Source organism: Malaclemys terrapin, chromosome 11, assembly GCF_027887155.1.
Source record: "Malaclemys terrapin pileata isolate rMalTer1 chromosome 11, rMalTer1.hap1, whole genome shotgun sequence".
NCBI lineage: Eukaryota > Metazoa > Chordata > Testudines > Emydidae > Malaclemys > Malaclemys terrapin.
Window position 1 is genome coordinate 800,493 of NC_071515.1, and position 142,341 is coordinate 942,833.

The following is a 142,341-nucleotide window of genomic DNA, read 5'->3' on the forward strand; positions in this document are numbered from 1 at the left end:
AGCTGGCAGGTCTGGTGCCAGCAATCTCAGTGATCCACGTGAGCCAACCTGGGGTGTGTCAGCCCTGAAACCTGCTTTTCCGCCTCTCTACTGATCACTATAACAACAATCCATTCTGTTTATACCGCACCTTCTGCCTCAGCTTTCTGCTCCTGATCTGAGCAGCTACTCAGAGTTTGGGGCCCTGTGGGTTTTTCCAGGTGGGAGAAGAAATTGAAGGTGGAATGTGGTATCTTTGGTGCAATCTTGTTTACTTACAAGGAATGGACAAAATTGGGTTTCCCTGAACATGGAAGGAACCAACAACAGGTTTCTTGCTCACAAGACCCAAACCATTCCTCAGCGAGCACCCAAAACCTCTCTGCAGGCTTTTTCCATGGCTGTGCTGCCAGCGGCTTGGAAGACTGTGGCCTTGTCTACACTGCCACTTACAGCAATGAAACTTTCCTCGCTCAAGGGTGTGAGAAAACACCCCTGGAGCAATGCAGGCTTCAGCGCTGTAAAGGGGCAGTGTAGATAGTGCTACAGCGCTGGGAGCCGCGTTCCCATTGCTGGGAGCTACGCCCCTCATGGGGGTGGGTTTTTACAGCGCTGGGAGAGCTCTCTCCCAGTGCTGGAGCCACAACTGCACAGCCACGTTAAAGCACTGCCATGGCAGCTGTGTAGATGTACCCTCTGTCTGTCTGTCTTGCTTCTCCGTCACCCTCGGGAGCCCTTTGCCAACAGATTTGGCTCATACACACCTTTGTTGTAGGTGGGGGTGTCTAGCTGTATCTTACAGCTCGGTTTAATCTGACGCTCAGTGGAAAACGAGCATGTGACCATGTTATGAAAGACTCTATTGTAATACATACACACAAGAAGGCGGAATGAAGGTTTCACAGTCAACCGTAGCATTGGCATTTCCTGACTTTGCAACCTGAACATTCTTTTAACGGTGTTGTTTTGCATGTAATTTCCCAGGTTTTAAAAAATAATAAATGGGGAAAGAAATAGAAAGGTTTTCATCGGCACCAGCAACCAGAGCACTGTGAGCACAGGAGAGACAGTGTCCCTGCCCTCAGTTCAAGTGCCTGGCACCACAGGAGGTGCACTTGTAGGTTACCTCCTACTCAGCACCTTCATTCTTGGGCTGGACCATGCTCAGTTGCTCTGTGTGGATGGTGCATGTGCAGTCCAGTCTCTCATAGGAGGGCGGATGTTGTGTATTTTACAGTAAATGTGAGAACTGCCTACCTAAATAAGTGCCATGATTTCCAGGGTACTGAGCAAATACAGAGGTTCTCAAACTGGGAGGATGCACCCCTCCGGGGGGGGCACAGAATGTATTCAAGATGGGGCATAAGAAACTTTAGGAGAGCCATACCAGCCTTACTTCGGCGCTGCTTTCAGATCCAGGTGCCCAGCCAGCAACTGCCACTCCTTGCTCTGCCTTCAGCATTGGATGGTGGCATATGTACTTGTGTGGCGGGAGCGGTTTGAAGGGAGGGGCATAAACGACTAAAGACACAAAGAAGGGGGAGCACGATTAAATAAGTTTGAGAACCACTCGTATATGTTAAATGTGAGACCTGCCTACCTAAATAAGTGCCCTGATTTTCAGGATACCGAGCAACTACTGATTCAACTAACTGAAATGGTAGGTACAAGTGCTCAGTACCATCGAAAGCCAGACCACTTATTTAGGTACCTAAATAAGAATGTTGGTAACTAAGTTCAGACACCAGCTTTGAATCATAGAATCAGAGAATATCAGGGTTGGAAGGGACCTCAGGAGGTATCTAGTCCAACCCCCTGCTCAAAGCAGGACCAATCCCCAACTAAATCATCCCAGCCAGGGCTTTGTCAAGCCGGGCCTTAAAAACCTCTAAGGCAGGAGATTCTCCCACCTCCCTAGGTAACCCATTCCAGAAACATGGTTTCAAAGAATTCTTTGTAAATTATTGTTCCTCAAACCCTAGAACCACAAGTTTGTGTTGAAAGTCTCTGTCCCTCCCATCTCTGGAAGCAGGAATTGTTCTAAACTTCAGACTTGGCAGCAATAAATTAAAAAAACTCTCCTTAACTGATTTTTTTTTCACACACTGTGTCACTGCAGGTCAGAACAGATTGAGATTCATGAGGTGTTAACATCAACCTCTGTGTAAGGTGACAATAAAGAGAAACTTCCCCGAGTTTTCATCTCTAAGCACTAGCACATAGTGCTCAGGTGTCTAAATCTGGCACTAATGCTACAATTCATGCAGTCAAAAATCCATTAACCTCAGTGGAAATATATAGGTGAGTGGTAGACAACACTGATCTGATCGACTTAACGTAATCTCTGTACACACACGCACATCATACATCATTTGAATGTCTATTAGGTCTACTTTAAGATGAGTTATGATACGGAGCTGTGAAATGTCACTGTTACCATAGAAATGGAGATAAACTATGACACCATCAACACTTTAAAATGACCACTTTGAAATATTTGCGTTTTTTCTGTTAGTATAATGACTCTATGTATTAGTTCAAGACATAAGATTGGATTTCTTTGTGACCTTAAAGGCCCAACAATTAAAAGGTAAAACCAAATTGAATAATACATTTGCATGGGTATCACTGAAATGTAATAGCACTGGTGACATTTCTATTCACCATCAACATCATCTTATTCATTACGGGCTCTGTGGAGAGTGCTTGGGTTACCCCAGTCTTCACTGCCTTGACATGTACACAGTTGCACGCAGGAAAGAGTTTTCTGACAACAATCCCACTGCTGCCCTTTGAGTCCATGATGACAGTTTTCTCTGTTCCCATGTCACTCTGAGTTCCATTGACAGAACCAGGAATCTGACATATGCTTATGAATATGACATAACTGGAATATGCTCTATGCCAAAGGCCCCATGTAAGGTATCACTGGAAAAGTTGTAATCTACTGAATATGGTTTTCCTATTTGTATGTATACATCATTCCTATATCTGAAGTTAGAAATATGAAGTGTAAATCTGAGTTAATAATTTAGTTATGCTAAGTGAGGACCATTAACGATACTTCAAGAACTTGATGACTGTTAAACAAGAAACAATGGGCTGTGAATGGTTTTGTTTCCCTGTAAGCCTTCCTACGGACCTGTGGGTCAGCCCATGAAGTATGGAGACTGGGGTCTTACAGAGACATGTGACCTTGTCACCTTGTTACTGGAATACTTCTTAAATTTGGTACTTTTACACAAGGGGGTGGGGGAATCAAACAAAGCTTCCCTGCCTTAGAGAAAATCTATATAAGGCAGGGGAAGTAAACAAGGAGGAGATACTCTTGCTTACCACCCAAGATGTCTGCTGGAACTAACAGAGATTGAACAGGGGGAAGGATTGCGCCCAGACTAGAACGGTGTCTAGTCTGTGAAAGAAGCTTATTGGAACATCTTTGAGGGTGATATATTACATGCAACAAGTTTCTTAGTGTATTAAGTTTAGCCTTGCGTGTTTGTTTTATTTTGGTTAGTAACTTACTTTGTTCTGTCTGTTATCTCTAATGACCACTTAAATCCTACCTTTTATACTTAATAAAGTCACTTTTGTTTATTAATAAACCCAGTGTAAGTAATTGTTACCTGGGGGGGGGGGGGGGGAGGGCAAATAGCCTGTTTATATCTCTCTTTACTTTGAGAAAGAGAGCGAACTATATGAACTTATACTGTATAAAACTTTATACAGTGTAAGACAGATTTATCTCGGGTTTGGGTCCCATTGGGGCTGAGCAGTTGGGTGCTGAGAAAAGTCCCTTTTAATTGAGCCTTTCCAGAGCTGAGCTGATCTCAGTATCTGTATTCTGCAGAGGGGTGTGGCCCAGTCTCTGTGTCTGTGCTGGAGGAGGCCTGGAGGGTCTGGCTCAGCAGACAGAGTTAAAGGGTTCCCAGGCTGGCAGAAGGGTTAGGCTCATTGGTACTTCAGCACATTCAGTGAGTCCCAAGGGGGCCCTGATGAGGGAACCCATCACCGTGAGATTTTCACAGAGATAAATGTTTCCCTAAAACTCTACAGCTTCAAATTGCTTTAGTAATAAGTATTTAGCATTATTACCTTATCTGGAGCATTCAGTCAATTAACTACACAGAAATTTTGTTTTTAAAAACTGTTTATAAAGCCCTGCCCCACACATGCAGCCCAAGTACACAGGGAGCAAACACACACAAATACAGAAAACGTTACACTCAGGTGTGCCCTCTTTCCAACACTCAAGGAAGTCATTCTAAAGGTCATGCCCCACCCGCTGGATCTACGTGTCCTGCCTCAGTCACCACAACTGTTTTGTAACCCACCAAGCAGTTTCACATTCCAGACTTGCAAGGATGTTCTGCACAGAAGCAGCAAGGCCAAGGCCTGGGGAATCCCATGATTTCACAGGCAGCAAACTCACCCTGGCAGTGCCACCGACATCCAGAATCTGAGCTCTTGGCCTGGCCCACACACTGTGCTCCTGTGACTTAGGGTAGCTCCCCTGGCTACCTTAAATTACACCTGAGGGTGTTTTCCCGCCTTCTTCCCCTAAAACAGCCTGTAATCTCAAGGGTACAAAAGTGGTGTGACCAGGGTCCCAAAGGGGCCACACTGAGATTGCTTAATCAGTGCAAACTCCAAAAAATGGGGCAGACAATCCCAAAACTGGAGGTTATTTCTAATAATTAGATTCACCATTCTAGCAACAAAATGGCTTCTACATTACATTGCTGGTTACCCAGAATCCAGAAACACAGTTCCCCTAAAACAATCCAGCCTTGGGCTCCTACCAGGCAGCCAAGTCATATATGATGAGGATTACTGAAAATCTTATTCATCATGTAAAAAGTTCTACCAACCCAAAGGATCACACACATTATCCACTGGGTCAATGAATATTTCAGATCTTTCCCAAATACACGCTTACAGCCAATTCTTATTAAGTAAACTACAATTTATGAAAAGATAAAAGAGAGAGTATAGATTAAAAGATCATTATACATACAGATATGAATAGAGTTCTTAGACCTGCCTCCCCTGAGCTTCCTGTGCTCAGATTTGTGAGAGCCCAGGCCGGGGACCTCCCCCTCTATGAGCGCTCTCTGTGAGCATGTCCTGTGCTCAGCTACCTCCGGTGCCTGCCCCATTCTCTGCTGCCACCACACCGGGAGCCCTGGGAAAAGCCAGACTGGGAGGAGAGCTGGGGCTGCAGTTCATGGTGCGTTATTTTGAGTTACATTGTGAATAAAGCAAAGTCCCAGGCCGGAGCGAGTCCGACCCCGCGCGGCCCCTGTCGGCTCCGTTCGGAGCAGGGTGAGTCCGACCGCGGCCCCCGCACAGCCTGTGCCAGTTCCGTTCGGAGCGGGGCGCGTCCGACCCCGTGCAGCCCGTGCAGGCTACATTTGGAGCGAGGAGTCCGACCCTGCACGGCCGGTGCCGGCCCTGTTCGGAGCGGGGTGGGAATGCCGGTTGTTTACAGTGTCACGTCAGCAGGAGTTTCTAGCCCCCTGTCCAGTGACAGAAGGAGATTGTCCATCACTGCCCCTGAAGCAGTTGCAGTTCCATGGCCTGGCCTCAGTTCCAAGGGAGCCGTGTCTAGAGTGCGAGCTTCCGGGCCCTTTGCTAGTTCCCCTCTCAGCTCCTCAGGGACAGGAGGTCGGACAGTGCGTGACCCTGGGTTAGAACTGAAGCCTCCAGGTGGGTTTGCTCAGCGTTGCTCAGACTATTGCAGGTTGGGAAGATTCCTTCTCAGCCTGAGGCCTTGGCTGCGTAGGTGAGGGGTGGCTCGCCCCACTCCTGTCTCCTGTTGGCAGAAGATAGAACATGGCAGCCTGCCCCAGCGACCCTGTGAATTCGGTGACAGACATGCTGAATCCCGTGGCATCGCGACCCCACCGAGCTGTGAGGAATGGAGATGTGGTATCGTTCAGGCTGTCACTGTATCAATGACACTCCGTTCATTTTTAAGGTTATCTCTGCAACCACAAGGGCTAGAAACAGGGTGTGATGCTGTGCTGGGCCTCTGGGACGTGCCGCACAGAACTCGCAGCTCTGGGGGACAGATGGCAAAGGTCACTTGACACCACTTCTGCACCCCTAGAATTCCAGGCTGCCCTGGGGCGGAGGGGAGCAGAACGTCCCCCGTGTAATTTAAGGGAGCCGGGGAGCAACCCTAAGTCACAGGAGCCCAGTGTGGGCCAGCTGTGGGAGACTGGACTGTGCCAATTGCCCCTAGAGCGAACAGTATGGACCCAAACCCTCTGCCTGCAGCACATTCCCTCCCAGCTCCACTAGCATCCAGCTGCACTCCCAGCTCATCTCTTATGGGGGGCTTCCAAGGGGCCTGCGGCTGTGTTGCACAGCGTCCTCCCCAGCCAGATACAGATTTTAACGGCCCCTGGACAGTGCCACAGGGGGCCGGGCCAGGCCAAGAGTTCAGTTTCTGGCTGCCGGTGGCACTGCCAGGGTGCCGTGCTGCAGAACGTCCCTGCGAGTTTGGAATGTGAAACTATTTGATGGGTTACCAAAAAATTGTGGTGGCAGAGGCAGGGCCCAGAGATCCTGCAGGTGGGGAGTGACCTTTGGAATGGCTTCCCTGAGTGTCGGAAAGAGGACACACCTGTGTGTAACTTTCTCTGTTTGTATTTGGGTCTGTTTATTCTCTGTGCACTTGCGCTCTATAGGGGGGCGTCCATGGATAGAAAAAGTTTCTAAAAACAAAATGTCTGTGTTGTTAATTAATTGACTGCTCCAGGTATGGTAATAATGCTAAATACTTATGAGTGAAGCATTTTGGAGCTGTGAAGTCTTACAGGAAATATTTATTTTCATGAACTTTTCCTCACCTCTTTATAATTCTTCGCAAACCACTCAGACCGGTTCTCTGGGCTGTGATAGGATTACCATGTTTAAAAAATAAAAAAAGAGGACACTCCACGGGGCTCTGGCCCCGCCCCTTTCCCACCCCGGCCCCGCCACAACTCCGCCCATTCCCCACCCCTTCCCCAAAGTCCCCGCCCTAACTCCCCCTCCTCCCTCCCAGCCACGCGAAAAGGGCTGCCCAAGCGCTACCGGCTTCATTCCCCCCTGTTCCCCAAGTCCCTGCTCCCGGTCTGCCTCTTCCCATCCCTACCCCGCCCCATCCCACCCCCTACCCCGAGTCCCTGCCCCTGCCCTGCCTCTTCCCGCCCCTGCTCTGCCCCCACCCCGTCCCCATTCCACCCCCTTCCCCATGTTCCCACCCCCAACCCACGTGTCCCCCGAACGCACCGCATCCCCTCTCTTCCCCCTCCCTCCCGGAGAATCCTGAGTGCCGGGAAACAGCTGTTTTGAAGTGGCGGGAAGTGCTGGGAAGGAGGGGGAGGAATTGGTCATTGGGGCCGCTGGTGGGAGAGACGTGCTGGGGGAGAGAGGAGCTTGGCTGCCGGAAGGTGTGGAGCATCTGCTAATTTTTCCTCCTTCCACACAGTCAGCGCCTATTGTAGAATGTTTTCTTGTTACCTTTATGTCTCTAGCTGGTTTGATCTCGTTTTGTGCCTTGTCCTTTCTAATTTTGTCCCTACATGCTTGTGTTATTGGTTTATATTCCTCCTTTGGAATTTGACCTAGATTGACCTCTTCTCAACTCAGTCTGCAGCAGGAGGCAGTTGGCAGACGGGAATGGCCCATTGCTGTTAGGGCAGCATTTTCATGGGAATAAGGAAGTGAAATTTAACCTGCTACTCCTGGTTCACGTGGGTGTGAGCAGGAGAATCCGACCAAGTGAACTGGATGGAGCTGCCTTGACAAGTCCCAGCTGCTGATCTGTGCAGAGCAGGGTGGGGAGGACACACCCTGACCGGGCCGGGCTGTTGTGGCTGGGGCAGGGGTTCTCTCCCCAGGCCCCAAGGGAGACTGGCACCTTTGGGCGGAGCTGACACCGGGTTGCTCACTCCAGGGCACGCAGAGAGGCACTGAGCTCAGGGGAGAGCCAGGGGGTCTGGCTGCTCCCAGGGACAGCCAGAGCCTGCGGAGACACCGAGCCCAGAGACGGAGGGTAAGGACTGACTGGCGCCCCCCCGCCAGCTCTTCATTCAGGCTCTGAGCCGGGACAGAGCCCCAGGAGACAGATTCAGGGTCCCACGTGTCTCTGACTCTACTCAGGATACAGAGCAATTTGTCTCTGTGCAGCTGGGCCAGGGCTGATGGGGGATCCCACTGCTGCCTGCACGCCCCGGAGGCCCAGGGTAGGACAGCAGCTGGGCCGGGCCCCTCAGTAACTGGGGGCACGTGGCTCAGGCTCAGGGCTTGTTTGGGGCCATGAGGGTTTTTATCCCCTGGGTGAGGGGTTTGTGTAGATGGGGTCCCAGGGGCGAGGTTCCCTCTGGGGAAGGAGCCCCCCAAACCTTCTCGTGCCTGAGACATCTGCACAGAGGGACTGGAAACCTCCCCTCCCCCATTGCATCACCCATGAAGCTGGGCAGATCTGGGATCTGGGAACCTCCCTCCTCACTTACTGCTTCTGCTGCCCCTTCCAGTCCCTCCCCCGTCTCCCTCCTTGCCCCCTCCCCTCCCCTCAGGCTGGGAGACTCGGGCCCTGGCCCGGCCCGGGGCGGTCTCTCAAGGGCTGGCTCGGCTCCTGCAGGCGCTGGGGCAGCAGAGCCTGGGACTCGCAGCCCCCCCCAGGAGCAGAGCTGGGGCGGGGAGGGCCGTTGGTGCAGAGTCACTTCCTTGCCCGGCCCCAGCCCTTCCCCCGGGGCCCCCTCACCTGGCGTCTGCGCTCGGGAGCTGATGTGGGCAGAGTTGGGGCTGCCCCAGGGGCTGGTTCCAGCCACGGGAGAAAGTCCCCCCCCTTGGAGGGAGTTACTTTTAATGACCAAGTCTGAGTTTCAGTGAAAGCTCGGGGCGGGGTGAAGGTGGCTGCTGGGGACTGAGGGGGGAGGCACCTCGAAAGCCGGGATCTGATCAGTCCCATGGTCCCCTCCCCCATCCCAGCTCCCGCCACAATAGGAACAAGGAGCAGGAGGGGGAGCAAATTGCCCAGACTGACACTCCCAACCAGAGCCCCCCACCACCAGACCCATCACTTTGGTTGTCCTTTTCTGAACCTTTTCCAAAATCCAATATCTCTATTTTGAGAAGGGGCAACTGCATGTGTATGCAATATTCAAGATGTGGGCGTACCCTGGATTTATATAGGGGCAATATGATATTTTCTATCCTATTATCTATCCCTTTCTTAATTATTCCCAATATTCTGTTTGCTTTTTTGACTACTGCTGCATATTGAGTGGATGTTTTCAGAGAACTATCCATGACTCCAAGATCTTTTTCTTGAGTGGTAACAGCTAATTTAGACCCCGTCATTTTATATGTGTAGTTAGGATTAAGTTTTCCAATGTGCATTACTTTGCATTTATCAACATTAAATTTCATCTGCCATTTTGTTGCCCAGTCACCCAGTTTTGTGAGATCCTTTTGTAGCTCTTCGCAGTCTGCCTGGGTCTTAACTTATCTTTAGTAATTTCGTATCATCTGCAAATTTTGCCACCTCACTGATTACCCCCTTTTCCAGATCATTTATGAATATGTTGAACAGGACTGGGTCCAGAACAGTCCCCTGGGGGACACCACTATTAACCTTTTGCCATTCTGAAAACTGACCATTTATACCTACCCTTTGTTTCCTATCTTTTAACCAGTTACCAATCCATCAGAGGACCGTCCCTCTTATCCCGTGGCAACTTACTTTGCTTAAGAGCCTTTGGTGAGGGACCTGGTCAAAGGCTTTCTGAAAATCTAAGTACACTAATAATAATAATAATATATGGAGATATACCTATCTCATAGAACTGGAAGGGACCCTAAAAGGTCATCGAGTCCAGCCCCCTGCCTTCACTAGCAGGACCAAGTACCAATTTTTCCCCAGATGCCTAAGTGGCCCCCTCAAGGATTGAACTCACAATGCTGGGTTTAGCAGTCCAATGCTCAAACCACTGAGTGATCCCTCCCCCCCGAAAATGTCAGGGCTGGAAGGGACCTCAGGAGGTCATCTAGTCCAACCCCCTGCTCAAAGGAGGTCCAATCCCCAGATAAATTTTTGCCCTAGATCCCTAAATGGCCTCCTCAAAGATTAAACTCACAACCCTGGGTTTAGCAGGCCAATGCTCAAACCACTGAGATATCCATCCCCCCACTAGATCTACTGGATCCCCTTTGTCCACATGCTTGTTGACCCCCCTCAAAGAATTCTAGTAGATTGGTGAAGCATGATTCTCCTTTACTAAAACTATGTCGACTCTTCCCCAACAAATTAAGTTCATCTATATGTTTGACAATATTGTTCTTTATTATAGTTTCAACCAGTTTGCCCAGTACTGAAGTCAAGTTTACAGGCCTGTATTTGCCGGGATCACCTCTGGAGCCCTTTTTAAAAATTGGTGTGAAATTAGCTATCCTCCAATCATCTGGTACAGAAGATGATTTAATTGATAGGTTACAGACTATAGTTAGTCGTTCTGCAATTTCACATTTGAGTTCCTTCAGAACTCTTGGGTGATACCATCTGGTCCTGGTGACTTATTGTTGTTTAATTTATCAATTTGTTCAAAAACCTCCTCTAATGACACCTCAATCTGGGACAGTTCCTCAGATCGGTCACCTAAAACGAATGGCTCAGGTTTGGGAATCTCCCTCAAATCCTCAGCCGTGAAGACCGATGCAAAGAATTCATTTAGTTTCTCCGCAATGGACTTACCATCCTTGAGTGCTCCTTTAGCATCTCAGTCGTCCAGCGTCCCCACTGGTTGTTTAGCAGGCTTCCTGCTTCTGATGTACTTAAAAAAAAATTGCTATTACTTTTTGAGTCTTTGGCTAACTGTTCTTCATATTGTTTTTTGGCCTTCTTAATTATATTTTTACATTTCATTTGTCAGTGTTTGTGATCCTTTCTATTTTCCTCACAAGGATTTCACTTTTACTTTTTAAAGGATGTCTTTTTCCCTCTCACTGCTTCTTTTACTTTGTTGTTTAGCCACAGTGGCTCTTTTTTGGTTCTCTTACTATGTTTTTTAATTTGGGGTACACATTCAAGTTGAGCCTCTATTATGGTGTCTTTAAAAAGTTTCATGCAGCTTGCAGGGATTTCACTTTTGCGCTGTACCCTTTAATTTCTGTTTCACTAACCTCCTCATTTTTGTGTAGTTCCCCTTTCTGAAATTAAATGCTACGTGTTGGGCTGCTGTGGTGTTTTCCTGCCACAGGGATGTAAAATTTAATTATATTATGATCACTATTACCAAGGGGTCCAGCTATATTCACCTCTTGGACCTGATCCTGTGCTCCACTTAAGACCAAATCAAGAATTGCCTCTCCTCTTGTGGGTTCCAGGACCAGCTGCTCCAAGAAGCAGTCATTTAAGGGGTCAAGAAACTTTATCTCTGCATCCCATCCTGAGGTGACATGTACCCAGTCAATATGGGATAATTGAAATCCCCCATTATTATTGAGTTTTTTTTATTTTAATAGCTTCTCTATTGTCCCTGAACATTTCACAGTCACTATCACCATCCTGGTCAGGTGGTCGTTAATAGATCCCTACTGCTATATTCTTATGATTAGAGCATGGAATTATTATCCATAGCGATTCTATAGTACAATTTGATTCATTTACGATTTTTACTTCATTTGTTTCTATGCTTTCTTTCATATATAATGCCACTCCCCCACCAGCACGACCTGTTCTGTTCTTCCAATATATTTTGTACCCTGGTATTACTGTATCCCATTGATGATCCTCATTCCACCAAGTTTCTGTGATGCCTATTATATCAATATCCTCATTTAATACGAGGCACTCTAGTTCACCCATTTTACTATTTAGACTTTTAGCATTGGTAAATAAGCACTTTAAAAACTTGTCTCCTTTTGGCTGTCTGCCATTACACAATGTAATTGAATGGGACTTTTTTTCCCATTTTAACTGTTTCTGATCAGATCCTGCCTGTTTTTTATCATTTTCCATTCTCCCGTTCTCACTAGGACATAGAGATTCTCCATGAATAGATCCTCCCCCAAGGGATGTCTCTGTCCGAACCACATGCTCCTCCGCACCTGTCGGCTTTCCCCAGCCCGTAGTTTAAAAACTGCCCTACAGTCTTTTTAATGTTGAGTGCCAGCAATCTGGTTCCATTTTGGTTTAGGTGGAGCCCATCCTTCCTGTATAGGCTCCCCCTTTCCCAAAAGTTTCCCCAGTTCCTAATAAATCTAAACCCCTCCTCCCCACACCATCATCTCATCCACGCATTGAGATCCTGCAGCTTTGCCTGTCTAACTGGTCCTGTGCGTGGAACTGGGAGCATCTCAGAGAATGCTACCATGGAGGTCCTGGACTTCAAACCAGCAGCCTAAATTTGGCCTCCAGGACATCTCTCCCATCCTTCCCTATCTCATTGGTACTTACATGTACCATGACCACCGGCTCCTTCCCAGCACTACACATAAGTCTATCTAGATGTCTCGAGATATCCGCAACCTTCGCACCAGGCAGACAGGTCACCATGCGGTTCTCCCGGTCATCGCAAATCCAGCTATCTATGTTTCTAATGATCGAATCGCCCATTACTAATACCCGTCTCTTCCTAATAGCTGGAGTTCCCTCCCCCGGAGAGGTATCCTCAGTGCGAGAGGAAACCACAACATTATCTGGAGGGAGGGTCCCAAGTATGGGATCATTTCCCTCTGCTCCAGTTGGATGTTCTCCTTCCCTGGGACTTTCATCCTCCTCAACAGCACAGAGGCTGTCAGACCAGGGATGGGACCGTTCTACTGTGTCCTGGAGAGTCTCATCTGTGTACCTCTCTGTCTCCCTCAGCTCCGCCAGCTCTGCCACCCTGGTCTCCAAACCTGTACACGGTCTCTGAGGTCCAGGGGCTCCTTGCACCGGATGCACACATACGCCACCTGCCCATAGGGCAGATAATCATACATGCTGCATTGGGTGCAATAAACTGGGTAGTCCCCACTCTGTTGCTGGACTTCTGCCTGCATTTTCTTTTTACTCCTGCAGCTGGGTCCTGTGTTGTTGTTTTGTTTCTATCAAGGGGGTGTTTGGGGCTTTTAAGTTTAAAGGATGTTGAGTTCTAGCCCCCACTCACACTCCACCTGTAAACTTCCTCGCAAAACTCCGGTTAGCCGCTCCTGTTCGCTAGCTCCTCTGGTTGCTTAGAAGCGGGCTTTTTAAAGCCCTGGTCTCCCTGAGTAGCCCCGCTCCCTGGCTAAGGGTTGATGGGTGCTAAAAGGCGTAGGGATCACAGCCTCAGTAAGATCAGTGATATACCCCTCCCAATCTCTCCCGTCCTGCTACATCCCTTTACCATGACGCCCTTCACTCTCCCTGACCTGCCGGGTAGTTCCTTCAATTTATTTGTATTCTCTTGCAGTCCACCTCTCCTCTGCCCCCGACTGGGAGGAGTGGCCCTTCCCCGACACGGAGCAAAGGTCAGAGAAATAAAACCCAGAGTCCAACTGCAATGGCCTCAGCAAGTCCATCACAGAAAATGCAAGAAGACGCCACGTGCTCCATCTGCCTGGAGTATCTGACGGAGCCGGTGACCATAGACTGTGGGCACAACTTCTGCCGAGCCTGCATCACCCAGTACAGTGAGCACGGGGAGCCTGTATCGGGCACCACGTTCCCCTGTCCTGAGTGCCGGATGCCATTTGAGAAAAGGAAATTCCGGTCCAACAGGAAGCTGGCCAATATTGTAGACAACATCAAACAACTGAGGTTAAAGCCAGGGAAAGGACAGAAGGAGAATCTGTGTGAGCAACACCAGGAAAAACTCAAACTCTTCTGTGAGGAGGATGGAAAAGCCATCTGTGTGGTTTGCAGGGAGTCCCGGGACCACCGAGATCACACTACGCTCCCCGTGGAGGAGGCTGCCCACGACTACAAGGTGGGGAATTACTACTGCTTGGGGTTCATTAAGCTCCTTTAGGGACCTGTTGTGCTCCTCCACAGAGATGGCTGCTGGGATCAGTGCTGGAGTGCACCAAACCCCTAGGGTGCCAGTAGTGTGCCCGGTGAACCATGACTCCGAGGCAAGCACGGTAGGTGCTTCAGCAGCCAGTCCCCGTAGCTGCTAGTCCTGGTGGGCTCCAGCAACCCCCCAGACACGAGGGGAAGGGTGTTTACCAGGCATGGCAGGAATTACTCCAGGTACAGAGGCTTACAGAGCTACAGTTCTAGGTGAGCAATAGCCGTTCCCGTTTGGGTCCCTGGGGCCATCTAACTCTTCAGCCCTAGTGCCTGCGGTTCCCCCTCACTAGTCAAGCAAACAGGAACTGGTGGGATTCACTTAGTGTCTCTCATTGGGGCCCTTCTGCACTGGCTCCTGCCCCGCTACTGCTGCTGCCCCAAAAGCCCCATACGGACGTGCCCCCCACTGTTCTGACGGGATCTCCCACCCTAGTCCACACGCAGCTCCGTGAACCTGGGGCTTCCTCTGTGCATCTGGCTTCTCTGTAGCTTTGGCTCACCATCCAGCCGTGGCTTCCCAAACAGAGCCCAGCCACCTCCTGGTCCAGGGCCCCCTGCTTACCCAGAAGGGGAGAGGTGTGTGAAGAGGGGAGGGGGCTGATGGGAGTTGAATCCCCCTGCTTTGCAGGTTAGTCACACAGCTCTCAACCAGCCATGGTCCAAAGGGACTTGGATAGCAATAGACAAACAAAATAGGGGCACAGTTATCTGAAGAGGCACTTAAAATCCTGGGGGGGTTCATGCCCCTTCCCAGGATCTTGGAGGCTGCAGGGTTCACTCTGCCCCTCCTGGGCTCAGGGAAACTGAGGCTTCAGTCCTCACAGCCAAGGATCAGGAGGCTGCTAATGGGGTTCACTCCCCACTCCCAGATTCAGGGGGGCTGCGGTGTTCACTCCCGTCCTGGGTTCACAATGGCTGTTGGTTGCACACAATGCTCCTGCAGGTGAAACTCCAGGCAGCCCTGGGCCCTCTGCTGATGGAGCTGGAGGAGGCCCTGGCACTGACATCCGAAGAGGAGAAGAAATCCATAGAGTGGCAGGTGGGTGTCTGGGTTTATCTTTCCCTGCGCCCTTCCCCCCGAAGCGTTCCCAGGGATGTGGGGCCGTAACGCTGCAGGCTGAGGTTATATCCTGCTCTGGCTGTTTTCCCCAGGCTGGTGCCATGGTACCAGGGGCGGGAAATGTCTCTGGTGGGGATCCCAGTGCAGCAACCCTGGGAGGACAAGTCTTGGCCCATGGGCAGCAGCACAAACCCACCCCAGGGTTCCCCATACACCCAATCCCCACTCACTTCGCAGCCCCCCCCACCGTCCTGTACACCCCCCCACACACACACACCGTCCTGTACACACAGACCCACTGACTCCTCATGCAGCCAGACCTGCCCCCAGAGCAGCCAGCTCAGGGACTGTGGGGGTTCAAACCCTTCTCAAGGGTAGGCAGGGAACATGCCAAGTTTGCAGAGAAATCCCCTCTGATTGGCTGTCTTTCCCTGCCTGATAGCAAAGGGCAGACAATCAGAGCTATGAAGATATTTGATCAACAATCTGTTCGCTCAGCCTGTGTAGCAGGGAGATTTCCGGCTTCCTGGCTGTGCAAAGAAATGGCTGTCCTTGCCCAGTTCCCTCATGTCACACTGCCACCATGTGCTGCCCCTCAGCCTTGTACCCCTACCCCATGTGCTGGCATCTCTTCCCCCACCCATGTACCATCACTTCTTTGTGTTGGCCAGTATCCCACTCATGTACCACTATCTGCATGTGCTAACCCCTGTCCTCCCCCGATCCATCCCCCCACCTAGCCCGTGGGTCCCAGATCCTCCTTCTGGGGGACACTGGGTCGGGGAGAGGCCATATGCTTCCACCCCTGCTTCAATGTTCAAGGGGTCACCAAGGTTGGCCACTGCCTGTCCCCAAGCCAGCAAGGTCACCACGATCGACAGGAGCAGATCACAGCCCTCCCATCCTGCCACTCAGACCCCCTGCCCACAGTGCAGGAGAGGGGTTGGGGTGGGCGTATTGCGGCAGAGGTTGGGAGTGTGACCCCGTTACATTTTGCCAGATGGACATTTTTCAGATCCTTTACCATGATCCATTACTCTAAAGTCTCCTCTGGGTTCGTGATCTGTACACCCCATGACCAGCTCTCTGATCTGTGAGGCAGACTCAGCCCAGCGCTGGCTGGGGGGCTTTGTTCCCGCTCCATTGTTTACTAAAGGGCAAAGTGGAGAATCGGAGACAGTCGATCACACGTGAATTTAAGAAACTGCACCAGGTTCTGAGTGAGGAAGAGCAGCTGCTCCTGCGGAGACTGGCGGCGGAGGAGAGGGAGACACTGCAGAGACTACAGGACAATATAACAAAGCTCTCGGAGCAGAGCACCACTCTGATCAATCTCATCACAGCGCTACAGGAGAAGTGTCAGCAACCGGCCGCTGAGCTGCTGCAGGTGAGACTGTTAACAACCTCCCCCTTATCCATCCTGCGGCACCAAACCCTCTGGGCAGTGACCAGATCCCAGGAATTGTGACCAATCCTATTTCCAGGGCCTGCTCTGACAGTTTCCCAACATAAACAGAAGCCCAGGTCCTGTCAGAGCCGACATGAGCCACGTTCAGGGCCGGCTCTAGGATTTTTGCCGCCCAAAGCAAAAACAATTTTGGCCGTTCCCCCCCCCCCATTTTTTAATTACCCCACCCCAGGCCCCGCCTCAACTCCGCCCCTTCCCCAAATCCCCAGCCCTGCCTCCTCCCCCCAGGCTCTCAAGCCTAGGAGGGAGGGAGGGAGGGAGGGGGAAGGGGGAGAAGCAGTGCCCGCGCCGCGGCCACTCAGAGTCTCCCCCTCCCTCCCAGGCTCTCAAGCGGCAGCAGCAGCGGAGGTGAGCTAGGGCGGCCGGGGCACTTTTTTAGGGGCAGTAGGGGCAGCATTCTGGCGCTGGCCATGCCACCTCTAAAAATGTGCCGCCCCAAGCACCAGCTTGTTTTGCTGGTGCCTAGAGCCGGCCCTGGCCATGTTTTGGATCGCGGCTCCGATGCGCAGACAGATTTTGTATGCACACAAGGCTCTATTGATCTAGGACGGGCTGAGCACCCACGCTCCAGCTGAAGCAATGGGCGCTGAGCTGCTCAGAGTGAGGCAGGGGGCTGGAACAATGTGTATAGTGGGGACACTGAGAGCCACTGAACCAAACTGTAAACCCTGTGTATAATGGAAACCACTTCCAGCCCAGGAGTACAGCAGTACCCCCAGCACCCCTGGCTCCAGCCCCTCTAGAGTGAGGATCCGGGCACTGTCTCCTTAGATCTGCAACAGGAAACCAGGAGGGGGGGAGGCTGGGGACAGTTGGGTGGCAGCTTTGCAGGGAAGGGGAGGGACAGACAGAGGGGCGTTAGGGACAGGGCCGGCTCCAGGATTTTTGCCGTCCCAAGCGGCGCAAAAAAAAAAGAAAAAAGAAGCCGTGATCACGATCTGCGGCAGCAATTTGGCGGGAGGTCCTTCGCTCCGAGCAGGAGTGAGGGACCGTCCGCCGAATTGCCGCCGAATAGCTGGACGTGCTGCCCCTGTCCAGAGCGGCCGCCCCAAGCATCTGCTTGGTAAGCTGGTGCCTGGAGCCGGCCCTGGTTAGGGATGCTGCTGCTTTCCTTGTCCCAACAAAGCTCCCTGTTCAGTGTTCGCAGAACGTCACATCCCCCCCAGTCTGTGCCATGGTCACATGACACTCAGCTCCTCTGAGAGTCAGAACCAGGGCGACAGGCACCTGAAATCGGTGCTCACTGCCTAGTGTCCTGCACAGAAGCGGCTGCCCTGACGTGCTAAATGTGGTGGATTCAATGTGGTAGAGAATGGAAAGTCACTCGGTTTTGCATGTTTTGCATGTAGTGTTAACTCAGCTCCCTGTCTCTCTGTCTCCTTTCAGGATGTGAAAAGCACATTGATCAGGTCTGTTCCCATTTCCTTTTCTCCTTCTGTTCCCATGAGTGATGTGGGTACAGAGCAGATGAGTGATGAGGGGACGTTTTCTTCACAGGAGTGAGCATGTGAAGCTCCAGCCACCACAAGTCGTTTCTCCTGCCCTGAGGAACGGGTATAAAATCTGCCTTGACATGAGGGGAATGCTGGAGAGATTCACCGGTGAGTGAAGCTCCTGGGATGGGTTTGCTCTACGTGTGGGTGGAGAACAGAATTGACTTGTATTGTGGATGGGGACAAATGGTGAGGGCCACATTGTGACTGGGAGCCTGGCATGGCGACAGCCCTGAAGACAAGGCGTCCGAGTCAGTGGTGCCGGAACAGCAGGGACCAGGGGGTCATCATGGCTCTCCCACTTTTTGAAAGTGGATGGGCGTGGCTTGTCCACTTTTCACCAGGGCAAACCCCTTCCCCTCCTCTTCCCCTTGAGGCCTCTATGGGAAGAGGTGGGGTGGGGCCTTTTTTGGGAAGGCTCTACCACCCCTCCGAGATCTCTGAGCAGAAGGTCTGCCTGTGCCACTCTGTCCTGCTGCTCAGCCGTGAGATGACTCCTGGTGGCTGCTTATGTGCTCCGAGTGCAGCGTATTTAGACATTCAGGTTGGGATTTCCAAGAGGTCTTGGCCCTAGCCAGACTATGCCCCATGATTATCCATGCCCTGGGACTTGTCTGTATTTGAGTGTTGCCCCACTTTACCCTGGTACAGTTGTGCATATGGGGACTAGGCTGAACTGGTGTGAGGCACTTGTATACCAGTATACCTGTGTTCACACTGGGGTTCTACTTTTCAGCTACATCAGTCAAACTCCATCCCCCAACTGCCATGGTGACACTGGTACAAAATCTGCCTCTGGAAAGACATGAAACCCCCCGTATGTGCCCTGGGGATGGAGGCAGGAGAACATGGAGCACTTCTGAAAATATCACCCCAAGAGCCTGATCCTCTGCTGAGGGAAAGAGATTGAAACACAAACTCCTTCTCTCATGCTGGACCTGGCCCTTCACCCCCCCCCACCCCTTCACAAGTGCTGCCCAAAGAGGTGGCAGGGACACCAACTCTCCCCCAAGAATCCCTCACTTTTACCGGGCTCAGCCCCTCATGCCCCCGAGGGGAGCTGCTCCCCACCCCCAGCAGGGAGATGAGCACCACTTCCTCGTAGCAGATGAAGGGGCTGGGCTGGGTTTGTCTCTCCTGCCTGACTGAAGTGATTGTAGTTGGTGCCAGCTCCAGGGCCAGGATCTCAGGGCTCCAGAGAGCCAGAACCCCCTGCTGCAGGGGAAGCAGCGTCCTCTCTGTGACTGGCGGGAGCTAGCGCATCCCTGCTGCCTTTCCCCTCGCCGTCCCGCATCCCAGCACAGGCTCTGCCCACCGGGCCCAGGGCATGGCTGGGTTCTGGGCAGGAGTGGTGGCAGGCCCCTAAAAATGGGGCAGCCTCCGGTGTCCAAACACTGGCCCTGCACCCCGTGCCACCGTTCTCCCTTTGGCCTCCACCCCGTCCCTTCCCCCCAAGGCCCCGCCCGCACACCGCCCCTTCCCCCCGAGTCCCCGCCCTCACACTGCCTCTTCTCCCCACAGCCCATCCCTCACACCGCTCCTTCCTCCCGAGTCTCCACCCACACACCGCCTGTTCCCCCCAAGGCCCCGCCCGCACACCGCCCCTTCTCCCCACAGCCCATCCCTCACACCGCTCCTTCCTCCCGAGTCCCCACCCACACACTGCCTGTTCCCCCGAGGCCCCGCCCACACACCGCCCCTTCTCCCCAAGGCCCCGCCCTCACACCACCCCTTCTCCCCACAGCCCGTCCCTCACACAGCCCCTTCCCCCCGAGTCCCCGCCCACACACCGCCCCTTCTCCCCAAGGCCCCGCCCTCACACCACCCCTTCTTCCCGAGGCCCGTCCTTCACACCGCCCCTTCCCCCAAGTCCCTGCCCACACACCGCCCCTTCCCCCAAGTCCCCACCCACACACCACCCCTTTTCCCCACAGCCTGTCCTTCATACCGCCCCTTCCCCCGAGTCCCCGCCCTCACACCGCCCCTTGTCCATGCAGCCTGTCCCTCACACTGCCCCTTCCCCCGAGTCCCTGCCCACACACCACCCTTTCTCCCCAAACCCCCGCCCTCACCTCGCCCCTTCTCCCCACAGCCCATCCCTCACACTGTCCCTTCCCCCTGAGCTCCCGCCCTCACCTCGCCCCTTCCCCCCGAGTACCGTTCCTCACACCGCCCCTTCCCCCCGAGCCCCTGCCCTCACCTTGCCCCTTCCCCCCAAGTCCCCGCCCTCACACTGCCCCTTCCCCCTGAGCCCCCCGCCCACACACCACCCCTTCCCCCCGAGTCCCCACCCTCACATCCCTTCTCCCCTCAGCCTGTCCCTCACCCCGCCCCTTCCCCCCGAGTCCCCGCCCTCACACCGCCCCTTCTCCCTGAGACCCGGCCCTGACCCAGCCCCTTCCCCCCGAGTCCCTGTTCCTCATACCGCCCCTTCTCCCCACGGCCTGGCCCTCGTACCGCCCCTTCTCCCCGAGCCCCCGCCCTTACCCCGCTCCTTCTCCCTGCAGCCCATCCCTCACCCCGCCCCTTCTCCCTGAGCCCCCGTTCCTTACACCGCCCTCCCCCCGAGACCCCACCCTCACACCGCAAAAAATACCCTACATAAATTATGATTTGGACATGTACATGTGCATATTTATTTGTTTCTCCTAAAGCTAATTAAGTATTTTAGGGAAAAGTGTCTGTGTGGCCACCAAAACAGTGTGTTGTGAGAACCCTGCTCTGAGGGCCCAGCTTCCAGGCGCAAGGCTTTTTGCTCTTTTGAGCTTTCTCGGGAGCTCCTCTCCTCAGCAGCTTCCAGTCTCTATGATTCGCTTTCAGTGGAGCCCGGGTAACCCATTATCAGGCTCTTTAGCTGCCAGCCAGCCACCTAGGGATTGAATTACTTCCAGGTGGGGCTGGGTCGGCTGGTTCTCCTTTTCAGAAAACTGCCCCAGGTAGGCTGGTCGCTGAATCCCCTTAAAGGGCCAGGCCCTGTGATATACCTTCTTCATCAGCCTAAAGCCAACCTGTACCCAAATGTTGGCTTGACCATGGCTAACACTTGGTTATGTTGTGCACCCAGGGCACACTTCCTGCCCTGTTGCCACAAGGAAACCTACAAGGGCCTTGGCTATATTTTTATTCTTGTCAGGGAAGTATGAAGGGACCAGAAGTTGTTTCCCCAATCTGCTAGGGCAGTGCTTCTCAAGCTATCTGATGTTGGGGACCGGCAATTTTTTTTCCCAATGTGCCAGGGACTGATGCCGTATTATTATCCTATTGGACACTCTTATGAGGAAACTCGCCGCGGACCGGCAGCCGATGGCGCGCGGACCGGTGCCGGTCCGCGGACCACCACTTTGAGAAGCACTGATCTAGGTAGCTCCTGCAGTGGACAAACTCCCTGATAATTTTCAGCATGTCATAGTTCAGAGCAACTTGTATTCTTTGTAAGTCAAATCCTTTGCTTTCATGTCATGCTCCTGTAGCAGATATGGTCTGGTTACAGAGCTTCCTTCTGAGCCAGATACTCACAGCTGTGTTCAATGCGGGATCCTTTAGTGCTTTGCCAGGTGTGGCTAAGGTTCGTTTAAATAAAGTATCTACACACAGGGCCACCTACTGGCTGAACAGTGTAATAACGTGTACCATTCTATTACATTTCCTCCTTTATAATATTTACATATCACACTGTCTTTGAAGTTCAGTACATATCAGTTTGTTAAGTGTCTCTGAATCATACTGGTTTTCTTATTACACAACCTGAATGTGTGACAACTTGGTCATTTGGCTGTCCATTAGTTGCAACAACTTGCTGGTTGGTCTGGAATACTTGAGTCTTCCTCTTGCTCTTCATCCACCATCTGTAGAGTTTGTTTTGTTGATTGTTCTTTTTGAGGAACAAAATGTTAATGTTGATTGTTTCTGCTGAACTCTCCGCTGTCTGTCTCAATCACTGAATTATTTTTCTTTACTGTAGCTGGAGTTTCCCATCCTTGCTCTCCATCCATTGTGACACAAACACTTTCAACAAGGGTTTGACCTGATAGTTCCCTGAGTGTTGTCTGATGTAGAAAGGTTCATAAGTTCATTTTTCCTTTTTATCCAGTTTGGCTACTCTCCTCACGTCTGGCCATGTTGCAGATAGGGATTCCCACCCCCCACGCTGGATCACTAGTTCTGAGTTTTCTTCCCCTCAGGACTTGTGCTGGACTATATCCAGTAACTGCTATTGGTAGCTCAGAAAAGCAAGGAATGAATCTTCCTGTTGTAGGATTTTCTTGGCTGTCTGTACAGCTCCGTAAGGCTTTCCAATTGCTTGTGGGTTATGTGGACTGATCAAAATAATATTTTGTTTAGAATAACTGCTGCAGTGAATAGTCATCCATTCTCTGTCACTAGTTGTTCTGGAATATCAAAATAAGCAAAAGTGCACTTCAGACTCTCAAGAACATTATGTTTTTCAAGTGCATTCTTTCTAAAGACCTGGAAAAATAGTCTACAGCAACCAGGTAATGATGCCCTCTGAATTCAGTAAAATCTGCAGCTCTTTCAAGGTCTCTCAGGTAAGGGTGTTTATACATTGTATGGTTCAGTATTATCTCTTAAGTTGATTTGTACTGGATTTACTTTTAAAAGTCCAGTATCAGCCAATCCTCCATTGGGTTCTTCCACCTTTCTCACTAGGCCCATCACAGTTGCCATCCCTCCTGTCCTCCTCGTTCCCTCTCTTGTGCTCACCCCTCCCTTGTTCCCTCCTCTGGTGCCTGCCCTTTATTGTGCCCAAGGTCACCGCTTCCGTCAACCCCCACCTCTCCCCGCTTGTGCTAGCCCCTCCCCTCACTACCATTGGCTCCTCCCCTTCCCTAATCTTCTCACCTGAGTGACCCTCCTCTCCCCACCCCACCCTCTCCCCACCCCAGCCTACCCCTGCTCACCCCCACTGACCATCTCCCTCATGTTCTCCCCACTCTCCGATCCTTCTCTAATTCTCTCTTCAGAGTCAGACGAGCCCTCGCTCCCCTTAAAGAGCAACAACCCCCAGACTCAGCGATTAACGGGGATGTGGGTTAATTTCCCTTTGATCCCAGTGACCGGCCCCTGCCCCCAGCACTGACTCTGTGACTCTTTCCCCAGTGGACGTGACTCTGGATCCAGACACAGCAAATCGCTGGCTTGTCCTGTCTGAGGATCGGAAACGTGTGAGACACGGAGACACACGCCAGGATCTGCCCGACAACCCTGAGAGATTTGAAACTTCTGCCTGTGTCCTGGGCGCTGGGGGGTTCACGGGCGGGTGGAGTTACTGGGAGGTGGAGGTGGGAGACAAGCCTGAATGGGCTCTGGGGGTTTGTAGGGAATCTGTGAGTAGGAGGGGGAAGGTCACAGCATCACCTAAACATGGATACTGGACATTGTGTCTGAGGGGTGGGGTATACAAGGCCCTGACCTCCCCTCCAACCACCCTCCCCGTGAGCGTCAGGCCCAGCCGGGTGGGGGTTTTCCTGGACTATGGGGCGGGCGAGGTCTCATTTTACAATGTGACTGACAGGTCCCATCTCTTCACTTTCACTGACACCTTCTCCGGGACGCTCCGTCCTTGTTTCTATCCTGGTTACAGTGCTGGGGGCACAAACGCAGCTCCCCTGATAATCTGCCCGGTCCCAGCTCAGGCTGGAGGGAATTTCTGTCCTGTACAGTGACCCTGCGGCAGAGACTGGCCCCTCCCAGTCCAGCACCAGGCCTGTTCCCAGGGGGATGGTCTAAAGGGCATCACCTGCCTGACCCCGCTCCCTCAGTTCCCAGCCCCAGGCCTGTGAGCTGCAGGGAGAGGAGAGAGCAGAGAAGGGGTGGAGGGAGCAGGGCAAAGCGGGGTGCAGGCTGCTTGGAAGTGGGGATGCAGGGTCAGAGGGACGTGCAGGCTCCTGGGCTTTTAAAAGTGAACATGTGGGTTGCATGCTGCAAGCATTTCAGAGCCGATGCTTTGCGCAATGAGTGAGAATGACAGTCAGAGAAATGCTCCTACCTGAAAGGAGAGAGCCATGAGCAGGTGGGGGAGTCCCGCGGCTCAGCCCCAGCCCAGAGCCCGGCTGCGCCGGGAGGATGGATCAGCACACAGGGCACTAGGAGGGAGAGTGGTTGGTTAGGGAAGAAGTTGCTGCCCCTGACTGGGGGGAGCACTAAGCATCTCAGCCTCCGATTCCCTACAGCCCATCGGCATGTGCTCGAGTTCCCATTGAACTGAATTCACCCCCCGTTACACACAGTGACCGGAATGACAGAGACCTTTGTCTGCCCCTACAGGGCCCCGTCCAGCATTACCCACCCAGGGCGGGGGCTGTCTCTGTGCAGTGGGGGAGGGGGTTCAGTTGATTCCCAGGGCCATTAACTGCATTATCCGACTCCCAGAGAAAAGCCAATCCAGGAGCTGAGTGAGCACAACAGGTCCAGTGAGCATTTACTGTCCAGGGAGATTTCCGCAGGTGTCTGTTCCCCGCCGGCCCCATCCTTATTGTCTGCCTGGAACCTGGTCCCAGCATGATGGATGGGGAATGGGGGCAGCTGGGGAAGGGGGATCAGGCCAGAGCATAGGCACAGACTCCATGAGTGCTCCAGGGCCGGAGCACCCACGGGGAAAAATTAGTGGGTGCTTAGCACCCACTGGCAGCCAGCTCCCCTCCTCCCCCTCTCCCACCGTGAACAGCTGTTTCACAGCATTCAGGACACTTCGGAAGGGAGGGGAGCACTGGGGATGGGGTGCACTTGGCGGAAGAGGTGGGGAAAAGGCAGGTCAGGGGGTGGGGGCTTGGGAGAAGGGGGTGGAATGGGAGCGGGGCAGAGCAGGGGTGGGAAGAGGCAGGGTGGGGTCAGAGGCTTGGGAGAAGGGGTGGAGTGGGGGCAGGGCCTAGTGCAGAGGCAGGGTCAAACACCCCCCTGGCTAGAGGAGAATGTGATGGGTTAGATCACAGAACCCCCCCCCCCCTTGGGAGCTGCCACCTGATGTGCCAAAACTACCTCTGCCCCTGCTTTCCCTGCCAGCTCGGGACACCAGCACCCTGTCTTGCTGAGCCAGACACTCCCGTCTGCTCCAACACAGACCCAGGGTCCGAATTACTTGCCCCCAAAGCTGCAGACTTAACTGAAAGCAGCTAACAGAAGTGTTCTTGTATTTAACACTCAGATGCCCAACACCCAATGGGATCTAAACCCAAATAAATCCGTTTTAACTCATAAATTGTTCACCCTCTATAACACTGATAGAGAGAGATGCACAACTGTTTGCCCCCTCCCCCTAGGTATTAATACATACTCTGGGTTAATTAATAAGTAAAAAAGTGATTTTATTAAATACGGAAAGTAGGATTTGAGTGGTTCCAACTAGTAACAGACAGGACAAAGTGAATTACCAAGTAAAATAAAATAGAACACACAAGTCTATGTCTAATACAGTAAGGAACTGAATACAGATAAGAGCCTCACCAGTTCCAGTAAGCTTCCTTTTACAGACTAGTCTCCTTCTAGTCTGGGTCCAGCAATCACTCACAGCCCCTGTAGTTACTGTCCTTTGTTCCAGTTTCTTTCAGGTATCTTTGGGGGTGGAGAGGCTCTCTCTTTAGTCACTTGAAGACAAAATGGAGGGGTCTCCCCTGGGCTTAAATAGACTTTCTCTTGTGGGTGGAGACCCCCCTCCTCTCTCCTATCCAAAGTCCAGCTACAAAATGGAGTTTTGGAGTCACCTGGATAAGTCACTTGTCCATGCATGACTGAGTTCCTTACCAGCCAAGCCACATCCCTGGGAAAGCCCAGATGTGTGTTGGTGTCTCCAAATTCATTGTTGGCTTAAGTGTTTCTTGATGGGGCACTTACTGAGAATAGTCTTTTCTCAGGAAGCTGACCAACTGCTTCACTACAACCTACTTAGAATCAAACAAGTAGGCAGCCAATATTCATAACTTCGAATACACAAATGATACATGCATACAAATTGGATCAATAGATTCAGTAGAGAATGACCTTTACAGAGATATGTTACATGGCATATGTAGCATAAAACACAGTCTAGTTATGTTATATATAGATACATTCATAAGCATATTTCCATAAAGCCTTATGGTGGCACCGTCACAGAGAAATCGGCACCTATGGGCCAGAGTTTGGGGATTGAGAGCCCAGCCCCACAGTGTGAGGGGCCCACGCTGGGTGAAGGGAACCTGCTTTTGGCAAGGAGCCCAGGAACTTTTCTCCTCCTCTCTCCATGTGTTTGCTTCACCCCAACCACACACGCCCCACTGCCACACACTTCTCGTCTGCCTGAACCTACTCCTGTGGCCTCCAACCTCCACTCCTCCCCCCTGTCCCTCCTCAAAACCCTCTTCCCAGGGAGCCCTGGGCCAGGGAACAGTGAAACATGGGACAGTGCCCTGGCTCTGCGCAGAGCATCAGCTCCCTGAGCAGGGGCCATGGCTGTGGGGCTGTCTGACATGCCCAGTGCTGGGAGGCTATAGGGATTGTGACTGGGTGCCTAGATGGGCCACACTGAGGATGCTATAACTCAGGGCATACTGCAAGGAATAGGGCAGACAATCCCCCAGGCTGGTGGATTCTTCTATAATTAGATTCACCGAGTCAATAACAAAATTACCTCTGTAATACCACACTGGTTATGCAGAAGCCACATACAATCCCCTTTAAGCATCGCAGCGTGTGTCCCCCATCTAGACAGCCAATTCCAATATAGTGAGAGGTTATTGAAAATCTGATTCACCATATCATAGATTCATAGAATCAAAGAATGTCAGGGTTGGAAGGGACCTCAGGAGGTATCTAGTCCAACCCCCTACTCAACGCAGGACCAATTCCCAACTAAATCATCCCAGCCAGGGCTTTGTCAAGCCTGACCTTAAAAACCTCTAAGGAAGGAGATTCCACCACCTCCCTAGGGAACCCATTCCAGTGCTTCACCACCCTCCTAGTGAAAAAGTTTTTCCTAATATCCAGCCTAAACCTCTCCGCCTGCAACTTGAGACCATTACTTCTTGTTCTGTCATTAGGTACCACTGAGAACAGTCTAGATCCATCCTCTTTGGAACCCCCTTTCAGGTAGTTGAAAGCAGCTATCAAATCCCCCCTCATTCTTCTCTTCTGCAGACTAAACAATCCCAGTTCCCTCAGCCTCTCCTCATAAGTCATGTGCTCCAGCCCCCTAATCATTTTTGTTGCCCTCCGCTGGACTCTTTCCAATTTTTCCACATCCTTCTTGTAGTGTGGGGCCCAAAACTGGACACAGTATTCCAGATGAGGCCTCACCACTGTCGAATAAATGGGAATGATCACGTCCCTCGATCTGCTGGCAATGCCCCTACTTATACAGCCAAATGCCGTTAGCCTTCTTGGCAACAAGGTCACACTGCTGACTCGTATCCAGCTTCTCGTCCACTGTAACCCCTAGGTCCTTTTCTACAGAACTGCTTCCTAGTCATTCGGTCCCTAGTCTGTAACAGTGAATGGGATTCTTCCGTCCTAAGTGCAGGGCTCTGCACTTGTCCTTGTTGAACCTCATCAGGTTTCTTTTGGCCCAATCCTCTAATTTGTCTAGGTCCCTCTGTATCCTATCCCTACCCTCCAGTGTATCTACCACTCCTCCCAGTTTAGTGTCATCTGCATACTTGCTGAGAGTGCAGTCCACGCCATCCTCCAGATCATTAATGAAGATACTGAACAAAACCGGTCCCAGGACCGACCCTTGGGGCACTCCTCTTGGAACCGGCTGCCAACTAGACATGAAGCCATTGATCACTACCCGTTGAGCCCGACGATCTAGCCAGCTTTCTATCCACCTTACAGTCCATTCATCCAGTCCATACTTCTTTAACTTGCTGGCAAGAATACTGTGGGAGACTGTATCAAAAGCTTTGCTAAAGTCAAGGAATAACACATCCACTGCTTTCCCCTCATCCACAGAGCCAGTTATCTCCTCATAGAAGGCAATTAGGTTAGTCAGGCATGACTTGCCCTTGGTGAATCCATGCTGACTGCTCCTGATCACTTTCCTCTCCTCTAAGTGCTTCAGAATTGATTCCTTGAGGACCTGCTCCATGATTTTTCCAGGGACTGAAGTGAGGCTGACTGGCCTGTAGTTCCCCGGATCCTTCTTCTTTCCTTTTTTAAAGATGGGCACTACATTAGCCTTTTTCCAGTCATCTGGGATCTCCCCCGATCGCCAGGAGTTTTCAAAGATAATGGCCAACGGCTCTGCAATCACATCCGCCAACTCCTTTAGCACCCTCGGATGCAGCGCATCTGGCCCCATGGACTTGTGCTCGTCCAGTTTTTCTAAATAGTCCCAAACTACTTCTTTCTCCACAGAGGGTTCATCACCTTCTCCCCATGCTCTGCAGTGCAGCAGTCTGTGAGCTGACCTTGTTTGTGAAGACCGAGGCAAAAAATCATTGAGTACATTAGCTTTTTCCACATCCTCTGTCACTAGGTTGCCTCCCTCATTCAGTAAGGGGCCCACACTTTCCTTGACTTTATTCTTGTTGCTAACATACCTGAAGAAACCCTTCTTGTTACTCTTAACATCTCTTGCTAGCTGCAAATCCAAGTGTGATTTGGCCTTCCTGATTTCACTCCTGCATGCCTGAGCAATATTTTTATACTCCTTCCTGGTCATTTGTCCAATCTTCCACTTCTTGTAAGCTTCTTTTTTGCGTTTAAGGTCAGCAAGATTTCACTGTTAAGCGAAGCTGGTCGCCTGCCATATTTACTATTCTTTCTACACATCGGGATGTTTTTTTCCTGCAGCCACAATAAGGATTCTTTAAAATACAGCCAGCTCTCCTGGACCCCTTTCCCCCTCATGTTATTCTCCCAGGGGATCCTGCCCATCAGTTCCCTGAGGGAGTCAAAGTCTGCTTTTCTGAAGTCCAGGGTCCGTATTCTGCTGCTCTCCTTTCTTCCTTTTGTCAGGATCCTGAACTTGACCATCTCATGGTCACTGCCTCCCAGGTTCCCATCCACTTTTGTTTCCCCTACTAATTCTTCCCGGTTTGTGAGCAGCAGGTCAAGAAAAGCTCTGCCCCTAGTTGGTTCCTCCAGCACTTGCACCAGGAAATTGTCCCCTACACTTTCCAAAAACTTCCTGTATTGTCTGTGCACTGCTGTATTGCTCTCTCAGCAGATATCAGGGTGATTAAAGTCTCCCATGAGAACTAGCGCCTGTGATCTAGTAACTTCTGCTAGTTACCGGGAGAAAGCCTCGTCCACCTCATCCCCCTGGTCTGGTGGTCTATAGCAGACTCCGACCATGACATCACCCTGGTTGCTCACACTTCTCAACTTAATCCAGAGACTCTCAGGTTTTTCTGCAGTTTCATAGGAGCTCTGAGCAGTCATACTCCTCTCTTACATATAATGCAACTCCCCCACCTTTTCTGCCCTGCCTGTCCTTCCTGAACAGTTTATATCCATCCATGACAGTACTCCAGTCATGTGAGTTATCCCACCAAGTCTCTGTTATTCCAATCACATCATAGTTCCTTGACTATACCAGGACTTCCAGTTCTCCCTGCTTGTTTCCCAGGCTTCTTGCATTTGTGTATAGGCACTTAAGATAATTCGCTGATTGTCCCGCTTTCTCAGTCTGAGACAGGAGCACCGCGCACCGGCAGCAAAGCACTGATAGGCTCATAAGCATCCTGGTGTGCCAAGCAGACGCTATCCAGGAGCTGGTAGCCATGCAGAAAGAGGAGCAGTACCGCAAACGCAAACGCCACCCCCCCCCACAGCCCTTGTCCCAAAACTCTTTCCGTTGTGCCCCACTGTCACCTCCAACCCACTTTCCCCAACTTCCGTGGTCTTCATGCCACCCGCTGCCTCCAACACCAGTATCTTCACCGCCCAGCCCTGAAAACCACGACCCTTACCCTCTGCACTCAACCCCCATCACCATGCAGTATAGCTGTCCTGAAGTGCAGCACTCACTGCACAGCACACCAGACAGGACATACGCGAATCTGTGATTGTACCGTTCCCCACTCCACCCCCTTGTTTCTTTTCAATAAATATTTTTTTTTCTTTTCAATAAATGGATTCTTTGGGTTTGAAAACATTCTTTATTATTGCATAAAGTAAAAGACTCCTTAGCCCAGGAAATAAACAGGCACTGCAAGTCTGCTTGTCTGCTTAGCAAACACTGATTCCTAAAGATTGGAACTACTGCACTTCAGTCCCGTGCAGGGCACCAGATATCACTGCTGGTTTTCAGGCTCAAATTGCTCCCTCAAGGCATCCCTAATCCTTGCAGCCCCGCGCTGGGACCCTGTAATAGCCCTGCTCTCTGGCTGTGCAAATTCAGCCTCCAGGTGTTGAACCTCGGAGGTCCATGCCTGAGTGAAGCTTTCACCCTTCCCTTCACAAATATTATGGAGGGCACAGCACGCGGATATAACCGTGGGGATGCTGCTTTCGGCCAAGTCCAGCTTCCCATACAGAGATCGCCAGCGGGCATTTAAACGGCCAAAGGCACACTCCACAGTCGTTCGGCACTGGCTCAGCCTGTAGTTGAACCGTTCCTTGCTGCTGTCAAGGCTCCCTGTGTAGGGTTTCATGAGTCACAGCATTAACGGGTAAGCGGGATCTCCAAGGATCACAATGGGCATTTCAACTTCCCCTACCGTGATCTTCCGCTCTGGGAAAAAAGTCCCGGCCTGCATCTTCCTCAACAGCCAAGTGTTCCAAAAGATGCGTGCGTCATGCACCTTTCCAGGCCAGCCTGTGTTAACGTCAATGAAACGCCCACAGTGATCCACAAGCACCTGGAGAACCATAGAGAAATACCCCTTCCGATTAACGTACTCGGATCCTAGGTGGGGTGGTGCCAGAATAGGAATGTGCATCCCATCTATCGCCCCTCCACAGTTAGGGAACCCCATTTGTGCAAAGCCATCCACTATTTCCTGCACGTTACCCAGAGTCACGGTTCTTCTGAGTAGGATGTGATTAATGGCCTTGCAAACTTGCATCAACACGATTCCAACGGTCGACTTTCCCACTCCAAACTGGTTTGCGACCAACCGGTAGCTGTCTGGAGTTGCCAGCTTCCAGATTGCAATAGCCACCCGCTTCTCCACTGGCAGGGCAGCTCTCAATCTCGTGTCCTTGCGCTGCAGGGTGAGGGCAAGCTCCTCACACAGTCCCATGAAAGTGGCTTTTCTCATCCGAAAGTTCTGCAGCCACTGCTCATCATCCCAGACTTCCATGACGATGTGATCCCACCACTCGGTGCTTGTTTCCCGAGCCCAAAAGCGGCGTTCCACGGTACTGAGCATGTCCGTGAATGCCATAAGCAATCTCGTGTTGTACGCGTTTCGCGGCTCGATAGCATCGTCGGACTCCTCACCCTCACCCTCACTGTCACTTTGGATCTTAAGGAATAGTTCGACAGCCAAACGTGACGTGCTGGCGAGACTCATCAGCATACGCCTCAGCAGTTCGGACTCCATTTCCCGCAGACAGATCGCGCTGCACAGAAACGGTTGAAAGATGGCGCCAAAGGTGGACGGAAACAAAGGGATTTCTGGGATGCGAAGCGATGCATCACGGGGCACTGGGACAGGACCCAGAATCCCCCGAACCCATGCCCCCTTCCCACAACCCATGGCACCAGAATGGGAAAAGGTGCTCTGTGGGATAGTTGCCCATAATGCACCGCTCCCAATAGCGCTGCAATTGCCACAAATGTGGCCACGACAGTGCACTGGGCAGCTGTCAGTGTGGACAGAGTGCAGCGCTTTCCCTACTCAGCTGCACGAAGTCAGGTTTAACTCACAGCGCTGTACAGCTGCAAGTGTAGCCAAGGCCTTAGACTCTGTGCTTGCGAGTGGGGAAGTATTGGCACCCAGGAGTGGTGTGTAGTTTTTCCACGTTATTGAGTGGAGGCTTGAGCCGGTTCTGTGTTGTACTGTTGAAAAGGAACTTCTAGATATTGAACCCGGCCCTGGTTGCTGCCGACTCCACCTAGCAGAAGGGTTACACATACTTATAGCTTCCTTTCACAGGAAACAAGCTGACAATGTCACCGCCACATGGGCTTTTCCTTTGACTGGTGGAGAGAGAGGAGCCCATTTCGAGTCTTTGATCTCTGATCATCACACACAATGACCGCTTGCCTTCAAATATGCATGAATTAGCAATTTCCTGCTAAAGTGCTTCATTTGCATTCCATGATTATTTCTTTCTCATTTGACGGGTTTTTGAGTTACAGGAGTATATACAATGTAAATGTTTTCTATTACAGTCTAGCAGGATACAGATCAGTGAAAACAATGCATGTAACATCCCACAGTTTTCATGAAGTTTAAACACCAAATAAATTTACAACCACTTTGATCTACACTAATGCACAAGTGAACTGGCCTGGGGCTTTGGCATGAGTTGGAACCTGATCTTCCAGCATCACAGTAGCCAAGCCAAGAACAGGGACTGAGACCACATGTGGATTGTCACAATTGTCTGTGTTTCTTTAAAAAGAGATGTTTTTTTTTTAAATATCACAAAACCATGTGACTTTTCTGAATTCCTCCTGTGCTCTTTCACTTTCACGTTCACCCTGTCACTGCAGTAGAGAGAGGCATATGAAATGCTGATTAAAAATCATTCACAATTAAAGTCTGCAAGATCTGAGGAACATCAAGAAGCTGGGGAAAAACTTTAATGCCCTGAAACAACACTGGAAATATGTAATGAAAAAACAAACAAACAAAAAGACCTTCTGGCTTGACTCTGAGGAAGGAGAAGCTGGGAACTCCCCACAGACTGACTCTGATGAGAAGCTCCTGCCAGTTCAAACAGGTGGGTGAAACACAAACACACCTCCTCTTAGCTGTATTTACATGTATTTATTGCTGTAATTCAGGCTGCAGCATGTTCCAGCTCTAAGTAGCGGCAGAAGGGGCCAGGAATATCTGATAATTAGCTTCAGCTCTGCCACTGTAGTGAATGGTGGTCCCAGTAGCGTAGCTAGTGGGGTGCCGGGGAAGCAGCCGCTTCCCCTCAGCACATTTCCCAAAAGCGGGCCTGCTGGGCCGGCGCTGGGGGCAGCACGGATGGAGGAGCGAGGGGACTGGCTCCTCGGCCATCGCGCCCCACGCGGCCCCAACATCGCTGCAGGCACAGCCACCTCCAGCGGTGGCTCAGGGCTCAGCGGCCAAGCACTCCCCGCCCAAGCCGGAGCCGAAGCTGGGATCCACCCGCAGCGCGGGGCCGGGATCGGCTGGGGACAGGCTGTGGCGCAGGACGGAAGGTGAGCGGCGGGGGTCCGGTGCCTTGCACTGGGGGGTCCCCTCTGGGCGAAGGGCTCCCCGGGGCCAGGCCCGCAGGGCAGGGGTGCAGGCTGCGCTGTCTGGACGGGGGGCCCTGGCGTGGCGCAGGAGCCTGGAGCCCGGGGTGGGGGGGACGGGACCCTGCGGGTGGGGCTGGGCAGCGAAGCCCGGCGGGGGACACCTGCAGAGTGGGCTGGGCAGGAGAGTCTCTCCTGGGACCGTAGGGGGACGGGGGTATCCGCACTCCCGGGAAGCCCACAGGAGTCCTGAGCCGGGCCCCAGGGTTAATCTGGGGGAGGGAAATGGGAGGAGCCAAGGGGGGGTGTCTTTTTTATGTTTGCTTCCCCTACACTTAGACCCTGGCTATACCACTGGGAGGTCCTGTCTCTTTACAATTCAGGTGTAATCAGGGGACCAGGTGTTGTCACTAGGGGGAAGCCACATCCTTCTTGTGTGAGAAAGCTATCTGTGATGTAAAGGGTCAGCACAGAGCCCTGAGCAACATTGCTTCAGCACCCCGTGGGGTGCATGGGGAAGGGAAAGAGGGATCTCTCCACCACAGGGTGCGCCTCGGTCCCAAATTAGGGTGGAGAACTGACTGTGAGAGTTAGGCCATGCTGGATTCCTAGGACCCAGCCCCATGATGGAGGAGGATTCCCCCTCCCCAAAATCCTCCTCTTCAGCTGCATAGTCTGATGGCTGGAGAGTCACATGGTGAAATACATTTCTTTACAATAATAAATAATAAAAACATAAAAACATTCAAGAAATAACTCTCCTCCCTGCCCCTGCTCTTGGGCCTGACCCTGCCTGCACTGATGTCAATGAGGGTTTCACCACTGTCTTGAGTCAGTGAAGGATCGAGTTCTTTGTGTCTTGTTTCTGTGCCTGCCAAAAGCGGGTTATTAACATTCACTCACCTGCTGCAACAGGGAATGGTAGCAATCGATTTTTTTCAGTTCTGTGAAGATGTAAATTGCTAAGAAAATAGGAAGATGTGGATTTAGAACCGCATTGCCTATTTGTGAGAAGTATCAGAGGGGAGCCGTGTTAGTCTGAATCTGTAAAAAGCAACAGAGGGGCCTATGGCACCTTTAAGACTAACGGAAGTATTGGGAGATGGCATCTGAAGAAGTGAGGTTCTTACCCACGAAAGCTTATGCTCCCAATACTTCTGTTAGTCTAAAGGTGCCACAGGACCCTCTGTTGTATCTGTGAGAAGATTCTGAAATATGCTAATGTCCCTAGAGGAGTCACTCCCATGACCCTGTTGAAAATGTGTTTTTACACATTCCAAACACTGGCTCATGAATTGTCAGACTTGTATGTTTAACAAACTACAAAATAGACAAGCTATGTCAGAAAAAACATGGCCAGTTCTCCAATATCTGGAAGCAAAATATCATGTTACACTCACAAATCAAGGTCTGAACAATTTTGAAACCCACTGAAAGATACAGAAAATGTAAATTTCAGAAAAGGCCCCAGGAAATGGATCATGGTAAGAATATACAAAGCACTTAAACTTCAGCAAATGGAAGAAACCCAAATGACAGAGGAGAGAGAAAGAGAAGGGAGACATAACTCCATGTCAGTTTATTATTGAAAAATAAATTTTGGTTATATTGTTTAATTGCTCAAACTTTTTATAGTGAAGACAAAGGGTATGTCTATACTGCAATCACAGGGTCTGACTGCAGCTCACATAGACATAGCCAAGCTAATTATAATCTAGCTAGCTTGGGTGTGAAGGGAATTAAAGGAACTGGCACATGAAATTGCAAGCCCAATAGCAAGGATTTTTAATGAATTTGTAAACTAGGGAGTTGTACCCAATGGCTGGAGAATTGCTAATATAGTTCCTATTTTTTAGAAAGGGGAAAAAAGTGATCCAGGAAATTACAGGCCTGTAAGTTTGACCTCAGCTGTAGGCAAGGTCTTGGAACAAATGTTGAAAGAGGAAGTATTTAAGGACATAGAGGCAAATGGCAATTGGGATAAAATACAACATGGTTTTACAAAATGTAGATTGTAGCAGACCAACCTGATCTCCTTCTTTGAGATAATAACTGATTTTCTAGACAAAGGAAATGCAATAGATCTAATCTACCTGAATTTCAGTAAGGCATTTGATACTGTTCCACATGGGAAATTATTAGTTAAATTGGAGAAGTTGGGGATCAATTTGAAAATTGAAAGATGGATAAGGAACTGGTTAAAGGGGAGACTACAACGGGTGATCCTGAAAGGTGAACTGTCAGGCTGGAGGGAGGTTACTAATGGAGTTCCTCAGGGATCAGTATTGGGACCAAACTTATTTAACATTTTCGTTAATGACCTTGGCACAAAAAGTGGGAATGTGCTAATAAAATTTGCTGATAATACAAACAAGTTGGCAGGCATTGCCAATATGGAAGAGGACCAGAATATAATTAAGATGATCTGGACAACCTTGTAAACTGAAATAATAGAAATAGAATGATATTTAATAGTGCAAAGTGAAAGGTCATGCATTTAGGGACTAACAACAAGAATTTTTTCCTATAAGCTGGGGAGACATCAGTTGGAAGTAACAGTGGAAGAAAAAGACCTGGGTGTATTGGTTGATCACAGGATGACTATGAGCCACCAATGTGATGCGGCTGTGAAAAACGCTAACATGATCCTGGGGTACATCCGGTGAGGTACTTCCAGTAGAGACAGGGAAGTGTTAGTACCGTTATACAAGGCACCAGTGCGACCTCATCTGGAATACTGTGTACAGTTCTGGTCTCCCATGTTTAAGAAGGATGAATTCAAACTGGAACAGGTAGAGAGGAGCTACTAGGATGATCCGAGGAATGGAAAACCTGTCTTATGAAAGGAGACCCAAAGAGTTTGGCTTGCTCAGCCTAACTAACTAAAAGAAGGCTGAGGGGAGAGAGGATTGCTCTCTATAAATACACCTAGGGTGACCAGATCACAAGAGTGAAATATCAGGACACATTGGGCGAGCGGGGTGGGGGAGGGGAGAGGACGACAATGACAGACACAGGTGCACAGAGCCATGAGAGGGGGGCTCTAGGAAGCTGCGAGAGGGCTTGTACGGCCCCTGCTGCAGCCTGCACCACAAGCCACAGGGCAAGGACACCTATTGAATTCAATGAGAATTTTGCATGTGAATTGATGTACCTAGTTCTGAGATTATAAAGCCAGAAGGGATCCGGTGATCACCTGGTCTCACCGCCTGTAAAGCACAGACATAGAACTTTCCCAAAATCATTCCTAGAGGATAGCTTTTAGAAAAACACCATGACCCTTAGTATATTGTTAATTGTTAATTACTCTCACCATTGAAAAGGTATGCCTTATATCCAGTCTGAATTTGTCTAGCTGCAACTTCCAACCCTTGGCTCATGCTCTACCTTTCTCTGCTAGACTGAAGTGCCCATTATTAACTATTTGTTCCCCACGTAGATACTTACAGTCTATAACCAAGTCACTTCTTAACCTTCTTTTTGTTAAGCTAAATAGATTGAGGTCCTTGAGTCGATCATTATAAGGCATGTTTTATAATCCTTTAAATCAGTCTTGTGACTCTTCTCTGAACACTCTCTAATTTATCAATATCCTTCTTCAATTGTGCACACCAGAACTGGACACAGTATTCCAGCAGTGGTTGCACCAGTGCCAAATACAGAGATAAAATAACCTCTCTACTCCTGCTTGAGATTCCCCTATTCAGGCATCTGGTCACCCTATTTCTGTATGCATTTCCCCAGGTTTTTTTTGTAAAAATCAAAACTGAACTGCCCCAGAAATTCTGACATGTGGAATCATCGTGAAACTCGCATGGCTCCAACCCTGCCGATGAACCTTTAGATCCACTGCACAGACTTCTGCTACTTCAGCTAATGGAGTAAGTGATGGCGGTGGCAGTAGGTTGTCATCCTGTATGTGATAGATCAGCTCTATAGGGGGATGAGACACTTTTTTTGCCACTGGGTTGCACAGATATCTGCTGACAGAAGAGGAACTGTGAAACTCAGGAATCCTGGGTCTATCCCAGGCTCCTGAATGGAGTGGTCTCTAGTAGTCAAAGATCCTTCTTCCCCGTCCCCTTCAGTCTATGTCTATCCTATTGCTGTCTAACCCACCCCAACTCCTCATCTGATTTCAACTGCCCCCCCGCTACCGCTCTGGATTCCTTGTCCCAGTTTCCTGGTCCTATCTCACTCTCCTCTCTCCCCGGCCCCATCGCTCAAATGGGATGTTCGTTCCAGACTGGCAAAATTATAAGGCTTCCCAACGTTTCAACACTTCCCATTCTAAATTTTCGGTTGCTTAACTATAGGCTAGCTCTGCCTACAACAAAGCATATTCAGGACCTCTGATTAAAGGAATGATAAGTGTAGCAACCTCCATCATAGCTAGTCATCAAAGATTGAACCCGAGCCATCCAGACTTAAAAGCATGAGCTTCTACTACTTGAGTTCAAGATATAACTCCCTTAGCTGGTAGCTATACAGTTATCCTCTAAAAATCCACCAGAGACGGGCACAAAGCACATATCGGGACGTCTGGTCACCCTAGATGGGGAAGTACAAGGAAACAATAAAACAGTGTTAGTCAGCATGACTGGCAATTGGGTGAGCATGCCAACAGCTTAACTGCTGTCAAGTTTTTTTGTAGGCATCATGGAAAAGGAGCATTTTAAGGAGGGATTTAGAAGAGGACAATGAGGCAGCTTTATGGATATTCATGGGAATTTCTCTTAAGTGTGGCAGCAAAGGTTCTGGTGTGAAAATGTAACAGGTGGGTGACGGAGGCTGGCATCATTGGCCAATTGGAGGCAAGGAGTTGGTATCTCAGTAGTGAATAGGAGGGCACAAAACACGTGTTGGACAGTGAATTACAAAAGTGCCAAATATTATTATTAGACCTGCAATACTTTTCACAATGAACATCAGCGAGGAATAAACTGGGAGTTTAAGAATATTTGGAAAACAATTTTAGAATAACATTCAGTGCTGTGATTTAAAAGAAGAAAAACCTGTTAAAACTCATAACTTAACAGCATTCAATGTTTGAAAAAAAACAACTTTTAGGAGCTCTGGGATACAAGTTAAGAATGTTGAAACAGGAGGATGTTCTGCTTAGTTACCACGTGGGCAAGGCGGCGTGCTATGGAATACTTGCAAGATTTCACTGGAATGTTTTACAATATAGAGCAGCGCAATGCTGATTCCATTGACATTGTTGAGCAATTCAGGCTGATTTTATTTCAGCCACAGCTTAATAGTTTGGAATACTATAGATCACAATTTTCAGCTCAGTTGGTCTGAACATGCAGAGCTTTAAAACTGCTATGCTCTAAACTGTATATTAACTACAATGTTATAAACCTGCATGTCAGAGAACTGTGTGCCACGACTACTAGACATGGGCACAAGGCAATTCAGTGTGAATCACAGACATGTAGGACTGGAAGGGACATCAACAGGTCATCTAGTCAAACCCCTGCACTGAGGCAGGACTGAGTAACAACAACACTAGACCATCCTTGACAGGTGTTTGTCTAACCTCTTAAACTCCAATGACTGCTATTCCATAACCTCTCCAGGTAATTTGTCCAGTGCTTAACTACCTTTACAGTTAGGATGTTTTTCCTTATGTCTAACCTAAATCTCCCTTGCTACAATTTAAGCCCATTGCTTCTTTTTCCTGCATATCCTGAGTGGCACGGGGGTGGGTCCAGGCAGTGGGATTGGGGGGGAGGGAAGTCGAGGAAGTCGGTGGGTGTGTGGGGATGGACCAGGGGAAGCAGGGTGGAGGAACTGAGGGGGACAGGACTGGGAGAGTCAGGGGGGCTGAAGGGGATGGGACAGGACTGGGATGGGGGGGGAGCAGGGTAGGGGCTGAGGAGAGCATGAATGGGACAGGGTAGAGAGCTCTGTAGAGTGGGGCGGGGCGGGGGAGACAATGGGGCTGGGCTGGGGAGAGGGACAGGGTCTGGAGGGGATGAGACGGAGGGGAGCAGGACTGGAATGGGGGGAAGTTGAGGGGGTGGGACAGCAGGGGGAGCGAGGGGGTGGGATGACGGGAGAGGCTGAAGAAGAGATTTGGGGTAGGGCAGGGACTGAGGGCAGTGGGTTCGGGGTGGGAGGTACATGGGGGACTGTGGGGGAAGCTGAGGGAACAGGGTCAGGGCGGGGGCTGAGGGCAGTGGGTTTGGGGTGGGAGATACAGAGGGGACTGCAGGGGAGGCTGAGGGAACAGGGTCAGGGCGGGGACTGAGGGCAGTGGGTTTGGGGTGGGAGATACAGAGGGGACTGCAGGGGAGGCTGAGGGAACAGGGTCAGGGTGGGGGCTGAGGGCAGTGGGTTTGGGGTGGGCGGTACAGGGGGGACTGTGGGGGAGGCTGAGGGAACAGGGTCAGGGTGTGGGCTGAGGGCAGTGGGTTTGGGGTGGGAGATACAGAGGGGACTGTGGGGGAGGCTGAGGGAACAGGGTCAGGGTGTGGGCTGAGGGCAGTGGGTCGGGTCTACACTGGCACCTCTCAGCATTGCTGTGCCGGGCGGCAGACCTGCGCCAGCGCTCCCCTGGCGATGGAAGAGTCCTCAGTGGAAATGCAGACTTCATGACACAGACCCTCCTCAACACGTCAAACCTGATGCTGCTCTGGTCAGTCGCTAGGCTCTTGTCACTTTCAAACCCATGCAGGGGATCTGGCTCTTTTTCAGTTCTCAGGTTAAGAAAAGCCTCTGCATTTTGTGAGGGCTTCAGCATTCACATTCCTACTTCACAAACTGTCTGCTTGACACATTGCTCCCAGGGCATTCATTTTCATTCATTATCGGCAGGCCCATCAGATTAACGAGCAACACAGGGGGAAGGAACACAATGGTGTCAAGGATTTTTAATTTTTCAAACCACTTTGGCCTCAACAGGGATAACAGCAAATCTGGACAGAGCAGATGGGTGTCAGCATGGGTTTGGGTATTTATTTATTTATTTTTTTAAGTGAAAATGTTTGGGTCTGGTCAAAGGCTGCAAACTTCCCTTTGGAAACCTCTGTTGATCTTTTGCCCCAGGGGCTAACGATAGCCTGGAATCCGGGACAGATTTCCACATCCATGCAGGGTGAGATGATTGGGGGGAGGGGAGGGACTGTGCGGGAGGCAGAGGGAACAGGGTCAGGGGGGCTGAGGGCAGTGGATTGAGAGTGGGGGTACAGGGGGGACTGTGGGGGAGGCTGAGGGAACAGGGTCAGGGTGGGGGTTGAGGGCAGTGGGGCTGAGGGGAGCCCCCGCAGAGGGACCTGCCAGGGGGCCAGGTGAGCCCAGCAGTGCTTACCTGGAGCGGCTCCCAGGAAGCATCCAGCAGGCAGGTCCCTCCCAGTCCCTCTGGCTCCTTCCTACGGTTGGGTCGGGTCGAGGGGGGCAGGGGCAGGGGGTCTCTCTGCCCGAGTCTACAGGCCCCGCCCCGCTGCAGCATGCAGGGGAGCGAGACCTCCTCGCTGCCTCTCTGTGTGCCGGGGCAGGGGCAGGGCTGTGCTCTGCAGGCTCCTGCCGGCCGGGTGGTGGGTCCCGTGGGCTCACACCGCCACGCCGGGAGCTCAGCTGTGCGCTGCCCCAGGGCCCAGGGAAGGAAGGTGAGTGGCGCCGGCAGCGCCGGCTTGCCTCAGTCCCCCTCATGCAGGGTGACCAGACGTCCCGACCAATGTAAGGTCGGGATGCGGGACAAGTCCCCTAAAATTGGGACTGTCCCGATAATATCAGGACATCTGGTCACCCTAAATACACCAGAGGGATAAATACCAGGAAGGGAGAGGAGTCATTTAAGTTAAGTGCCAGTGTGGACACAAGAACAAATGGATGTAAATTGACCATCAACAAGTTTAGGTTTAAAATAAGAGGAACGTTTCTAACCATCAGAGGAATGAAGTTCTGGAGCAGTCTTCCAAAGGGAGTCGTGAGGGCAAAACACCTGACTGACTCCAAGACTGAGCTTGCTCCATGTATGGTGGAGATGGTATGATGAGATTGCCCACAATGGCACGTAGCTGAACTGCAACTGGCTGGTGATGGGACACTCGATGGGAAGCGCTCAGAGTTACTTTGTGTTGATTTCACTGAATTGTTTTGGTAAAAAGAAAAACAAAATAAAAAAAATCAGAAAAAATGAAAAGTTTCATTTCAGTATTTTTGAAATTAAATGCTTCAATTTTGTATTTGAAATGACTTCATTTAGAATTTTACTTCAATTTTATTTTATTTTTTTAAATTACAAAGCTTTAAAAAACAAAGGAAATTAAATGTTTCATTTCAAATATACTTAATCCTGTCTCAGCCTGGGATGATGAACTCGTGGCTTTCTGGGGGGCCATCTAGCCCTACATTTCTATGATTCTATTATATGATTCTGGGTCAAATGAAATGTGAAATGTTATACAGATTTACTTCTTGATTTGCTGAAATTTATTTAAAAAAAAAAGATTTTGAGTCAACCTGAATTTTTTTAACTTTAAAAAAATAAAATAAATATGACTATTATTATTACTGGAGCTACCACCAAACTGAAGAATCAGTTATTTACACAGCTTTAAAGACGAGGTGAGGCAATAAGATTGTCAGTTTATAGACAGCTTTTTTGTAAAATCTTACAATGGTGATCAAATCACAGTTACTTACTGCTGTACTCTTTAAGAGGCCATGTCCTTTTAGAGTTGGTCAATACACTTTTTGCTGAGATTTCATTGGGAAAAAAATGATTAGCTCTTGTAAACTGGTCAAAAAATAGCAAAAAAACATGAAAAAGTACAGAATTTTTGCCTAAAGTATTCATCTATTCTTCATACTCCACTCTCTAGTTTTTCTCTTGCCACAATCTCTCCATTATGCTCATTTTTCTCTCTTGCTGTCCTGATATAGTTATAAGGAAAATGACGGTTTCCTCCTTCCCTCATGGCCCTGTAAGATGCTCCTCTCTGCCTGGCTACATCATGTTCTTCATTATTCTGTCCCTTCACAAAGTGGACTCAGGTAAGAAATTCCCACCATGTCAGTGTGCTTTCTGCTCTTTTGATAGATAGATTAGATATAATATCTTTAGCATATGGATATGTGTCAATTCCAACCTTTAGGAACATATACAATTAAATTTATACATAACCAAACACAAACTATAACTGCAAACTGCTCTAGTATTTGGAAAAGAAATCTTCCCACGCCATCTAAACTCAGTCATTCTTGATTCAGTTTGTCCTTTCCCAAAATCGAGGGGAATAGTTAGGTCTGGGCTGTGAGTCAGGCTGGGAGGAATGAGGGTTTGGGGTCTTACAGTGACATGTGATCATGTCACCTGGTACTGGAATCCATCTTTAACCTGGTGTCTTTCCATTGAGAAGGAGGGGTGGGATCCCAGAGAGGGACAAAGGATTCCCGCCTTATGCAAAAGAGATATAAAGGGGTGGAAGAGAACAAAGGGGAGAGAGGAGCCATCATGAAGAATCCCCTAGCTACCACCTGAGCTGAAACAAGAGCTGTACCAGGGGAAAGAATTGTGCCCAGGCCTGGAAGGTGTCCAGTCTGAGAAAAAACTTACTGAAGCATCTCTGAGGGTGAGATTATCTGTATTCAGTTTGATTAGACATAGATTTGCGTATTTTATTTTATTTTGCTTGGTAACTTACTTTGTTCTGTCTGTTACTACTTGGAACCACTTAAATCCTACTTTCTGTATTTAATAAAATCACTTTTTACTTATTAATTAACCCAGAGTATGTATTAATACCTGGGGGAGCAAACAGCTGTGCATATCTCTCTATCAATGTTACAGCGGGCGAACAATTTATGAGTTTGCCCTGCATAAGCTTTATACAGGGTAAAACGGATTTATTTGGGTTTAGACTCCATTGGGAGTTGGGCATCTGCGTGTTAAAGACAAGAACACTTCTGTTAGCTGTTTTCAGGTAAGCCTGCAGCTGTTTGGGGACACAATTCAGACCTGGGTCTGGGTTTGCAGCAGGCTAGCGGGTCTGGCTCAAACCAGGCAGGGCACTGGATTCCTGCGCTGCCAGGGCAGGAAAAGCAGGGGCAGAAGTAGTCTTGGTACATCAGGTGGCAGCTCCCAAGGGGGGTTCTGTGATCCAACCCGTCACGCTATGGCCAGTGATGAGCTGCCAAAATCTTAGGAACCGGTTCCCTACCGGGTCTTCGGCGGCACGGCTCTGGTGTCTGGCCGCCGAAGACCCAGTAGGGAACTGCCCGGTGAGTACACCCCCCACCCATGTCCTGCCCCGACTGCCCCCTCAGAAACCGCAACCCATAACCCCCCCCCCGCTCCTTGTCCCCTGACCACTCCTTCCCGAGACCCCCCAACCCTAACTGCCCCCCAGGACCTCACCCCCTATCCAACTTGCCCTGCTCCCTGTCCCCTGACTGCCCCGACCCCATCCACCACCACCCCGACAGACCCCCAGAACTCCCACGCGGCGCCTACCCAACCCCCCCTTCCCCATCCCCTGACCACCCCCCAAGAACTTCTGCCCCATCCAACCCCTCCCACCCTGTCCCCTCCTTATCAAATCTCCTCCAGCCCCGGCCTCTTACCCCTGCCGGGGCTGGGCCGGAGTCGCGCCACGTGGCCGGAGTCAGGGCCCGGCCTGGAGCTGCGCGGCCGGGGCCCGGGGTCGGGCAGCGCCGCGCGGCCAGAGTTGGGCCCGAGGTCGGGCCTGGGCCGGAGCCAGGCAGTGCCGCATGGCCAGAGTCGGAGTCGGGGCCAGGGCTGGGGCCAGGACGGAGCCGGGCTAGGCCGCACGGCGCCTGGTTCCCGCCTCGCGTCCCGCCCCAGCTCACCTGCAGGAAGCCCTGCTTCTCGTGGGAAGCAGGGGAGGGGAGGAGGCGGAGCTAAGTGAGCTGAGGCCGGGGGCAGGGCAGGGAGCTGCCAGAGATTTTGTTAAATTTAAAAGCCCTTTTAGAACGGGACCACCGGTTCTAAAAGGGCTTCTAAATTTAATAACCAGTTCCCGAGAACCGGTGGGAACCGGCTCCAGCTCACTACTGGCTATGGCTATACATATCCCCTAATCTATAGCCCTGAATGTTACCAATAGGCTGATCTCCAAGCCGTTCACTCTGAATCGAGGCGTGTGTCAAGCATCCGCCTCTTCTATTCAATATGGCCTTGGAACCATTAGCTAAAGGCACTGGAGTCTGTCCACATACCTCTGGCATTGAGGTTTCTTAGCAAGCGTGTTAAACAATGTTACACAAATAGTTACTCTTCCCCACCCCACAAATCCTGACAGCTCTGTTCCTGATTTACCAAATTTCTGTACAAAAGATATGAGTTTGTCAAAATTTAAAGCAGGATGGAATAATGCAGACATTTTCTCTATTCCTAAGGGGATGCCTGAAATACTACATTGATCAATGGGATTTTGGGCAGGGGCGAGGAGGAAGGCAAGATAGGTTCAGCATGTAGGGATACTGAGACTGCCAGCGTTATGGTGAAAAGGAGCATGTTACCCCACATCAATGATCAGCTGAAAGTGCACAGAGGCTGTGGTATCAGTATAAATCCTCAGATAGCTACATCTGGGGAAAAGTGGAGAGCTCTGTCATTGGCACTTTGAAGTAAGGGTTGCAATGTTATTGTTCTGCTAAAAGGAGGGTTTTTTGTTTTGTTTTGTTTTGTTTGGGGGTGTAATATATATTTAGGGTGCAAAGTCTAAAACTCAAAAGTTAGGAAATGCCAGATTTAAGATTGCAGGTGCAACATTAATTCAGCTCCCTTGTATATACACAGTCACATATTACTTTCCCGTCAGTCCCCTTCCTCATGTATTCAGGGGACAGGATGGATGGTGCTCATTGCACTGAATAAGAAATGAATGACCTTGTGGACTTTTCTAGGGCATTCATCACTGAAGTATCCTGAGTGCCTCACAAACATGAATGTTTGATCTTCTCTTTCCGGTGTGAGATAGCAGAGTAGAGGACACTGCCCTTTATCTGAATTCCCTTTATCTGAAAATCTACAGTGTGTCTCCCTCTGTAAACACTGGGGGTTCAGATAACAAGGAGAGCAATTTACAGCAGTGAGTCTCATTCGTGCTACACGAGTTCTATCTGCAGTGGCATCTCTAGCCAGGTCTCCTCTCTCATCAGGGAGCCCAACAGCACAGTTCAAAATAGCACTTCCCTTTATCTGAACACCTGCTCATTCAAAAGTTTCAGATGTCACTCGGGCCATTTGAGTAAACGGGAGTGTTCTGTGTTATTCTTTATTACTATTTTGGGGGTGAGAAACTGAGGCATGGAGTGATTAAGGACAAAATTTGCAAAGGTCACCATTAAATGTAGGCCCCAATGTGAGACAGCTGAGGTGTCATTTCTTTCAGAGTAGGTCACGTTTTTATATGTTCTGAGCACTCTATGGACAGCTAATTAATCTCTGTAACACTCAAGGGAAGTAGTTGGGTACGTATTTTTCAGATGGGGAAACTGAAAAGTAAAGTGCAACACCCCACAGTGACTCACAATCTGAGACAGGATTGAAACTCAGCATCTTTTAATGCCTAAACTCCTTACTACTGTAATGACTGAGTAGACACTTCCATTGAAGCTCTGAATGCTCAGCACTTCTGAAGTTTGACATCCAGAAAATGAAGAACAAAGTGTGTTAAGCAACCAAAATAGAGCAGTCACTGCCCACTCCCCCTACAATTGCATACACAAAATTACCTGAAAAGAATGTTAAGGTTGTAAAGTCAAGCACTCCAAAGTTAGGAAATGCTAGAATTCAGACCCCTTGTGCATGTGCATCTTGATACAGTCATGTCCAATAGCACACAGTGGAGCCTGGGATCACTTTCAGTGTAGATGGAAGGGCCTTGATGTCAGAGCACAGTCCGTGCAGTGAAAAGACAGTGAGGTTGGAGCATGCTCAAAGAAGATGGAATTTTTGGAGATCCTAACAGTCAACCTCCCCCCACCTCCCTCCGCCAGACGCACAGACCCAGGCGAGAAATAAACCAATCATATCTATTGTACATGCACAAATGGTGGTTTTCAGAGAAGGATAACTTGGCCAAACATGGGTGGATTTTCATAGGGACAAGAAGAATCACCTCTCTGATTCCCAGAGCTATCTGCCTGCCAAATTTCATGTCTCTGCTCCAAATATGGGGGTCCTGGATTGTCCATGGCTGCAACAGTTTTAAGAATTTATTTTAATGTTAGCAAAACAATGTATTATTTCCTCATCATAGCGGAGGTGAGTAGTATTAGACCAGCTGTAATGAAATATAACACATTGTTTGTAATGATTACATTTTAATCAAAAGTTCATTTTTTAAATATTTATTTTCTTTGTCTCTTTGCTACATTTCACAGCTCAATTTAAAGTGATTGGACCTGAGCATCCTGTCACGGCCACTGCAGGTGAGGACATTGTGTTACCCTGTCATCTCAGCCCCAGGGTAAGCGCTGAGAACATGGAGGTGAGATGGTACCGGTCCCAGTTCTATTCACTTGTGCACCTTTATCGTGATGGGGACAATCAGAATGAAAGGCAGATGCCAGAATATCATGGAAGGACAGAATTTCTGAGAGATGACATTGCCAATGGAAGCGTTGCCTTGAGAATACGCCATGTCAGACCCTCTGATGAAGGACAGTACAGGTGCTTTTTTCGATCAAGTGCTTTTCATGAAGAATCCCTGTTGGAACTGAAAGTAGCAGGTCAGTAGCTTGGGCTGGTGTGTCCTTTTAATATAACATTCCCCCCCCCATTTTTATATTATCGTTACAATATTATTTAGACTCCCAGCAGCCCGGAAAAATTGTTTGACATCTTCAACACGTGTCTCTCTGCATTTCAGGTTGTCCCCCCGTCTCCTCACCCCAGACCTCTTGAGAGTTAAAAGGTTACAACTTCCCAGGTGGCCATGTAGTCAGATATGATAAAGCTGCTGTTGGTCCCATAGTAGGAATCCCAGAGACAGGAAAGGAACCAACCCATATTGAAACAGATGGATCCACCCCCATCCCCCTTGTTGAAGGTGCATACACAATAATTCCTTCTCCCTTCAGATCCTTCATCTGGCCCATTAGATTTACTTCAGTGTTTTCCACATGCACCCACTTTCAAATCCCAACCACTGTTGAACACTAAGACAGCTAATAAATTATTCAATGAAAAGGAGGCATCTTGCTCCAGTCTGCTTCTCTCAACATTGTTTTGCTTGTTTGTTTTGCATTGGGGGTGGGGGTGGGGTGGGAGGGTGTAATCTGAGTACAGCACAATAGTCAGCAGATGCCTAAACTCTTTTTGCTCTTCAAGTCGAGTGATTGTCAACAGAAAATCTTCCCAGCACAATGAATCGAACCCCTCCCGCTTCCTTCCACCCAGCCTCATTCAACACATCCCATAAAAAATCATGTTGAGAGAATAGATGGGCTTTGCAACACTCTCCAAAATTCATCAAATTAAGGGTCTACAAGGCCAAGGAAATGGGGGTAGTTAGAGCTGGCTAAGAAATGGGACTGTGCTCCCAGAAACATTTCTACACAAATAAGAATTTTCATTTTAAGTGACATCTTTCCTTCAGAGTTTTCCAGTTTTCATGGACCTCCCACACCCTCCCCAGAAAAAGTTTCAAAGCAAACACTTCAACGTGCTCTTAAGTTAGTTCCTTACTTGAGAGTCCTTCTCAGAGAACATACTTCCTCAACCACCCAGGCAAAGACATCAGAACTGAAGTTCAAGAGATCTGAAGTGTTGTGATAAGAAGCACGGGCAGAGAGGTGGCCCCTGGATTTCACAGAACTCAAACTTCATGGGGCTTAAGATCAAACTGAAGTGAAATGGGAATGAGGGGCATCTCACTGGAAGATATGTTTGAAAAGAAAATTAAGAATGTGGTTAAGTTTTTTGCTGGAGCTGGGCCATAGTTTCCTGGATGATGAGTACTAGGAATTCAGAGGAGAAATCCATTCATTCCTTTTATTAGAGATTTAAGTACTTCTATTTTATACTGAATATTCATATAAGTTAGCATCGAGAATTTAAGCAGTTTATCCCACTTTCCTTCAGGTCTGGGCTCTGCTCCTCTCATCTCTGTTGAGGGTTATCAGGATGGAGGGATTCGAATGGTGTGTCGATCAGCTGGGTGGTACCCAGAGCCTGAGGTGCTGTGGAGAGATCCCAGTGGACAGCCTTTAACATCACTGTCAGAAACAAAACCCCGAGGGGCTAATGGCCTGTTTGAGACACAGAGTTCTATCATTATAACAGAGACTTCTAACCAGAGCCTGTCCTGTCATATTAGGAACGCCCTCCTCAACCAAGAAAAGGAGTCGACAGTTTATATAGCAGGTCAGTTACTATCCAAACAACACACAGTGGTCACCAATAATTAATAAGTACATAAAATAAAAATTGGTTAAATAAATGATGACTGCTAAATAATATGAAAGTATTTGCACCAAAGACAGCTACTGTTGAAGGTCTCATGAGTGCTCATCCTTTTCATTTAATGTCTTTGAAAACGTTAAATGTCAGACACTTCATCTTCTCTTGTCCGCGGTGAATAAGTAACGTGACACTTTCTTGGGGGTTCCCAAGACTGTGAGTCACCATGTTACCTCCTGTCTTAGTGAGAGAGTGCTAAGCTGGTGTCAGCTCCCTGGCACCACCAGCATGTCACCCCCGAAACAATCTGCCAGCCCTGGCTTTGCCTTTCAGGTTAACACTAGGGGCATCCCAGGCCCCAAGCTCCTCTGAAGCATCCCCCTGTAGTGTCCAGCCCCTGTCCACTGGACACTCCCAGTAACTACCAGGTTCACTGTTCCCAAGGGAACAGTATACACACAGCTTGATTAGTATACAACTCAGGACCAAGTCATTTATAAAATCAGTGTACTGCGGTATAATTATAGTGAAAACAATCGTAAGTTTATTGACAAAGATTACGTTTTAAGAGATAGAGTAAAGATAATGTAAACAGACATGGTTACACATAAAACAAAAGTATAACATGCTTATTAGAGGCTAAATTTAACTTGAAGAGACTAAAATCCTTGTCTAAAGTAGTTTCTCATCTAAAACAGTCTTTCCCAGAATCACCAACCCACATGGCTAGGATCCACCATTCATGGATGCAAAAAGTGCTGTGATGAATAACAAAATGGCTTACTTGTCTTTCTCTTAGACCCCAGAATCTATCATTTTTGTCCTCAGAATCCGTATGACTCACCTAGTTGCTGGCTGCAAGGTTTCTTCAAATATTCCTGTTTACTCCGTATTCAGCTGAGGCTCCCATTGTATTGACTTTCAATGCTGAATTTACATCTTATCTCCTGTCTGGAAGAAACTTGTCTGTCCACTCTGCCTGGGACACAGTTTCTAAATCATATTTTCAATACATACACACACCTTCTTAAGTATCATCTGTACATACATCTCACAAAGATTAGGAAGAGCAGTATGACAAAATCTTTTATTAGGTCCCTCTCAAGGCTAAAATTCCCCACTCTGGCACTTCGAGTCCAGATGGTGGGGGCTGCATGAACGAACCTCTAAGCTTATCTTCTACCAACTTAGGTTAAAACTACTCCAAGGCACAGAGTCCTCTGCCTTGGATAGGTATCGCTGCCACCACCAAGTGATTTATACAAAATATTCAGGGAAGGGTCACTTGGAATCCCTATCCCCCCAAAATAGCCCCCCAAGCCTCTTCATCCCCTTTCCGGGGAGGCTTGAGAATAAAATACCGACCAGTTGCATTAGCAATGTGAGCACAGACCAACCGTTTGTCTAAGGACTTTGGAATCAAATGATTCTTTTTTAAAAAAGGAAAATGTTATTATAAGAACAAAATAGAGAACCACACCTGAAAAAAAAAGAGGATGTTAGGGATTAAACACCAAAAATGACTTTCTTTGGGTCCATCTTAAAGGTTACAAGCAAAACAAAACGAAAGCACCTGGGGTTAGCACAGAGGAACCTACAAATCAAAACAAACAAAAAGATCCCTGATCGCATCTTCTAACATTTCCTAATCTACTTACATATCTGGGGTTTCCAATGAATAGTTTTTAGGGATGATATAGATGATTTCTCAGACCTGGCTCAAGTTTCTTACAGCATATTTGCTCTCTGTTTTCTCTCTTCTGCCCAGAGACCAAAGACCCTGCACCCAGCAGATTTTTCCAATTTGAAAGGGTGCAGCTTCCCTATTGGTTCCCCTGATCAGGTGCCAACTCATTTTAAGTTTACCTCTGCATCCCATTGAGACCTTTTAATCCTTTACAGGTAAAGCAAGTAGAGAACAGCTACTAAGAAGGATTTTATAGCTAACTGACTGGGCTGGCATACATAAAGGTTACTACCTTTCCCCCTATATTCATGACAGTCCCTTACATCATTTTCTTGATGGATAAATACTGTGAAAGTGGTGTGTTAGGTGTAGTGAGTTTCTCAGGCCTGTCAGCAGTTGCTGATCCGGAGTAGCGAATCCTTTGCCAGAGGGCACCAATGGGTTTCTGTGTCACTGCTGGTTTTACAGATTCCGAGGTGATGGGAGCCCTAGTCATGTGCCAGATGCTGTACAAACACAGAAGAAAAAGCAAGTCCCCGCCCCAGGAGTCTTACAATCAGTGGTGGATTAACACACAGGCCCTTGGGGCCTGTGCCCAGGGGCCCTGGCCGATTTGGGGTCCTCACAGGAGCGCCAGAATCTGTATAGAAGTTGGGGGGGCTCTAGAACAGTGTAACTCCTGCTCCCCATCTTCCCCCCAGCAGCCTGCCCCTGCTCCTCTTGTTCTCCCTGGAGCTCCGTCCCCTGGCCAGGCTGGAAGCTGTAACCAGGCCACGGTAAGAACTGCCTGGGGGGCTTGGGCCACTGTGAGTAGCCCTGGACCCTCCACCTGCCCTGGGAGCGGGGCTGGGGGGCCTGAGAGCACCTCCTGGCCCATGTCCCTGCCCCCAGGGCAGGTGGAGGGGCTGCTCATAGTGGCCCGGGCTCCCTGGGTGGCTCTTACCAGGGCCCAGCCTGGCCAGGGGGCAGGGCCTCAGGGGGGACAGGAGGAACAGGGGGCAGGTCCCCATGGCAATGAAGCGCTAAGGCTCACCTCAGCCCCCTCTCTGGGAAGAGGCTGGTGCAGCTAGAAGGGGCTGCACTTCACAGCGTGGGATCATCTCCCCCACCATGAAGCACAGCCCCTGCCACTGCTACTCCATGCCTGCCCAAGGCTGCTAAGCCCATGTTAAAAAGTGGGGGGACACGGCTTAATTCCTGTTTGAACTAGAGCATATCTTTGGGGGGGGGAGCCATCCAATCTTGATTTCCAGTGATACAGAATCCACCCTCCACCCTTGCTAAGTTGTGCCAATGGTTAATAATCCTCGCTGTTAAAAACGTGTGTCTCATTTCTAGTCTGAATTTGTCTACTTTCAACTTCCAGCCATTGCATCTTGTTCACTGAATGAGGTGCACAGAAATCTGCCGCCCGTTCAGCTAGTGCAGAGTGGATTGGTTATATATCAATATGTTGTCTGTATCTGGATGGTGGGAACTCTGACCTAAACTGGTAGAGTGACTGCCAATGATAGAATAGGTCTCCAGCCCGTACACAGAGGGTGGAAGGGACAGAAAGAAACACAAGTTATGTTCATGGATCATAATTCTATGGACAGTGACAGACATTGTTGCAAGGAATTTCTGCCTGCAACGGATAAATAAACACACTGGACACAACACATGGATCTCCCCCCGTTATTATGCAAATTCCTGTTGAGAACTACTTGCGCACTCCACAGACATGTAACACACTGAACACCTAACCTGGGCACTTATTTCAACCCTCAATATTTGCTCATGTTGCTAAGACTGTAATTAAGGTTGGATTCTTTATACAAAACAAAGAGGTTAACTGGGTCCAGGAAGTCAATGGGGTTAGACTTACACACTATTCAACGTCGTACTGCTTCATGCCTGGCAGGATCAAACCCAAAGTGAAAAACTGACCCTAACTTCAATATACTTTTTGGAGTTACATATGGAGTTGGGGTGCGTTTTTTTGTCTGAAACTTTTTTTCCAAGCAAAAATGCAGATTCAGTACCAAAAAAACCCAAACAAAAACCCGTCAGTTTCACTCAACTGTTCATCTAAAAAATACCCCCAAGAGACCATTTTTGAAACATATTTTGATTTTTCAAGTTGAAATGACTCATTTTTGAATTGCCTCCAATTTTATTTTTAAAAATTGCAACAATTTAAAGAAAAAAATTCAAAATTAAAATGAATTTTTACTTGTTGGCGCATCAGAATTTTTGTAAATCATTTTCAGATTGACCCAAAATTATTATTTTTTCAGAACTGATAGCAAACTGAAAAATCTGTCACTTGTACAGGTCTAATTATCGGTGTGAACTTTAATGTTATCAACTTCATTGACTTTAAGTTTAAAAAATTGTGGGGGGGGCAGTTGGTGAATTTGATAAGCCCAATATCAGTTCTCTTCCTATGTGTGTTAATTAAACCAGTACTTTAATGGAGAAATGAAAGAAGCTACAGCTCCCCTTCTTCCACTCTCCTCAAAGTTGGAACCTGGGTTTGGCCGATGGATACAGAAATAGCTCCTATTCCATTCATTTCTTTGCTGTCTTTAATATTTTTTTAAATTAATATGTGTGTATTCTGTGTTTCACATGATTACAGTCGCCATTGCATTCTGATCATTAACTTGTACATGGCCTAAGTTTAGCTATTACTTCAGTGAGTGTTGATTTTTTTCTCCATATGCAGGGATTATTTTAAAAGTATGTTGAGAAACAAACAAACACCCCCCCGCCCTTCAATTCTGCTTTGTGACACTTTCATATTCCCCTCCCCCACTCTTTCTTCTGGCTGGTTTCCACGTTAGAAATATGGGATCCTCGCTTCCCTTTGTTTGATGCACTTTCATCCCTCCCTACTCTGTCAAAATTATGGAGCTGAAACTGTGTTTAAAATCAGTTTCTGGCATTTTTTGTTGCTCAAACAAGAGCATTTACACCCTTATCTCATAAATCTTGCTGGGATGTATTTTTCTGAGATACAAGTATTTTATTTTCCAAAACTACCACACCTCTCTGGGGTTTTGTTTTTCAGATCCTTTTTTCCCAAGGGTGTCTCCCTGGATGGTGGCTCTGTACGTGCTCCTGGTTATTTCCTTTGTTTTGATAGGCGTTGCTGCTTTTCTCTTCAAGTTAAGAGGTAAAGGCAGATGAGGAAAGGAGACGGGAAAATAATAATGATCTCGGACCAGGCTCAGCTGAATAGAGATGTGATTACACACACAATTAAGCATGTGCTGAAGTGTTTTGCAGAATCAGGGCTATAACTATGGTGCAGCGTTATGCGTTTAATATGAACATGTGGTTATCCTGATAAACACAGTCTGCGCAGTTATGCATGTGCTATCGCAGTAGCTGTGCATGGAAATTGATTAGTCAATTGTGCCACTAATTTGTTTGAGGTCTGGCCCTAATAATGACATGGACAATCTTCGTTTGTTATCCAAATTAGCCCAAATCCTCCTCCTTCCCCTCCAAAGAGAGCCTCTAGTACAATTTGTTCACCTTTCCAGACCCCTCTGCCAGTTCCTGGCTGGCTCTCAGAATACCTGATGCTTCACAGTTTACTTAACATAGAACCCTGCATAGCTCAGTGTTACTGGTGATTTACAGGATTCAGGACAGATTGTAACTCTATCGTTTGCTCTGACAAAGGGTCCTGCCCCAGGAACAGACTGGAGAACAAATTTTGAACATTGTAATTCCTCCCATCCTCCCTCTTGCTCTCCTGAGGCACTAAGGCAGCAGTTCTGCAGAAAAGGACCTAGGGGTTACAGTGGACGAGAATCTGGATATGAGTCGACAGTGTGCCCTTGTTGCCAAGAAGGCTAATGGCATTTTGGGCTGTATAAGTAGGGGCATTGCCAGCAGATCGAGGAACGTGATCGTTCCCCTTTATTCGACATTGGTGAGGCCTCATCTGGAGTACTGTGTCCAGTTTTGGGTCCCACACTACGAGAAGGATGTGGAAAAATTGGAAAGAGTCCAGCGGAGGGCAACAAAAATGATTAGGGGGCTGGAGCACATGACTTATGAGGAGAGGCTGAGGGAACTGGGATTGTTTAGTCTCCAGAAGAGAAAAATGAGGGGGGATTTGATAGCAGCCTTCAACTGCCTGAAGGGGGGTTCCAAAGAGGATGGAACTAGACTGTTCTCAGTGGTACCAGATGACAGAACAAGGAATAATGCTCTGAAGTTGCAGTGGGGGAGGTTTAGGTTGAATATTAGGAAAAAACTTTTTTACTAGGAGGGCAGTGAAGCACTGGAATGCGTTACCTAGGGAGGTGGTGGAATCTCCTTACTTAGAGGTTTTTAAGGCCCGGCTTGACAAAGCCCTGGCTGGGATGATTTAGTTGGGAATTGGTCCTGCTTTGAGCAGGGGGTTGAACTAGATACCTCCTGAGGTCCCTTCCAACCCTGAGATTCTCTGAGTATTATGATTCTAAGGCTTGGATCCACAAATAGGCGGAAGTGTTAAAATGCTGAGCATCACAATGGCTAATGTTCTGGCACCCAGGAAATCACTAGCACAGCACTGTGATCCACAAAGCCCGAGTTAGGCTCCCTATTCAATGACTGGGGAGAGAGAGGCACCTAAGAATGGGAGCCACAAAAGCCAGAACGCCAGGCAGGGAGCCATCTAAACCAGCCAATGGCAGATGCCAAGGAGAGGGGTGTGGCCTGAGTCCTGCCCCATCGCCGAGTTTGGCACCTCAATTTGGGCTGGAGAGAGGTGTCTCTCTATGATCCCCTCTCCTGCACTCAGGCATCTGAGCCGTTTCTTGCAAATACAAAGGCAGAGTAGGCCCAACGCCACACAAAATGGCCAGGGGGATGAGGGGCTTTCAGGCACGTAAATCTCATTGTGGATCTGGGCCTGAGTGATCACTGAACACCACACTAACGGGGTTGCCAGTTCTCGCTATTTTTGTATGTCTCTTGCTCATTTCCCCCACTCAAAGCTGCAACAATTGGAAAAATTTGTTTGTGAGAGAATCTCAACCTTTTTTTTAAAAAAAAAAAAGTCTGATACCAACAGTTATGGTTGAGGAGACAAGGTCAAAGCCGTAGAATGATGAAATGTGAGACTGGAAGGGACTTTGAGACATCACCTAGTTCATCCCTCCACTCTGCGGTAGAATTAAATAAGAGCATCCCTGACGTGTTTGTCTAACCATTTTTTAAAAACCTCTAACGATGGGGGTTCTTCAGCCTCCCAGATTAACATGGTTACTAGCAGCTCAAACACCAGAAGATGAATAAGAACACATCATTTATTTAAATCTCACTTTTTAATCCAATCCCATGAGTAGAGGCCTGAGTCAGGCTATTTGAAAATTTGGAGTTGGTAATGTTGATACACCATGTGTGTGATGTATTATACACAAGGGCTATTTGACTGATTAAACACCTATTTTTGTGAAAAAAAATCGTAATAGAAAACAAAATATTTGAAGGAGTATTCACTGAACTTTCTACAACCACAATATTGTGTGGGGGCGGATACTAAGCATGAGATAGTTCATGACAAAAGACAGCTTGAGAAAGTTATAAGTCACTATAAGTAGAGTTTGTGTATAGATACACTTTTCAGCCCTGATTTCTGCATCAGTAAACTGGTGTAATGCAAAGATAGGAAGAGGAAACTGAACCCTTTTGGAGTTCAAGAGGTGTTAAACAGATGAAGAACTGCTGAGAAGATGCAGTTATTATGAAAGAAAGACGAAGGGTCAGATATTTGGAAGTATTTAGGTGCCTGAATCCCATGAAAATCAATGGGAGTTTGGTATCTAAATACCTTTAAATATCTGGCTCTAAATGCACATCATGTTATCCAGAGATTAATTTGTTTTCATTCTTTGAGGCTCGCACATCTTTCTCTAGAATGATTTATGAAGCATTCTCAATGTTCAAGGTTACTACATGACTTACACCGGATTGGACTTGCCTTGATGCTGAAAGTGAATGCAAAATGTGTGTAAAATGTTCTTATTCTATTATTGTAGCTTCTTTATGCCATTTTACAGACGCAGTGGAATCATTAAGAATGTTTAATAGCATAAAAACAGAATGAAACTATATCATGAGGCTATGGAGACTTTTCTTTAGATATGTATTTACTGAAACCAAAGAGCCTAAGTAATCTATACTCACGTACACTGGTTTGGTTTGTTTTAGGAAACCTTCATGCAAAAATTGGTAAGTTATTCCCTCTTTTTCACTACATCATACCTGTGTGTGTCTGATAGTGTTTTAATTTAATTATTTCATATAATTGTTTTAAAATAATGAAATGTTTGCGAGTCCAGGCAGACCTAATTTCATGGCCTAAAGTGAACGGAAATGTTGCCCTACATTTTCAAATGTGACTACAAGTAGTAACTTTGGATACCTTAGTTTTTGGGTGCCAAACTTGAAATCCCCTGGACTGGCTTGATTTGTAGAGGGGATACACTTTCTGAAAATGTAGCCCGATAGCCCTACCAAATCCTTATCACCACAATCCCAATGCCACAGGGTAGAGATGGGACAGAGCAAATAAAGATTGATGAATCACATATAGGCTGTCTAGACTTCACACCACTTGAAGTGAAATGTAGGGTGTATGTAGCTACATATAATAGGCCATATCTGCAGTTACCAGGGATCGACGCTGCTGCAGTCAATGCAGTGGGGCTCGATTTAGCGGGTGAAGACCCACTAAATCAACCGCAGATTTGTTCTACGGTCGACTCCAGTACTCCACCAGAACGAGAAGATTAATGTAAGTCGATGGGAGAGCGTCTCCCGTCGACGCAGGGCGGTGCAGACACCGCAGTAAGTCAACCTAAGCTACGTGGACTCCAGCTATGCTATTCATGTAGCTGGAGTAGTGTAACTTAGGTCAATTTACCATGGTAGTGTAGACAAGGCCATAGTGAAAAGCAGGCAGTGCCCACACTGCAATGTGGTATGAGTCAGTGAAAGGCTCTGGCAAGGGGGGAGGCAGTGAGGAAAGGCTCCAGAAGCAGGGTGACAGCAGGACACTACAGTGCTAAAAACAGCAGTGTAGGTGGGGAAAGAATTGTTTGGGTGTGTAGAGCTGTGTAGAGTGCATAGCCCTCGGGTTCAGGCATGTTTGTACTCTATGCACTTAAGCAGTGCTCACCATCTACACAGCTATTTGTCCCCATGCGAGGGGGGCACGCAGTGCTTGTACGCTGCATGCTTCTCTGAAGAGTGTGTAATGTAGAAGTACCCATAGCAGCCTGAAGTTAGACACCTAAATCCATAGAGAGAGAAATGCCTCCATGTTCACCCATCGCCCAGACAGACTCCCATTGAGCTATGTGGTCAGCATCTCTGCAGTCAGGACACATTTAAATACCTTATGCCCCTGTCCTGCAAACTCTTACGTGTGCACTTACGCATGTGCATAAACACTTGCTGGATCAGTGTTGCCAGAGTGAGATTTTCTGAGATGCCTAAGGGCGCATTTTCACTAGGAAAACAAGAAGCTAACATTGGTACTTATATGTGTTAGCTAACCAGAGGTAAAATCTCTGATGAAGACAAAGCCTGTTGTATTTTTAACAGGAGTCAGCAGGTCATGGTGAAATTATTGAAACAGAACATTGATTGACATGAACTGAAATAAAGTTTTGTTTTTCAGTTTGTGGAAGTTCAGAGGATTTTTTTTTTTGACTTTTTGTCTTGATTTAAGCTGGGAAGAAAAGTTCAGCTCTTGAAAATACTTTTTTTTTTAAGTTATTCATAGTTTTAATGATAAGAATACAGTAAGGGGGGAGGGGCGTTAGCCAGCTGCTTTTGAATAATAACTGACATACAGTCTGCTCAAATATATTTGGGAGTGGTCTCATGAAACACAATCTGCTGAACAAGTCCGTAGTTCTTGAGACGTTTTGAGGGGCAAGAAAACTGTTTCCCATCCAGTTCTACAATTGTGTATAGGTCAGCCCTCAAGCAGATGAGTAACTTCACTCCCATATATATTTTCAGGATTGGCCATACATCTAAAGCACATTGACAAATAATCACTGGGAAAGTGTAACTATCATAAGTGGCTACTAATAAAGAGATAATTGAGCTGGAAGGATGAGGTTTGTATTGGTAGTGGTGGTAAATGTGGATAAGATTTCCACAGATAATAGAAGTTTACAGGTAGGCAAAGTAATAAAAATGCTGCTTGAGAACTTAGGGTTTAATTTAAGGGTCTTTACTTTGTATATTTGGACATGCAAGGTTGAGAATTTGGGTTTTAATGGTTATAAAGATTTACCTTTCTCAATCTCAATGTCTAGTGTCCTCAAATTATTGTCTGACACCACTCCCACCCCAATTTCCTTTGACTGTAGGAATTCAGACAGATAAATATAAAAAGCTTAAAATAAACATTATCCATCAAGATTTAAAAAAATGGAATTCTGCCAAGCATAATAGCCATGTAAATTATTAAAATGCTTAGAATAAAAACTGTCCTTTCACTTGGTTTGCACTCAAACAGAAGCTCAGTGTTGTGATCTTTCTTTTGTACTCTGCTTTATCTATCTTCTTTCCTTAGGGAAGATCCAGGCTGAAAAACGTAAGTTACATTCTTCTTAGTATAATCTTCTGTGCACATTTGTATCCTTTTGATGTGTTTTAATCTACTCACCACGGGTGAGTTTTTAGGTCCTAAAAGAGATTTAAGTATTGCAATTCCTAACTCTAGACAGTGAGAGAGAGCCCCCCACCTCACTATATCCATAATGCTCACACCACGTCACGAAGAAACCCTGTCTTTTTTCCAATTGGGTGGGTGCTGCCAGCCCAGTCCAGGTGAAAGAGGGCTTCTCTGGGGCTGCAGGAGGTATAAATTCCCTCCAACTCTTCTGGTCAGCAGCCCTCTTCCCTTTCAACCTTCTTCAGCCACTTGGAGCTCAGTGGTTAAAGCCGTCACCTGGGCAGTGGGAGAACTGTTTTCAAATCCCTGTTCTGCCTGATTAGGAGCAGAGACTTGAACTTGGGTCTCCCACACCCTAGGTGAGTGCCCTAGCAACTGGGACAGATGCACACACACTCACTTTCTCACTTTCACTCACACTTCCTGATCTGGTGGCTCATAACTTTTTTGTGCGTAATGTGTGATCTGGGCATGCCTACTGGATCAGGCCCCACAGGCTAGACAGGGGAATGCCTAGGCAGAATATCTCCCCAAGCCTTAGGTCTGAACTAAGGCACTGAGCATCTCTGTGCCACCAGGACTTAGGCAGTTGTGTGCATGCCCAAAGGCAGAAGCTTGGGTGCCTAGGGAATTTAAACACCTATAGGATTGGGGAGAAGGCAACCGGCAGAGCCTTCTCTGTGAGAGCTCTGGAACTTGCCCCCCTTCCTTGGTCTGCAATAGTTTGTGTCATACTGCCTGATATGGGACGCAGCAAGAGCTCCAGTCTCAGGTCAGACTTCCAGAAAACAGGGCATGTGCCCCCAATTGATGGTGAAAAGAATATACCAAGCCAGTAACAAATGGGTGCTTCCAAATTACTATACTAGTTTTTATGAAGCCACACACAGTCCCCTTCAGGCCCTCTAGCCTCTCATGCACCACCCAGACAAACCAGACTTCTGTGATGCATGATTATAACCAGAAATCACATATATTAGGTTCTTCCAGATCTTACCCCAAAATCACATTAATAGCCAGTCCTTTAGCAACTAAAAATAAAGGTTTATTAATAGTTTTGAAAGGGAAGAGAGTTGAGATTAAAATGAATTAGATACATTGCAGTTGGTTTCAGAGTCTGTAGGTCAGGATAATAGCAGTGATGTTAAATCTGCTAGCTTACAATAAGTCTCTGGTTCATCCCAAATACTGGGGTCCTCAGTCCATTGTTCAAAGCTCTTCTTTGTTAGAAATTGTTGTCCAGAAATGTGGAACAGGAAAGAGGCAAAGAAATTATGTCACCGTCTCCACTTTTATACCCTCAACCTGTATGCATGGAAAGTTACTGGCACAAACATGGAGTCAGGGATCACATGTCTTACGTGCCCCGCTGAGTCACTGGGCCTCCATTGTGCATATGCTCTCTGCAGCATCCTCTGGAGATGCCCACTGGAAGAGTTGATTCTCCTTAATGACCCATCAACCATGGCTGGCTGGTCTTGATGTAAATCTGTCATGTGGGGGCCTCCACCCTGTCGGAATCCTCTGCTGCCCTGCCTGATGTCTAGAGCGTAGTTACAGGGCAGTATTCTCCTGGTCCCAGGCTCCCTAATGGAGCTGGGGCCTTCATCAATATTCCCTAGCTGGTCATCAGACCCAGTCATTTGATGCTGCTCAGTGGGTCTGATAATTCCCAGGCCCTGCCTATTGGGCTTCTCCAAGGAATAGGGCTGTCTGATCCCCGGCCCCTCTGGCCCTTAAAGGGGCAGTCTGGCCTGTTACAAAGAGGGTGTGTCCCCAGGATGATGGGGGTGGAAAGAGGTTTTTGTAGCGGCTGGCTGCCCATGTTGGCTTCCTTTCCTGTTGAATGTTCTTTTTCATTGCTTCTATGGTGTCAGGTTTTTATAATAGTTAAAATTAGAGCTTCTGGATTGGTGTCTTTATCCAACAATAAGTCAACAGAAGCGCAAAGCTAAGCTTATTAATCTTTATGGAATGAGAGCAGAATGGATAAAGATTCAGTTACAGAATCAAATGAATATTAAATACTGATATCATCTGATTCAAAAAAGCACCGATATACTTTGAAGTTAAGTACATGTGTATCCCAATTGACTCTGATGTGCTTAGACCCAAGCATGTGCTTAAATGCTTTTCTGAATTGACACCATTGATATAATATAGACCCATGACATTCAAGAAAAAAAAATCTAAACCTGTCCTACTTTTATTTTCAAAAGCACCCATTGCTTTGCTCTTATTGAATGGGAGTTTCACCATTGACTAACTTCAGCGGGAGCAGAGTGAGAGTAACTCTACTCATAATCTTTATAGTAAAGACAGAAGAACAGCTAACGATCCAGGTACAGAACCAAATAAATATTAAAGGCTCAAGTCATGTTAGCCAGCTACGGGATTAGCATTGTCGGAGCTGATCCTGCAGTCCTTGCACACTGTACGCTGCTAGTGAAGCCAACAGGAGGTTAGGGGAGGTGAAAAAGCAGATTTGGTGTGAATCCTACAGGTCATTCAGAACGGTAAATGTCCGAAAGTATTCATTTGTTTGATAGCTAATCGTAGTGAATCCACAAGAACCCTAGTTGCCACCTACCACCCCACACTGGAACCCAGATGGGGTATCAAACAACTACAACCCATACTGAAGAGGGACCTCATCCTGAAAGAAATCTTTCCTAAACCCCTCTTCTGTCCTTCAGACAACCTCCCCAGTCTCTCCAAGCTCATCATCAGAACAAAGCTCCACACAGACCAGGACACCCCAAGTCAAAACAGCACCAGACCCTGCCAGAGCAGATGCAAAACCTGCAGCCATATCTCCATTACTACAATGATCAATCCCCCACAACACTTTCAAGATCCATGAATCCTACACAGGCCTATCACAACAACATGTGCACTAAATGCCCCATCAGCTATGTCTATGTCTACACTACAACTTATGTTGGCAACATACATTACACTGACATAAGCGCTGGTGTGGCCAGTCAGTGCTACGTTAGCGGGAGAGCTTCTCCTGCCAACATAGATTCTGCTGCTTGCGGGGACTGGTGGAGTTAAGCTGAAGGGAGAGGTCTCTCCCATCATCTTACAACAGCTACATTAGAGAGCTTACAGTGGGGGTCGGTGCAGCTGCGCTGCTGTGAACTCTACTGCAGCTGTGCCCTTTGTGGGTGAAGCCAGACAATCACTAGATTCTCAGGCTTTGTCTACACTACCAATTGAACGACAAAATGTTTGTCGTTCACAGGTGCTTTAAAAAGCCCCCTCCACCCCCCAAAAGGCACTCATGGGGGTGGAAGTATTTTGTTGGCAAAAATGCCGACAAACAGCATTCGCAGTGCCAGACTTTTAGTGACACGCTAAAAGCTGTGTAGTGTAGACAAGCCCTCAGATGAACTCTCAGAAAACTGATAAAAGACAAAAACACCTATCACCTGTGGGTGAACACTTTTCACAAAACAATCACTCTATATCTAAACCTGCACAATACTTTCAAAAGACTTTCATAACTCTGCTAGATACTAAAAATCATGGACTGCACAGAGACACTGGATTTTGGCTTATTACAACAATGCGTAACTCACTAATTCCTTCTTTCTGTCCTGTGACTGCAGGTGTTAATGGGACACTACCTTGAATGGTCCCTTACAATATATGCTAACTAATCTGGTCCACCTTGCCTTTAGCTATGAGCTCAGAGTACCTTTCCTAGACCTGAAGAAGAGGTCTGGGTGGCTCAAAATCTTGTCTCTCTCCCCAACAGAGGTTGATCCAATAAAAGATATTAACTCACCCGCCTTGTATCATGAATCCAAATGTAATTCATTCATAGATTTAAGGCTGGAAGGGACCATCAGATCATCTAGTCTGACCTCCTGCATAACACAAGCCAGAATATTTCACCCAGTTACCCCGGTATTGAGTCCAATGCTCTGTGTTCGGCAGATCTTTCAGAAAGATATGTGGTCTGAAGACATCAAGAGATGGAGAATCCATCACTTCCCTTGGTAGTTTGTTGCAGTGGTGGAAGTTCTAATTTGATTAATGGTTTTCTTGAAACTGTAAATCAAAATAAAATGAAAAACTCCTTAATATCTCTTTTCAGTGAAAAAAATCTTAAATAATGTATTTATCCATTTGTTTTATTTTAGGGAAACTTCTTGAAAATATCAGTAAGTTTCATTCCCCTCCCCCAATATCACCTCATATGTGAAGTTGTGCGCCACTAAGTTTTTAATTTAAGGGACAAGGTCAACTGGAAAACCACAGGTAATGTCAATAACTTCTTAACAGTAATCCCCATGCTATGTTATGGGAAGTCATAATGCAATCGGGATTTTAAAATACTTTTAAGGACTGACCTTTCACTTATTCCTGTATAGCTCCTACTCCCAATGAAACTGAAGGGAGTAGGAGGTTCCCAAAGAATGAAGGTTTACAAAGGACTAGTGAGCAGTTATAATACCTAGCTCTTATGTGAAGAGATTTCATCAGTAGATCGCAGAGCACTTTAGAGTTCATGATCATGAAACTGAGGCAGAGAAGGGACAACTAACATGCCCAGGTCTCCCAGCAGACCAGTGGCAGAACCATGATTAGAACTCATGTCACCTGAGTTCCAGTGCTGTGTCTGCTAGGCCACACTGCCTCTCTAGTAATAATTAGTGATCAGGCCTAAACATATTGCACCATTCCAAACTGTAAACCTTTGAAAGTAATGCTCCCGTCCTTCAGACACTTGTGTTCATGAGAATTTTTCCTTACATGCCTAAGTGTTTTCAGGCCAAGGAAACCCTAATGCACTTTTCACCTGCATTCTAAGGCTGCGTCTACAGCAGGAGCACTTTACTGGTATAGGAATACCAGTATATTGTAGTGGGAAAGCACTCCTAGTGCAGATGGTGCTTGTGCCAGCAAAGCTGCGCTTTGTACTGATATAGTAAAGCCACCCCCACAAGCGATACTGGTAATAGCACTGTTTTGCCATTATAACTGGATCTCCACAGCACAGCCATGTCAGTCAGGGATCACACCTCCTCACAAGGGCAGTGGATATAATAGGCCAAGGGAGGCTATTCCCAAACAGGATGCAGGGCACCCCCCTTTGGAGCTGCCCCGCTGGCTTGCTGCCTTTTGAGCATTGCCCCTGAAAGGGTGCTCGGCCCATGTCCCTGCCCACACTCCACCCTGACATCCCCCTCCTGCATTCTGCATTCCCCCATGACACCACTACCCACACTGCTCCTCTTCCTGCCTTGCCTCTTACCCCATGGCCCCTCCACCCACCACTCACACTTCTCCACCCCTTCCCCTGCACCCCCTACCTGCCTCTCATGCTTCTCTGTCCCCTCCCCTGCACCCCCATACTTCTGCACCCGTTTCCCCTGATTCCCCCCCTGCCACCTTCTTGTGACTCTTCACCCCCGGAGAGGCAGAGAGGCACTGGTGACAGGACGGGGGCCCTTGGGTGTGGGGGCAGAGCGGCAGGGGTGGCAGGGCCCCTCGAGTGGAGAGGTGTGGGTGGTGGGGCCTCTTGGGGGAGGGGGCCGAGCAGGAGCAGGGGCTGGGGTGGAGTGGGGGTGGAGTATAGGCAGACACCTATCTTCACTGCTGTGCATTGTCCCCGGGAAATCAACAGTAATTCTGGTGCCCAGGCTACAGACACTTATGCACATACTGAGCTTTCTTCTCAAGGTGTTGTCCCGTTGAAGTCAATGGCGCTCAGCCGGGTTACACTAAACTGCCCATTCGGGATTGGGGTCCAAGTAGATGAATTAGAGTGCTTATAATGAAAGCTGACCTTGAGGTCCATATGCAATGAAACAAAGCTCTTGATAGTCTTTCATTTACTTATCTATTTCTTTCCCTTTTTTTTCAAGGTGAACTCCAAGAAGAAATTAGTAAGTTATAACCTCCTCTAATGCAATAGTTTGTATGGAGTTGCATCCTAGGCTGTGTCTACACTGGCAATTGAATGACAAAACTTTTGTCATTCAGAGATGTTAATCCCCTTCCCCCCCGAAAGACAAAAGTTTTGCCATTACAAGTGCCAGTGTGAACAGCACGTTGTTGGCAGGAGCGCTCTGCTGCCAACAGAGTGAACGCTGCTCATTGGTGGTGGAAGTATTTTGTTAGCAAAAGAGCCAACAAACAGTGGCGACGCTGCCCGACTTTTAGCAACAGGGCTTTGTCGACAGTCATGTCGCTAAAAGCTGCGTAGTGTAGACAATGCCCTAGTAAGTACTGTAGGATTCATTTACCTGTAGGGAAATGACGTGACACCCCAGGCTTTGTGAATAAATTTAAAGTCTGGGATTTTCAAAAGCGCCTAAGGCAATTAGGCACCCACTTTCCACTGAATGTCAATGAAACAAGTGTCCTTTACACACTTAAGCTGCTTGGAATATCCAAGCTCAGATCAACTCTTCTGTGTTTGTACAGCACCTAGCACAATGGGGTCTTGACCCAGGACTGGAGTTCCTCTGAACTACCCAATGCAAATAATAAATCACTAATAGATGTGCTGGCTCTTATTTTGCTGTGGCCAGAGGAGGACATAAAAGAACTGGTTATGGCTCCCTGACTCTGGGACCAGCCCTGCAGACCCAGAATAGGTATAGTCTGTGTCATTCTGGTCATTTTCCAGCCCCGGTACAACTTCTCCCCTAGAGACTGCTGAGGGGCTGGTTCAGAAGTTGAGTACACCAGCACTGGGCCTGCTAGGGACTCCGTCACACCAGGGAAGCCTTCAGCTTGGGACATCCAATTGCTTTTTAGTCTAGACATCAAAAGGGCCCACAAAGTAGCAGAAAATCCAGTCCCCTGCCTCAGCCACATCGTTATTAATTATTGTTTTAAAAATGCTAGAATGTGTTGCCCAAGTTGTAATCTTCGCCATAAGGTGTACAGCTTGGCTGGGTTTTGTTTTTGTTTTGTTTTGTTTTTGGGGGGGGGGGGGATTGTAAATTCACTGAAATACGTTTTCAGGGCACTGAAACTATTTGCAAATTTGTGTTGAATTCACTGAATAATTTCAACTGAAAACACCTAAGAATTCAGAAATGGTAAAATGGTTTGTTTCAAAAATGTGAATTCAAATCAATATTTCATTTCAAAAGTGTCAATTTGAATCAATATTTTGTTTCAAAATAGCAATTCAAATTGGTATTCAAAACATTTTTTTCAACCAAACTTTTTTTTTTATTATTTTTCATTTTGTGAAGGAAAAAAACAAACTGAAACAACAAAAGTTGGGGGGGAAATGTTCAGTTTGGCCTCTGAACAGAAAAATCAACTATTCACTGAGCTACACAGCTGGTGACAGCTGTAATTCTGTTAACCAGAAAAGTAGAAAAACAAGCCATAGCCTCAAATTGTTAGTAAAGTATTAGTGATTTTAAGGCCTAGTTTTTCATTCCTTTCACGTGAAGAACTCCCAGAGTAGTTAATAGGAGTTTGGGATGCACAAAAAAATGGGAAAAAATCACACGTGAGTAGACAAAAACATATTTTACCCATCAAAATAGTAATGCTTTTAAAATAATTTTAAGAACTCAACCCCACACAGGATTACACATGTGAATAATGCTCTTCCCGTGCATAAAGATTTGCAAAATTGGGCACATCTAACACATTTCTGACATGTAATCTAGGGTGCATACTGGGAAACATATACAATACATCTCTACCTTGATCTAATGCTGTCCTCGGGAGCCAAAAAATCTTACTGCATTATAGATGAAACCGCGTTATATCGAACTTGCTTTGAGCCGCCGGAGTGCGCAGCTCTGCCCCCCCCCCCTCCCAGTGCACTGCTTTACTGCATTATATCCGAATTCGTGTTATATCGGGTCGTGTTAGGTCGGGGTAGAGGTTTAATAAGAATGAATAATTTTGTGCTTATAAAGAAAACTGTCTTTCATATCTGTAGGCACCTGGACAGGAGCAGGGCATTATACTTATTTGTATCTGTTTTGCTTTTTCTTCTTTCCTTAGGGAGATTGCAGGCAGAAATTGGTAAGTTAGCTTTTTCCTCGTATTCCCTTTTGTAAATAGTCCTCTCATATTAAGAATTTTAACTCTATTCTCGAGTACAGTCCCCCTCCCTCCCAAGGTTCACTATGCACAAAGGTCACCAAAAGGCAATGGGAGAAACATGAAAAGGATCAGAATAAAGGTTTCCAATAGAAACTCTGATGCTGTTTTATTGTTCGCTGTAGCATCCAATTCAGCATAGCACCTACGCAAGTGTTTAACTTTAATCTTGAAACACATGCTTAAGTGCTTTCCTGAATTGGGGCCATAATGTAATAGAGTTGTGGCATACAAGAGACAGTCTAAACCTATTAGAGTGGCATTATCACAAGCACGCAGGACTGGCCTAAATTTGCTCTTACTGAAGTCAATGGTGAAACTCCCACTAACTTCAGTGGGAACAGAGCTAGGAAAATACTACCCTTAATCTTTATAGTAAAAGCAGCAGAACTATTAAAGACCCAGAGAATTGTAGAAATGCAGAACTGGAAGGGACCTCAAGAGGTCTTCTAGTCCTGCCACTTCTCCCCATCCTGCCTTGGTACATGTGGGTGAAGCATTTACCTAGACCATCCCTGAAGGTGCTTGTCTGACCTGTTCTTAAAAACCTCCAGTGATAGAGATTTCACAACCTCCCTAGCTAGAGAAGCAAATAAATATTGAAGGCTCAAGTCATATCAACAAACTATTAGCATTTTAGGATTTGATCCTGCAGTCTTTGCACTCTCGATTGCCAGTGAAGCCAACAGGAGATTAGGGTCTGTGAAGCAGGATTGGCCTGAATCCTACAAATAATTCAGAGCTGTAAACCTTTGAAAGGATTGATCTGTATGTGTAGCGAATCCATAAGGGTAATGCAACATGAAAGAAAATGTTAGTACTGATGATCTTGATACTGGGAATTCATGTAAAAATGAAAAAAAAATCCTTGAAATTTTTATTCACTGAAAGTTCTTAAATAATTTAAATGAAAATATAAATTAATGATATAATTTGTATTTGTTTTTGTTTTATTTTAGGGAAACACCTTGACAATATCAGTAAGTTCTATTTTTCTTCTAATGAAACATCTTACATGAAGTTTTAGTCAGGAAAGAAAAATCCCATGTAATAGCAATTGAACCCAGATATTGCAAAGGCTTAAGCCAATAAGTAACTTTACGCAATTCAGTGGGACTACTACACATGATTCTGAATAAGTGTTTCCAGGATCAGGCCTAAATCTGGATGCACTCGGATAAAATATTACAAGCTTCTAATTATTTATGTGGATTTCTTTCTCTCTCTTTTTAGGTGAACTCCATGAAGAAATTAGTAAGTTATATTTCCCCCAGTGGAAACTTTTTTTGGAAGGTGTTACTTTCCATTATAACAGAATTTTATTTTTCTACCCTCAAAGTTCCTGCAGCTTTAGATTAGACATACAGTGAATGATTTGATGTAAAGAGGCAATGTGAGAAAATGTTTAAGTGACTAGAAGTCAGGGTACTGACTCAGAATGCTGGAGCAGCGCCTGGGCAGAGAAGTTGGAGAGGAATCAATAATGGCTCTCTGGCCAGTTCTACACAGACCCCAGTCTTACTGTAGAGTAGAGTCGAGGGGTGGAATTTTTCAACCAATTTTAGTTTTTAGGGGAAAAAACGAAATTCAGTGACATTAAAATGTTTTCAGAATTCATGCTGAATTTGCCAAATTGTTTGGGTGTAAAAAATCTGAAGGAATTGAAATGTTTTGTTTTCACATTTTCAAAATGAAACATTGAATTTTTGATTCAAAGTGTCTTTTTGTTTTGAAAATTCCTTTATTTTATTTTTTTAAGAAAATGCTTGAAATCAGAACAAGACATTTCCTTTCAGATCAAACAAAATATCTTGGTCAACCTGGAACTAATTTTTTACTGACCTTTTTTTTCACTGAAAGTAACTAAATAAAAAATCTTTGTGGTTCAACCTGAAATGCACCCCTTCCCGCCAATTATTTGGGCTATTCGAATCCATACCACCTGGCTGCAGCTCCTATAAGTCTTGTCCACCAGCCAGATGTTACCAGCAGGCAGTGCTTTCTAGCCACACCCGCTCCTTATTTGTTGCATGGCCCCATTGTGGTGGGCTGCAGCCTGGTTGTGCAGAAGCTGGCCATGCTTGTTCAAATCCTGCTAGGGACTTGCCCAGGCTGGGGAAGACATCAGCTGCTTCCTGGCTCTTTTGAACAACTCACATGACATGAAGGCTCTAGATTGCATCATAAATGTCTCCCCTACCTCAGCCATATCAGCATTCGCCTCCAGATGCTATGATATTGTTATTTGGAGTACTGTGTCCAGTTTTGCCCCGCCCCACTATAGAAAGGATGTGGACAAATTGGAAAGAGTCCAGCGAAGGGCAAGAAAAATGATCAGGAGGCTGGGGCACATGACTTACTAGGAGAGGCTGCAGGAACTGGGCTTATTTAGTTTGCAGAAGAGAAGAGTGAGGGGGGATTTAATAGCAGCCTTCAGCTACCTGAAGAGGGATCCAAAGAGGATGGAGCTCGGCTGTTCTCAGTGGTGGCAGAAGTGGCGACAGCTAGGAAGAGAGAGAGGCAACACTGGAGACAGAAGGAGGGGAAAGGATATAATGGAGAGATGTGCCATTTTAGAAGAAAGTTAAACCAATCCATATTAAGGATAAGGAAAGTAGAAAGACTAAAGACTGAGTTATAGAACCGAATGAATATTAACTGTTCAAGGGTGTTAGCGGTTACCATTTTAGGGCTCACTCTTGCAATCTTTGCACACCTCAGACTCACAGAAGCAGAACTGGGCCCCAGTTCTAGACACAGTTCAAAACTGTAAACCTTTGAATTTTTATTTTCACTTGCAACCAGAAAATCCACAATATGGATAGAAAAGTAATTAATGATTATATAGAACTAAGAATCAATATAAAATGGAGAAAAAATATTTAAATCTTTGTTCATTGAAAAAACTCTTAAATAGTTTGTATTTATTTCTGTTTGCTTTATTTTAGGGGCACATCTTGAAAATATTAGTAAGTTCAATTTTTCTCCCAGTCTAACCTCTCAATTGAAGTTGTACACAGTTAAATTGTTGTTGTTTTTAATTAAAGGAATATTGTCAATTTGAAAATCAAATGCACGAACTTTGGCCACAATTCAGAGGGCGCAGCAGCTCAGTCATTTGCAGGATTGTAATAAATCATTGTCTATAAAATGGTATGTCAGAATAAAAAGCCAGACTTTGATAATAATGTTAAGCTCTGACCTTTCATTTCTTGCATGCACACCACTCCCAGTGCAATCAAAGGGAGATGGGCCCTGAGGAATAGTAATCAAAGTATTCTGAATTTTGATTTTTCATCATCATTATTTTTATTTCCAGTGACCAAAATGGGGGGAGGGGAGGAAATGTCAACCAAATTGTCACATGCCCTCCCCCCACAAACACAAACTATTTCCCCACCAGCTCTAACAATTAATAATCAGACCTAAAGACACCTGGCTCTGCAAAACTGTAAATGTTTAAAAAATTATATTGGAGCCCTGAGCCGACACATTCTTAAACTTATGCTTCGTTTTCAGGTGGTCTTGTTGAAGTCAGTGGGAGTACTCACATGCTTAACATTACGTACGAGCATCACTCTTTGTATCACCAGTGCCTATGAGTCCAAGCCTGCAAATATTTACATGCACGAGTAACTTTATTCATGTGCCTGAGTGTTGGTCAAATTGGGTGTTTATAATGCATTTTTGACCTGTAATCTTAGCTCCTGGTTCTGAGTTTGGAGCCATGCAAGTGAACTGTTGAATTCTGTCCCACTGATTGCAGTGTAGATTCAGGCCTTTAGAATACCACCGGGAAGGTACACATTAACAGTAATGAATAGCCATGATCCTTCTGCATTATACAACCCACTGGTGAATGTGTTACAGGCTTGCCTGCGTACTGCTCTACATACAATATGAGTCTGCTACAGATCCTTGCTAAATCTACAGCAATTTGGTCTTTTTTTTTAGCTCTGGAGATCCCCAGTTAAATCCCTGGTGCATCAGCCAAGGTGGTGGCCATCACACTTGCATATGGTTAACTTTAAGTATGTGATTACTTCCACCGAACTAAATCAAGGCCTATGTACGTGAGCTGAATGACTATACTGAAAAGTGATCTTTACATTTCCATACATGCTAAGAGAATTTTTAATTGCCTTTTCCTTTTCTTTCTATTTAAGGTGAACTGAATGAAAAAATGAGTAAGTTATATTTTCTCATTTCTATATGGATTGCATCTTCTCATGACATTGTCCATCTACTTTTCTCCCCAGACAGGAACTGCAGGCTGAATTCATACACACAACAAATGATTTGTCACCAAGAGAGATTGTGAGATAGTGATTAAAACTGAGGATATTGAATAGATATGCTGGTCCAGATTCTCAGCCACCTAATGAAACAGTGTGACATACGTTCTGAGTTTTGACAAGCTCTAGTCTGGAGTATTGTAGTACTTCCTTATGGAATCACAGACCTGTATTGGAACACTGCGAGTACCAACTCCAGCACACACACACAGGCCTTGACTTTGTACTAGAGTCCCAGATCAGATACAACAATCTAGTTAACATACAAGACAACAATTTAACACTATCTGTCGGTAAGGAGTTTGTCTACAGTGATCATCACATTACATAAATTCACTGCCTACAACCCCGTCCCACCCTGTGTAGTGGTTGTGTATAGGATGTGGCCTTTAACCCCACTTAGGGCTAGAATAATTGATACTGGAAGATTTCAGAGGTGCCTTATCCATGGTTTGGAAGGGAATCGTTTCCCAAAGACTGATTAAAAAGTCTTGGCATGAGGTGGTTTTCATGAAGGGGTTGGGCTTAATTTAATCTTGGGAGAAAAGCTCTTCCATAATGTCTTTATTTCTGATGTTTTAATTATTATTACTATTATTATTATTTAGGTGGACTTCAAAGAGAACTTGGTAAGCTTTTTTCCACCTTCTTTTTCAGTAATGCATCCTTTTTTATTAATCAGATTCAGCTTAACAATGAACTTATTCACATGAGTGCTCACTTTATTTGATTTGCTTGGTTTCAGAATGGAGAAAAGCCCTAGTTTGTCCAAGTAAGTAAAGTTTGTTTTTAGTTAATGTCCAAATTTCACTTCCTTGAGAGATCCTTGCTCCCTTTCTTTGTAGAAATAGCTGAAAACAACCCAAATAGGAAATAATGCAATAGTTTCTCTGGTTGAAGTGTGAATGGTGAAGGTTGTTCCCCCAAGTGACCTGTAAAGCTGGGGAATCTTCCTTTGGGAATATGGAGAGGAGTGAATTAATATTTTTCTGGATAATACATGCTCAGTTAGTACTTGAATGGGATGCTGTCCTGATGTTATTCTTTGCACATTCATAGGGGAAGGACAGCCCAGTGGCTAGGGTGTTAGCCTAGAATTCGGAAGGCCTCAGTTCAGATAATTCTCCTGTGTGACATTGGGCAAATTGATTAGTTTCTTTTTTGCCAGAAGCTGAGAATGGACGACAGGGGATGGATCACTTGATGATTGCACGTTCTGTTCATTCCTTCTGGGGCACCTGGCATTGTCAGAAAACAGGATACTGGGTCAAACAATATATGTCATTCAACCCAAAACAAACACATTTTAAGATTTTTGGTTGACCCAAAATTATTTTTTTTAAATTCATTTTTGGTGTAAACCTAAAAATCAGTTATTTGCACAGTTCTGGGAGAAGACAAAGATGCACAAAACTTCCCACACAGGCTTCACCTGCTGCTCTATGGGTCTGCTCTGATATACATCCAGTGCTTCATGTGTAATGAAAGAGGTTCCGGGGCTCAAGCAGTTTTTTTACATTCATAATTGATGAAGCAACCCCAGAGGTACCAGGGCTACAAACTGCCAAGCCTAGAGATGCTGGGGCTCAACGCTGGCATGCCCTCGCACAAATTTAAGCACTGAACACATCCCCTTCCCCACACAGACCTCCTTATTCCTGATGTATGATTTGATAGGAATTGTCTGTCCTTTTTTATTGTCCTTTTTTATCCTAGTGATCAGGCTCTACTGGGAGCTTTGTCTTCAGGGGAAAAGACTACTTTGTCATTTTTTGTTAACGTTTGATTCTATAGCAGTCATTTGATGTGCTTAGTGGAGGTGTCTGAATAGCCAATTCTTCCGTTTGTGGCTCTACTGAAAACAAATAAATACAGGAGAACCTCAGAGTTACAAACACCAGAGTTATGAACTGACAAGTCAACCACACACCTCATTTGGAACTGGAAGTACACAATCAGGCAATAAAATAAAATTAAATAAAAAAACTAATACAGTACAGTGCAGTGTTAAATGTAAACTACTAAAAAAAGGGAAAGCAGCATTTTTCTTCTGCATAGTAAAGTTTCAAAGCTGTATTAAGTCAATGTTCAGTGGTAAACTTTTGAAAGGACAACCATTACATTTTTTCAGAGTTACGAACATTTCAGAGTTACGAAAAACCTCCCTTCCTGGGGTGTTCGTAACTCTGAGGTTCTACTGTAAATAAAATGAAAAAATCATTTCAGGGTGGCTCAAAAATGATTTTTTTTTAAGAAATTGGGCAAACTGAAAAGTTGAAAAAAATCAGGTTGAATGAAACACATCTTCTGACCAAAAATGAAATGGTTGATTAATTTATAAAGTTTTAAAACATCTTTTAAAATAAAATTGAAGCAAATTTCAAAAAGAAAAATCTTTTTGAATCAAAAAGTCAAACTGTTTTGTTTCAAAAATGTGAAAAAGAAGTGCTTCAACTTTTTCAGAGTTTTTTTCCCTACCAAAAGAATTCTCTGAATTTTACACAAATTCGTGAAATCTTTCAGTCAATCCAAATCTACATTTTTAAGGAAAAAACGATTCCCCCAGTTTTAGTGCTTAGATTGCCAAAGACAATGAACCATGTTAACGACTTTCAAATGTAAGCTTTAATCCCCTACATTTTGGTGCGGGACACTGGTCTTCAGATAGGGGTGTCCTGCTCACTGCTGTTTTGTTGATTGTTTGTTTTTAGCTTTATTTATAGAATATTAAGAGCCAGACCTCATCGGCCAATTTTGAAGCTAATATAAGTATTGTAATCATGGAAAAAATGGGCTATTAAAGGAAACCCAGCTGGGGCCTTAGCTATAGAGTGAGTCTCACTGGTCCACATTGATCCCATGAAAAACTTTGATAGCTGCATAGATTTCATGACAGCCATGAAATTCTGACTCATGCACAACAAGCATTATCTATAATGACACTGAAATGGGGCATTGGCCTTATCCTTTGCCATGCCAGGACCCCACACAAGGTGAGAATTCTTAGTCAGATCTAGCTTTGGTATGGGAGATTGCCTACATTTAATTTCAAATGGAAAAAGTGATACCACCGTCTCAATCCTTCTTCATTCCACCTGGATGCCAAGCTGGAGACACCTGAATCAGCAGTGGGCCACGTATGTCCTCTGTAGTTGAGGTTGCAAGTGAGCGTCCATTATAAGCCCTGCTTTCCCTCCAAACCGCATACACAGGAATATCACTAACAATAATCAGAACATGATTGTTAGGGGAACATGGCTTGCAAATTCAACCCATGCATTTGAAGAGTCAAGTAACTCCCAGCTGAGATGACCCCAGAGCAGCTGAGCATAGAAAGGTGACCGGTAAGGTCAGTTCTGCAGTGGCCACTGCAATGTAGGGTAGCCAAAGGACAGCTGCATCCCCAACTTTTTACCTTTGAAGTGAGCTTTGTCTACTTTGGCACTACACTGTGGTGACTTACATCAAATGAGAACTGGAGTAATGTGCATGGATGGTTAAAGGAGAGAGAGTGTGTGGGGCGTGGTGGATAGGAGAGAAGTTTCCTCTCCTCTGCTGAAAACAGAAGATGATCTTCTCCTTCCTCCTTAGATAATGTCATGAGGAGACCTGGGTGAAAAATTGATATTTCAGTTCATTGGCAGTTTCAAAAAAATGAAGACAAATTTGTTTTGAGTCAGACCAGAAATGAAAATTTTTAGAAAGTTAAAAAAAAAGATTTAAACAAAATGTTTTATTTTGAGCATTTATAAACTTTTTTGCTTTTTAAAAAATAAAATTAAGGGAAATTTTGAAATGAAAAATTGTTCCCAACCAAAAAAATCAAAATGTTTCATTTTTAAAATGTCAAAACAAAATAGTCTGATTTTTTTTGAATATTTTTATTTGTCTTAAACAAACAATTTGGCAAAATTGACATGGATTTGGAAAATGTTTGTGTTGTTGAATCTGCATTTTTCACCAACAAAAGTTTTGGCCTAACAATATCACCAACTCTAGTTGTGAGAGCGGCCCATTGTGTTTCATTCTACTTTAACCACTCTTTGTGCTAAAATATCTTTCTGCTTCTTCAGGCTGTCCTAATTCCCTTTTTTTGTTGCTCGCCTCACTCTGGAGAGATGGCCTCTTGGCTGATATCCCTTTCTATCTGGCCTTGATTATTCCCCATGGAACTTAAATTAGGGGTATATCAAATCATGTTATGGTGTGATCTGACTTTAAATATTAGGAAGGAGGAGCACAGCAGGGGTTCTGTTCATGAAAAAGAAATGGGAATAAAATCTGCTGGGGCTCCCAGCATTCCTGGGTCTCTGGGTCCCTCTCTGGGAAGAGTCGTCTGCAGGAGAGGAAAGATTCTGCATCTCAGACCTGGCTCAGATGACCTTTCACTGTTGTCACTGACCTGTTCCTACTCGGGTTTGTGACTCTGCCCTGCACTCTGCAGAGATCTTGGAGCTCCTCCCCATTCAGAGCTGGGTAAATCCTGGAGGAAGGAGCTGGGGCAGATCAAACCTTCCCCCAGAGATGAGCTTGGATTCTTCTTCCTAAAACTGGGGTGGGGGGGAGGCGGGGAGGTCCCCACACCACTCCATGGCCCTGCCCCTGCCCCTTTTCGTCCTCCAGAGGCCCCGCCCCCTTGGCCAAGCCAGAAGCTGGAACCCAGTCTGCCTGGGATGGGGGAGGGGCGAGTGCAGCCCTGGCCCATGTCCCCATCCCCTGGGTCCCACCAAGGCAGGGGAGGGTCTGCAGCTCCCCACAGCTGCCCGCAAGGCTCTTACCCAGATCCAGCGTCCAGCCTGGCCTGGGGACAGGGCCTCGGGGGCCAAAGAGCTGCAACCAGGCCATAGTAAGAGACACCCGGGCAGCTGCTGTGGAGAGCCACGGACCCTCCATCAGCCCTGGATGGGGGGTCATCTGGGGGACAGGGACATGGACCTGGGGCTGCTCTCAGGCTCCCCACCCCAGGCAGGTGGAGGGTCCACGACTCCCCACAGCTGCACAGGTTCCCCAGGTCAGGCTCCAGCTTCTGGCCTGGCCAGGAGGCGGGCCTTTGGGGGGAGGAGAAGGGGCAGGGGGCCAGGCCCGTGGGGAGTGGGAGGGCCACTCCCGCATTCCTGCACCTCTGGCTCTGCCTTTAGCATCATGATTCTCTCTTTCCACTGCAGCGAATGTGACCCTGGATCCAAACACAGCAAATGCCCAACTCATCGTGTCTGAGGATCGGAAAAGCGTGAGGCGTGGAATTGCACGGCAGGAGGTGCCGGACAATCCAGAGAGATTCCATTCTTTCTGTCTGCTGGGCTGTGAGAGGTTCACCTCGGGGAGACATTATTGGGAGGTGGAGGTGGGAGACGGGGGATTTTGGGCTGTGGGTGTCGCCAGAGAGTCTATGAGGAGGAAGGGAGGGATCAGATTTAACCCTGAGCAGGGGATCTGGGCTGTAGAGCGATGTGGGGATCAGTACCGGGCTCTCACCTCCCCTGAAACTCCCATGCCCCTGAGTGAGAGACCTAAGAAGATTGGGGTTTATCTGGACTATGAAGCGGAGTGGGTGGCATTTTATGATACTGGTAATGAGACCCTGATCTTTACTTTCCTGTCAGCGCCTTTCACTGGGGAGACAATCCTTCCCTTCTTCTGGGTGGGGATTGGAGTCCTGCTCCAAATCTGCCCTTGAGTCCTGGAGATGGGGAGGTGGAACCCCACTGGGGTTCACTCTGGTTGTGGACCAGAAATGTCCTGAACTAGTTGTTGTCCTGGGGACAGCTCAGATGGTTTAAATCACACTGCTATGGTTCTAGAGAGGGCGATGGGGGAGACGGAGGACATGGGGGGTTGTAGGGAGCATAGGCACCGACTCTGTGGGTGCTGCAGGACTTGAGCATCCACGGGGAAAAATTAGTGGGTGCTCTGCACCCGCCGGCAGCCAAGCTCCTCTAATCCCCCGCCCCACCTCCTGCTCCTCCTCCTCTGAGCGTGCCACGTCCCCACTCCTCCACCTGCCTCCCAGCACTTCCCGCTACCAAACAGCTGTAGCAAAGCTCCAGGAGGCGGGGAAGAGGCGGGGCAGGGGTGGGGATTTGGGGAAGGAGTTGGAATGGGAGGAGTAGGGGGCGTGGCAGGGGTGGGGCCGGGCTGAGGGGGGTCGAGCACCCATCGGCGCCAGTAGAAGTCGGCGCCTATGGTAGGGAGAGGAGAAGCTGAAGATTGGAAAGGGGAACATGAGGTTTTTCTGGGGAGGGAGATGCTGGAAGGAAATGGAGAGTGAAAGAAAGGGAAAGGGGATAAGAAAAGTCAAGAGAGAGGGAATAAAACTGTTAAATGTTATGGAAAGTGATTATGTTTTATTAAATCAATCCCTTTGTTCATGAAAAAAGCTATTTTGGGGCCTTAAACTATTCTCACAGATTTTGGACACTCTCTTCTCTGTGTTCTGATTATTACACTATCATTGAATTGTTTGTAATTCTCACATTTCCTGACTGTAAATATAGCTTGTATTTTAAATGCTGTTATTTCTGCTTGTTATTTTCTTTTCTCTCTGTTTCTTTCAAACTGTTTGTTTTTTAAAGGAGCGGTACCTTTTTTTCCTGCATAAACTCTGGACTGTCTGCTGGGCATCCCAGGTCTGCAGGATGATGTGATCTCAGCAGTCTGTGCTTGTGGCCCTATGCCAGTCTACCTAGGGAATACCAGCAGCTATGCCAGTGTGAGTCTTCATGCCAGGGTACTCCTCCTCCTGCTCCATCATAAAGTCCATCAGGTATCTTTGGTGGGTCAGAAAATTCCTCTGAAATGTCCACCAGCACTTCAAGGAAGCTCTGTCCCTTTTGTGATGCAGAGTGAAAGCGCAAGCAAGAGGACTTCTTCAAAAGGTGCCATCTCCATGTTGCTGGCTCTAGTTGCTGGGCACACACAGACCAAACTCATTCCTCGATAGTCTGTGCTGGCGGGCTGGTCAAACTTCCTGTAACAAGCAGGGTGGACAGAAAAGTTTTGCTACACTGCAACATGGTCAAAGGGCTATAGTGGCCACAGTTCAGGCAGGTGTTAGGGAATCTGGGATAAGGTTGGTTTGACTCAGGTCTACATGCTGCAGTGTGGATGCCAGAGCCCCAGATTTGAGCCTATGTTAGGCTACGTCTACACTACGGGATTGATTTCAGATACGCAAATTCAGCTACGGGAATAGCGTAGCTGAATTCAACGTATCTGATCCGACTTACCCTGCTGTAAAGAAGGTGGCAAATCGACCACTGGGGCTCCCCCGTCGACAGCGCTTACTCCTACCTGGGCTGGTGGAGTACACGCGTCGATTCCGGGATCGATTGTCGCGTCCCAACGTGACGCGATAAATCGATCCCCGAGAGATCGATTTCTACCCGCCGATCCCTTCCCCCCCCCCCGTAGTGTAGACGTAGCCTTAGAAATATCTTAATGTAAAGTTAAGAAACAGTGTAGATGCTCAAGACCAGGGTTCTCCAACATGGGCCAGCTGACTCCAGACCCAATAACCCTGGGCTTACATTGCATTGTAGACAATCCCAGAGTGACATAGATGCATATCCTCATCAGTGTTCAGTGACACAACCAGTTCAGGGGGAAAAAAAATTCCATGGCTATCTTCAAAAATCACATCTGGAAAATGAAAGGGAAATCAACAAGGAAACATTTTTATAAGCTTTATTTACATTAAGTAAATGACAGGCTTAAAGGGAACTGGGATTGAACTTTCATAACCAGACCATGTGGTAAAAACATCCAAAAATTTGAAGTATTGTTCTGAAAGGCATTAAAGTTGAAATATTGCAAATGAACTTTGGGCAGGAATTAATGAGCAGAGGTGAAAATGGGCTGGTGCGGGCCGGTACAGTGTACCCGTGAGAACTGGCCGCCGGTACCGGCCCGCAGACGGCCGATGTTAAAGCACTGCTGCTTTTGCTCCCCCGCATCGGCTGCCTGGCCATGAAGGGCTGGCTGGGGGAGTCTGATCCCCAGCCCCGCCCCTTCCACCCGAGGCCCCGCCCCTTCCGATGGCCAGAGCCACCCCCCCACCTTGCCCAGGAGGGACCCGGGGTACCAGTAAGTCCCTCTGCTTATTTTCACCCCGTTAACGAGTTACAGTCATACATTCAGAAAGATTTTATAGATCTCCCTCTCGTGTTTTCTTCCCTTCTCCCTTTTATTTTATTTCATCCAGTTTTGCACATCATTTTAGCTAACGCTTGTTTTCCATCCATTTATTTCTCTGTCTGCTCCTAAATCTCTTTTATTCCCTATCACAGATTATTCCAACTCAGGTTCCCAGTTCTCTCCCTGATCTTATCCCTTCCTCTCCCTTTGCCCCAAGATTCTCCGGTTTCAGGATTGTTTTCTTTCATTATTTTCACATTAGTTCCCTACCCCTCTCGCCTTGCCCCAGGTTTCTCTATTTACTTTTGTTTTACTTTATTCCCACCCCCCCTTTGATTTCTTCTCTCCCTTCTGATTAAACCTGCTCTGTAACTGCCTCTCCCTTCCCCGCAGCCAGCTCACCTTCATCCAAATGACATCTCCTCCCATGTCCCTCCCCCCACCACAGCATCCCGTCCCCTGGGGCCTGGAGGTCACACTTGACAGTTCCTGGGACTGGGTCTCTATCTCCCAGGCTCCCTGCTGGAGCAGAGTATTCACCTTCTCCCCAAACCTCCCAAATCACAATTAATTTGGTGTCCTTGTCACCCCCACATCTGCCTGTCCCCCAGTCCCCCTAGTAGTTACAGCCCCAACCCCCACATCACTTCTGTCCCTGACCCTCCAACAGTTCTCATCCTGCAGCCCCCACATGTGCCCCTCAGGGCCCCTATGCTCCTCCTGCAACTCCAGGAGTTATTCACACACACCCCTTCCCATCCCTGGGGCTGCAGGGAGGGCGGGGGGGGAGCGTCATAGAGATTAGATATTGGGGTTGGGTAGACAGGTGTCCTCCAAGGTCATAAAGATGGGCCAGAGGCTAGGTAAATGAGAGACCTCCAGTATCCTAGAGACTAGGATGACTGTGATTAGAGACACCCATTTTTTCATGTCCATTGGACTATTCCCACCATGTCTGAGTAGCAGTGTCTGCGCCACAATTCCCAGAGTCCTCCTGTGCCATAGAGGACAGTGACACACAGGCGGCAAAAGCCTTGGGTTGATGAGACTGGAGGAGGTGGAGAAGCCACCCCCTGTTTTCCACACTCTGACAGGTCAGACACCTATCAGGGCCTCCAGGGTCATAGCGGTTGCATGGCAGAAAGCCTGAAGGAAGACAGGAAACTTTCAATGTCACAAAGACAAGGGGGTGTGAGACTAGAGAGGTTGAGTTCAGGGTCTCCAGGGCGATATCCCCCCCATGTCTCAGCAACACTGTCTGAGCCGGGATCCTGTCCAGACCCAGAACCAGGGACGGATTCGCTGCCCGGTGAAAGAGGCTGGCGAGAAAGTGAAGATTGGGGCCTCGTTATCAGCATCAAAAAAAGCCACCTGCCCCCATTCACAGTCCAGAGAAATCCGGATCCTTCTGGGGACCCGGCTCAGGGGCAGGGGGGTCTCAGGGAAGGTGAGAGCCTGGAACTGACGCCCCCACCGCTGCACAGCCCAGATTCCCCCCTCAGGGTTATGACTGATCCAGCCTTTCCTCCTCACAGACTCTCTGGCCACCCCCACAGCCCAGCGTTTCCCATCCCCCACCTCCACCTCCCAGCAATGTCTCCCCGAGGTGAATCCCTCACAGCCCAGCACACAGAGCTCAGTGTCAAATCGCTCAGGATCGTCGGGCAGGTACCGCGGGGTGTGTCCCCATCTCACACATTTCCGATCCTCAGACACGACGAGCTGGGGATGAGCCGTGTCTGGATCCAGGGTCACCGTCACTGGGGAGAGAGAATCAGAGCGTTAGGGGCAGAGCACGGCCCGGGGGGCGGGCGGGGCTGGGGGCATTTCTCACACTCCCCAGCAGCCCTGGTCTGCCTGGGACAGGCCTGGATCCCAGGGCGCTGCCTCTGTCCTGGGCACCTGACACTGAGCAGAGACGTCACTGCAGCTCTCAGCCTGGGTAATGGGACCCCCTGTTGGACGTTCGCATTCAGTTACAGAGGCTGCAGGTCCCTGCTCCCCAGCTGGCGTAGCTCAGATGGCAAAGAGTCTGGAGGGGAAAAGGGTCCCAGAGATGAGAGCACCTGGTCTCTGATTTACAGCGCCAGCCTGGGGAGCTGCTTCTCTGCCCCGAGTGCCCTGGCAGCTCCTCCCCCGGCTGCTGGGACCTGCTGTGGGGGCTGCAGAAACTGCCTCTCTCCCCCTTCCTGCTGGGGCGGCTCCCCGGAGGGTTAGAGAGGAGGAACCTGACGTTGCGCAGAGGGCCGTGAGAGGAGGGAGGCACCAGATATGAACCCGGGGGAAGCAGTTCACTGAGCCCATCCTCCTGTCCCTGGCCTGGGAGAAGAGGAGGGGACAGGGCATTGGGGCAGAACCACTCCAGCCCAGAGAGTGGTCAATGGGGGGTGGCCTTGGGAAGAGAGAAGGGAGGAGGTGGCAGCGTCAGAGGAACACTGCATCTCTAGCGGAGGAAGAACTGGGGAGCTCAGCCTGCCCAGCAGAAGAGAAAGGAGGGATGCTGGTGAGGAGCCAGGGGAGAGAGCCCCTCGCTCAGGGAAAAGCAGAGGGGCACATGGACGGGTATGGAAACACCAGGGCATTTGAGTGGCGCTCAGGGCGAGTGTGTCTGGTCATGGACTCAGTGCAAAGGCTGGTGGCAGGATTGTTTGTGTGACTTCAGCGCGGGATCGCCACCACATTTCAAGTTTGTATTTTTATTTCTTGGGGGTGGGGGAGTGTCACATTGGGTGTTGGTTTGGTTTGTGTCTTTAGCTTCTCGTTTATAAAAGTGTTTTCATGCATTTTTTTCTCTGAAGTGAGAAGTTTAGCCCTTTCTCAATAAGCTGGCCAAATACTTCACTGGTGCTACTCACAAGCAAACAGTGAGATACAAGTACATAGCCAATATTCATAACTTCAAATACAAGAATGATACACACATACAGACAGCATAAGCATAACCAGCAAATTACAACCTTTTCATAGACACCTCACTTCATCATATTTGTACACGATTTGTTGCAACTATATGACAGTCGTTGCAAAAATGGTTATAGTTCAGTTAGATACGTCACTCGCCTATCAGCTTTCAATGGACTTGCCTGTGAACGTTCCATCTGGAGTCTAGGTCATGCTTCTGCTGTGACTAAGTGAAATCCTGCATGGACGTGGGACTTGCCCATGTGACTCCAAACACCATCTCGTTACCTGTAATTTTCCACTCTCTCTGCTGAGGGCTTTGTTTGAAACAATGGGGGTTTCCGTGCGCATGGCAGAAGCTATAAAAGGCCCCGGACACATCTCCATTTGGCCTCTTTCCTGCTCAACCACTTGACTAGGACCTCATACTAATGGGAGCATCTAACCAAAGGACTGAGGACCTGCCAATGATTCAGAAACAACCAGAGACTTAATAAGCCAACAGTTTATTCCATCACTGCTACAAGCCTGATCCAAGAACTTTGCAGTTATGGTATGTGACTAAGGGCTTGTCTACACTTAAAACACTACTGCGTCACAGCTGTGGTGGGTCCATGTAGACACCCCCATGCTAACGGGATGCCATCTCCGACAGGTGATAGCTGGGTGATGGAAGAATTCTTTCTTTGACCTAGCACTGTCTCCGGGAGGGGGCAGGGACTTCTGTTGGCTCAACTAGACTGCTCAGGGGTGTGGATTTCACCCTTGAATGATGTAGTTATGCCGACCTAATTTTCTAGTGTAGCCAGACTTAAGTAACGCACCTCCACTTCCAGCCTGTCTTTTTCCTTCCTGACCTATTTTTCTTTTTCTATCCCTCTCCTTCTGCTTCTATTCAATCAAAATCTGACTTAGCTGGCCAAGACTGCATATTTTGCAACACTGCTGCAAACCTGTGACCAGAAAGACAGCTAAATGCCATGCCCCAAGCAGCCCGAGGGTGGGACACGTTTGCCAGGTCTCTGAGTGGCTGGCAAGGCCTTGTGCTAGGCCTGTGTTTCTCTGGCAGTGAGAGAAACTCAATACCAGAGCCAGAAGCTGCATCTTCTCTTTGCTGTTCTTTTCTTTCCCCGTTTGTGTGTGTGTGTCTTATCTTGCCACCTGGGAAACGGGATTGAACTTTAACAAGAAACACCACAACAATGACAGCTGCAGCCCATCTCAGCTAATCTCTTCCATTTCCCCAGAAGGACAGCTGCTACCATCTTAAAAACCATCCAAGAGACTTTCACATAAGGAACTTTCCTTCTAAAAACTCTCCCGCTAAAGAGAACGGGCACAAGGGATGCTGTTAAAAGGAAAGTCTTACGGAATACTTTACATTTCCATTGCTTTAACTCTTTCTCTTTTTTTCTCTGTATTTTAGTAAAACACTAACAGGGATTTTAGAGGTGTGTTTGCCATGGGACTAAGCAGGCTGAAGTCTCTATCTACCGCAAGCCTTGTATCACCCGTTCAGTGTTGGACAGTGACAGGGTCACGTTAACACCTTTGACTCCTTTGGAGCCTTGAGACTATTTCAATTACCACAAAAGTTCCCTCCCCCTGTGTGAGTGGCATGGGGAACTGAGCGTCTTTTCTCCTTTCTCCCCTCTAGGATGTCAGAAGCACCATAGACAGGTGCCTGGCTCCTGTCATTAGTCTGGCCACAGGCTGAGACAAAACAACTCTCCCAGGGCACAACTGCAAAGTGGGGAAGGTGACGCATGGGGTCGGAATCTCCTTTGGTTTATTACAAACCTGGGGTTCCTGCATTTCCTACAAAACGAAATCTGTTTTCTTAATCGCTTCTCTGCTCAGGCTGCGTCTACGCCCCCTTGTGTCGGTAGAACGTATGTCGCTCAGTGGTGTGAATAAACCACCCCCCGAGTGACACAAGTTACACTGACCTAAGCGCCGGTGTGGACAATGCTATGTCGCTGGGAGAGCTTCTCCTGCCCACATGGCTACGGCTCTCGTTGGGGGTGGGGAGCTCTCTGCCGTCAGCTTCCAGCAGCCACGCTAGAGAGTTAACAGCAGGGCAGCTGCATCTGTGCCACTGTAAGCTCCCCAGAGCAGCCACCGCCTTCGGGCAGAGACGATGCCCCTGACTGGGGACACAGGACGGGCCTGTCACCTCCAGGGCACTGGGTTCTCTTCTGCCCAGGGCAGGAGTGAACAAATGTCTGTGTGACGTGGTGACCATTCAGAGACCGGTGAGGAATGAGCTGGTGCGAGGGAAGTTGATCTCGGTCCAGGGGCAGGTGGGCAGATGTCCACAGAACACAGACCAGCAGGAACATTGGAATCTATTGGTCAAAGCATGGAGGCTGAGGAGTGAATTGCCCATGGGGACTGAGCTCCCGTCCTGTCCCCAGAGCTGGTCTCAGTAAATCAGGGTTGAAGCACATTGATGGGACACCTCGGGGAAGCTTGCACAGCCATTGCTGGGGCTGCAGCTATTCTGTGGCTAGATACACAGAGATTCATTCTCCAGGCTCCTCAATTCAGCATTTCTCACTGGCAAGAAATTCATAGTAAAATATGATGATTAATGGGAAAAAAACTGTTTCTTTCTAGATGTGAAAAAGGAAAGTTCCAGCAGGTGGAGGACACGTCTCCTGGCCTGGAAATCAGACTTGGTTATTGGTGCCAACAAACCAGTGCTCTGAAGGAGACTCTGAGGAAAATCAAAGGTACCGAGAAGGGAGCTAGGTGGGGAAACTGAGACACACGTCTGGGACTTTTGGAAGTGACGGGCTCTGACCGATTAGTTGCAACAGATGCTAACATAAAACTGAAACAAATCAGAGTGACCAATAAATTATCAATCCTGACTCAGGGGAAAGGGCTCGGGGGATTTCCCAAGGCAACAAAGACAACAAACGGGTCATAATCTAATCATTTGAATGTGGTTCATTTTCCCACTAAGAAGTTTCTCTGGAGCAATGAGAAATCCAGGGTCCAGATGAAGGGAGCCATGTTCCATTCTCCTGTCGGACAGTCCAGTCATGGTTTAGTCCTGTTTATAAATGGAGAAAAGAGTCCAATAAAAACAGTTTAATACAGCGAGAAAGTCAGTACATTGGAGGATAGAGCAGGGAGCTGGTGGGGGGCAGAGCTGGATTCTACCTCACTGTCTGATCTTGGTCAGGTCAGTTAACCTCCCTGTGCCTCCATTTCCCTGTCTTTACAGTGGAGAGAGCAACAATTACAGACCCCACAGGAGGATGTTGGTTTGATGCTTAACCACATGGCTAAGCAACGAGAACCCCAAATTCCCCCAGGTGCTTTGGGAGCCAGGTTTGCTGTTTGAATTCTGTATTTCAGATGACATCAGGCCTGGATGTTGTGATGATTTACCTTAGGGGGTCACTTCACTCGCAGCTGTGATGGCCAAGTGGTTAAGGTGTTGGACTTGAAATCCAATAGGGTTTCCCTGTGCAGGTTCAAATCCTGCTCACAGCGAGGCCTGTGTTTTAGCCACACTTGCTCACTGGTGCAGTACATCTCTACAGACCCATGAGACATGGTCAATACACTCCCCACCCCAAGTAATTCCTGTTCTGCTCCTTTCATAATGATGCCTGGGAGGAAGCCTCATGATGTGTCCCTGAGGTCCCAGGCAAAGCCTCTGCCACGCCCCTGGCGCAGCCCTACCCTGGGTGCAGAAGGAGCTGAACGCGGCAGTCGGTATGAGAGGCCAGGGGAGGCTGAGCATCCCCCACAAGGCCGCCCATGCAGGGGGGAAAACGCTCGGGATGTGGGGCGGGTCACCCCTCCGTGGGCCCATTGTCATCTTTCAAGCCCTGGAAGTGAAGCTTCAGAGAATTGGGGGCCATCACAGCTGCAAGGGAAGCAAGCCTCTAAGGCCAGAGAAAGTGGTAAATCAGGAGTCCCCAATGCGGTGCCCGCGGGCGCCATGGCACCCGACGGGACATTGATGTGCACCCGCCTAGTGCCCAGCAGGGGAGAGAAGCCGCGGCCCCGCACGTGCCGGGGACAGAGAACTCCGGGGCTGCAGGCTGTTCTCTGTCCTTGCGGCTTCTCTCCGCGCTGCCCAAAAACCAACAAAAACCCACTCAGACTCTGCTGTCCGAAGAATGGCCGGAATGCCGCCCCGTAGCATGTGCTGCCCCAGGCACGTGCTTGCTCCGCTGGTGCCTGCAGCCAGCCCTGTATGTGAGTATTCTTCCGCTGCACTGATACTGCTGTTTTCTTGTGCTTTGCGCTTTATTATTTTTTTAACATTTTGCCCAAAATGAATGGTTCAAATAAAAGACAATGTACGTATTATTTCAACGCAGAGTGGGAAGAATCCTATTGTTTTATTGAAAATAAAGGGAAATGTGTTTGCTTATTGTGCGGGAGTGCTGTTGCGGTGCCAAAAAAACATAATATCGAGTGCCATTTCCAATCTAATCATGGCTCTTTTGACATTAGCCATCCACTTAAATCTGAGTTGAGAAAGAAGAAAATTAATCAACTCAAATCAAACCTATCTGCCCAGCAATCTGTTTTCACTAGACAAGTGGTAAAGGACCCCCCCGCCCCCTGCTCACCTAAGGCAGGAAAAAGTGATGGATGCCTGGCCCCATGGCCCCCTGGTAGTCCCCCTTAGGGGAAAGGGGCGGAGAGGAGCAAGCAGCGAGTGAATGGAGTCTTGGGGGAAGAGACAGAGAGGAGTGAGGGGCAGGTAGGGGGGACCTAGGGGGAAGGAGCGGAGGGGAGTGAACAGTGGGTGGGCGGGACCTCGGGGGGAGAGGATGCCCAAGGGCGGGGCCTCTCTGGCAGGTCCATGGTCTAGGCGCTGATGGGCCCCCAACTTCTAGGGGTCACTCATCTGAAACCCAGGATGAAAGTGACACAGGGCCTGATTCTTGTTTGGGCTGAGGCTACATAACACCTTTACCTTCGGGGCAGTGTGACGGGGCTCTACAGGGGCACAAAGCCCTCCAGACATGGCCAGAGACAGGGAAAGGTCATCAGTATGGAAGAGAATCAGGCCCAGAGTTAGACAAGGTGTGCAGAGAATATTCTCAGTTCTGTTTAATTACACTTCGCCCTTGCTAGAAATTCTTCCTGTATTTTCTCCATTCCACTGCCTGACTCTGTATCTCTGTCCTTTTCCCCTGTTTGTTCCATAGAATTATCAGGTTCTGTCAATTAATAGCCGCAATCCCGCCATAAACACGACAGCCTGAAATTTCAGCTCTCTCCCTCTGCCCTCCAGCTAGACTTGCTGCCAGCTGAACTGGAGCAAGAATGGGGACCGTCTCTGGCAGAGGGCGTGAAAAAGACACACGGAAAGGGTGAGTTTCACAGGGATTTCCTCAAGTGAGGAGAAACTTGGGGTCCCAGTTAGTGCCCAGAAACCCCTTCAGGGATCAAACAAACCGGAGGCCCAGCTCACCCCGATCTGGGCTCCATGGGGGAGTGAGCAGGGGGCTGCTGTGACACACACAGACTGACAGGCCCTGCCCAGGGGAGCCTGTGCTGGGCACACACGGACTGTGGCTGAGGAGGGGCTGCCAGACCTCCCCCCACAGACGGACACTGAGGGAGGAGGGGGCAGCTGGACAGACCACTCCTACCTTCAGTGGTGCTGATGTTACTCCCTGAGCCTGCTGAGCCCTGTGGCCCTTCCCAGCCACGCCCGTGTGAGCAGAAAACACCAAGAGTCAAGGCAGGGGAGGTCAGATCGTTTATTGGACCAACTTCTGTTGGGGAGAGAGACAAGGGCCTGAGGACCAGCTCTGTGGAGCTCGAAGGCTTGTCCCTCCCCAGCAGAAGTTGGACAATAAAAGAGATCCCCTCCCCCACCTTGTCTCTCTAATCTCCTGGGACCGACCCTGCAAACAGAGAACTTCTGATCAAGCACCAAGAGCCTGTATGTAACACGTACGTTGCATTTATTCAAACAGTGCCTAGCGCAGCGCGGGGAAGAGCTTCAAGCTGCTGCCAGCCACAGCCCCTTCTGCGCAGGGTTGCCAGAAAACTGCCCCAAACCAAGGGCAATTGCACCTGCAGGCCAGACCTCTCTGTTCCAGATTGAAGGTGCCCTTTGGTCTCTCAGCCTGACGCTCTCACACAACCACAGCGGCTCCAGGCACCAGGTCCCCTCTTGGCGCACTGGGAGGGGCAGCAGGACTCCATGTGCTAGCAACAAAGCAGGCAGGCCACAGAGTGGGGAACTGTACTCAGGGAAGCAGTGACTCTGTCAAGGATTTAGGTGTCGTACTGGGCAAGCCACTCAACATGAGCTCCCAGTGCGATTCTGTGGTGAACAGGGCTAACGCCAGCTGTGATGATGCAGGGATTTTCTTGTTTGTTCAGTGGTTTGCATTCAGTGTGTGGGACTCAGTTTCCCTGGGTGTTGTTTATTTAACGAGGTGGCACTGGTGGGAGAAGTAGTTTGTTGTTACAGAGGACCAGCGGTGACCTCGCCCAGGGCCGGCTCTGGCTTTTTTGCCGCCCCAGGCAAAAAAGCCTCCCCCTGCCCCCGCGGGGAGTGCAGCAGGGGAGGGCGCTGGTGGCCGGAGCGCCGGGAGGAGGGCGGCGAGCCCGGCCGGGGCTCCGCTCTCCCCAGTGGCCAGAGCGCCGCGGGGAGGGCGGCGAGCCCAGTCGCGGCCCCGCTCTCGGGCCGGAGCGCCGCGCCGCCCCCCTCCAGATGCCGCCCCAAGCACATGCTTGGTGGGCTGGTGCCTGGAGCCGGCCCTGACCTCGCCTGAACTGTACGGGGCTGAGAGAGAACACAAGTCCTGGGAGTCAGTGACACCATCCATGGATAGATAAACAGAGGATGGAAAGGGAGGTGATTCAGCAGTGGTGAGACTGATTTCAAAAATAACATTAAAAATACTGGAGAGGGTGCAGAACAGAGCCATATTTGAGGGCTGGAGAAGATGTCTTGTAAGGAGGCACTGAAAAGCTCAGTCTGTTTAGTTTTTAAAAAAGATTGAGCGGTGAGCTGATTGCCAAGTACAAGTGCCTTCGCCGAGAGAAAACACCAAGTATTTAAAGGGCTCTTTGGTGTTGCAAAGACAGGCAGAGCAAGAATCCACGTCTGGAAGCAGAAATCAGAAAAATTCTCATCAGAACAAGGCAGAGATTTGTAAGAGGGAGGGCGATTCATCCTTGGAACAAGCTGCCAAGAGAAGTGATGGATTCTCCATTTCTTGATGTCTTCCAGTGAAGACAAGATGCTTTTCAGGAAGGTGCTTTAGTCAAAAAGCAGCTATTGTGATACATAGGAGGCTGGGATATGCAGTCAGATTAGATGCTCTAATGGTCCCTTCTGGCCTTGTCTACTAATTTATGAAAAACTGATGTTTTATTGTGTAGCCAGCTCCATCCCCAGACTCAACAGTCATTGAGTGTGGTGATCGAGGGGAAACAACTCAAACACCCAACAAGGCTGGCCAGGGGCAGGACATCAGCTTGGAGGGGAGGGGTGGGGGTGGCACTGACATCACAAAGGCCTGTTGCAGGAACTCGGCCTATTGGGCAAAGGTGGTGGGGAGGGGGTGACCTCACAGAGAGACCCTGACATCAGCCGGGCAGGACAGAGGTGCAGGGCCAGGACAGTCTCTGAGACCTCCCCCGGACTTTGCTGCCGCAAGTCTCCTTCACGAGGTCTCTCCTCGAGAACTGAGAGAGAATTAGGATTCATGGATGTGAGCATGAGGAGGAACCTCTGTGGAGTTTTCTCCTTTCCTACCACTGATTGTGCCAGAAAACAAACTTCCCTTTTACAAGGTAAGAGGCCAAGAGAGGTTTGGAACCTGTTCAGTCTGATCCCCCTGGTGCAGGCAGCATACTAGGCCCAGAAAACACTGGCTTAGGGTGGCCGAATTTGATTTCCTACCTAGGACTTTGACGCTTGGAATCCCTGGGGACATTGGGATTTATCCTTTTTGGTTTCCCTTTTCCTCCCTCCTTTCTCCTCTTCTCTTGCTTCTTTTCCCCCTTTTCCCGGCTTCCCTTCCTCTACCAAGAAGGGGTGTGTGTGGAGTGTGGATGGGGTGGGGGTGTTGCTCTCATTGTGAGAGGCCCTCACAAAGAGGTGGGGCTGGATCTGAGAGTGATCCCCTCTGATGGTGACCTGGGCCGTCCTTTGGGACATCTGGTGAGACCTCTCAGCCTTCCGCCCCTCAGAGTCTCAGTGCCGATTGGCCGAGCAGGGGGCTATCGCCAGCGAGGAGACTCAGGTCCTTTTGGTCTCTTTTCAAATCAGGCAAATAAGTCACAACCAATCCAATGTATGGGATTAATCTTGCTGCTTCTCTCCATTAATTGTCTCTTAGCAGGTCATGATTTCCTCTAATGTTCTAGGTCTTCTAAAATACTTGCTGAATAATTACTATGAACCACTGTTGGTCTGTAGCTCACTTGAGAGCACTTCGAATCATAGAATATCAGGGTTGGAAGGGACCTCAGGAGGGATCTAGTCCAACCTCCTGCTCAAAGCAGGACCAACCCCAACTAAATCATCCCAGCCAGGGCTTTGTCAAGCCTGACCTTAAAAACCTCTAAGGAAGGAGATTCCACCACCTCCCTAGGTAACCCATTCCAGTGCTTCACCACCCTCCTAGTGAAAAAGTTTTTCCTAATATCCAACCTAAACCTCCCCCACTGCAACTTGAGACCATTACTTCTTGTTCTGTCATCAGGTATCATTGAGAACAGTCTAGATCCATCCTCTTTGGAACCCCCTTTAGGTAATTGAAAGCAGCTATCACATCCCCCCTCAATCTTCTCTTCTGCAGACTAAATAATCCCAGTTCCCTCAGCCTCTCCTCATAAGTCATGTGCTCCAGCCCCCTAATCATTTTTGTTGCCCTCCGCTGGACTCTTTCCAATTTTTCCACATCTTTCTTATAGTGTGGGACCCAAAACTGGACACAGTACTCCAGATGTGGCCTCACCAGTCCCGAATAGAGGGGAATGATCACGTCCCTCGATCTGCGATTTATTCTGATCAGTCAATGTATGGAATTCAAGATGGCTCAAGTAGGTTGAAAGTCAGGAGCAGCGTTTCCTCTAATTTTTTATGTCCATGTGCGGAATGAATTTTGTTGTGTGCACCAATGTGGAGGTGAGGTGTGACACATCACCTGTATATTGCTGCACATTAAAAAATTCCTTCTGCACATGGACGGTGTGTGGCAACGCTGCTTCCAGCTCCAGGCCCCAGTGCAGGACCATGGTGGCACAGCTGGGGACAGCAGCAGCGCTACCGGTCGTGCTCTGCGGGCTCCCGGCGTCACTCAGGGGTGGGGTGGGGCCTGGGGCGGAGGAGGGGTTTGCCCTAGGGCCGCACTCCCCCTAGGGACGACCCTGGCGGTAATATCAGGCCCACCCTCGTGGCAGGGCCAGGCTGGAACCAGGTAAGGCTGGGGAAGGGCAGGGTGGGGGGAAGCGGCGCAGGAGGGAGCCAGGGGAGGCCCCCACTGAGAGGGGGAGGCCCTCCCTGATCACCGCCTGTGTGGTGCTAAAGATGGAGCCGTGCAGTTTACCGGGAACTTTGGGGGGGATTTGAACCCTGGACTCCCACATCCTGGTCGAGTGTTTTAAATGACCTAAGCACCTAATTCCAGGCGAGGGGCTCCCACGCAGACAAAGGTGTGTTTGATTTTTCCTTCCAAAGTGTTGTAGGTTGCACTTGTCTCTGTTGAATTTCCTAGTGTTGATTTCAGATCAATTCTCCAGATTGCTGAGTAGAGGCAGTGACTGTGCATTCAGAGATATCCTGCGTATTTTAGAACAGGCCTGAAAAATCAGAAGTTTTTTTACTTCATGTAATCAATTCTTGTCCACTATTTCTACCCCAGTGTGCATATGTCTGGCCTAATGATTGTTGTGAGGGACAGTGTGATGACTGTCAGGGTGGGGGAGTTAAGGTGGTAGTGAGAGAAGAGCGCAAACCCAGGTTCTATTCCTTGCTCTGGTAAACTTTTTCTGTGGACTTTAAGCAAATCCTTATTCACTCTGTGCCTCACTGTCCTCATCTGTATAAAAAAGGGGATAACAGCCCTTCTCTGCCTCATACAGGTGTTGGGAAGGAAGTGCTCAGATACTATGAGGACAGAGGCTTTCTACCTACCTTGGATAGTCAGCAGTGCAGCCCTTTCCACATCAGCAAACATCTCACATTGGCGTTGTCCCCGGCTCTTACCATTTTAGCCCAGTTCTTTCCATTCTTTTCTAACAGCCCCAGCTCTCAGCGTGCTGTGCTTGGAGGAGAAGAGCAGTTTTCACTAAAAAATAATCTAGTCTAGCAGAAAATCTTGGGAATGAAACCAGAGTGACACCCAAAAGCTAAAAAACAAAACTAAAATGTCAGTCGAATAAAGGAAAATGTAGGTTTTGTTTGTTTTCATAGAATATCAGGGTTGGAAGGGACCTCAAGAGGTCGTCTAGTCCACCCCCCTGCTCAAAGCAGGGCCAATCCCCAGACAGATTTTTGCCCCAGATCCCTAAATGGCCCCCTCAAGGATTGAACTCACAATCCTGGGTTTAGCCGGCCCATGCTCAAACCACTGAGATTTATGTTTTAAATCTCATAAATCTGAAGCTTGGGGAACAATTTCAAGATTTTCGCTTCAGCCATAAGGGCTAGAAACTTCCTTATTTTAGAAACTGACAGGCAAGAGTCTCAGGTAGTCACATGCTTCCAGGAGCTGGGGGTTAAAGCAACCCTAAATAACCTAGACTCGTGATAAAATCATGAGAGTTGGTGACACCGGGCCCCTTGACACTGAATCCCAGCAGCCTTGGTGTAAATGGCAAACAGGCCTTTTGAACACTGATTCCTGTTTTAACCAACTTTTTAGCTTGTGAATGTAATATCCCCCCTTAGAGTCAGAGGGGGCTGACTGCAGGACCAGAACCTTATTAGCGCATTTTCCACAAAAGCCTCCAGGGCTGGAATGTTGCCAGGGACCTGGTTCCAGCTGAGCGAGCAGCAGGAGTCGGTGCCAGGAAGGGAAACGCCCTGTTATTATTGTAGGAGGGGTCACTTCCACTGAGCTCAGGAAAGTGAAACTCACCCAGTTACACTGCCCAGAGGGAGCCATGGCTGCAGAGAGCCCCTTGGAAAGTCTCCAGAATGAAGCTGCTTGTCCCATCTGTCGGGAGCTTTTTAAAGACCCAGTGGTTATAGGCTGTGGGCACAGCTTCTGCCGAGTCTGCATCACCCAGTGCTGGGAAGGATCCGATACGAATTTCACCTGCCCCCAGTGCAGAGAAACAGTTCAGCAGAGAAACCTCAGGCCCAACAGGCAGCTGGCAACTGTCCTAGAAATAGCCAAAGGGCTGAGTTTCCAGGCAGCAAAGGGAGCAGGAGGGGAGAGGATGTGTGGGGAGCACCAGGAGCCTCTCAAGCTGTTCTGCGAGGAGGATCAAACTCCCATCTGCGTGGTGTGTGACAGATCCCGGGCTCACAGAGCTCACACAGTCATTCCCATAGAGGAGGCTGCACAGGTGTGCAAGGTAGGGAATCACTGTCCTATCTGATTCATTCTAACTGAATGTTAATTACAGGTTAACTTTGTTAATAACTCACCCATCAGGACACCCTTAATTTCTCCCTCCTACAGCTGTGGATGTAACTGCATCATTAGGCTCTGTAAAGCCTTCACTGTATGAAAAATTATATGAAAAGAAATGTACAGGGCAAGGTGGCTAATGAGGTGAAAATGAACACTTTAAAGATGAGCGATGTGGGAAACATTTCTCTAGGCAGCTGAAGCCATTTCAAATCTAGTTCCCACTAGTGAGATACGTCATCAGGGATCTTACAGCCCAACTGAAGCTGCTAAGTGATCAGTGAGGTTTAAATCACAAGAGCTGCAGGCTGAACTATCAGAGGGGTAGCTGTGTTAGTCTGAATCTGTAAAAAGCAACAGAGGGTGCTGTGGCACCTTTAAGACTAACAGAAGTATTGGGAGCATAAGCTTTTGTGGGTAAGAACCTCACTACTTCAGATGCAAGTAATGGAAATCTCCAGAGGCAGGTATAAATCAGTATGGAGATAACAAGGTTAGTTCAATCAGGGAGGATGAGGTGCTCTGCTAGCAGTTGAGGTGTGAACACCAAGGGAGGAGAAACTGCTTCTGTAGTTGGATAGCCATTCATAGTCTTTGTTTAATCCTGATCTGATGGTGTCAAATTTGCAAATGAACTGGAGCTCAGCAGTTTCTCTTTGGAGTCCGGTCCTGACGTTTTTTTGCTGTAAGATGGCTACCTTTACATCTGCTATTGTGTGGCCAGGGAGGTTGAAGTGTTCTCCTACAGGTTTTTGTATATTGCCATTCCTGATATCTGACTTGTGTCCATTCATCCTCTTGCGTAGTGACTGTCCAATTTGGCCAATGTACATAGCAGAGGGGCATTGCTGGCACATGATGGCATATATAACATTGGTGGACATGCAGGTGAATGAACCGGTGATGTTGTAGCTGATCTGGTTAGGTCCTGTGATGGTGTTGTTGGTGTAGATATGTGGGCAGAGTTGGCATCGAGGTTTGTTGCATGGGTTGGTTCCTGAGTTAGAGTTGTTATGGTTGCTGGTGAGAATATGCTTAAGGTTGGCGGGTTGTCTGTGGGCGAGGACAGGCCTGCCTCCCAAGGTCTGTGAAAGTGAGAGATCATTGTTCAGGATGGGTTGTAGATCACTGATGATATGTTGGAGAAGTTTAAGCTGAGGACTGTAGGTGATGGCCAGTGGTCGAGTTCTGTTGGTTTCTTTTTTGGGCCTGTCTTGTAGCAGGAAGCTTCTGGGTACACGTCTGGCTCTGTTGATTTGTTTCTCTATTTCCTTGTGTGGGTATCATAGTTTTGAGAATGCTTGGTGAAGATCTTGTAGGTGTTGGTCTCTGTCTGAGGGGTTGGAGCAGATACGGTTGTACCTCAGCGCTTGGCTGTAGATGATGGATCGTGTGGTGTGTCCGGGGTGGAAGCTGGGCCTATACATAGAATGCTTCCGCCGACGTGCACAGGTAGAAATTGTGGAAAAACAACATCGCTTGCCTCATAACCTAAGTCATGCAGAACTCAATGCCATCCACAGCTTCAGAAACCACCCTGACATTATCATCAAAGAGGCTGATAAAGGAGGTGCTGTTGTCATGATGAACAGATCTGACTACCAGAAGGAGGCTGCCAGACAACTCTCCAATACCAAATTCTACAGGCCACTTTCCTCAGATCCCACTGAGGAATACACTAGGAAACTGCACCATCTACTCAGGACACTCCCTACACTAACACAGGAACAAATCAACATACCCTTAGAGCCCCGACCGGGGTTATTCAATCTACTACCCAAGATCCACAAACCTGGAAATCCTGGACCCCCATCATCTCGGGCATTGGCACTCTCACTGAGGGACTGTCTGGATATGTGGACTCCCTACTCAGACCCTACGCCACCAGCACTCCCAGCTATCTCCGTGACACCACTGATTTCCTGAGAAAACTACAATGCATTGGTGACCTCCCAGAAAACACCATCCTAGCCACCATGGACGTAAAGGCTCTCTACACAAACATCCCACACACAGATGGAATACAAGCTGTCAGGAACAGTATCCCTGATGATGACACATCACAGCTTGGACCAATCTACACGGGAGGTCCACTTCCTAGACACCACAGTACAAATAAGCGATGGCCACGTTAACACCACCCTATACCGAAAATCCACCGACCGCTACGCCTACCTTCATGCCTCCAGCTTCCACCCCGGACACACCGCACGATCCATCGTCTACAGCCAAGCACTGAGGTACAACCGCATCTGCTCCAACCCCTCAGACAGAGACCAACACCTACAAGATCTTCACCAAGCATTCTCAAAACTACGATACCCACACAAGGAAATAAAGAAATAAATCAACAGAGCCAGACGTGTACCCAGAAGCCTTCTGCTACAAGACAGGCCCAAAAAAGAAACCAACAGAACTCGACCACTGGCCATCACCTACAGTCCTCAGCTTAAACCTCTCCAACGCATCATCAGTGATCTACAACCCATCCTGAACAATGATCCCTCACTTTCACAGACCTTGGGAGGCAGGCCAGTCCTCGCCCACAGACAACCCGCCAACCTTAAGCATATTCTCACCAGCAACCACGCACCACACCATAACAACTCTAACTCAGGAACCAACCCATGCAACAAACCTTGATGCCAACTCTGTCCACATATCTACACCAACAACACCATCACAGGACCTAACCAGATCAGCTACAACATCACCGGTTCATTCACCTGCATGTCCACCAATGTTATATATGCCATCATATGCCAGCAATGCCCCTCTGCTATGTACATTGGCCAAACTGGACAGTCACTACGCAAGAGGATAAATGGACACAAGTCAGATATCAGGAATGGCAATATACAAAAACCTGTAGGAGAACACTTCAACCTCCCTGGCCACACAATAGCAGATGTAAAGGTAGCCATCTTACAGCAAAAAAACGTCAGGACCGGACTCCAAAGAGAAACTGCTGAGCTCCAGTTCATTTGCAAATTTGACACCATCAGATCAGGATTAAACAAAGACTGTGAATGGCTATCCAACTACAGAAACAGTTTCTCCTCCCTTGGCGTTCACACCTCAACTGCTAGCAGAGCACCTCATCCTCCCTGATTGAACTAACCTCGTTATCTCCACACTGATTTATACCTGCCTGTGGAGATTTCCATTACTTGCATCTGAAGAAGTGAGGTTCTTACCCACGAAAGCTTATGCTCCCAGTACTTCTCTTAGGCTGAACTATGTGAGAGTGCTGCCCTCAGGCTGGAGAAGGGGGAGTTGCGCGCTGTTGCTATTACTACATTTTTTTATTATTATCATTACTATAATTATTAATATTTGCATCCCAGTAACCACTACAAATCCCAGATGAGATCTGACATGGATTCTGCAGGGCCCCCGCAAAACACAGAGACAATCCCTCTCCTGAGGAGTTTACAGTCTAAATCAGGAGTAGGCAACCTATGGCACGCAAGCTGATTTTCAGTGGCACTCACACTGCCCGGGTCCTGGCCACTGGTCTGGGCTCTGCATTTTAATTTAATTTTAAATGAAGCTTCTTAAACATTTTATAAACCTTATTGACTTTACATACAACAAGAGTTTCGTTATATATTATAAACTTATAGAAAGAGACCTTCTAAAAACGTTAAAATGTATGACTGGCACGCAGATCTTTAAATGAGAGTGAATAAATGAAGACTCGGCACACCACTCCTGAAAGGTTGCCGACCACTGGTCTAAATAGACAAGAGACACAAAGGTTGGGACGGGAAAATTGAACCGTAGAGAGGGGCTTTGACGTGTCCAGGAAATGAGAGGCTGGGAACAGAAACTGGTTCTTCTAAGGCCTAGGCCAAAGTTCCAACCACTGGGCCATGTTGCCTCCCCGACAGTATCTGCTCGTGATGAAGTGTGGCCATTTCAAGGCCGAGGTTTCCCACTGGGATTCTGAATTCCCATATTGCTCCATGAGGGGTAATACTCAGAGGCCGACCAGCAGTAGGGGAGGTCACTGAGCCAAACGCTGTGCGGACCCCCAGCACCTTGAATCCAAACACAGAAGGGGCGGGCCCCAGACAGCGCAGATACCATTGGGATCAGACTGGGTTGCAGTCTGAATGGTGTTATTGTGTATGTGGCCAAGCACCAGCCAAAGGTGTTAGCGAAAACTTGTCAAGTGTAGGTTTATTGATTCACCACCATGTGACTCCAGTTTCCTGCTGGTTTTACTCAATGGAGAAAGAGGACAAATGAGTCTAAACTGTCTGAATATAAAACAGTCCTAGTCTCTGTTAATGAGGTTTGATTTCCTTGTGGTTCCTGATGTCCTGGACCCTGTAAAGCTGACAGTCACCTACAGAGTCTTGGGTTGCGATGGAAAAAACCCCTCTCCACATACACACTCTGAACCCTCAAAATAAACTCACTCAAATAATTTCTGTTTCTCCAGGAAAAGATTCAGGCCCATTTAGAGACTCTGCGGGAAGAGAGAGAAAAGCTGCTGGGATTTCAAGTGACTGGAGAGGGGAAAACCCAGGAATATCTGGTAGGTGCCCAGTGTTATTAACCTGCAGAGACTTGCAGTGGGAGGTGTTGTGAAACAGATTCCTCTGTGGCCTTCGAGAAAGTGAACTTGTGTGTGTTTCTCCATGACCAGGGATTGCTAGGTTAGCTTCATGTTTGCACACACTTACACTGGCCCTGCGAAATCCTCTGGCTGGATCAGGACAACATCATATTCTGCAGAATCTAAACTTCCATTCCAGTTCATTTCTAGCCCTTGCAGCTTTCACAAAACTCCTCCCAAGGTGAATTGACCTATATCTCAGGCCGCACTATCTGCCTGAGTCTGTAGGCATTTCTTGCCTTGTTTAATTGTTCGATTCTTTTTTTCTCCCTTGGCATCTCTGTCAATGTAGTGCTGAGTCCTGCCTCCTCTGCTCTGGGTCTGGATTAACATAGACCTCTGATAACACAGTGCCCTGCCCATGTTAGTCATAGAAACTTCCCATTGAAAGATATTCGGGCCGGTGAGAATTAGGGTGAACAGATGTCCTGATTTTATAGGGACAGTCCTGATATTTGGGGCTTTGTCTTGTATAGGCTCCAATTACCCCCCACCCCCGTCCCGATTTTTCACACTTGCTGTCTGGTCACCCTAGTGGGAATGTGTTAGGAAATCCTCTCCCTGTTAACCACGGGGTAAAGTCAAGTGTCAGACATCTTAGAGCTTGCAAAGAAATTGTGTCTCCTGCATACTTGGCACTCCATGAAAGGACCCTAGATTCTATGTCCCTGGCCTGCCATTTTTTTTTAATAGATCCAGACACAAGCCGAGAGGCAGAAGATTATGTCTGAATTTCAGCAACTGCAGCAGTTCCTGGAGGAACAAGAGCGACTCCTGCTGGCCCAGCTGGAGAAGCTGGACAGAAAGGTTGTAAAGATACAGAATGACAATGCCAGCAAACTCTCTGAGGAGATTTCCCGTCTCAGTGAGCTGATCAGTGAGCTGGAGGGGAAGTATCAGAAGCCAGCGAGTGAATTCCTGCAGGTGAGACTGAGTTAGAAACATCCCAGATCCCACCACAGGGACAGGACAGCTCCTGAATCATGGGCACTGGGGTCCAGCAGTTGGAGATCTCAGTGTCACTCATAGATATAAAGGTGACATTGAGTCAGCAGACCCATGACCTGGGCCCCGGGCCAAGCTGCTTTTCCTCATATTTGCAAAATCCCTTTCCTGGGATCCCCAGTGGGAGGCATCATGGCAAGTGAGACTAAGGTGGTTTTTCTGTCTCTTTCCTCTCTAGGACTTCAGAAGCACCTTGAGCAGGTATGTGGCTCTTTCTCACCCCCCTTGTACTTCACGATGCTGTGGAAGAGCTTGGAGAGAACATTAACAGCACATTTCCACAGGGCTCTACAGCAAAATGTATGGGGCAGGGTCACTTTTTGGATACAAATTTCTCTGATCAACTTAATCCTGAGGGTCTCAGCCTTTTATAGAAGACTCTGGAATATCTATTCAGTGGGAAAGACTGACCTCAAGTACTTCCTGGAGATGTGACACCCTGGGGGACTGGCTGCCTCAGGGTTCTGGAGTTGCAATCGGGGCGGCTCCAGGCACCAGCGCCCCAAGCGCGTGCCTGGGGCGGCAAGCCGCGGGGGGCGCCCTGCCTGTCGCTGTGAAGGCGGCAGTCAGGCTGCCTTCAGCGACATGCCTGTGGGAGGTCCGCCGGTCCTGCGGCGTCGGCGGCAATTCGGCGGTCGGGACGCCGAAGGCACGGGACCGGCGGACCTCCCGCAGGCGTGCCGCCGAAGGCTGCCTGACTGCTGTGCTTGGGGCGGCAAAAACCATAGAGCCGCCCCTGGATGCAATACGGGCCTTTCATCCCTGGCGTACTGGTAATAATCAAACCCTGCTCAGCAGGGATCACGAGTCTTTTCCACTGGAAGTCTGTTTAGAGACCTGTGTGGAATGAGCTGGTTTGGGTGCAGCCGAGGTCTCAGTTTACTACCTGAAAGAAAGATCTCATAGCATGATGCACACAAGAAACATGGAGCAGACCAGTGTTGGTACATGGAGGCCAAGGAGAGAATTCGCCCTGGAAACTCGACTCCTCTTTTATCCTCAGATCTGCTCTGTCTAGGCCAGAGTGGAAGAACATGAATTGGGCTTTTGGGGGATGGTGGCACGGCCATGGTCTGTGCCACAGGCCCTATAGAGCAGCGACTTCCTCTATGCAGGAATGATGGCGAGTTAGTGACTGTAATATAACAATGAAATTCTCTCTCCCCAGGTGTGAGGCGAGGAAATTCCAGCAGCCAGTGGAGATTTCTCCAAAGCTAGAGAAGAGACTCAGTGATTTCTCCCAAGAAAATATTGTTTTAATGGAGACACTGAGGGAATTCAAAGGTAGTGAGAGTTGGGATCTGGGAGGGAAATCATGGTGTGTCTCTGAGACTGTGGGAGGAGTTGGACTCTGGCCAATTGGTTAATAATTAGGTTATGTATCTATTTAATAAAAAATGGAAAGTCGTCAAATTGAGCAGATGTAGCAGGGCCCCAGGATGTCTCACGCTGATTCATTTAGAGAGCTTTGGCAAAATCATTCAGGTAAAAATATAGGAAAATTTGGGGTACCTCAGTTTCTCTCTCCCAACTACACAACTCGAGCACAGGGCTCGAGAGCAGTTTAGAACCCAACGTTTCAGGCCACTTTTGAAATGTGGACCCAGCCCATCACTGTGCTCTGGCCCCCTACGGCAGCTGGTGTGGGCCAAAAGGGAAGGCGTAAATCCTGGTGAGTCCCTCCAGAACAGGAGCCTCTTGTGTGTAATCCACAGCAGCTGGGAGCTGCAGGGGGCTGTGCCCGTGGACACTCAATGTAAACAAACTCTCTCGCAGCCCGCCCGCCAGTTAACCCGACGGGCTGTGTGCCAAAGGCTGCTGACCCCTGAAACGGAAGGTTTCAGATTAGTTATTATTAAAGAGGTGGGTGTGTCTCTGTTTCTCTCTCATTATTAAGACATAATTATGTCAGATAAGAATGGGGATGTTATAAATATGACAGCATGAAATCTCACCTCTTTTATCCTTTCCATCTCCAGACACTCTGCTATCTGAACCGGAGACAGGCGCACACAGACAGGGTAAGATTGCAGGTGCAGGTTATCTTTAAAAAAGAAGAAAATTCCCATGAAAACATTTCCATTAATTTGAAGCTAAAGTTTCCAGCCAAACCAACCAAACATTAACTGCTAAGGAAATCCCAAGCTAAAGTCACACAAACAGTCCTTACACCACCCTTAGTGCTCAGTTCATGCCCACACCGGTGAATAGAAACAGATACTGACCAACATCCAAACACCCTTAACTCTGACCCTGGGGTTTTCATAGATATTCATAGGCCTTTTCAATATTAAATTAAGAGAAATGTGGAGAAAGCACTCTCCCCTTAGGACAGATACACCCCTCTCCTTTACCCTGGCAGAGGGGGTCTCCCCCATAGCTCTTTTCCAACATCCAACTTTTGCTTAGGTCAGGGCTGGGCTCTCCCACTGGAGCGACTCACTGCTTCATGGATTGTGCTCTGAAATTCAGATAAAAAGAGGGAAATCTCTAGGCTCATACAGACTAGGTGAGAGATTTCAGGAGAGGTTAACTTTCACTTCAGAGAAAAAAATGCACGAAAACACTTTTATAAACGAGTAGCTAAAGACACAAACCAAACCAACACCCAATGTGACACTCCCCCACCCCCAAGAAATAAAAATACAAACTTGAAATGTGGTGGCGATCCCGCGCTGAAGTCACACAAACAATCCTGCCACCAGCCTTTGCACTGAGTCCATGACCAGACACACTCGCCCCGAGCGACACTCAAATGCTCTGGTGTTTCCATACCCGTCCATGTGCCCTCTGCTTTTCCCTGAGCGAGGGGCTCTCTCCCATGGCTCTTCACCAGCATCCCTCCTTTCTCTTCTGCTGGGCAGGCTGAGCTCCCCAGTTCTTCCTCCGCTAGAGATGCAGTGTTCCTCTAACGCTGCCACCTCCTCCCTTCTCTCTTCCCAAGGCCACCCCCCATTGACCACTCTCTAGGCTGGAGTGGTTTTGCCCCAATGCCCTGTCCCCTCCTCTTCTCCCAGGCCAGGGACAGGAGGCTGGGCTCCGTGAACTGCTTCCCCCGGGTTCATATCTGGTGCCTCCCTCCTCTCATGCCCCTCTGCGCAACGTCAGGTTCCTCCTCTCTAACCCTCCGGGGAGCCGCCCCAGCAGGAAGGGGGAGAGAGGCAGTTTCTGCAGCCCCCACAGCAGGTCCCAGCAGCCGGGGGAGGAGCTGCCAGGGCACTCGGGGCAGAGAAGCAGCTCCCCAGGCTGGCGCTGTAAATCAGAGACCAGGTGCTCTCATCTCTGGGACCCTTTTCCCCTCCAGACTCTTTGCCATCTGAGCTACGCCAGCTGGGGAGCAGGGACCTGCAGCCTCTGTAACTGAATGCGAACGTCCAACAGGGGGTCCCATTACCCAGGCTGAGAGCTGCAGTGACGTCTCTGCTCAGTGTCAGGTGCCCAGGACAGAGGCAGCTCCCTGGGATCCAGGCCTGTCCCAGGCAGACCAGGGCTGCTGGGGAGTGTGAGAAATGCCCCCAGCCCCGCCCGCCCCCCAGGCCGAGCTCTGCCCCTAACGCTCTGATTCTCTCTCCCCAGTGACGGTGACTCTGGATCCAGACACGGCTCATCCCCAGCTCGTCGTGTCTGAGGATCGGAAATGTGTGAGATGGGGACACACCCCGCGGTACCTGCCCGACGATCCTGAGCGATTTGACACTGAGCTCTGTGTGCTGGGCTGTGAGGGATTCACCTCGGGGAGACATTGCTGGGAGGTGGAGGTGGGGGATGGGAAACGCTGGGCTGTGGGGGTGGCCAGAGAGTCTGTGAGGAGGAAAGGCTGGATCAGTCATAACCCTGAGGGGGGGATCTGGGCTGTGCAGCGGTGGGGGCGTCAGTTCCAGGCTCTCACCTTCCCTGAGACCCCCCTGCCCCTGAGCCGGGTCCCCAGAAGGATCCGGATTTCTCTGGACTGTGAATGGGGGCAGGTGGCTTTTTTTGATGCTGATAACGAGGCCCCAATCTTCACTTTCTCGCCAGCCTCTTTCACCGGGCAGCGAATCCGTCCCTGGTTCTGGGTCTGGACAGGATCCCGGCTCAGACAGTGTTGCTGAGACATGGGGGGGATATCGCCCTGGAGACCCTGAACTCAACCTCTCTAGTCTCACACCCCCTTGTCTTTGTGACATTGAAAGTTTCCTGTCTTCCTTCAGGCTTTCTGCCATGCAACCGCTATGACCCTGGAGGCCCTGATAGGTGTCTGACCTGTCAGAGTGTGGAAAACAGGGGGTGGCTTCTCCACCTCCTCCAGTCTCATCAACCCAAGGCTTTTGCCGCCTGTGTGTCACTGTCCTCTATGGCACAGGAGGACTCTGGGAATTGTGGCGCAGATACTGCTACTGAGACATGGTGGGAATAGTCCAATGGGCATGAAAAAATGGGTGTCTCTAATCACAGTCATCCTAGTCTCTAGGATACTGGAGGTCTCTCATTTACCTAGCCTCTGGCCCATCTTTATGACCTTGGAGGACACCTGTCTACCCAACCCCAATATCTAATCTCTATGACGCTCCCCCCCCCCCGCCCTCCCTGCAGCCCCAGGGATGGGAAGGGGTGTGTGTGAATAACTCCTGGAGTTGCAGGAGGAGCATAGGGGCCCTGAGGGGCACATGTGGGGGCTGCAGGATGAGAACTGTTGGAGGGTCAGGGACAGAAGTGATGTGGGGGTTGGGGCTGTAACTACTAGGGGGACTGGGGGACAGGCAGATGTGGGGGTGACAAGGACACCAAATTAATTATGATTTGGGAGGTTTGGGGAGAAGGTGAATACTCTGCCCCAGCAGGGAGCCTGGGAGATAGAGACCCAGTCCCAGGAACTGTCAAGTGTGACCTCCAGGCCCCAGGGGATGGGATGCTGTAGTGGGGGGAGGGACATGGGAGGAGATGTCATTTGGATGAAGGTGAGCTGGCTGCGGGGAGGGGAGAGGCAGTTACAGAGCAGGTTTAATCAGAAGGGAGAGAAGAAATCAAAGGGGAGGGGCAAATGAAGTAAAACAAAAATAAATAGAGAAACCTGGGGCAAGGCGAGAGGGGTAGGGAACTAATGTGAAAAGAATGAAAGAAAACAATCCTGAAACTGGAGAAGCTTGGGGCAAAGGGAGAGGAAGGGATAAGATCAGGGAGAGAACTGGGAACCTGAGTTGGAATGATCTGTGATAGGGAATAAAAGAGATTTAGGGGCAGACAGAGAAATAAATGGATGGAAAACAAGCGTTAGCTAAAATGATGTGCAAAACTGGATGAAATAAAATAAAAGGGAGAAGGGAAGAAAACACGAGAGGGAGATCTATAAAATCTTTCTGAATGTATGACTGTAACTCATTAACGGGGTGAAAATAAGCAGAGGGACTTACTGGTACCCCGGGTCCCTCCTGGGCAAGGTGGGGGGGTGGCTCTGGCCATCGGAAGGGGCGGGACCTTGGGTGGAAGGGGCGGGGCTGGGGATCAGACTCCCCCAGCCAGCCCTTCATGGCCAGGCAGCCGATGCGGGGGAGCAAAAGCAGCAGTGCTTTAACATCGGCCGTGTGCGGGCCGGTACCGGCGGCCAGTTCTCACGGGTACACTGTACCGGCCCGCACCAGCCCATTTTCACCTCTGCTCATTAATTCCTCCCCAGTGTTCATTTGCAATATTTCCACTTTAATGCCTTTCAGAACAATACTTCAAATTTTTGGATGTTTTTACCACATGGTCTGGTTATGAAAGTTCCCTCCCAGTTCCCTTTAAGCCTGTCATTTACTTAATGTAAATAAAGCTTATAAAAATGTTTCCTTGTTGATTTCCCTTTCATTTTCCAGATGTGATTTTTGAAGATAGTCATGGAATTTTTTTTCTCGTGAACTGGTTGTGTCATCGAACACTAATGAGGATATGCATCTATGTCACTCTGGGATTGTCTACAATGCAATGTAAGCCCAGGGTTTTTGGATCTGGAGTCAGGTGGCCCAGGTTGGAGAACCCTGGGCTTGAGCATCTACACTGTTTCTTAACTTTACATTAAGATATTTCTAACGTAGGCTCAAATCTGGGGCTCTGGTGTCCACCCTGCAGCATGTATACCTGAGTCAAACCAACCTTATCCCAGATTCCGACCTGAAATGTGGCCGCTGTGGCCCTTTGACGATGTTGCAGTGTAGCAAAACTTTTCTGCCCACCCTGCACTGTGGGAAAGCCTCCATGATGTAGTAAGTGAAGGCCCTGATAAAGGCTCAGTATGAGGCCTGAGGCCTGAACTAAAGTAATGGTCAAGACTTTGCTAACATAAAGCAAAGTTAAGCTGTGAGCAAGAGGCAGGCCCTGCTCACAGAAGCTGGCAAGGAAAGGGCTGATGTTGCATAAATATATATCCATTTAGCATAGTTACAGTATAAACATGGTACCAAGACACACTATACCGGAACCTTCCACAGATAACATGGAACAGGCCGACCCATCCCAATGACAGGGGCAAAAGGGTAAAATGATGGATAGAGTTGTTTTGATCGAACCAACAGGTACAAGGTGCGAGGCGGCACCTTACCACGTAGGGAGGTTGTACCTTGCTACGTGAAGGGGTTGCACCTCAATATGTCAGGAGTGATGTGTAACTTGTTTGTACCTGTGTATAAAAATGTATCCCTGGGGTGGTGTCTTGGTCCAGCGGAGGGGGCAGTGGAAAGTCCCACCACTGACTAAGCTGAGTCCATTGCCGAGCGGCACTTTCTAGCAGTATGCCCGGTAGACTAAGTAATCTACGGGGAACTGAAATTGTGTCAGGGTCGCAATAAACCTGGCCGAGGTGCCTTTGTACCTTACTAGACTCTGTGGTCATTGGGGGTTCTCGTTGGGTTTGCTGTGTCAGCTATCTGCGCAGAGCTGGGGCAGCACACAGAGGGAACACACGCACGCAACCGAGTGATATCAACAGGAGAAAGCAGAAGCACCACCCCTGTAGCATCTGACAACACATGAAAGTTCAAATCTTAATATACGTCAGACAATCCGCACGAGAGAGACCCCATAAATGCTTGTATGATGGGAAAAGCTTCAGTTCCGGCTCATACCTTCCTAAACATTTTAGAATCCACATGGTACTGTATCTATAAATAGTTTCATTGACAATCAAACCTTGCTTCACATCAGACAACCCACACAAGAGAGAGAACCCATAAATACTTGGAATGCAAGAAAAGCTTCAATAACTTGCAGGAAAAGATTCAGTCTGAGCTCAGACATTATTCCCCATCAGATAATTCACACAAGAAAGAGCTTGAAGGGGTGCCTTCATTTGGTGCTCACATGGCATCAAGCATCAGCAAGTCCATACAGGGGAAGAGCCTCTCAGATGTCCTTAGCCTGGAAAATGCTTCAGTTGGAGCTAACACCACACTGAACATCAGAGACTCCTCCACACAGGAGAGAAATTCTCTCAGTGCCTTGACTAGGCAATATACAAGTTGTCAGTCTCAACACACACACAAGTTCAGGAATCATTTCCTTCTGGTTACAAGTTTCCACACTGTCAGTGAGCAACACAATCAAATTACCTTTCCCAGCAACACACTCGCAACAGGCAAAGCAACAGTACCAGTCATTTGGTCTCTGGGATTTTGTTAGGACACTAACTGGATCCAACCTAGTTACAGTGTCACTTTCCCTAACAGACAGAATTTAGAACTATTCCCTTTCTGGGTGTTAGTTGAATCCAGAACCAACTCTGAGACAACTGCACTACCCTCAACCATCACAGGCTGAAAGGCACCTTCTGTCTGCTCCACAGACAAAGAAAACCTGGAGAAACCTTCCCCTTTAACAGACACACAGCTTGGGGTCTCATTTCCCTTGTCCCAGCACACAGGGCTGTTCACAGACAACTGCTTGGAGACCGAGGTAGCTTCCTCCATAGGCTAGGGTTACCATTCGTCCGGATTCCCCTGGACATGTCCGGCTTTTTTCAGTTAAAAATAGCGTCCGGGGGGGATTTGTAAATGTCCGGATTTCCCCCCCATACAGAGTGCACGCAGCTGACAGGACAGCCGGCCGGATGGTGCCACTTGCCCCTCCTCCGCTTCCCCCTCCTCTCCCCTGCAGCTGAGATCACTGCCCTCCTCTCTCTCCCTCCTCCCCCCTGCATTCGCAGCCGGCCGGCCGTTCGCATCGGGCCTCCGGCAGTCTGGAGGCACAGCGCGCCGCTTCGCAGCACTCTGCGAGGGCGGGAACCGGGCTATGCGCTCCGCGGGGGAGTGCGGCAGCATGTTGGGCTGCACGTGGAGCCTGACACGCTGTTCTGAGCGGCACGGTAAGGGGGCCAGGGGTCGGAGAAGGGGCAGGATGGTTCTGGAGGGGGCAGTCAAGAGACAGGGAGCAGGGGGAGGGTTGGATGGGTTGGGAGTTTGGGGGGGGCATCTGGGGGTTGGGGGTGTAAGGTTTTGGGCAGTCAGGGTACAGGTACGGGGTAGGGTCCTAGGGGGGCAGTTAGGGTGGGGGGTCTCAGGAGGAAGCAGTTAGGGGACAAGGCACAGGGAGGCTTAGGTACGGGGTGGGGTTCTGGAGGGCAGTTAGGAGCAGGGGTCCCAGGAGGGATCCCAGGAGGGGGCAGTCGGGGGACAGGGAGCAGAGGGGTTTAGATGGGTCAGGAGTTCTGTGGGGGGCTGTCAGGGGGCAGGAGTGGGGAGAGGGATCGGAGCAGTCAGGGGACAGGGAGCAGAGGGGTTTAGATGGGTCAGGAGTTCTGGGGGGGCTGTCAGGGGGTGGGGAGTGGTTGGATGGGGAGTGGGAGTCCCTGGTGTCTGTCTGGGGGTGGGGGTGTGGATAAGGGTTGGGGCAGTCAGGGGACAGGTAGGGGATAGGATTCTAGGGGGCCAGTTAGGATGGGGGGAAGGTCTCAGGATGGGGCAGTCAGGGGACAAGGAACAGGGAGGCTTAGGTAGGGGGTGGAGTCCTGGGGGGCAGTTAGGTAGGGTTACCATACGTCCGGTTTTTCCTGGACATGTCCGGCTTTTTGGTCCTCAAATCCCCGTCCGGGGGGAATTGCCAAAAAGCCGAACATGTCCAGGAAAATAGCTTTGCCGGCATCCCTGCCCCAGTCCCCTGCTTACCTTGTGGCTCCCGCAGGCTGCGAGCTGCAGGTGGATTCCCCCACGGCGGCTGCTGCTGCTCCCCCCAGACACCTCAGCTCTGTGCAGCTGAAGAGCCGAGCTGCCCGAGCGCTACCGGCTTCACGGCTTGCCGGGCAGTCCCCAGACCTCCAGACCCTGCGTCCCCGGCCGGGCGCTTCCCCTCCCGGGCTCCGGCTGCGCTGGGGAAGTGCCCGGCCGGGGGCAGGGACTGGGGGCTGCCTGGCAAACCGTGAAGCCGGTAGCGCTCGGGCAGCTGTTTCGCGGCTGAGAGGGAGGAGGGGGAATGTGGGGCACTCAGGGGAGGGGGCGGAGTTGGGGCGGGGACTTTGGGAAAGGGGCAGAGTTGGGGCGGGGAAGAGGCGGAGTTGGAGCGGGGGCGGGGCCAGGGCCCCGTGAAGTGTCCTCTTTTTTTAATGAGGAAATATGGTAACCCTACCATAGGCAAGTCATTATCCCTGACAGACACAGGCACATTTCCTTCACTATCACAGTCCTCCACACAGGTAACAGGGAAGGTATAGGGACACTCATCTTCCACTAACTTTGCCTTCCCCAATTGGTTAGACAAAGCCATCAGCTCACACGGCTGCCTAGGCTCATCAAAACTTTCCTTGTCTTCCTCTCCCTTGTCCCAACACCCAGGGCTGGTTACAGACAAATACTGAGAGAGTGGAGTGTTGTGTATTTGGTTGTCATGGTAATAGAGTCTTGTTGTTGCTATGGCAACTGAGTTAGATTATTAGGGGATAGCCTAGCTGGTTTTTGGTTAGTTCAGTGTGTGGCAATAATTGGATGCCTTTAAGGTTTACAGCTCTCTGGTCTCCAGTGATTTCTTCCTAAACCTGCTGCCTCCAAGGATACAACACGTGGCAACGAGGATGGGATTCCTGTGCTGCCCCAGCACCAGAAGAAAGTAGAAGTCAAGGTACAACCCCCCCCCCCCCCAAAAAAAAAAAAAAACTAAAACCCCTTTTTTGCTGCTGGAAGGGGGTGAGAACTGGCTTGTTTGCACTGATGGTGCAAACTGAAATTAAAACCATGGCTACGCTTACGGGGCCGCTGGAACCCTTTGAGGAGACTCTAGTGCAATGGCATGTGTATACCGAGCGTTTTGAGCTTTTTGTTATGGCAAATGACATGGCGGAAAAGAAGAAGGTGCCAATATTCTTAAGTGTTGTAGGGCCTAAGACCTACTCCCTGTCATGCAGCTTACTACACCCTGTTAAGCCTGAGACCAAATCTTACAGTGACATTGTGGAAATCCTGGGGTCCCATTTTCCCCCAAAACCACTGGTAATTGCTGAAAGATATAGGTTCCACAAAAGTGACCAAAAAGAGGATGAAACAGTTGTACAATTTGTAGCAACTTTGAGAAAGCTTGCAGAACACTGTGAATTTAAGGAAATATTAAATGATGCCCTGCGTGACAGGTTAGTGTGTGGCCTGTACAGTGAAGCTGTACGGAAGCGCCTATTGACAGAGGCTCAGCTTACCTTACAGAAGGCCGTTGATATTGCAGTCTCCATGGAACTGGCTACAAAGGAGGCACAATCCATTGGTGCATCCCCTAGGGTGCATAAGGTGTCACAAGAACCTACCCACAAAACTGTGGGGAGTCAGGAATGTAACCGCTGTGGTAAGCCGGGTCACCAGGCATCAGAATGCTGGTGTAAGGACCTGGTGTGTCGACACTGTGGCAAAAAGGGACACATTGCGTGTGCCTGTAAACAAAAGAAAAAGAGGTCTGGTCTGGCCGACCAAAAGGGGAACCCTGCATACCCTAGGAGCAAACCCAGGATGACCAAGGTGACACCTCATCGCAAGTGCCACTACACATTTTGTCTTTGGCAGTGGGCTTACATGAATACTGGGGAACCCCGTTGTTGGACGGCAAACCTATACGCATGGAACTGGACACCGGTGCAGCTGTCTCACTGGTCTCTGAGACTGTGTATAAAGAAAAGCTACAGCATCTTCTGCTTAAGGCAACAAAAACTGTTCTGAAGGCGCATACGGGAGAAGCTGTGCCCATGCTGGGCACTATTGATGTTAAGGTGGAGCTCAATGGACAGGCTGCTAAATTGCCACTGTTTATGGTGAGAGGTAATTACCCAGCCTTAATGGGTAGGTCTTGGCTTGGGAAGATTCAGCTGAACTGGGCAGAAGTGCACCGAGTGACTAAAGAAGAAACTGGTCTGACCGCTCTACTAAGGAAACATACGGCTGTTTTTAGAGAGGATCTGGGAAGTATGAAGGGAATCACTGTGACATTGAACATTAAACCTGATAGTCCACCAAAATATTTGAAAGCCAGAACTGTGCCATATGCCATCAGGCTGAAGGTTGAAGTGGACCTGGAGTGCCTGGTCATCAATGGAGTCCTAATACCAGTTACCCATAGCCCATGGGCCACTCCTATCGTTCCAATAGTGAAGAAAGATGGCTCCCTCCGGATTTGCGGTGATTTTAAAGTCACTGTCAACCTGCTGTTGTGTGCAGAGCAATACCCGCTTCCCCACATCGATGACTTCTTTGTGGGCCTAGCTGGGGGACAAAAGTTCAGTAAGATTGATCTGAGTCAAGCGTATTTACAGATGCATGTCGATGAAAAGTCCCAAGAGCTGTTGACTATTGTGACTCATAAGGGGCTTTATCGATACTGTCGCCTACCCTTCGGAATAACGTCTGCTCCCGCCCTGTTCCAGAGGGCTATGGACCAGATCTTGTGTGGCTTGTCAGGAGTCCAGTGCTATCTGGACAACATCCTGGTCACTGGAAGGAATGAGGAGGATCACTTAAAGAATTTAGAGGCTACCCTACAAAGACTGGAAGAGTATGGCCTACGAGTCCGCAGAGACAAGTGTGAATTCTTCCAGCCCTCTGTTGAATATTTGGGACATATCATTGATGCTATGGGTCTTTGTAAGGCCCCTGAAAAAGTTAAGGCTAGGACTATTGAACTATTATGGAAAGTTCATCTCGCAGTTAGTCACACTGCTAAAACCACTCCACAGACTCCTTGGGCAGAACAAAGCCTGAAAGTGGACTGAAGCCTGTGATGTTGCATTTAACAAAGCTAAGGGTGCATTGCTAAATTCTGACGTTCTGACGCACTTTAATCCATCCTTACCCCTACAGTTGGCCTGCGATGCCACCCCTTATGGAGTGGGAGCAGTCATGTCACACATTATGCCTTCGGGAGAAGAAAGACCTATTGCTTTTGCTTCACGCAGTTTAAGCAAAGCAGAAACTAACTATGGCCAAATCGAACATGAGGCGTTGGGAATCGTTTTTGGAATTCGGAAGTTTCATTAGTACCTGTTCGGACGGAAGTTTACATTTCTCAAAGACCATCGACCTCTGATTTCAATTTTTGGACCCCACATAGGCATTCCCCCATTAGCTGCTAGTTGTATGCAATGTTGGGCATTGTTACTTTCAGCGCACACATATGAAATCATATATTGGAAATCCACTCTGCACGGCAATGCGGATGGTCTCTCAAGGCTGCCTTTGCCAGTCAAATGTCAAGATATTGCCCAAAAGGCAATTTATTACTTTGAACAGGTAGAGAACACACCCATCACTGCTACTCAGGTAAAGAAGGCAACTCATGTTGACCCAGTATTCTCCCAAGTTATGGACCTGGTGATATATGGAACATCTTGATGAACCTCTCTGGTCTCATCTGACCTTGTTACCTACATGTCCAGGAGGACGGAGTTATCAATCCAGTCTGGTTGTTTGTTGTGGGGGAGATGTGTCATTATCCCACCACCACTGAGATCACAGATGTTAGAAGAGCTACATTCCGGTCACTGTGGAATAGTGCGCATGAAGGAAATTGCACAAAGCTATTTTTGGTGGCCTGGATGGGACAGTGCTATTGAAGAGAAGGCAAGAGCTTGTATGTCATGTCAGGGTGTGAATAATGCACCCCAGTGGGCACCCCTACACCCATGGGACTGGCCTGAAAACCCGTGGCAACATATTCACGTTGACTTCGCTGGTCCATTTGAAGGAAGCTTGTTCTTGGTAGTGGTAGACGCCCATTCTAAATGGCCAGAAGTCTCTGTAATGCAGTCCACTACTGCAGAGAGTACTATCCAAAAACTACGGGGACTCTTTAGTCATTTTGATCTGCCAGAACAACTTGTGAGCGACAATGGACCACAGTTCATCTCTCAGGAGTTTTGAAATTTTATGAAGGCAAATGGGATACACCACATTACTTCAGCGCCATATTATCCATCCACCAATGGATTAGGTGAATGGTTTGTGCAGACAGTGAAACAAGCTTTGAAATCAGCAAGGGAACAATTATCCATTCAAAAGCATCTGGACACCTTCTTGCTTTCCTACAGAAACACTCCTCATGCTACGATCAAGGCATCCCCGGCCTTTCTAATGATGGGACGACAGCTGCGTGCTTGCTTTGATCTGCTGAAACCTTCTGAACCCCGACAAATTGTGCCATTTCAGCAGCAAGATCAAGTCATCAGGCGTGCACCCAGAGCAAAAGACCGAACCTTTAGCTCGGGACAGCCGGTTTTGGCTCGGAATTATACTTCGGAGCTAAATGGGTCCCTGCCATAGTCATCGCTCAAACAGGGCCTGTTTCCTACACTGTCCAGACTGCAGAGGACCTCACCTGGCGGCGACATGTAGATCAGCTGTTGCCAGGTCATACCAGTCCTCAGGACACATCTTCAGTTGAGTTGCCTGACTTCACCACTTCCGGCGAGACACCAAATCAAGAATCACCTGTTCCTGACTGTTCTCCTCCATTACTGCCTGTGACAATGCGGTTCTGGCGGAACCCAACTGAGAGTGCCAACTCAGGACAAATTGCTCAAATAGGGCAGTTACAGCCCAAGGCTGGGGTTTTTTCCACCTCTAAGGCAAACCAAACCAGCCAGACTAAGAGGACTTCAGTCTCACCCCACTGGCTAACTGCAAGTCTCACAAGCAATCTCCTTAGATACTCCAGTTTCCCAGTATTACCACCAGTACCACTCGTTATGGGGACAAAGGGTTATGAAAACCAATACCCCAGTAAAAGAAAAAGGTTCTCCTGATCCCAAAGGACCAAGCCCCAGACCCAGGTCAATATACAAATCAGATCTTACCCACAAATCACGCTGTTGCCAATCCTTTAGAATCTAAAATCTAAAGGTTTATTCATAAAAGGAAAAAGATAGAGATGAGAGTTAGAATTGGTTAAATGGAATCAATTACATACAGTAATGGCAAAGTTCTTGGTTCAGGCTTGTAGCAGTGATAGAATAAACTGCAGGTTCAAATCAAGTCTCTGGAATACATCCCCCGCTGGGATGGGTCCTCAGTCCTTTGTTCAGAGCTTCAGTTTGTAGCAAAGTTCCTCCAGAGGTAAGAAGCAGGATTGAAGACCAGATGGAGATCAGGCATCAGCCTTATATAGTCTTTTCCAGGTGTAAGATCACCTCTTTGTTCTTACTGTGGAAAATTACAGCAACATGGAGTCTGGAGTCACATGGGCCAGTCCCTGCATACTTTGCTGAGGTACAAGGCGTATCTGCCTTCTCTCAATGGGTCCATTGTATAGCTGATGGTCCTTAATGGGCCATCAAGCAGGCTAGGCAGAGCTAATCTCAGCTTGTCTGGGATGTCACCCAGAAGCATAGCATAAGTTTGCCATACAGACAGTATAGAGCCAATATTCATAACTTCAACTACAAAACTGATACACACATATAGACAGCATAATCATAACCAGTAAACCATAACCTTGTCCTAGACACCCCATTTGACCCCCTTTATACAAGATTTGGGTGCCACTACAGGACCTTGGTTGCAACAATGATCTATATGGTCCCAGTTTATGTCAATAACGTCACACCCCCAACGCAAAATTGATGCAGGAAGGGATGACACAAACATCACTGACTGCATCCCAAGAGCTTCCCATCCTGGGTTCTGTCTCACTACAGCTAGTATGGGGTTAGAAGCCATACCAGTGTATAACAGAAATGGTTCATCAAAGTCATGTTCAATAACATGATTGAACCTCTTTACAAACTCAAGGTAACACTTAGTTAGAACAATAGTGGATTGGATCTGCTCTGGCAGCATGGTTCCTGTATGTGCCATGTGATCTTGCCAAGAGCTAAAGAAAACTGCTACTTTATCCATACAAGCTTGGGCCAATGTTTGGAACCCAATTAACATCGCATAAATGCAGATATTAATGTTCTTCATAGTCCAGGAATCTTGGCATTTAGCCATGAAAGCAATATGGCAGTGTGCCTCAGTCTTCCTTTTCATACAGCACATTAGGTCTGGAATGTCCTTTCCCTTGTGAAAAGTTCCCATATTGTTTATATGCATTGCCTGTGAAACCCCAGTGTAACAAGGCCTTTTAACATAACGTGTGTTTTCATGTATTCCTTTTAACATGTTCAATGAATTCTCCAAAAGATTAGGCACATTGTATATTTTTACCGTTTGTGGCAATAGCAACACATTAATTACAAAATTTAGCAATAACAACAAGTTCATTGCAAGAGTCCATCTACAGTCATGTTTGTCATGCCACCCCTTTGGCTCAATACCATTGGAGTTTGGGCATTTTAGGGTCAACCTGTGGCTTCCCTTTGCAAAATTCAGTTTTCTCTTTCCTCCTTGTCCTGCAGGATCAAACCCTGATTTCTCTTGCTTAACAGAATTTACTGGCTGATGGGGTGGGCCCTCTTTGCTAACAGCTATTAGCAAGTCCTTCCTTTCCCAGCCAGGCAAGTAATTTGCACTACCCCAGACCAGAGCCAGTCCACCAGTTTTCATATTCGCAACTGCTATCATCTCCAAGGCTGGACTCTGTCTTAAAGAGATACCACACAAATCCAAAGAGTCTGCGGGTGAGAGTTTGCTTCCTCTCCCCCGCATCCTCAAGCATTTAGCCATAAAACTGCTCTGCTCTGACACATCAGTAACCAAATCTGTCCTCAAACCCCGAAGCACAAACTGCTCATTTAAAGAATCAGAAAGGAGACATTCCTGTTCCAACACCATTGTCTCCCCAACAAGTTGGCCCCACACAGCCACTTGGTTATAGGGATGCCACAATCCCTTAACAACTTTTACTTCCTCTGAGACCTTCTCAAAGCTACCCACACTGGATCTTTTACAAGGAAAGTTAGTGGATCCCTTCACAACAGACAATTTTTGGCTGCTAGGAACGGAAACTTCCTTGATTAAATCACTCTCACACCCTTCAATTGCAGGGAACTGCTTGCACCGAGTACCATGAGGATTCCTTTCTCCAGGAGCTTTTCTAAGCAGCAATTCACCCCTCACAGAAATTCTGCCCTTACCCTCTTCACCTAGGGCTTGCCCTAAAGGAACACTTTCCTGAGCAACAACAGACTCTGTCTGGATCTTACTTATATTCAGGATCACCTTTGGCCCATCAGGCAGATCTCTACACAATCCCCTTTCAGGCGAACCCATAGACTTCCTAGATAAAAGGTTAGAAATACTTCCCTTCTCTTTGCCACACACAAGCTTAGGAATTTTTTCCTTTTTGCTACAAGTTGTTAAACTGTCCGTAGGTAACACAACCAAATTACCTTTCTGCTCTCCTTGTGCCCTGGCTAGGGTATCACCCTGATCAGACAGAGTTGTTACACCCTTCTCCAACCACACATGAGCAACAGGCAAAATACAAGCACCAGAACTGTTTGGTCTCTGGGATTTTGCTAAGCCACTAACTGGATGCAACCTAGTTACGGGGCCATTCTCCCCAGCAGATGCAAACTTAGGACCATTCCCTTCCTGGGCTTTGGTTGAATCCAGAACCAACTCTGAGACAACTAAATTACTCTCAACCATCACAGGCCGAAAGGCACCTTCTGTCTGCTCCACAGACAAAAAAGAGTTGGAGACGCATTTTCCTTTACCAGACATACTGTTTGGGATTTCATTTCCCTTGTTCCAGCACACCGGGCTGTTCACAGACAACTGCTTGGAGATTGGGGTAGCTTCCTCCATAGGCAAGTCAACACCCCTGACAGACACAGGCACATTTCCTTCACTGTCACTATTCTTCGCACAGGAAACAGATAAGGTATAGGGGCACCCATCTTCCACTCTCCTTGCCTTCCCAAACTGCTGACTAGATAAAGCCATTAGCTCACAAGACTGCCTAGGCTCATCCAAAATCTCCTTGTTCTCCTCTCCCTTCGCTTGATCTAATTCCAGATTTACTTCTGAGACATTAGATAGACATTCAGAAACTTCATTCACAGCCAAACAGCTACTTTCCAAAGACAAACTTTTGGAGAAACCCTCCATAGGCACAACCTTAGGATCAATCCTCTCTTGTGCCTGGTTTGTATTAACTTGACTGACCATAGCTTTAATATCATTTCCAATCATAATATCCTTAGGGATTATGTCTTTTACTCCCACAACCATGGTGCCCTCCAATCCCTTCCATTTCAGGTGGATTTTAGCCAAAGGCACCCTGACAAAATACTTAGATAAGGCTACAACAGTTACATCTTCACCTGGCAAATAATCTTCCTTCCTGACCAGACTTGCTTTAACCAGAGTAATATCTGCTGCGGTGTCCCTCCATGCCATACACCTCACTCCATTCACTTCTGCATTGCTAATAAACTCTGCATTATTTCCCCCATATTTAGCTTTAATGTGAGTTTTAAGGTCAAATCCTTCAGAGACAACAGAAACAGCATTTGCACACAGGGCACCAATGCTGGGCTCTGTGTGGCTTGCCTGTGAGTTTACAACAACAGGGTTAGCATTGGCCGTGGCATTTGGGGTTGCTGGTTTTGGGCTGCCCTTCAGTGTCGGGCAGTCTGGTCTCATGTGGCCCAGCATACCACAGCGATAGCATGTAACCTGCTGGGGATGTGAGTTCCTACCCTCCGGGCCCCCTTGAACTCCTTTAGAAGAGTCAGGTTTATTTTTAAATCCTTCCCTCCTCTTGAACTGGGGAGAATGGTGATTAGTTTTCCCCGGGGTTTTACACCCTTCTCGAGCCCTGTTTTGGGTATGGGCATCAGCAATCTCTGCTGCCCGTAGGACTGACTCAGGGTCCCTGTCACACACAGCTGCTCTCACATTGTCAGGCACAATGTCTAAGAACTGTTCCAAAGTTATTAAATCCAGCAGTTTTTCAAAACTCCCATGAACCTTGGCTCCCATAACCCACTTTTTAACAAAACCCATCAGCTTATGAGCACATTCTACAAAAGTACAATCCTTAGACATTTTAAACTCTCTAAACTTAACTCTGTAAGATTCAGGAGTAACCTTGAACCGCCTTAACACAGAATCCTTAAACCGCTCATAATTTAATGCTTCTTGTTCCCCCAAGTCATTAAACACCTCCCTGGCTTTTCCAGTCAGTCTGGTTAGCAGGACAGGCATTCGCTGACCCTCAGGGATCTGGTACAGATTGCAGAGGCGTTCAAAGGTAGACAAAAACTCCTCTATATCCTCAGTATCATTGTAAATGGGACACATCCTTTCCCAGTTTTTCTCATGGCGGGGGGGAAGTGGAGTACCAGGTGGGGATGACTTTCTCCGCTCTTCCATTACTTGGAGCTGAAGTCTGGCCGTCTCCTGTTCCATCCTGTGAGTCTCCTGCTCAGCAGCGAGCAGCTCTAGACGCCCCTTACGGGCTCTCTCTTCTCTCTCATCAGCCTCCTTCTTTCTTTGATCAGCTTCTTTCTCTCTCTCAGCAGCCTCTTTCTCTCTCTCAGCAGCCTCTTTCTCTCTCTCTCTTTCTAACTCTGCTATTTTGTGCTTCTCCAGCAATCGAAGATCTGCTAGCTTCTGTTCATGCTCAAATTGCAGTTTACTTGTCACCCTTTGCATCCTAATTTTTTCTGCATCTTCTGCAGCCTCAGGTAAGGGCTGTGCTCTTGCCCCCTGATCACTGGCTATTAGCAGATTTCTCAGTTCTTCCTTTGTAGCTTTCTTTCTAAAGCTTATCCTCTTTTCTGAACACAAATTTTCCAGGGCTTTTTTCCCAAGTCCCTCATATGCTCTTTGCTCAGCCATTGCAGCAGCTCTTTAACCAACAAAACTCTCAATCCCAAAATTCAAATTTGGATAGCGTGGGGTTCTGACCCAAAGCTTAATTGACCTGGTTCTGTGGATCCAAGCACGACTACGCCACTGTGACAATGCGGTTCTGGCGGAACCCAACTGAGAGTGCCAACTCAGGACAAATTGCTCAAATAGGGCAGTTACAGCCCAAGGCTGGGGTTTTTTCCACCTCTAAGGCAAACCAAACCAGCCAGACTAAGAGGACTTCAGTCTCACCCCACTGGCTAACTGCAAGTCTCACAAGCAATCTCCTTAGATACTCCAGTTTCCCAGTATTACCACCAGTACCACTCGTTATGGGGACAAAGGGTTATGAAAACCAATACCCCAGTAAAAGAAAAAGGTTCTCCTGATCCCAAAGGACCAAGCCCCAGACCCAGGTCAATATACAAATCAGATCTTACCCACAAATCACGCTGTTGCCAATCCTTTAGAATCTAAAATCTAAAGGTTTATTCATAAAAGGAAAAAGATAGAGATGAGAGTTAGAATTGGTTAAATGGAATCAATTACATACAGTAATGGCAAAGTTCTTGGTTCAGGCTTGTAGCAGTGATAGAATAAACTGCAGGTTCAAATCAAGTCTCTGGAATACATCCCCCGCTGGGATGGGTCCTCAGTCCTTTGTTCAGAGCTTCAGTTTGTAGCAAAGTTCCTCCAGAGGTAAGAAGCAGGATTGAAGACCAGATGGAGATCAGGCATCAGCCTTATATAGTCTTTTCCAGGTGTAAGATCACCTCTTTGTTCTTCCTGTGGAAAATTACAGCAACATGGAGTCTGGAGTCACATGGGCCAGTCCCTGCATACTTTGCTGAGGTACAAGGCGTATCTGCCTTCTCTCAATGGGTCCATTGTATAGCTGATGGTCCTTAATGGGCCATCAAGCAGGCTAGGCAGAGCTAATCTCAGCTTGTCTGGGATGTCACCCAGAAGCATAGCATAAGTTTGCCATACAGACAGTATAGAGCCAATATTCATAACTTCAACTACAAAACTGATACACACATATAGACAGCATAATCATAACCAGTAAACCATAACCTTGTCCTAGACACCCCATTTGACCCCCTTTATACAAGATTTGGGTGCCACTACAGGACCTTGGTTGCAACAATGATCTATATGGTCCCAGTTTATGTCAATAACGTCACACTGCCTGTGGCAGAGATACAACCCTGGCTGGAACGAGCTGATACCACATTCTCACCCGTTCGCACTACGAAATCTGAGCCCATTGTCAGGCCTGTGCCCAAGGTACTTTTGGGTGAAACACCACCAGAAGTTCACCGTAATCCACTTAGAGACAGAAGACCTCTTCAATGGCTGGATCTTTAGCTAGGGCGAACCCACGGTTACAGGGCAAAATAATCCCCAGGGTTTAGCTGGGAACGGAGGCAGTCTATCCTCCTTCTCTAATTTAATGTTTGCTTTATTTAAGGGATGTTCTCATTAAGGGGGGAGGAATATGTTGTGTATTTGGTGGTCGTGGTAATAGAATCTTGTTGTTGCTATGGCAACTGAGTTAGATGATTAGGGGCTAGGCCAGCCGGTTCTGGATGGTTTTCGGTTAGTTCAGCGAGTGGCAATAAATGGCTGCTTTCCTGGTTTACAGCTCTCTGTGTGTGGTTAAGGTGTTGGATTTGTAGCCTCCTGGGGTTTCCCTGTGTGGGTTCAAGTCCTGCTCAGAGTGAAGAATAAGTTTCAGATGCACTTCAGAACAATAAATCTGTATGACATTCTGGTATATTTTCAGTTCATCACCCTCCCTTGGAAACCCTATTCTGTTGTCAGGGAATAAAAGAGAAGGTTGTCTAATGGATCAGTAACTGTTTCTGAGATAAACACCGGGTAGCAATAAATGGTCAGTTTTTAGGATAGAGAGAGGTAAATAATGGTGTCCCCCAGCCTGTACTGGGACCAGTATTGTTCAACATATTCATAAATTATCTGGAAAATGGGGTAAACAGTGAGGTGGCCAAATTTGCAGGTGATACAAAACTACTCAAGATAGTTAAGTCCAAAGCAGACTACAAAGAGGGGATCTCACAAAAGTGGGTGACTGACTGGGCAACAAAATGGCTGATGAAATTCAATGTTGATAAATGTAAAGTAATGCACATTGGAAAACAGAATCCCAACTATACAGATAAAATCACAGAGTCTAAAATAGCTATTGCCACTCAAGAAAGAGATCTTGGAGTCATTGGAGGCTTCCCACCCCCGCTCCACCCCCTTCCCTAAATCCCATCCCACCTCTTCCCAGACCCAGGGTCTGAACTACTTGTCCCAAAGCTGCAGGTTTACCTGAAAGCAGCTAACAGAAGTGTTCCTGTCTTTAACACTCAGATGCCCAACTCCCAATGGGGTCTAAACCCAAATAAATCCGTTTTACCCTGTATAAAGCTTATGCAGGGCAAACTCATAAATTGTTCGCCCTCTATAACACTGATAGAGAGATATGCACAGCTGTTTGCTCCCCCAGATATTAATACATACTCTGAGTTAATTAATAAGTAAAAAGTGATTTTATTAAATATAGAAAGTAAGATTTAAGTGGTCCAAGTAGTAACAGACAGAACAAAGTAAGTCACCAAGCAAAATAAAATGCGCAAATCTATGTCTAATCAAACTGAATACAGATAATCTCACCCTCAGAGATGCTTCAGCAAGTTTTTTCCTCAGACTGGACACCTTCCAGGCCTGGGCACAATTCTTTTCCCTGGTACAGCTCTTGTTCCAGCTCAGGTGGTAGCTAGGGGATTCCTCATGATGGCTCCTCCCTCCTTTGTTCTCTTCCACCCCTTTATATCTCTTTTGCACAAGGCGGGAACCCTTTGTCCCTCTCTGGGTTCCCCCTCACCCCCTTCTTAATGGAAAGACACGAGGTTAAAGATGGATTCCAGGTTAAGTGACATAATCACATGTCACTGAAAGACTTCATTGCCCACTTGCCAACACACACCTATACAGGGAGACTTACAGGTAAAACACACCCATCTGCAGACAATGGTCCTGGTTAATGGGAACCATCAAGATTCCAAACCACCATTAATGGCCCACACTTTGCATAATTACAATAGGCCCTCAGAGTTATATTTCATATTTCTAGTTTCAGATACAAGAGTGATACATTTATATAAATAGGATGATCACACTCAGTAGATTATAAGCTTTGTAATGATACCTTACAAGAGACCTTTTGCATGAAGCATATTCCAGTTACATTATATTCACTCATTAGCATATTTTTATAACACCATATAGACTGCAACATCCCAGTAATGACGCTTTGTGACTGAGATAATGGAAAGCATCCCCTGCTGTATGTATTAATATCTCCTGGAGCTGGTATCTCTGACAGGAGAACTACCTGCCCCTTGCTCAGGGAGCTGAAAAGAAACACTCTTCAAGCGGGATCAACTCCAGCCAGTCTTGATGAGTTTGTCTGGGTTGCTTGAACGAGGCCCAGATTGACAAAGGGGTTCAGGCACCTAAAGAAGCACACAGGTGCTTCGTGGGATTTGCAGAAGTGCCTGACTCAGGTGCCTGACTCTGATGCACTCTCCACGGGACACAGGCACTGCTGAAAATCCTCCGAGGCCCATCCCTGCACTTGAGGGGAACCCACACACCTGCTGGGTGTGGTGTTCTGGCCAGTCTAGTAGCGCCAGGACCACTTAGAGACAGAGATAAAAGGAGTCTGCTGTGGAGCCTTACCTAACAGCCGCTTGGGTTTTAGCTCATGCGGGAGAGGCTCCGGCGCTAAGCTCCCGAGGTCCCAGGTTGGATCCCGCCAGCCAACATCTGCCAGGCATCTAGACACCTGCAGCACATACAAAGTCTGCAATTCTGGGAGCTTCTGACACGCCGGGGGGCTGGAGTAGCTATGCGAGTGTGTCACTCTGGTGTGCTCTGCTGCGTCCTCAGCTGCTGCCATCCAGGACAGACGGTGCTGATCCAGCCACGCAGGCCAGCTGCAGTAATACTCAGGAGGTGCCTGAGACACCAGGGCAAAGGCCTCCAGCACCCCAGGCCCTGGGTTTAGGTGACCCTGGAACCAGGCCCCCTGGACTAACATTGTGCCCAGTGAGTTCTGACCCACGGGGGTCTGGCCCCAGAGGCCCACGGTTTGGGATTCTCCTCAGCCAGGCAGACTCGCTCCTTCAGTCAAAGCTACTTTCTGTCCTGTCGGCGATTCCTGCCGGTTTTGTGACAGCACCACACGCTGCGGGGTGGGGAAGGAAGAGGCATTTCTGTTGGGGCCTGTTCTCAGTCCTTTCCTCGCAGACACCGTGGGCTGCTAGAGTTGCTGAGCCAATCTGCTCAGGCGCTCGGGGTGGGATGGGACGTGGGGCAGGTTCTCCAGTGACCCCTCGGCTGCACTCAACAAGCAACTTGAATGGGCTTTGCAGGCCATTGAGGCTTTCTCAGCACAAGCTGGGCTCCTGGGAGGAGGGGCTAGAGAGGGAGGAAATGGGGTGGCCCTTGGGGTCCCAGCACTGGCTGAGAGGCTCCCATCTCTTCTCAGGCAGAGGGGACGAGGGAAGCGGATGAAAGACTGAGGAAACCTCAGCACCTGTTGAGGCTTTTTAAGAAAAGGGCTCAGCCGGACTCTCCACGCTCACTAGGCCCTGCCAGCCTCCCGCGGGGACAGACTATTCCAGGGCAGCTGCCCAATGGAAATACTCAGTCCCAACAGGCTTTGTCCCTGTTCATTGCAGACCCCCGGGGAGCAGCTTTCCTCAGCCCAGCCCCAAGCCCTGCTGATGAGAGCCATGAAGGGTCTGACAACACCCACCCTGGAGCGATTTAAAGCCGCAGAGGAAGAGCTGAGGGCCATCGTATCTCTACACGGAGACAAGATGGAGAGAGTAAGAGACTCCCACCATGGGGCAGGGGGATGCTGCGCAGAGAGGGGGAGGGGAGAATGGCACGCTGGCATGGTGCTTTGAAGGTTGGCTCAGCCCCTTTCCATTCATCGCTTGGCCGCAGGGATCCGCAGCGTCAGGTTTGTAACGTGCTCTCTGCCCGCTGGAGCTCTGACACGTCCCTGAGGACAGCCCAGCCACACTGAAGGTGCCGAGAGCCCCAGCCCTGGCAGCGCAGCACTTACCTAGTCTGCCGATGGGCCTCCACATTAGGATCCAGGAGCAGACATGGTTTCCTCAGACATGCTGCAGGGCCTTGTTTGTCCAGCTGAAGTATCAGGAGGAATTTGGCTTTGCTCTTTTCTCTCTGTCTCTCCCAAGCTCTGATCCTGTTGCCCCTCCCCACAGATCTGAGTGCCTCCCCCGTGAACTAGATTGGCCTAGGGAGGTCTCTGGCAGACTTCATTTCTACATGCTCTGGGTAGGAGGCTCTCGGCATCATTTACTCCCCCTGATTAATGAAGCTCCACCGCCCTCCTGGGAGGTAGGAATTCAACCCATTGGACACCTGGGGAAACTGAAGTCCAGAGAGCTCCTTGACTTGCCCAAGCCTGCGCAGGTGGGTTATCGAGAAAGGAATCAGGGTTCATGTTCCCTACAGTTCTTTAAACATTGCCTTTAATCGCTGGGCCTGGAAATAGGTGACATTCCCGCCCTTCTCCAAATACCGCCTGCCCGTGGCGCGTCAGTGCAGACTTATTCCCTTCCTGGGCTTTGGCTGTCCTGGAAACTCGGAGACTCATAAACGAACCGAATCCTCAGCCTGAGCTTCCTCCCCAAACCTGCCTGTTCCTCGGGTTCCCTGCAGGTCGTCCCTGTCTCTAGCCCAGTTCCCTGTTTCCAACAGGTCCCATCGAGAAGTTATCAAATGGCCCCTCAATCAGCAGATTGATATGTGCCGGGCTCTACCTCCTGCTAGCAGAACAGGTCAACAGAATCCAGCCACCCGGGTTGTTGCTCCTGCTCCTTGTTTGGGAGAGGAAAGAGCAATGACCAATTCCTCATGGAGGAGCCCTAGGGGGTGGCCTGTCCCTTTCGGGTCTGTCTACCCTGTGCTGCAAACTCTGCAGCAGGAGCCGTAAAGCCTGGCCCTATGGATTTGGGCTCCCAGGGCTGGCAGTGTGGGGCCAAACAGCAATGCAGCCTCTTCTGGGCTTGGGCTGGAACTTGAGCTCTGAGGCCAGGGGAGGAGGGGGCTTCAGAGCCTGGGCTCCAGCCCAAGTCACCATGTCTGCACTGCGGTTCTCAGTGCCACAGCCTGAGCCCGAGGTTAGAGACCCGGCTTTAAGATTTGTTACGAAAGGTTTTAAAATCCCGCAGTGTAGAGGTTCTCCTTAGGGCTGGGGCCTGGAGCTGGCTAGTCCCATTCAAGTAGCCCTGCCTGCCATCTCTGGGATGGGCTCTGGGGTACATCCGTAGAACCAGCTGGGTCTGGAGCAGTGCTTCTCTACCTGGGAAATCCTCAGGGGCAAACAGGTAGTATTGGATGTGGCCCACATGGAAACTAGGTTCAGAACCACTGGTCTGGAGGAACTGATTGTGCTAGAAAGAGCAACAGGAAGTTGCAGAGATGGAGGAAAGGCTCCTGCAGGGAAGCCCTTGAGAGCGGGGCTGAGAGCAGTTTGCTAAGGCAGGGAAGGCCCTGGGACATCAGGGGAGTTTGAGCTGTGCCCACGGTAAGGTTTTGGGGAAGGCTTTTGTGTGTGTTTCTGAGCTTTAAGGTGCTAAACCAGACTTCAGGAAGACTGGGGTTCCTGGACTTGTCGAAGCCTCTTTCTTTAGATTATGGAGGAGCAGAGATGGGAAACCGAGGTGAGAGGCGGCTGGCAGGGTTGCCAGAAGGGGTTACCTGGGAGGAGGTCACTCATTGATAAATCCATCCCTCTACTTTCTGGCTTTCTTCCAGATTGGAGACGTCGTGGGAGGTATTTTAATCTGGCTAGACAACGTCTGTGATCCCAGAGCCAGAAAAGCAGTGCTGAGGGCCACGGCCTTGCTGGCTCGCTCCCACCCCCAGGATGTGGTTCTGAGCTGTGTGGCGTACACGCTGTCATCGGACAGGTAGGGAGCTGCTCTGTTATCACCTCAGTCCATTATATCTCTTCCTGCTCCGGCTGACAGGCCACCGTCCGGGAAGGGTCCGTCGGGCTCACACAGTTGGAGGGAGTTTCCTGCGGTGCAGAGAACTGTCCATGCTCACTAAGAGGAGATGCCCAGGCCCAGCCACTGAGGAGCCAACCTCTCCTCCTGCACTCCCCGGGATGGAGACGTGCCAGTTTTCTGGAGAATTCCAGCATTGTGCTGATTTCTATGGGTCACCCCACTTCCTCTCTGATCCAGTACAGGGCCAATAAATGACTTTGGGGCTCACTCCGCAGCCCTGGGTTATGAGGGCTGGCTGCTCCCTATTGCATGAGAGAGGGCAGAGATGGAAAAGGCCCATGAGGCCCATCTGTCTATCCCCTGGAGACCAGTGCAGGATTGTTACCTGTAGTCAGATCCCTAGTTATTCCATGGCTGAGGAATTGGTGAAAAAATGCACGCATCCTTATGGAGTTGTGCAGCAGAGATAAATCTCTTAAGACAGAAATTTCCAGCCCTGATTGTTGCAAAAAAAAAAATCATCCACACGTGACCTGAGTGTAAATGCAGTGCAGCCTGCCTGAGTCTGAGACAGCCTCTTTTCATCTCAATATGTCTCGATCATACGGTCAGGGTGGGGCATTGTGGGAAGGCTCCTGAAAGCTAGTTGACGTAAACAATGCAGTGTCTACACTGACACTGCATCGACCTAACTGCATCGACCTGGACTCTCTGCCACTCGTGGAGGTGGAGTTATTAATTTGGCACCGAGGGGCAGTTCTGCCAACGGGAAGGAAATTCCATAGTTAGGGTGATGCTGGGTGAGCGGCCTTGCGTTGACCTAACTCTGTAGTGCAGACCAGGCCTTAGTGTGTCCTGGACACCTCCTAGCAAACCAAAGACATGTAAATAAAGTTTCCCCCAGGTAAAAGTTACAGATTTGAAGTGGTTTATCTGCTGGTACCCTGGCTCAGTTGTCTTCTGCTCTAGGTGGCACTTTAGTGAGCAGGTGCCATTCGAATGTCCTTTGGAAGTGTCCAGGTTTCTGTAAACTCCGTAAACTGTGGCTAGAAGTCTTCCCAGCATGGGATCATGAGATGTCCAGTACTTTTGACTGGGCCAGAAACACTGGGCTATGCGAACGGATCTCCTCAGGATGGTTTCAGCCCTCCAGTCACGGCTGGAAAGGCAAAGCACAGGGTCAGCACCAGTAAGAGAAATAATGGGGAATAACGTCATCCAGACTCTTCTGATCTTTCCATAGGGCTCCATCCTGCTTCCGTTCCAGGAATGTGTGAAGGTTCAGGAGCCTCCTCTTTTCTAATACGCTGGAGAAGAAATGAGACATGACAAAAGGACAATAACGAATGACAATGGGACCAGGTGACAGATTGGAGAGTTGAGTGAAATTTCTATCTCATTCTTTCCCCGCTCCAGGCAATGAGGACCATTTATGAGGTCCTTTTCCTATGGGGATACCGAGAAGCCATCCTGGAAATGTATCCCCAGATGCTCATCCTCTGTGTCAGGCAAGTGCAGTATGTGATGGATCTGCGCTTGCCAGGGACCTACAGGGCCAGCGAGACATCCAGCCCCGAGGAGGGATCCAGCTGCCTCAGCCCCCTGAGGTAATGACTGAAAGGAAAAGGAGGAACAGATTTGTTCTGCTAAACACATGGTCTGTTCATGGCCATCATTTGTTCGGGTGCTGTAGTTCGCCCAGGCTCAGTTCGGTGCAGGTCTCTCTTGAGGGGAAAGGGTTGAGAGCCATGTGTTCTTGTGAGTCACACTCGCTCATCTGACTCCGTCCCCAGGCCAGCTGCTTTCACTACTCAGTCAGGCAGCAGTCATGTTTGTGCATCCATCCCCATGTGCCACCTGCCAAAGCATCAGTGCTTTTATCAGGGCCTGCTGAGCAAATCTGTGGACCTCCGTCCCACAACGCAGACAGAGCCACACCAGCAGCACATGGGGCCAGGCACCGCAGGATGTCAGCGTCACAGGCAGACAGGAGGAAGAGGGACCAGTTCAACTGGTTCTGTGGGCACAGTTAGGGGCCTCCATCTGCAGGGAAAACCAGAGCACCAGACACCACCTCAGATGGTGTAAACTGACACAGCTTTGCTCACTTACACCAGCTAAGGATCTGACCCCACATGCCCACTTGAGTCCTGTTACCTGCCACAGTAAAGAATCAAGTATTCAACCGTATTGAGTGATGACACCAACCAGCTTAAGAAGCTACAGTGGCACTAACTGGTTACAAACTCAATGAATCTGCAGTGTAGACAGGGCCCATTGGGCAGGGAAGCACCATGATATCACACTGGATCTATCCTCGGGGACGCTAGCTACTGCTGACCATGCTGTGTGTCCCAGGGCTTGTGCCGATTTGCCATGCTTGGAGCTGATCTCGTTGCCTGGCACTGGGATTTTTTTGTCTTTAGCACGTCAGTGGAGGCTGTGAAGACTCTTTTCTCCATGCCCGGATACTGGAAGGAATTTGCCGGCATCCAGTTACAGCAGGGTTGGGACATGATATCCTCCCGATATTACTACTCGCAGGGTGTTGGCCTGATTGCAAGGTAGGAGCCTGTCATAACTATAAAGGGAAGGGTAACAGCTGTCCTGTGTACAGTACTATAAAACCCCTCCTGGCCAGAGACTCCAAAATCCTTTTCCCTGTAAAGGGTTAAGAAGCTCAGGTAACCTGGCTGGCATCTGACCTAAAGGACCAATAAGGGGACAAGATACTTTCAAATCTTGGGGGGGGGGGGGGGGAAGGCTTTTGTTTGTGTTCTTTGTTTGGGAGTGTGTTCGTTCTCGGGACTGAGAGGGACCAGACATCAATCCAGGTTCTCCACATTTTTCTAAACAAGTCTCTCCTATTTCAAACTTGTAAGTAAATAGCCAGGCAAGGCGTGTTAGTTTTCCTTTGTTTTTCTCAACTTGTAAATGTACCTTTTACTAGAGTGTTTATCTTTGTTTGCTGTACTTTGAACCTGAGACTAGAGGGGAGTCCTCTGAGCTCTTTAAGTTTGATTACCCTGTAAGGTTAATTTCCATACTGATTTTACAGAGATGATTTTTACCTTTTTCTTTAATTAAAAGCCTTCTTTTTAAGAACCTGATTGATTTTTCCTTGTTTTAAGATCCAAGGGGTTTGGATCTTGATTCACCAGGAGTTGGTGGGAGGAAGGAGGGGGGATGGTTAATTTCTCCCTGTTGTAGATCCCAGGGGGGTTGGAACTGATTCACCAGGAGTTGGTGGGAGGAAGGAGTGGAATGGTTAATTTCCCCTTGTTTTAAGATCCAAGGGGTTTGGATCTGTTTTCACCAGGGATTTGGTGAAGGTTTTTTCAAGGTTTCCCAGGAATGGAATCCATTGAAATGGTGGCAGCAGAACCAGAGCTAAGCTGGTAGTTAAGCTTAGAAGTTTTCATGCAGGCCCCTACATTTGTACCCTAAAGTTCAAAGTGGGGATCCAGCCTTGACAGAGCCCAAAGTTTCCTCTTCATTGGGTCTCTCTTGGGACTGGGATTTCCATGTGAAATATTCCTCTGTTCCAGCTGCCATCTCAGCCCAGCAACTAGAGAGGAACTCTCTCTCCCCCTTGATAACCACAAGGGACTTTCTGTTCCATGTTCCAGAGCCATGATCGAGTTTGAGAACCCTCAGCTCCCTGCAGTTTTCAGAGAGGCCGTCACCATTGTCCAGAGTGAGAAGGAGGATGAGCAGAGAAATATCGCCATGACTTTCTGCACTGAGGTGAGATTCATTAATTGACAGGCACAAGTGGGCTTTCTGCAGAGCAGCTCAGGCCAGTAAGCTCTGGGGCACATTGTCAGGAGCTCAGCAGCCTACAGCCAGCTAGCTCCTCTCCACACATGGATGGCTGTGGGGCACGGCAGAGAGAGGGAGGGAGAGACAGGGTGAGATCGCCCCTGGCTGGATGTGCCTAGATGGGATCATGTGACAAGAGGAGATGTTTCACCACTGCCCCAAGGCCATGCTTCTCTCCTCACCTTTTCTTGGGGCTCTGCTTTTCTTCTGCCCCAGGGGTTGTTCCATGGCACTCAATGGGGCCTGGAGATTCCCCTTTCCCTGGGGGTTTATTTGTGACTTGTACATTAGTCTAACTTCTGGGAATGAACCAACTGAAAGAGCAGCAACTGGCTCCCTACACACCAGAGTCTTTCTACGGTAGTAAGTGGCCATCTGGTAAAGATGACTGTCCAGGGAACAGACCCCACAGGAAGACCTCTGCTCCTCAACCGGATGTTGATTTGGCTCTTTCCAGTTTCTCCGGAGTCCTTCCATTGACACGATACTGACAAGATCAGAGCTTGAGGCACAGCTCATGGAATGGACCAAAGACACAAATCCCATCGTACGTAGGCTCAGTCTGCGAGGCCTTGGCAGTGTTGTGCTCCAGCCAGCAAAGGTGAGAGGCGTGGATTGCCCGGGGGACTGAGGAAGCCGATGTCTATCGAATAGCTCAGAAATGAGAGCGAGATCCCCACACAAGCCTTGTTGTTTAACGCACGGCACTCAAATGTTGGAGGTGCTTTACTGAGCGAATCAAGGCATGACATGGTCCCTGCTAATGTGAGCTGACCCCTGATTGCAGATGTGATGCAATGGGGGAGGCGGGGTGAGCAAAGACAAAGGTTACAGTGAGCCACTGTCACAGGTGCTCAGTTTTAGCAACTGCCCATCTTGATGGCTCCATTCCATATAACTGGGAATTGTTTTGAATGGGGTGAATTAACTCACTGCTTGTAGATGCCCTGCGGAGGTGGGTTTATAGGAGAAGACAATGTTAGACGAGGATCGGGAAGACGTTCCATGCAGAGGGACCAGCATGGACAAGGCAGAGCTGGGAGCAGAAATGGAACAAAAGTGTCAAGGCCAGTCTGGAAGGTTGAGTAGAGCCAAAGTGTCAGGAGACAAAGTCCAAGATGTAGGATGGGCAGAAGGCTGCAGGGCCTGAAAGGAGGCGAAAGGGACTGAAGTTGTTGCTCAGGGCAATGGGGAGAGAGTGGAGGCAGGGAGACAAGCCCAGGCTTGGCAAGAGCAGAAGAGTCAGCGTGGATCAGAGGTCGGTTTGTGGGGCCTGGAGCTGCTCCAAGCAGGTGTCAGTGAAGCCTCTGGTCAAGGAGCGTGGTGCAAAACTCCTGCAAGAGTGACAGGAGAATGACTTTGTGCCCCGTTGGGGGGCTGTGCCAGCCGTGGTTTCTCATAGGTGGGAGTGGGATCGTCCAGCATGTGCTCCAGGCTGTCACCCAGGATAGTAATGAGCTGCCTTCTTCATTCCTGCAGGTGCAATTGTTACGGGCCCAGCTGCCAGCGATCATGGACACGTTCGGTGACAGGGATGGAGGGTGTGTCATGGGGGCCATGCATAAAGCTGCAGACATCATCTACCTCCTCAACGGGGAGGGGCTTGGCTCCATCTCCCAGGACATTGCAGTCAGCCTTCGCCCCTTCATTGAAGGAAAGTTATATGGGCCCGTGGTGCCCATGCTCCACCAATATTCATGAAGGTGAGCCCAGCTCCACCAATGTTTGGGGCCCGGGCCCCGGGCTTTGGGGGGCCCCGCGCCATGGGTCAGCAATGTGGGGTGCTCTCACCGCGGGGGCAGCTGCATGCTGCAGAGAGGCCCCAGCGCTGACCCGGCTCCCAGCCCAGCCTGGCCAATGGGAGCTGCAGGAGGCGGCGCCAGAGCTGCCTGGCCACGCCTCCCCAGCAGGGAGAGGGAGGAGTCACAGGCCGCTGCACCCAGCCCGGGGCAGAGAGGGGCAGCAGGAGCCTGTCCCTGTCAGAGACACGCAGACACAGCCGGGGGGCTGTGGGGACAGACCGATGGAGCCGGGGGCGGAGAAAGGAGCAGCGATGGGCACCCCGGGGCTGGCATAAAAATACACAGTACAGAGGGGCTTCCTGAGGGGGCTATAGCAACCCCCCCTCCCCCCCGCAGAGCAGACCTGGCCTGGGGCTGGCTCCATCCATCACTCCCGCCCGCCCCACAGAGACCCACACAACCCTCTGCCCCCCGAGAGACTCTAATGGCCCCTGTGGCCCTGTCACCCCCCTCCAGAGAGCCCCCCTTTGTGCCAGACAACTCTCCTCCCCCACTGTCTCCCCTGCTCCACAGCTCCCTACAATCTCCCCCTTTGCCTCCCCCCAGCCCATTGGCCGGGGGGGCTCCCAGTCCCTGACTGGGTTAAACTCCCAACTACTACTCATTAAATAGCAATATCAAATACTGATATAAAATCCTCTGCAGCCTGTGCCCCATTTCTCCACATTATTGAATAATTAACCCAGCCCCGCCTCCCAGCAGCCCCTTCCCCGTTGCTGCCTCCCCCAACACACTACAGGAGCTGCCTGCTCCATCCCGCTCCCTGGCCCAGCATCGCCCATGGCTCCCTGCCTCCCATGTCAATGGCAGGGCGGGTGCATGGTGGGGTCAAGTGCAGATTTTCAGCCGCTCTGGGCGCTGCCGGTGGGGAGCAGGGACCCTCACACACAGAGCCCCACCTTGTGGGGCGGGGGGGAGTGACTCCTCATCCTGCTGCATCTGGGGCTAAAACCAGATCAGGTCTGGCCCAGTGTCCCACTAGCACTTGGGAGACCCCGTTTCCCAAATGGGGGAGGCTCCTGGCTCTGATGGTCACCACCAACTGGTCAATTCTAAGAAGCGTAAAGGGGGAAACAATTTGATTCTGAGACATGAGGGGAAAGTTGGTCACTGGGGAGGCTGACCCCCTCCCCCTGCAGCCCCCCAACATGGAGAATGACTCAGGGCAACAGCTTCCCTCCAAAAAGGAAGTTGCTGCACTTAAAACGTGTGAGGGAAAAAATCCCAACCAGAGAGGAGTTTCTATCAGTAACTGGTAATTACGTGGGAAAGAGCAAAACCGGAGGAGATTTGACCTCTGGGTTCAGTTATGAATGAGATGTACAGGGGGAAACAATCTGATGCTCAGACCTGAGGGGAAAGTTGGGCCTTTGAGGGTTGAGCTCCCCTCCCCCACACCGGGGCAACAGTTTCCCTCCAGAACAAGTCCTGGCGGCAGACAGGGACTGGGGAGCCCAGAGCCAGAGGATTTTCCATCAGTATTTGAGAATTAGACAGAAAGTGACACAATCTGAGGAGATTTTATATCAATCACCAGTTACGAGAGAGACGGGGCTGAGCTGAAGGGGGTTTTACATCTAATTTGGGAATTCAATGGGGGAAATCTGGGGGGGTTTGGTCAATGATGGGTTATTAGAGAGAAAAGGGCGAAATCCAAGGGAACTTTCCATCCACACTCAGTTATTTCTTGGAACGTGCTGGGTCCCCAGGCCCTGCCAGTGACGTGGGCAGCAGGGAGCCCGGGGTCATGCCGCGTTACCAGGGCAGGGGAGCTCTAACCCCCTGACCATTAGGGGGGCTGTGACGCTTACTGGGGCCCGGCCACGCTGAATCTGAGAGCTAAGCTGGGGCCCTTGCATGAGGCGGATTCAGAGCAGCCCTGGGAGTGGAAAAGCTGTGTCAGACCCAGCCAGCCCCATGGATCACCGGCCCCCTCAGACGAGACAGACAGCGGAGCACGGCGCCCCACCCACAGGGCCTGGCCTGGGGCCTGACGTGTCGCCGGCTGGCTCAGCAGTGGGGCAGGGAGACTTTGCGGGGGCCTTAGCGACCAAACAGACACCACAGAGGTTACGGCAGCCTCGGCGGGTGGCCGGGCAGAGACGGTTCAAACCCCGGCCCCCTCATGTGTGTGGATTAGTGTCACTGGCTCTGGGCACGGGGGGTGTCTGCCATTGCTGGGGTTTCTGTCCAGCTGAGTGGGGCTGTGGGGCAGGGTGAGAACTGGGCACATCTTTAGGCAGTGAGCACGGTGTCCATGTGGGGAGTGGCCCCCATTAGCTCTCAGGAGCCACCGCCGTTGGAGTAGCAAAGAGCCCGGCTCACCCATGGGGGGCGGTGGGGAGTTCAGCAGGGAGACACCCCCCTCGGCTGCGGGACCCGGGAGGTAAAGCTCCCCCACCCCCAGTCTGTACCAGCCAGGGGCCCGGGTACATGGAGCTGGGCTTTGCATGGCAGTTGGGAGGGGCAGCAGTGGGGGAGGGGCAGGTAACTGTCAGTCGGGGGGAGGGGAGCTAGGCTGGGAGGGGGCAGCAACTGGGATGGGGGGCCTGGGGATGGACAGTTTCATTTGGGGATATTTGCAACTTGAGGAAATGGGGCAGAACCTGACAGGGGAGGGGGGTGACAGATAAATATTCAAGAGTTTGTGAGCAAAGAGAAATCTGAGGGAATTTTTACTCCATATTTGATAATTAGAGACAAAAAGGGGCAAAACGGGAGATAATTCTATTGTCAGTATTTGTGACAAAACCTGAGGTGATTTTATTTCCAAATGTGCGAATGAAAGAAAATGGCAAAAACTCTAGGTGATGACGCGTGTCCAGTAATTTTTAAACTGGTCGTTCCTGAAACTGATCCGAAGAGGGGAGAATAACTGGGGGGCTGAGCCCCGTTGTGCGTCTCTCAGGGCACAGGGGAGGCCTGACAAGATCCTGGAGCTTTTCCATCCTGGAAAAAAAAAAAAACGTTCTGTCGTTTGTCTGTTCCCCTCCAGCAGCCTCCGAGCAGTGGAGCCTGGTCTTCCCTGCTGTTTCTGGGGCTGGTTGGGGACCTCCACGTATATCAGGTTTCTCATTTGAAATGGAGGGGCTGAAACTGGAACAAGCAGATCTTTTCCCCCAGGTGTTTTGCAGTTGAATACGTGTCACAAAAAGAAATAAAATCTGTTTGAACTGACAGAATGAAACTAACTCCCCCTCTCAGTCATGTCATTTAAGGCCACGTGTTTAAAAGTAGGTAGGCACCTACAGATGCAGATAGATGCCTCATGGGAGATTCAAAATGCCTAATGACCATTAATTTTATCTGTATCAACAGGCACCTATAACTGAGGAACTTTAGTGCTGTAGCAACCCTGGCAGTGTGCAGAACTGTGTCTGCCCCGCCTCAGTTTCCCTTCGTTGGTTCAGGGATGGAACCTAGAGCTGTCAGTAGATTTGTCTGTAGCTCCAGTCCTTCAGCTGACTTAGTCTCTTTGCTTTCAGGTTTGAGAGGAGTCTGGCCCCACACAAAGTGCTGCCGGACCCTTTAGTGGGGCCTTTGTCCAAGGGATTTAGGCCTTTGTCTCAGGGCCTCTCCTGACCCCTTTTCTATTGCTCCCCCTGTACAGGTTTCTTACTTCAACAGAGTAGAAATAAAGTAAGCTACAGCAGGAACACAAAGGTAAAGTCCATTATTCCTGTTCCCTCCCAGTCAGGGTTCTCAGCAGTCTCTACCCACATCCATCCCTGGGTGGTAGGGGGATGCAGGCCCACCCTCTCCTGTGGGTCCCAGCCCAGGGAGCCTGAGTGATGCAGTCAGGCACTGTATTTAAATCACCTCCTGCTTCCTGCCTCAAAGCCTTTCAGGTACCTCCTGCCTGGTACCTTTCTGTGGGCAGCTCCTCCAGGCCTCCCCTTCCCTGTGTCTCTCTGGAGCTCCCCCAGGGGCAGATCCTGGCCAGAGCTGAGAGCTGGGTGAGGGCAGCAGCTTCATGATGTTCACACAGTTCAGAGAATTTCCTCAGGTGCACGAACAATAAGAGGACAGAGTCCCTGGGGTAGTGAGATCTAAGGCTCCCAGAGCCCTTTGTGCAGTCACTTTCCTGCCCAGTCCAGCACTTTTCCCCAGGTCTCTCTCATCACCTAGAGCCTCCAACTCAGGGGTTGGTGGCAACAGCGACCGGGGCTGCCCTAGGGGGCTAGTTCCAGCCACAGGAACCCTCTTCCCCACCAGGCTGGGCACAGAAGGGGCTTTAATGAAGGTCTTTCCTTGGCACAAACTGCACCGGGGAGCAGCAGCTGCTCAGCCCAGGATCGCAGATCACAATGGAGGCAGCAGTGTCTTGTAACTGGCTTTATCACTAACTCAGAACCAGGGGCTGCAGGGTTTCTAATTCCTGTTCCCTATTCTCCCTACACTTCATAGTCTTATAGGGCAAGGAGTGCTTCACCTCCGCCCAGAGCTCTGCCAATAGGAACCACAGTGGAGGGTGCAGGGGACGTTGTGAGTCTGTGCCCTGGAGCCTTGGTCTGGCTCCCTTCCTGGCCAATGCTGGCCGCTCTGTGGGCAACACTGGCTGGCAGCTGTCCCAGGCTAGGGAAAGTCACAGGCACAGTCTGGTTCACACTGACCACTGCACGGCCAGGCAGGAGCCACACGGCTGGGTGCAGCATGCCCCGAGTGACTAACACTAGTGCAATAAAAACAGCAGTGTAGCAGGGGGCTGCATGGGCGGTGGCTCAGGCTAGCTGCCCAAGTACATACCTAAGGGGGTCCAGGCAGGTAGGCAGGTTAGTTCTCAGGCAGGTAACCCGAGCTGCTGCCTGGGCTACCCCAGCTACACTGCTAGTCTTAGTGAACTAGCTCGAGCAGAGCTATCCTGTGTCCGTCTACACCCACGGCTAAGCTCAATCCCACCTGCAGTGCAGACGTACCCTGTCAGGGTTCCCTCCCCTCTGAACTCTGGGGTACAGATGTGGGGACCCACATGAAAGATCCCCTAATCTTATATTCCACCAGCTTAGGTTATAAACTTTCCCAAGGCACAAATCCCTTTCTTGTCCTTGGATGGGTACATGGAATATTAGGGTTGGAAGGGACCTCAGGAGGTCATCTAGTCCAACCCCCTGCTCAAAGCAGGACCAATCCCCAGACAGATTTTTACCTCAGATTCCTAAATGGCCCCCTCAAGGATTGAACTCACAACCCTGAGTTTAGCAGGCCAATGCTCAAACCACTGAGCTATCCCTCCCCCACCAAGTGAGTAAACAAAGATTCAGGAAAAGGACCACTTGGAGTTCCCGTTTCCCTAAAATATCCCCCCCAAGTCCCTTCACCCCCCTTCCTGGGGAGCTTGAGAATAATATAACAACCAAATAGGTTAACAAGGTGAGCACAGACCAGACCCTTGGGTTTTTAGGACACTAAAAACCCCAATCAGATTCTTAAAAAAAACAGAACATTATTATAAAGAAAAAAGTAAAAGAAGCACCTCTGTAAAATCAGGATGGAATGTAATTTTACAGGGTAATAAGATTCAAAACACAGAGGATTCCCCTATAGGCAAAACTTTAAAGTTTCAAAAAACAGGAATAAACCTCCCTGTTAGCATAGGGACAATTCATAAACTAAAACAAAAGATAATCTAACGCATTTCCTTCCTATTACTTACAATTTGTAATCTTAGATGCTTAGTTCAGGTCTGGCTTTGGGAGATGTATTTTCCCTGGCCTGATTCCTCGCTGACCCAGAGAGACTACAGAGAGAGAGAGAAAACAAAAACCTTCCCCCACAGATTTAAAAGTATCTTCTCCCCTTATTGGTCCTTTTGGTCAGGTGCCAAGCAGGTTATTTGAGCTTCTTAACCCTTTACAGGGAAAGGAGGGATTTGATGCTACCCTTAGCTGTATGTTTATGACATACCCTGAGAGAGGTTTAAATGTTACAGATCCCAGGGGGCACAGAGCCGGGGTGACCCTGTTCAGAATTTATCGCTGACCAAGGCTGGAGCCAATGAGGGTGGGTCACCGACATGTAAAATCGCCAGGGCCAGGGCCTCATCTGCTCATTGGGAGACCCCAGAGAGCCCTCACTTGGGACAGGTGTGGTCAGGCAATGGAGCCACTTTTTCCCACAGCAATCAGTGGCCATTCATACCATGCTGGCATAGGTGCTGGAACTAAGGGTGGGAGAGATGTGGTTTCCATTATATACACGGTTTACAGTTTGGTTCAACAGCTCTGCTCCCCCACTATAAAAACTGTTCCAGCATCTCTGCACACTGGCTTGTTTTCCTCAATATGTCCATTCTACAGTAGTGTCTAAATGCCCCAAGACAGGGACCCCGTTGTGCCAAGCACTGTACACACCAATAGTGAGCAACCAGCCCTGCTCTCAAGAGTGCATTACAATCTAATAGACCAGACAGCTCCACAGGTGCAGCCATGGTGTGAGTGTGGTATGGACCAGCTGCTGGCACAGTGACATTTGACCCTGCTCAGAGCCAGGGCAGACGAGGACTGTGGGGATAGAGTTATGAAAAATTAAAAGTCTTGGTTATAAGCTGATGTGATACATAGGATACATAACAAGAATTGTTCCAGATTAAGGTGTGTAAGTCTTTAAAAGTGGTAGGGAATAAGTGATCTCGGGTATGCCACCCATAGAGTATATAGAGTCAGAGTCAGTAGCGGAAAAGTGGATATGGACATAGGCGGAGTTTGTCCCTCTGTCCGTTGGCATCTGGTGGGTCCTCTATGGACAGATACAGTCTGTCAGGGAAGGAAATGGGTTATTTCCCTGACTGTGTCCCTTGTCCGGCGGTCTCATTCACGCATCCTGGTATTGTCGGTGTCCTGTGATGTGTTCGATGTATATGTCCCTGGACCATCTGATGGCGTCAGATGGTCCATTAACCAGGCGTAGCACTGACCAACTCCGCATGCTCTCAGCACAAGCTGACTGTTGGGGTCCCATGTGCCCAGGACTCCGACAATCAGGGCATGGATTTAGACCTCGTAGCCCTGGGCTTTTGGTATTGGCCAGCAGGGTGTATTTCTCCACCTTCTGAGATTGGGTCCCGTGGAAGGCCTGGGTTTTATTCTCGAAGGGCACGGTGACGGCCACCAAGATGACCCTCCTCTGTTCTTTGCTGGTCACAACGATGTCTGGGCATAGCTGGCTATCCGTTCTGGGGATGGCACGTTTGATGGTGATCTCCCCCAGGCTTGTTGGGATGGCTTTGACCAGTCGGTCCTGGATTGCGGTGTGGCGTAACTGCCAGGCTCCTGAGTGGGGCTGGCAGCCGCACATGACGTGGGGCAGGGTCCCGTTGGAGTAGCCGCACTTCTGCAACACTTGTCCCAGCTCCCATGGCAGATGGCTCCGTTCAGGGGAACGCAGTTGAGCCGGGCCCTGTGGATGAACCACCAGTCAGAACTGGATGAAGCTGCCCCTGGGGAGGAAGTGATTGCTGGCATCCCATTTGCTGGTTACCTTGCCCTGGTCCGGCTTCTGCTTTAAGTTGTCGGCATAGTGACAGCAGATGGCGTCCTTCAGGGTCCTCTCCAGCATCGTTCTGGTGGTTAGGGTGATGATGCTCTTTACGCTGGTCTGAGCTCTTTATGCACGGTACCAGGAGTCCCAGTTCCTGGCGCTCCTCACACCACATCCAGCGACAGCCGATCCTCTTCCCTAGCCGTTGCGAGGCATTGCAGACACAAGACCAGAACGAGGACAGGTCTCACTCTCTCCCGATCTCTGCAATACTCCTCACCGTCGGGTCCAGGCACGTCAGGAGGCGGAAGGTGTGAGTGATCACCGCGACGTTGCACCCGTCACCCATCCGAGGGGCGTTGGTGCCACGTTGCCTGTGCGGGATGTAAACGGGACCAGTGCAGCCTGGAAATACCCTGTTCAGGAGAGGGAGAGATATGTCTCCCCCCAAAAGAGACGAAGGGTGGAAGTCTAAGAGTGAGTGTTGCTGGTGGGCCACAGAGGGGGAATCCAGGTACAATTGCCCTGAATGGTGACTGAGGTTCTTACAGCAGGACCCTGCAGCCAGCACTTCAGCACAGCCAGCTCCAACCACCAGCTGGCTGGAACTGCCACCCAGTATATTTAACACAACCTAGAAACCTCTTGCAGCTGAAGAAGGAAGGAAGCTGGAGAAGGGGGTAAAGGATTTCCCCTCCCTCCATGGGTAGGGAAGGGAGAGGGGTCATCTGCCATGGAGTCAGCCCCCCGTAATGTTACAGCGGGGGACAGGCTAACCCTCCCTGCAGAGATGACTCATACCTGCTGATACAGGAGGGGTACAACGTGGGGGTGGGGATGTGACCGCCCCATGTGTCACCTCCGGGTGGAAACTTCCAGCCCCAGCAGGCAATCGCACGAGCCTACGATCCCTCCAAGATGTGCACCTCCACGGGCATGTAGGACACCACCAAGGGCCACGCACTTAATTGGGAGAGCCATGCTGGCTTGCACCCTGCACTCAGGGGTGTGGCCACAGGAGGGCCTGGAAGATGGCAGTGGGGTGAGGTGGGGAACAGGGGAGTGGGTGAGGGCAGAGGGGTGAGGTGGGGAGTGATGGAGGAACTTGGGCATGCAGGGCTGCAGCAAATCTCCCACCCCCGGCACAGTGGTGTGGTGAGGAGACATGCCTCTCTCCCCAGTCCCAGAGCTGCTGTGGCAGGAAGAGGCACCTCTCCCCCATCCCAGGTGCTGCTGCTGCAGGGGCGTGGGGGGGGGTGAGGGCTGGGGGAAGTCCTCTCCCTGCTGCAGCCCCAAGGAAACCTGCACCCCAAACCCCTGATCCCCAGCCACACCCCACAGCCCGCACCCACAGCCAAGACCCTCATCCCTGCACTCCAATCCACTGCCCCAGCCCTGAGCCCCTTCCCACACTCCAAATCGCTCGGCCCCAGCCCCGCCACACATCAACTCCATATTGGTGCACATAACAAAATACATTCCGCACATGGATGGGAAAAGTTAGAGGGAACATCACTGCTGGTTCCTGGGGGGCTGAAGCCACAGGAGCAGGGATCACATGCCTCTGGGCCAGGTCCAGCCCAGGGAGACTCAGAACACTGCTGTGTCTGCTCGGAGTTCCGGCCCCTCGCAGGCCCCTCAGCAGCGGGAGGGGTGTGGGCAGTGCTCCTAACATGGGCTGAGCAGATGTTCCCTGCTTCCGGTTCTCACGCTGGTTGAAGGTAGCCATTCGGAGTCATGCAGCAGCTGCCCAAGAGAACCCGTCTGTGGAGGGGGAAGTTACAGCCCGCCCCCTCTGCTCCCCACCCAGGCCCAGATGCTGGGGACAGGGCCAAGCAAGCTGGAACCGCCCACCTCCAGTACATTTCTGGATTGCTTGGTCCCTTTCACCTTCGTTTACAACCTTTCAAACCAAACCCCCAAACTCAGCTGGGCCTGACCAGACAACTACAGGGCAAGCCAGATGGGTGTGCTGGCTGGGCCTGGCCCTGACAGTGACAGCAGAGAACTCCACCATCACCCCAATCCTACTGAGAGATACCCCCCTTCAACCATCCCCGCATCAGGCAGACAAACTGCCCCGGCCCACCTCCTTTCCACCCATTCCCCACTCCTGAAAGTCTGTGTAGGGGAGCTCATCTTCCCTTGCAATACTCTGAGTCCCCTAGGATGCAGTCAGACCATAGATGGGTGCCCCCTGCCCAGCTTCTCCCATACGAGAACCTAAGGGTTAATGGAGCCTCATTAGCTTCCTCTCTAAGTTGGACCGGCTGATCTCCACCCCGATTCTCAACAGTTCTGACCAAGAGAGCTTACTGGAAACCATGACTCGCTATCTTTGTTCATTTTAATGAAATATATAAAACAAACACACAAAATGAAGAACCTAAACTACTACCAGCACCTCGCTCTTGGGTACACAGTACAGGCCAGATCAGGAAATCTGTCAGTCAACAAGGATCCTGCTTTGGAATCAAGTCATCTGTTCAGCCAAATCATCAGAATAATACAGCAGAAAATCAACCCTTTGAAATCCTGAAACGGGAGCCAAGGAGGCAGCTGTCCATTTAGTTATTCATCTCAGCTACTGAATTTCACCCAGGCAGTGGGATCCGCACTGAGCCGCTCGAATATTTCAATACTAACACCAATTGATTGTTCACATTTAAGCCACAACCTCAGAGCTTCCCTCTTCGATTTCACCAGTATGTGGCTAACCTTCTCCTGGTGGCTTCCAAAGATAAAAAACTTAATAGAGCCAGACCTTACTACACAGAATTAACAGAGACAGACCTTACTACACAGAATTTTGATGATATCTATCTGACAGCTTAGGTTCTTTAAACACTTTCACAGAATGAGGAGCACATTCAATCATTTTGATGGGCAATATTTTAGAGTTATTTAGATTTGGGAATTTTTTTCTAGTTCCTTCCCTGCGTGGATGTGACAGGTTTCATACACACAGGTACTTGCAGAGCCCCACTGTACCACTGCAGTACAATAGAAAGGCTGGGATGACACCCAGTTTGTAAAAATCAAAACACCAACAATTAGAAAAAGTAACAATAAGACATTGAAATTGACAAGTGATGGAAACGCTGCAGCTTTTGGACTCCCCTGGAGTAGGAGCTAAAGCTGCAGTCTAGGTGACGGGGTCACAGGCTCAGTACTCCACATTCATAAGCAGCTTTCTCAGGTACGGGGAGAGAGGTCAAGG

General features: G+C 49.0%; 5 protein-coding genes and 1 non-coding gene across 6 annotated transcripts in view; 4 read left to right on the forward strand and 2 right to left on the reverse strand.

Annotated features, from left to right (window-relative positions):
- The first annotated feature begins 13,499 nt into the window (after positions 1 to 13,499).
- Positions 13,500 to 23,713, forward strand: LOC128845204 (E3 ubiquitin-protein ligase TRIM39-like). The gene is made up of 6 exons (XM_054043598.1): positions 13,500 to 13,925; positions 14,952 to 15,047; positions 16,225 to 16,455; positions 17,923 to 17,945; positions 18,034 to 18,137; positions 23,148 to 23,713. The coding sequence occupies exons 1-6, from the start codon at positions 13,500 to 13,502 to the stop codon at positions 23,711 to 23,713; spliced, it is 1,446 nt and encodes a 481-aa protein (XP_053899573.1).
- A 9,121-nt stretch (positions 23,714 to 32,834) lies between these two features.
- Positions 32,835 to 77,166, forward strand: LOC128845150 (butyrophilin subfamily 2 member A2-like). The gene is made up of 18 exons (XM_054043514.1): positions 32,835 to 32,861; positions 33,180 to 33,312; positions 42,244 to 42,354; positions 46,711 to 47,058; positions 48,413 to 48,694; positions 53,473 to 53,577; positions 56,616 to 56,636; positions 58,999 to 59,019; positions 63,252 to 63,272; positions 64,980 to 65,000; positions 67,096 to 67,116; positions 68,154 to 68,174; positions 68,428 to 68,448; positions 70,143 to 70,163; positions 71,361 to 71,381; positions 72,098 to 72,118; positions 72,235 to 72,261; positions 76,655 to 77,166. The coding sequence occupies exons 1-18, from the start codon at positions 32,835 to 32,837 to the stop codon at positions 77,164 to 77,166; spliced, it is 1,755 nt and encodes a 584-aa protein (XP_053899489.1).
- Positions 77,167 to 80,867: 3,701 nt separating this feature from the next.
- LOC128845206 (butyrophilin subfamily 1 member A1-like) lies at positions 80,868 to 91,769 on the reverse strand. The gene is made up of 2 exons (XM_054043599.1): positions 91,679 to 91,769; positions 80,868 to 81,382 (listed from the first exon to the last, which is right to left on the reverse strand). The coding sequence occupies exons 1-2, from the start codon at positions 91,767 to 91,769 to the stop codon at positions 80,868 to 80,870; spliced, it is 606 nt and encodes a 201-aa protein (XP_053899574.1).
- TRNAS-UGA (transfer RNA serine (anticodon UGA)) lies at positions 85,949 to 86,030 on the forward strand. Its single transcript has one exon. It is a non-coding gene; the product is annotated as a tRNA-Ser (tRNA).
- Positions 91,770 to 93,638: 1,869 nt separating the features above from the next.
- On the forward strand, positions 93,639 to 103,834 carry LOC128845156 (zinc finger protein RFP-like). The gene is made up of 7 exons (XM_054043525.1): positions 93,639 to 94,055; positions 98,562 to 98,657; positions 99,432 to 99,662; positions 99,922 to 99,944; positions 100,912 to 101,027; positions 101,723 to 101,764; positions 103,320 to 103,834. The coding sequence occupies exons 1-7, from the start codon at positions 93,639 to 93,641 to the stop codon at positions 103,832 to 103,834; spliced, it is 1,440 nt and encodes a 479-aa protein (XP_053899500.1).
- A 37,616-nt stretch (positions 103,835 to 141,450) lies between these two features.
- Positions 141,451 to 142,341, reverse strand: part of LOC128845147 (zinc finger protein 883-like) — a 12,968-nt gene continuing 12,077 nt past the window's right edge. The window contains exon 5 of the mRNA XM_054043507.1: positions 141,451 to 142,341. This exon is cut by the window's right edge and continues 5,043 nt beyond it. The gene's annotated coding sequence lies outside the window, so the exon portion shown is untranslated.

What these genes read in the sequence shown, in the direction of transcription:
- LOC128845204 (XM_054043598.1), top strand. Translation starts at nt 13,500, where the DNA reads ATGGCCTCAGCAAGTCCATCACAGAAAATGCAAGAAGACGCCACGTGC. An exon ending in AGGCTGCCCACGACTACAAG is followed by an intron (nt 13,926 to 14,951) that starts GTGGGGAATTAC and finishes ATGCTCCTGCAG; the next exon opens with GTGAAACTCCAGGCAGCCCT. An exon ending in GTGAAAAGCACATTGATCAG is followed by an intron (nt 17,946 to 18,033) that starts GTCTGTTCCCAT and finishes TTTTCTTCACAG; the next exon opens with GAGTGAGCATGTGAAGCTCC.
- LOC128845150 (XM_054043514.1), top strand. Translation starts at nt 32,835, where the DNA reads ATGAGAAGCTCCTGCCAGTTCAAACAG. An exon ending in GAGATTGCAGGCAGAAATTG is followed by an intron (nt 67,117 to 68,153) that starts GTAAGTTAGCTT and finishes GTTTTATTTTAG; the next exon opens with GGAAACACCTTGACAATATC. An exon ending in TGGACTTCAAAGAGAACTTG is followed by an intron (nt 72,119 to 72,234) that starts GTAAGCTTTTTT and finishes GCTTGGTTTCAG; the next exon opens with AATGGAGAAAAGCCCTAGTT.
- LOC128845206 (XM_054043599.1), bottom strand. Translation starts at nt 91,769, where the DNA reads ATGGTCCTGCACTGGGGCCTGGAGCTGGAAGCAGCGTTGCCACACACC. An exon ending in TAATGTGCAGCAATATACAG is followed by an intron (nt 81,383 to 91,678) that starts GTGATGTGTCAC and finishes CTCTCTCCCCAG; the next exon opens with TGACGGTGACCCTGGATCCA.
- LOC128845156 (XM_054043525.1), top strand. Translation starts at nt 93,639, where the DNA reads ATGGCTGCAGAGAGCCCCTTGGAAAGTCTCCAGAATGAAGCTGCTTGT. An exon ending in CAGCGAGTGAATTCCTGCAG is followed by an intron (nt 99,663 to 99,921) that starts GTGAGACTGAGT and finishes TTTCCTCTCTAG; the next exon opens with GACTTCAGAAGCACCTTGAG. An exon ending in TTCAGAAGCACCTTGAGCAG is followed by an intron (nt 99,945 to 100,911) that starts GTATGTGGCTCT and finishes CTCTCTCCCCAG; the next exon opens with GTGTGAGGCGAGGAAATTCC.